This window comes from Acipenser ruthenus, chromosome 4 (assembly GCF_902713425.1).
Source record: "Acipenser ruthenus chromosome 4, fAciRut3.2 maternal haplotype, whole genome shotgun sequence".
In the NCBI taxonomy this organism is placed as follows: Eukaryota; Metazoa; Chordata; class Actinopteri; order Acipenseriformes; family Acipenseridae; genus Acipenser; species Acipenser ruthenus.
The window spans coordinates 11,879,601-12,023,779 of NC_081192.1; the positions used below are offsets into that span (position 1 = coordinate 11,879,601).

The 144,179-nt window shown below is 36.4% G+C and overlaps 1 protein-coding gene and 1 pseudogene across 2 annotated transcripts; one reads left to right on the top strand and one right to left on the bottom strand.

The window, feature by feature from the left end:
* Nucleotides 1-4,406: 4,406 nt before the first annotated feature.
* On the top strand, nucleotides 4,407-62,547 carry LOC117399319 (electrogenic aspartate/glutamate antiporter SLC25A13, mitochondrial). 2 transcript variants are annotated; one of them, XM_033998413.3, is made up of 18 exons: nucleotides 4,407-5,071; nucleotides 11,145-11,198; nucleotides 11,680-11,822; nucleotides 18,211-18,326; nucleotides 26,273-26,412; nucleotides 29,378-29,524; nucleotides 35,293-35,431; nucleotides 36,366-36,459; nucleotides 37,227-37,311; nucleotides 40,525-40,609; nucleotides 41,093-41,251; nucleotides 44,362-44,414; nucleotides 45,076-45,156; nucleotides 52,919-53,059; nucleotides 56,633-56,771; nucleotides 58,180-58,338; nucleotides 58,495-58,585; nucleotides 59,874-62,547. In XM_033998413.3, exons 1-18 carry the CDS (start codon nucleotides 5,060-5,062, stop codon nucleotides 60,064-60,066), a joined length of 2,031 nt encoding a protein of 676 aa, XP_033854304.2. In that variant the 5' UTR covers nucleotides 4,407-5,059; the 3' UTR covers nucleotides 60,067-62,547. The 2 variants fall into 2 exon arrangements, with proteins under 2 accessions (XP_033854304.2, XP_033854305.2); XM_033998414.3 differs by having other exon boundaries at nucleotides 40,528-40,609.
* A 580-nt stretch (nucleotides 62,548-63,127) lies between these two features.
* On the bottom strand, nucleotides 63,128-107,226 carry LOC117399329 (cytoplasmic dynein 1 intermediate chain 1-like; annotated as a pseudogene).
* Between the last annotated feature and the right edge of the window lie 36,953 nt (nucleotides 107,227-144,179).

Sequence of the window (144,179 nt, forward strand, 5' to 3'; positions counted from 1 at the left end):
GATTCTCTCCAACACTGTTCATAAGTGAACATCGTGCTCTTCCTGCGTTTTTCCCCAAATCAACCCCTTCGTCCATATGGCACACAACACCTTCTAGAGACCTTCAGTGACTTCGGTCACCATTCGGTTGCGGAAGTGTTCTGGTGCTGACGCTAATCCAAATGGATGTCTGTTAAAGAAATATCGTCCGTCCAAAATGAGTAATGAAGGTTATAATAATAATAATAATAATAATAATAATAATAATAATAATAATAATAATAATAATAATAATTATAATAATACGTACAGTACCTGTCTTAGGCACTACAACAATGCTTGCACACCAGTCTGTTGGTCCCTCTATTCTACGCCTATGTCTTCCATGCGATGGAGCTCTTCTTTCACCTGATGCATCATGGAAGGGGAATCCTTCTCAGGGTCTTAAGAGAGTAAGGCACAGCATCTGGTTTACGTTTTATTTCGTACGGCTGTTGTACTGCTCCAAGTCTGCTGAACAGCTTTGGATATCTGTCTTTGAGAGTCTGGCAATCTATACTATCTAAACGTGAAACTAGGTTCAGTTTTATAATAGCTGGTCTGCCAAGCAATGCTGAGTGAAGGTTTCTCACAACATATATGTCTTCCATAGCCTCTTTACTGCCTTTAGATAATTTTGCGCTATAGATGCCTAACACATCTAGTGACATTTGACCTGGGCCTTGTAAAGGTTTGTGTTGAAGAACTATTTGCTTTATTTTCATCAGCTAACTCTCAGAACACGTTGCCCTAGTCTCCTCCCCTAGCTACTCCCTGTCCTTTGACCTGTATCTTAAACATCTGGTTCAACACATACTAATACACAACACTGTATTTAACACCACGACCTACATTATAATATATTCTAAATAGACACCATTTAATTTATCAACAATTGGTCTGCATCAGGATTAACTATTTACAATAGCATTTTCTTTTGAGAAATGTCCATTATTTTTTTAATATAAAATGCACAGCAGCCTATCAAAGCAAGACATTTAACCTGATGCTTCATCCCAGTATATTATTTATAAAATAAAATCCCAACAACCATTTAAAAACACAGAAGGGTATATAACACTCAAGGATGAAGCCTGTGGTAAACAGTTCTACAATTACTATCTTGTTAGCTTATTATCTTGCTATGCGATTATTTGTGTTTTAACTGAGATTGAGAACAATCTGAAAAACCTTTAATGGTCTTAAACATAATGGTATTATCAATACCAGCGCCACTTTTGCGAAAATGTATAGTCCTTGTTGAGAGTGAGTAACGGAAATGTAATTTACACTGATCGCTATAGCATAAAAAAGTATGTGATCCGTTATTATTATTATTGTTTATTATTATTATTCAGCCTTATTAATTTAACTTGGAATGTACTGCTAGAGTCAGAAGCAACCATACTGTATCATATTTACCACATGGTTATTAAGCCAGCTATTACAAATACTTTCAGTGGCTAAACAGAATTCAAGACATAATAATTCCATTCAACAGCATGTAAGGGAAGATACTGAAACTGAACTCAGTTTCCCAGAAGACTTTGGCCTGTAGCTCTTACTGTCTGGAGATCAGAGACTTCTTGTCTGTGCTGTCAGTGTGAATGACAGACCGGTAAAGTACAATTTACTTTTCAACCATCAATGCAAAATGATACCCCATCCTTAGATAATTGAATTAGTGATGTCCTAAAACGACTTAATTTCATCTCCTGTAGGGGGGGGGGTGGGGGTGGGGGGAGTAAGGATGATATGAAAGGGAAGTTTAGCTGCTTTGTTACTATTTTTTATCATTATTATTATTATTATTATTATTATTATTATTATTATTATTATTATTATTTATTTCTTAGCAGACGTCCTTATCCAGGGCGACTTACAATCTTAAGCAAATACATTTCAAGTATCACAGTACAAGTAATAATACAATTAAGAGCAAGATAAATACAGCATCTGAGTTATGGTGTTAGGTACTAGGCTCAAACGGCAGACAGATCTCAACGGTGATGATAAAAATTCTTGTCTGGTGGCTCAGTTCTTTACAATTCACAAAGCAGTAGTTCCAGGATATATCTTGGAAGTTGGAAAAAATGGAACGATATCATCTCGGCCATTTGTTGAATTGTCCAGATAAAAGATACACATTATTATTTTTAATCAAATATTTTACCTGGATAAACCCTACTGAGATGAAATGCCTTGTTTACAGTGTCATCTGTACACACTAGAGTAAGAAAAGAGTATTCATTTTACTGCTTTTTATTTTTTTAAGTTTATTTCATAGCCTAGTCTTCTGTGCAGTCAACAGAAACCAGACATGTTTAGATCATTGAATCAAAGCAAGATGCCCACTTCCAGTATGTTTCCATTAACTGAGATTGTTTTAGCTGCAGACACACAAGCACCCTCCCTTTGAAGCTTTCCAGCCTGGATTAAATTGAAGCTTTCTGCATAAGCATTGTACTGAAGGCGCCTCTGAAATTTCTCAATGCGATTTCATAAATCATACCACTCAAACTGCACCGAGGACTGCAGGTATAATGTACTGTATGAATGAATTAGGGTATCGCTATTTATGGGACGGCAATACAGGTGGACATTCAACCTGTCATATACTCACTTATTAGAAAAATAATTATATGTGAACTCTCTGTCAATTTCCTTTCTACAGAAAGCAATAGTCATAGCATAACAAAGAAGATGACTTGTATTGCTTTAGCTTAGATATCTGAGACATGCCAACAGTCCCTATATGGTCAGGACAGTGCTGATTTCCTAATAAATATCTCGCGTCCCGATGCATAGGAAGAAAGTCCTGATATTTACCCATAGAAAAAAAAAAAAAAAAATTCTGCTAGAGTTATTGAAAACCACACGCTGTGCTCTTCGTGCAGCTGACACATCTGCTGATCACTAACTTATACAAAGGTAAGAAAGCTTCTTTATGTCTATTTTTCCTGTCATGATGGTCGTGTGGTGTTGAGTTGGGGGATACGTCTATTGTATGATAATTAGTGTTTTTTGTGTATGACCCCTCCCATGTGTATGATGCACATGATTCCCATGCAATTGCGCAGGGCTGTAATTTGTTCGATTTGTTACCATCTTCTTCCCAAAGAAGGCAACACACTGCAGACAATATGTAGTCCAGGCCTCTGCCACTCTGTGCCACATGCAGGCTCTGATTTATTCCTGGTGTTTATTTATACTGATAACATTTTTAAAGAAACACCAAATAAAGCTAGTTGTCTTTAAAATGGCCTTGTGACGTAACAACATTCTTAAACATGTAAAAATGATGTTTAGCACAGTTGCAAGTGTTATGATGTGCAGCTCTATCTACTGTAGGTAGAAAGTACTAAATTGCCTTCTGTTTTTTTCCTTTCAAGAAGACTATCTGGAAATAATGTTTAAATTAGTTTTGGTGGTGAAATGTAAATACAGTGATGGTGACCATGACCGTACAATTTGTCACAGGAAGTACTTTCTATGATCTCTCTTTAATTCGTCCAAGTTTATTTTAGGTTATTAGTGAACCTCTGCCCTTATATAACAAATTGTCCCGTGTCTCTACTGTATCCAAACCCATACAAGACTGTGTGCTGGAATTCTCCATGACCATTTGTTTAAAATACTTAAATGCCATTTGCTCAACTGAATACTCGTTTGAGGTAAATGTCTAATATAAAAATACTATCCCATACTACTGCCAAAATGCCATAATCCCTATATGAAGATATAGATGTACTTCAGGATTTTTGTCAAATGTGATAAAGAATACTATTGTATTTATGGTTGGCTGTCCAGTTTAATACTTAAATAGTGTACAACACAACACAACTGGTAAATAAACGTTTGAGTATATTTATATTTACAACAGTGATTTTCCAATAAGATATACTGCCACTGTTCGTGGAAAAATGTATGCTCAGCAAAGAACATTTGGTGAAAGAAGAAAGCATGCTGAGAAAAATACTATGGAGCATGCTGTTACTCTGAGAAGCCAAAAAGTAACAGTAAAAAAAGCTATGAATTATTTTAGAGCACAAAATACATTTTTACAAAATACTACGTGCTCTAAGAGCCCTTTCTGACCAAAAAACAAACAAAAAAAACAAAAAACAGTCTGAGCAATGTTAACCTTATTCTTGTCTCATCACAGTAAAACTAATGCATGGTAGCAGCTATGTGGTTTTAGCAGAACAAATGTATGCCCCAAAGAGATTTTTAATGTGACATTTAATTTGTTTTAAATGTATGTCACTTTTACTGACCACATGTTTCTTAATTGTTGATAGGATAATTGGTTGCTTCTTGATTGTGAAGTAATAATTGTAAGGCAGGTGTAGAGAGGTGATTGGCTGAACATAAGGTAGAAGCAATGTTAGGTGTGTGGGTTTCTATCCATTATTTCAGTGGCATTGAAGCAAGAAGATAATGTTAGTTTGTAGGACATTTGTACAACAAAGGTGACTTGTTGGGAACAGTAAGATATTGAAAATTACTTTTAGTCGAAAGGTTTATCATTACATTTTAGTTTATTTTAGTATTTCTTAATACGGCACTAGTTTTTTTTGTAATATTGGATGATACAACCAATTCCAATTTAATTCAAATTGTCATGGTTGCAATAACACTCCACCCTTGGCAGGATGTTTTTATTTTGTCTTGGTGTGCCACTGCCCAAATTCAAATTTTAAATGTATAAAACAAAGCTTTCAAAATATTTATTTTCCTCTAAATGTGTAAAATTTTCTACAATTTTCCTGAAGAATTACTGAAATCACAGAGGTTTTTAGCACACACATTTAATCAGTAACCCTGTGCAACCCAACCTAACACCCGCCCATAACACTGCTGCGTTGAGTTGATAAGAGAACACCTTTGGGCCAGGGATTTATTAAATTACAATTCGGTCACGTGAAGAGCTTCTGCCAGGGATGCACGGTTATCCAATCGGATAATAGACTTCACGTGATATCCACGTTGACGTCATCACGCACAAGGAACTAAATCTGCAGAGGAAACTGTAAAAAGTATGGCTGCTAAGGTAAGGTCACTTGTAATATGTAGTTAAAAACAAACATTCAGACTTCTAAAAAAAACAAAAACAAAACTATTTTGTAACTCGTGCAAGGATAATTTAGAAAGACACATATACGTATTCATTAGTACAGAAACAAGCTGTTTTCTCTGTTCAATATCAATGACATTTGCAGTAAGACATCCGGTCACATGTATATGGGACACTGTATTCATTACTGATGGTTGTTATTAGAGTTTTTAAAAAAAAATTAATTTAATTTTTTTTTTCTTGGGATGTAGGGCGCAAATAACATGCTCTCAAAGCGACATCTACATTTGCAGTGGTTTTGCATTTACCAGCAAATCGCAACAGTAGCAGCATCTCTGTGTTTTCATTCCGTCCTCCTGCACCGTGAATTAGAATTTGCTGCTAACTGGAGAATCCCAGCCAGTCGGTCTCCTTCTCGCTACAACATAAGTAGTCTGTCACTCGATTAAAACGGTAAAGCATGAATGTAAATTTAAAGTTACCATAACGAGGCACCAAAATGCACGGTCTTCGGGGAATCTAATCTACCAAACCGGTTCTACTGCATTGTTTTTGTTGTATTGCTGTGGATGTACGTTTGTTGTTGGGTACCTGCTACCGGTACTCTAGTTCTCGTGCTCAGTGTTACACTTGGATTCAGTAAATAATGAGATACAGTGTTTGCATTGTTCTATCTTGTATCCCAACATAATTTATTTTCAACAAACATAATTATAGGTACGAACTGAGTGTGTGTGCAGATTTATTTGAAGGTCAATTGTGGTACAGGAACTGACATCCACAATACAGTCAACCTTCACTGGCCACTGCTAGTCTTGAAATGCAAGTGATTCAGGTAATAGAGACATGGCTAAGTTTGTGCTGTAGGGGACCTTTACGAACTGGACAGAGTTCATCATGTATATATTTAGGGAGACAAGCGGAGGCAATCTTAAAACCCGCACAACACACATCCTAGTTCTATGAATTGTTGCAAAAATTATGGAATACATTTCAGTTTACTATTACATGATATATTTGTTAAACAACTAAATGACAGACATCATTTAATTCTTATAAGGTAAATAGCCTGGATACATTCTTACCTATTTTAAGAGAATGCCTCTGTTAAAGGTATGCTATCTCTCATGATTAGCCAATTACTAAAAACGGATCCTATTAAGTCTGTTTGGGCAGGCAGGAATTCTTAAATAGCAAGGTAGCGTGTTGGGAATCTCAAACAGAACCTACCATTGCAACAGATTCACAAACATAAACACATATGTTTTAAAAACCAACAGAAATTATTAATTGAATACAAACTTAACAATAAGTAAACCTCAAATATTATGTTATGTCTCTGACATATCTTGCTTACCTATATAATCATCAGTCTGTCAGCAGTCAGCAAGTCCTCTTTTTGAGATGAATTATGAAAAGCAAGACAAATACTGTAAATGAACACCACCAAACCATATTTTAGTATAAAACTGAATCTGATTGTGGGGCACTGGTTTTTAAAACCCGGGGGGGGGGGGGGGAGGAGTTTCTTGGGGGCGCAGTGAGCGTTCTAATAATACAGTAATTATAGTACTAATAAAAAGATTTGAAATAAAATGATACATATAAGTCTAAGTGAAATTTTTTCAAACTCGCAAATGTTTTGTTGTTTTTTATAATTTGTTTGTAGTTTACCTATGATATCGATACACATTTTGTCTGAAATACCGTTGAGAACCCCTGCAGTGGATAATGGTTTTGGATAATGTCTAGAAAATAGAATCGGGGACAATAAACTTGTAACTTCATTACTCTCAGCCTACAACTAGCCACGGTTCCAAATGAAGAGATCTTGTGTGAGATCTTGTGTGATACCTGCTGTGTTTTTTAGTGATATGTTGTTATTATTATTTATTTCTTAGCAGACGCTCTTATCCAGGGCGACTTACAATTGTTACAAGATATCACATTATACATTATTTCACATTATACAGATATCACATTATTTTACATACAATTACCCATATGTTGTTGGCACTGAATATGTGGTCTTCCAGTGCATCTACTGCCTGACATGCCTAAGAACCATTTTAGCATGGGTTTGATGCTCACATTCCTGGAATATGATTTATTATATTTCAGAAAATTAAAATGGCTGACTCAAACTGCCCTAGAAAGACATTTCTGTATTGCCATAGGGGCCAGTCTCCTTAAGCGATGGATACAAATATCATTTTGCCAAACTGTACAATACTATAGATACTGCACATAGTTTTGCCGATAATAATGTACATAGGCAATCATTACACGGGGTGTTTGAGTTTCAAGTTGGTCATATTTAAGTAGAAGGATACATTTTACAATGTATTATTCCAAACGTTTATTATCTACTGTATCAAACGCACAAGTGTGTATCTTTTGGGCTCTGGGGTGCTTAATGGAGGCCATTTTTGGGATCAAAACTCAAGCCCAAATTTATAAAGGGGAAAAACCGACCGCAAAAAGCCACGTAATGTGCGTGTTCAGTTCGGCCGCACTCATCGTCAAAATAACAACCTATTTTATAAGACTAATTAGGTGAAGCAGGCGATTCCACAATCAAACAATTTAAATACCCCTCACCGCATTTGTGGTGGAGAATTACACACCTCTCACAATAAATAGCGGGTTTGGGTCAATCCTGCTTGTGTATGTGAAAATGAATGGCACACAAAGACCTCAGCCTGGTACCAGCCATGGTGATGAGGATGCTCAGAAGCGAAAATTGAAATTTACCAATATGGAAGTGGAGATTTTGGTACTTCAGTACTTGTAACACATGAAGATGTGTTACAAGCTCGAAATACATCACCAGGACAAATGAATAAAATATGGAGTGTGTGGTAGCTTCTTAATAAACAACAAATGTACCACTTCAGAGCTTGTAGTCTAGGTTGCTTATACATTACAACGCATCATCCAGTTACTGTGCTTCGCATATTAGTTCAGCTTCTTATTTCGTATAGAGTAATTCCAGGCATATAGACTTTTCAAACTTCAGGAGCAATAAGTTTTATTTACTTACATCCATGGCAGTCAAACAGGTGGATAATCCTTCCATTGTTGTACAGCAGTATGTTCATATGCAGCTGTATTGTTGCTGAACCGTCTTCAATTTAACTATGACTTATATCTTAAAGTCTTATTCAGTTACAACTCTATTTCTTATGTTTGTCTGTGTTTCTTACTCTAGGTATGATTTTAAAGCATATCTGTGTGCTATATATGGTTGAAAAACTGTACTTGCTATAGCTACAAATGAACTGCGTCATCTTTCCCTCTGTCGTTTTTTTTATACCATTTTCTTTCCAACTCTAATTTAACAATACTGCCTGAGCCAGTATTGTTAAAAACCAGAATGCCATGTTACAAAAAATACATTCCGTAGGCATTACTAAAATAACGGTGGAGGATGAGCCCTCATTGTATATGAGACTTTTTCTTTCGTGCACCTCGGAATATCGTTCCATCTTAATCTCCTCCACCGTTCTTTTAATAATGCCTACACTAAGAAGTAAAGGCTCTCGTTAGAACCTTGCTTTGCCACTGGGGAGACCTTTGTAAGTGCTTCTAAGAACCATAAGAACATAAGAAAGTTTACAAACGAGAGGAGGCTATTCGGCCCATCTTGCTCGTTTGGTTGTTAGTAGCTTATTTAATGTTATTAAATGTTTCTTTGTCCTTGAAAATGATGTATCTTTCTTGCTGCAGACAAGTCTCCCACATCAACTTGGCTTTTATATAGCCTTCTGTCTGACTGCGGCAAATTAACGCCTGCTTTTCAGCTTTTCTTAAAATAATCACGCAAATATGAGTCCTGCAATTACCGGCAGCTTTAATAAATTGGCGGTTTTGTTGAGAAACGCCCCAGAATTACATATTCATATACATAATTACATATGCATCATGAGCTAAAGTGCACAGAGACATTGCCCCCGCAAATCACGTCTTAATTGCGCGTTTATGCCATTGTGTGTGTTTTATAAATCCCATCCAAGAATTCAGAACCCTCAGCGCCCGTTTTACGGATGTAAAACTTGCGCAATCCTTTTATAAATGTGGGCCTCAGTAACCAATTACCTTGTGACACTGACATTGCATATATAGTCTTTGTTGTTATTAGATAACCTGGAGAAACTAGTGGTTCAGGAGTTCTCACACGTACAGCATGGCATGGCATTTGTATTGCCGTCACTGCACTTTTTTCTATACTTAGCTTTATAATATTAGCACACATGGTTTAATATGTTGATACATTATTAAACTAGAAGAAAAGTTGTGTGTGTGATTTTAAATATCTGACCTCTCAAACTTGGCCCCTTTTCAGTTGATCTGTCACGGGAACCCCCATTATTGGGCCATAACTTAAAAAAACAAACAAAAAAAACCATAATTTTATTTTGGGATTCTTCCTAAAACATGTCCGGGTACATCCATATGTGATATCAAAAGAATCTGAGACGATGAGATGGGCACCATTGGTCTGTTTGATGTGGAATAACCCCGTTCCTGCTTTTTCCTTTTTTGATTAAACTTGCTAAGGACTTTGGCACAAATTAAGCAACTGAATACAGGATATGTTCACCTGGAATATACTTTTATTTCAAAACTAAACTTACAGTTCTAAAAAATAAACTGTTAAGTTGAAATAAGGTGTAATGTACAGTAGTTATTTTAGTCTGAACTGGCCCTTTTAAATGTGCTGTGGTCAAAAAGAAAAGAGGAAAGAATCTTTTCACTGGTGGTACCCAAACCAATCCTCCTCCTGAATTAATAAAATAAAGTAAACTCCACTGATGGAGATGGAATTTAGAAAGTATATGGGAATGGTTTCGGGCAAAAAATATTCTTGATAACAAAAACATGGTTTTCCATCCATGATTCACAAAGAAGGGGGATATACAAACACTTCAAGAAGAACATTTACTAAGTAGAATTTGTAGGGAAATGACACATCTATCGTTACTGATACAATAAGGAGTGACAAAGTGAGACAAACAAAAAAAACACTGGCTTTGGTGTGGAATGGGTATTATGTGCTTTTTGAACAACTGTGTAGCAGTGCTGGGTATGATCATTTTGTTTGCTTGAAAGGTTAAGGAAAAACATTTGCTTACCTCATTACCATAGCATTCACCCAAGCCCTTTTTTGTTTTCCTTTTAATAATTTTGTTTTTCAGACTTTATTGCCATTTTGACTTTGATGTGGGCAATTTTGCCACAATGCTATAAATTCGACTTTGTGTGTTACTGCCCGTAGAAAACTTTGCAGGGTACAACGGGGTCCTGTCACCGGTAAAGCAGGAAGACACATTCACTGGAATGCTATTGCGTTGGTCTTAGCAGTGAACTGCTTTTGTGCTCATCTCACAGTTTGATTGAGATATGGGAACAGTCCATGGCCAAGGCAGATGTGTGCATTCTGGTTCATATTCCTTGAACAACACTCAATTTTCGACACAGTAAATTGCAATACACTTTGAACCAGATTCACATTTTCTTTCCTTTTATGCTTTGTAAACTAATAAATCCTAGACTGCCAAAAACACATGCACAACCCTTACTCCAAAAGACTGAGATTGAATGATGTATGTAATTTTAAAGCCCATTTTCTTTTTTTCTTTCGACACTTTTTTATAAAGTATGACGTTGAATTAAAGAGTATTTTAAATTAAAAGAAGTAGAAGTTTGTTTAATGTTGTATTGGAGTAATTTATGAAACAGCGGTTAAGGGTTTGTATAATTTACTGTTATGGCATTAGAACACTGAAATATGGCCTTTTCATGGCGTGGGCAGGGCCGGTCTGAAATAACAGCTACTACAGTAGGTATAGGAGTATGCCGTAAATCAGTCTAGTGTCCAAGGATAAGACATCACTACAATTAGCAGACTTTATTATTGATATATTTTCATACCAATGTCAAACACTACTGTTCACTTTTAACATGTATTGTAAAAGTTTCACCCCCCCGCCCAAGTTAATTACTGTGTATTAATGTACTAATGTAATATTGTCTGACATTTCCACAGGTTACTGTGACCAAAAGAGCTGATCCAGCAGAGTTGAAGTCTATATTTTTAAAGGTGGGTAAAATGGTACCTGAAAGTGATGAAGAAATTACCCTGAAAAACATTTACAGTACAGCCACTGAATTGCCTGAATAAATAAATAAGGTTTTGCTTTGGAATAACTGCACTTTTGTAATCAACAGTACTGTGTACAACTTCATTAATGTGATAATATTTAATGACTGAGTTTTATAGGACATACTAGAATTGTGTGTGTGTGTATAAAAAATCATTGATGTTCAATGTCCAGCTGGCAGTTTGGAGCGCTGATTAGCCGTTTACCCTTTAACTGCTGAATGTAACAGTCCTTTGTCTGTTTCTGTAGCTGTAAGTACTGTGTGAGCAGGTGTTCTTTTAATTGTGGGTTACTGTACTGCAGCATCAGAAATTGTCATAAGTGTTGGGGTGGGATTGTTTGGGGGGGGAATCTGAAAGCACAAAATATGAAAAATGATGATTTTGGGAGTTGTAAATTTTAAAATCATGTTCTTTTCAGTATGCAACGATTCAGAAGAATGGGGACAGTTTTATGTCGCCTGAAGATTTTCTCTCACGGTTTCTTCATGCACACACAGACATTAGGCTGAGTGAGAAGACAGTGGAACTCCTGGCAGGGGTGGTGGACCAAACAAAAGATGGGTATGTTTCCATAATAAAATGTAAGGTTTGCTAGGGGTTTATTACTGGAACTGGAAACAGTCGCTCGTAAAGGTTTGCTGTGTATTTACACTTGTCTTTTTAATGGAGAGGTGCCACTTTTTTTTTTCTCACAATCCTTATGAGATAAAAACACCTTGACTGGCAGAGAGATGTCACAGTCGCATCCTGTCATTCCAACTCTCTAAAAGGACAGTCTCTGATCACTTCCTGTGCAGCAGTTCACAAGGCCTGATTGCAGCAAGAACATTGGAGTCAAACTGAGCTGTTTGACCCCTCGTCTGACCCATTACATTTTTATATTGCATTCTTTTTATAAAAATGTTATATTGTAACATAATGCAAGGAATTACCCTGCATAGCAAATTAATATAAATGAACGTTTTGTACTGCAGGATCTTTGAAAATAGTTTAGCCGCACAGTCTACTCTAAAACTGATTGTTACATTGTTTTAATGGAGGTGTGCATGTGTGAGCATAATCTGTTTTCTGTAATATTGTTTTTTCTGCCAAAAAACAACAACTGTGCGCTGTGTAGGTTTTTTTAAATGTGTGAAAAAATTAAGTCCAACGCAGTAACACATTTACATCAATTTAAGTGTTCATACAATCCCAAATTGGTATCCCACCTATGCCAACATCCTTTCTGCTTTGTTTAAAATACAATTTAAAAAATCCAGCAAACTAATGTATTAAATGTTAGAATAAAATGGTTGGTGAAGCTACTATAGCATTAAGGTAAAAAAAAAATAAAAAAAAAAACTTTATACATAAGTCTTATCAGGTGCAACTCCTTTGAATAGACTTTTTTCATCTTTTTACATTAATATGTATGTTTTTAATAATACATAATGATGGGCAATAAATTGTTGGGGTAAGTCAGAAAGAAAATCTGTTTCCTTGGCAACTGCTTGTGTTCAGCATAAAGCTGAGTGCACGCGGTCATGTTGCACACATTAATAAAGCTCCTTTAACAGAAGGAACCACACATGCACTGTAATTGACTGTGAGAAATCGCTATTCAGCTGCTGCATTGTGTGGCTCATAATACAGATAAATGCCTGCATTACTGCTATTAGGGTGTACATCTATTAAGGATCACTGGAAGGCTAGTAGCTAAACATTATTTGAGGTCCTGGAAATAATAAGCGGAAAAATTGCTGGTTTAATCAACCTGCAAAAATAGGCTTCATTTAAATGCAGCTGGATTTGGTAGTCTTGAAACCATCTTTGTAATATATGCCCCCATCAATTGTATCTCTCCAGTATAAGATGCGGTTGTGTTTCTTTTGATGTGAAAAATGTAAATACAAAGACACATGCATGATTGTATATTTTGCTTGTCAAACTGTACTCTCTTCTGTAAAAGTGTACATGTTTGATGGACAGAAATGCTGTGCATGCTACGGTCTGGTAAAGGACCATGGGATTTGCGCCTGTCCATTTTGATAAGTCCTACAGTATGTCATTTTTACCTTTCCATATTGAAGTGCCTGAAAGTTTATTAATGAAATGGCTTTCTATTGTTTAGTAACCAGGATATACAAAATGTTCTTCCCGTCCCATCTGGTCTTAATTAGAAATGTACCAATCGTAGACCAGTATATCTTGATCCCAATTCAGTCCAGTCACTGCGTCATTAAAGTCTATTTATGTGCATTTTGTAAATCGTCTGTAACTGCAAAAGTAAATGTAGCATGACCAGGGAAAAAAAAATAAATAAATAAAACTAAGTGAGCTAAGGCAGCAGAAATAATTCTGACTCCGTCTTATTTTAGGGATAAATAATTGAGCGACTTTAATGTTGTTTTTTTTTTTTTGTTTTTTTTAAAAGCATGTTTGTAAGTAATTCTTTGACAAATCTTTTTCATTGAGAGTGTTTGTTCAAAGTGTTATTCCCTAAAAGATAAATCTAAGCTCATTAGAAAAAAAAAATGGTTAGGTTGCAACGAACTCTATATTACTGTAATTTGCTGAATGTAATACGTACAGCCTATTTACAAATGTTGGAAGAATTTCTGCCTGTGTAGTAAAATAACACATCTGTAAGAAAATCTCTGTTAAATATAAAATTATTGATGCTTAGTCACCTGAAATGTGTTCATACGGGTTTCATTTTATGCGTATAATTCAATTTATAGGAATTCAATTTATTAAATATATGTCAGTGGCGTAATGGTTAGGGCACTTCACTACGTACTGGAGGGTCATAGGTTAGGTTTGGTATTGACAATGTCGACCCAGGGGACTTTTTTGACCTGAAAAAAGAAACAAGGACCAGGGGTCACAAATGGAGATTAGATAAAGGGGCATTCAGAACAGAAAATAGGAGGCACTTTTTTTACACAGAGAATTGTGAGGGCCTGGAACCAACTCCCCAGTAATGTTGTTGAAGCTGACACCCTAGGATCCTTCAAGAAGCTGCTTGATGAGATTCTGGGATCAATAAGCTACTAACAACCAAACAAGCAAGATGGGCCGAATGGCCTCCTCTCGTTTGTAAACGTTTTTATGTTCTTATTTGATAGTATTGTCAGTTAACATTAAATCTGAATATGTCTTAAAGTAAAAGTTAGTTTTTATTGTCTAATGTAATTATCATTTAGTACTTTGTAGTTCTTTCCATATAAGGCTGCCTGTTCTGGACACCATCATATCCCATCTGTTATCCTGACTAGACTGACCTACATATTTAGATGAGGGGAAAAGCAGGATAGAAACATTTACTTTCTGTCATTGATCTGCCTTCCCATTCACTTTACAGCAGAAGATTTCATCATTCATCATTCTGTGCAATAGGTTATTGACGTGTTTTTCTCTCATTCTTCAGTTGTGCTGGTGCATTGAGTAGCCACTCTATCTTAAACAAAATGGCAGACAGGCAGCAGCAATGGAAAGAAATTACGCATCTTAGAAGATCAGCAGAAATACACTTGCAGCTTCCAGAAGTCCAGATAGACTTATGACCTGGATAGTGTATTAATTCCTTCAGGGAGACTGAACTGAAAATATTGGTGCATTGGTACATGCAAATTATGTAATGAAATATGAAAGGTGGACTTTTATTTGATGGAAGACATCCGGGATGTTTGTTATTATTTTGGAATGGCTTCAGGTAATACTGAGGGACAAAATTTGTTTTGTAAAAAAATAAAATAAAATAATGAATACTGCAGCCAAGTGTTGTGATTTTCAAAATGTAGTTTATTTTTTATTTTTTTTTCAGAGTGGTGCTCTAGTTTATGTGTAGCACAGTGTCTGCTTATTCCTCAAGCGAATTGTGCAGCTTTCTTAAATGTGGATTTTTTTTTTTTTAAGTTCTTATATAGCTCTCAGTTTGCAGTATCATTGTATTTATCTTGCTCTTAATTGTATTATTACTTGGACTGTGATTCTTGAAATGTATTTGTTTACGACTGTAAGTCGCCCTGGATAAGGGCGTCTGCTAAGAAATAAATAATAATAATAATAGCATAGCCCATGATCTGAATGTGCCTATCCTAGTACACAGACGGGATACTGATTACTCGTGGTGGTTGGCTGTGGTTGGCTGTGCTTGGCGGTTTTTATTTTCATTTAATTATTTATAACATACTAGAACTATTACTGTACATATTCTTGTTTAATAAATAATTGATTTGGAAACTTGCTGTAAATGTAACATCATTAACAATGTCATTCATTAGGCAGAATCTGGCATTTGATATTAAACTGGTAGATCAGAGCCTAGAAAAGATGGGATAACTATCATCTATTCTTTTACCATATACAATATGGGATTGTGGAGGTGCAAAAAATTCAATGAAGAATGGTGGCATCAAGTGGCTGTCGTCTGGCAGCCTACTGTATCGGAGCTGCTGAAGGACACTGCCCAAGATCTCCTGTAAATCAAATGATCACATTCAATTGCATCCCAGCACTACCGCAGATTGAAAATAAAAGCACTTTTATTAGAGACCAGTTAATGTGTCCCTGATACTATTAGTAAATATCATAATTTCAGTTTTGGATCAGAAAAAAAAACAAGTATCTCTACTTGCAGTTCTATTCCTGCGTTTCTCTCCCTCCAAAGTAAACGGCAGTCGGCAGAGAAAAATTGCCTTAAAGTCTCTGGTGACTGCAGACTGAAGGGAAATCTTGCCAACTCGTAACTGAACTCATTAATGTTTGAACCAAATGCAAATGAATCACTGGGTAATGTGTATCTTATTTTGAAATTCAACTGTGGCTAATTGGCAAAAATTATACAGCATACAATAATTGCACAAGGTTATTATACTTTCTGGTACTTGGTACCATTTAATAATCATAAAAAATAGCAGCACCATAATGAGATCCACTAAAAAAAAAAAAACTTTTTTTTTTCTTTATTATTATTATTAGTATTATTTTAACAATTACTTTTTCCAACACACGACAGGTCATTTACATGTAAAAAAAAAACATACTACTCTCGCTGCTTTCGTATTTCATCAGTAACAAAATAATTAGGCGGCACAAAACATAATTGCTTCTTGGTAATTGAAATAAATTACAGATGCGTGCCACTGGGCCTGTAGGTTTTTAATGACCTGTTGTAATTAATGTATCCATTTGTGAAATTTATAATAGAGTTCAGGCAACTTTGAACTAACCCTACATATGGAATCTAATATATGTTCTAGGCACGTTGAAGGTTTCCTTTTTACTGCATTAACTGATTGCAAAACCAAACTCCTGTTTAAAGTACACCTGCCGTAACCTATTATTTTGTAATGATTCCATGATTGGTGCCTTCATTTACTATGCGCTAATGTTCCAAAGTTATGAACAATAGAATTATTCTGTTTGCAAGATTTACTGTGAGTGCGATTACCACAGCGCATCAACTGGAAAGTCTTATTCACTGTAACTGGAGGTACCAGGGCGGAGGGGTTATAAAACCTGCCTCCTCCACTGAAGCTCAAAACACTTGCTGCCACATCCTCACTGCATTAGAAGCAAGTAGAAAAAGGAAGGAGAGAACAAACTACTGATGTTTTTTATAAGTTCTGAACTGCATGGTTAAAAGTTAAATGCCACAGTTTAAATTGTGTGCTTGACTTTTTTTTTTTTGTATTGAGCCGTTCTTTACCACTATACCTCTCAAGCGGTGAGTTAGAATTGAGTATAAGGGGGTCCCCGAGTGGCTCATCCAGTTGCCGTGGGGAGCGCAGGATGAGTCACACAGCTTGGACAGCGCCGGTTTGTGTCCAGGCTGTGCAAAGAGGCCACACTTTGCTGGGGACGCCGATGGAGGCGTCACATTAGCTCTGACGCTCCCAGGGGTGGGGATGGGAAACCGGCAGGGACTTATTCTCCTCATCGCGCAACAGTGGGGCACCTGGCTGTCAGTCATCTAGCTGGAATGACCGCTGCGTTGGACATTAATGCTTATTTGTTAATGGGTTATACAATCCAATACAGGTTAGCTGTTTATAGTGCCTTTCATGACAAGGTCTTCACAAAGCTCTTTACTTCCAAAGGAGTAAATCAGACATACTGTATTAAAAAGGTATGTTTTCAGTCTACTTCTAAAACACCCATGAATCAGCCAGACAAATAGATTCAGGGAAAGAATTCTACAGTCTGGGAGCAAATTACCAAAAAACTGACACACATTTGATTAACTGCTCGCTGTACCTCAGCTGACTATAAAGTTGTATCAGGCATGTGATTCCTTTTCATTATAATTGCTTTGACAATATACAGTAGTAATTCTTGAACCTTATACAGTAGAGATGCATGCTGTACACATAAGAAAGTTGAGGTACTAAGACCCTTTATTGCATTGAATGAACAAGGGTTTCGCTCATGTTAAATAAACATGGTGTCCAGCAGGGAGTCTGCTTTTTGTTCTCTGTGTAAAACTTAATTTTATGTGGTCAATAAATTCACTCCATGTGGGTTTTTTTTTTTTTTTTGGTGGTGCAGCTTATAATTTATAATTTTAGTATAGTGTTTCTTATTCTGTCTGATTAGGGGCCAGCACACATAGACACCTCAAAAGGTATACAGGTGCACAGGTTTCCTTCCTCTACAAATCTAATTAAAGGAAGAATAGGGCAGTTTTGCCATAAGTTGTAAATTCCCCCATAATAAGTTTACCATAGTAAAAGCAATGTATAATAAAACAGGGTAAACATCATAAAGTCCAGCAAGGTATGGTAAACCGTAACTATGGTAAGTGCATAGTATAACCATAGGGTAAGGATGATAAAACTGCAAAAATACAGTGCAAAAATACCAGGTGAACTTTTACTATGACTAAAATTCATATTATTATTATTATTATTATTATTATTATTATTATTATTATTATTATTATTATTAATTTTAATTTTTTTTGCAGGTTGATTTCATTTCAAGAATTCCTTGCATTTGAGTCGGTATTGTGTGCACCAGATGCATTGTTTATGGTAGCATTCCAACTGTTTGATAAAACTGGAAAAGGAGAAACCACTTTTGGTAAGTGTACTTCCTTGTATTATAAATCTGAGTGTACTGGATTTGCTTTACTTCACATTGCTCCATCCTGCATTAATATGTATTGATTAACATGGGCTGTCTTTGACAAAATATAGTAATAGTATTACTAAATGGATATAGGTTTTGATTATTGGGTGCAGGGCCTCCATTTGCAGCCAGCACTGATTCCAAACGGTGCTTTAGTAGTTCTGGAGGGATAGATGACTGGCAACCACACTTCTGTGTAGTCAGTCCTCTGCAGAGTAACATTCAATTAATTTACCTGCAGTACCTTTGGTAAATGACAAGTGTCAAATTATATGTTGAAAAAATAAAGTGATTTGGCATTTAATTAAAGAAAAACTTTTACATTTAAATCACGTTTTCTTATTGTTAATTTTATTTGGGCTGCATACAAAACATTTATTTTATACACACACACACATAAGTTAAAAGTTAACATACCCCAATGGAAATTTATAATTTCTAGAAATTTCTCAAACAAAGAATTTTAGGAAAAATCTTTCGTAGCAAAAGTTTTGCTTTTGTGGGTGGGAAAAAGTTACAAGAAATATTTATTTCAGCAATTTTTTTTGCAAAACTCTAATTCAAAAAATACTAATTCAAAAGTATTCATATCCTTTGATGCTATGATAGTATTGTCTACAACGGGTACTCAATTATTTTAGTGAAGGTCCAAAATTCTTGGTTACAGCAAGGCCAAGGTCTGGAGCACATTGTCACTCCCATGCCCATACCGACAAACAAACACAGCGCTACACAAATATAGTTTTTACACATGCTGTTGGTTTGAGGGTTCTTCACTAGGTTTAAAGGAGTTTTTGAGGGAATCAAAACTGTGTCTCATTTTTACTAGTCTGTCTTCTTTACTGACTTGTTACTGCATGAGTTCTTTCACTGCCATAACCATAGAATTGTATAACTACTGTATTCATATGTGTCTGTGTTAGCAGAGCCAGTTGCAAAAACAAAGCAAATTGCAGCCAAAAACAAAACATAAATGGAAGCATAAGAAGAAAAAAAACTGAAAAACCACAGTGCTTTCTCTTTCAAGTGAATTAAAAATAAAAACACCTTACACATAATAAAAATACAGTAATTTTACATTCTAATTTATAATCGGCTAATACTCCCAGTAGGTGGGAGAAGTGGCAGGGCCTCAAGGGCCTTGAGTTAAAGATGAGCTCAGCAAGACCGATACAGAGACGCAAAGATTTGCATCTGTCAGAACAGAACTCTGATATTAATATTAATAATGTTCGTCTTGGAGAACGAATATCTGCACACATCATGTGATCTGCAGATACTTTTAACATTTTAACTGCATGTGTTGCGATCCTGGCTTAGATTTTAATTGTCAATACAATCAGCATACTCATTGCTGTGCTTTGCACACATAGCACATTTTGGTGGATCGTGGAATGATGTGATATCTGTCGTGGCCAGGGTTCTGTCTGTTGAACTACCATTGCTTGCAAAGTGAAGTTTATTACACACGAGTAGTACAGTACAGTACAGTACCATATTGTGTGCTTTCCCTGAGTCTGGAGTACCAACAGTAACACAAATATGCATTAACTTGTATGTGTTTTTAACAATATAGTATGTTTTACTGGTAATCGGCTTGGAAAAGCCTCTTAAAAAAAATGGGCTTTGTAGCACCTGTACTTGTCATTGTTTTCTTGGTCTTTGTGAAGTGCGATTTTCTGATCTCGTACCATAAGGTATGAAAATTGTATCTTAATTGTGTATTTTCAAAAAAATTAGTAATGATGGTTGTTTTATTAGCCATAGAGAAGGAATATGTTGACACTTAGAAAACAGGCCACAGCAGCCAACACAAGTTTCACTTCATTTGAGCTGCTAATACTGTTGACTTGTTATACATTTTGTTTCATTCATTGCTCACACTGAGTATCTGCTACTTACTTTCACAGCGACGCCTACTTTACCCTCGCATACCACAGTCTCTTAAAAGTTACATCAGCACTTCATGAAAAATAAAACATAAACTATCCCACCTTGCTGTTCCTAATGTATTTGGTCATTGTGTAATAATCCGTTTGCGTCCAAATATTTGCATAATGCCGCACTGCCAATGTCCAAAATCATTCTTCTGGAGCATCTCTTCTGAGCCAAAAAACTTGAATTCCGCGTGTACTGTCAGATGTGCTGGCGCATGCCCAATGAAGCGTTGTATAAGCTACATTACCTCCGTGTGGAAACACACTAGTTTGTGTGACAAACATGGTCCAGCTAATTTTCCATAAGGAATGAACTTGTACCTGCTTTCGTTTTGTGCAGTAGACCTCTTTCACACTGTACATGTTTCCTTCGCATGTTATTATTATTTATTATTATTATTATTATTATTATTATTATTATTATTATTATTATTTATTTCTTAGACGCCCTTATATACATATTTTTTTAGGTCGGATCATCCTCAAAGACCTCATTTCAAAAGGAACTACACTGTTTCCAAATCTCATTAGCTAGTTTATTTGATACGTGTCCGTTATGCAAACATTCCGAATCAGCTGGAGCTATATCTAAGACATGAGGAGGTACACTGAAATAACACAGTGCTACTATAATTGTGGGTAGGTCTCTTCATTAGTTGGAAATGAGAACAACTTCATCTTGGTTTTCTTTTCCCCGCAACCACTTGCACAGCACAGACTTTTTTAATTTATTTTTTTATTGAATGCAACATTAATCATAATAATACATAAAAATACAACATGCGAAGGAAACAAGTACAGTGTGAAAGATGTCTTCTGCACCAAACGAAAGCAGGTACAAGTTCCTTCCTTATGGAAAATTAGCTGGACCATGTTTGTCACACAGACTAGTGTATTTCCACACGGAGGTAATATAGCTAAATAACGCTTCATTGGGCATGTGCCGGTATGTTTCAGAGCACATGTGGAAGTCATGTTTTTTGGCTCAGAAGAGATGCTCGAGAACAGTGATTTTGGACATAGCAGTGTGGCATTATGCAGATGTTTGGGCGCATACAGATTATCATACAATGACCAAATACATTTGGAACAGCAATGTGGGATAGTTTGTTTTATTTTTCATGTAGTGCTGATGTACCCTTTAAAAACTATGTTGTCTGAAAATCACAGCATTCCAATGTGAATGCAAGTAAGAACATAGATTGGCATATGACTTGGCGGTCCAGTCAAAATGCACTTGTGGTCCGGATTCGGACCGGAGTCTGCCTATTGAGTACTCCTGGTCTACACTTTCAACGATAAGTATTTCAGCTCTACTGAATGCAAGGACTTAAAGGGGAGCTTCATAAGTGCTTCAAGCACTACGTTAAGCCTCCAACGAGGGACAATGTCCTTCATAGGCTGACAAAGCTGTCGAGCTCCTTTTAAAAATTGCCCCGCCAGGAATTTAGCCCCTGGGAAGACTGAATTAGTTTAAATATGTCAAGCCGAATGGCTGCCAAATAGACCTTTTAAAGTAGAGGGGGATTTCCCCTCATCCAATAGGTCCTGTAAAAATTGCAGTATAACTGCCATGGAACAGGTCGTGAAAAACACCCCACTTGTACCCATACAGGGAACGCGTGGATGTCGCTCTGGCATTCTGCAAGGTGTCAATGACCCTATTGGATAACCCCAGATGGCTCGAATGCACTGGCTGAGTAAGCCCTCTTGAGAATACTCTTTGAAACCCTGCACTGTTTATTCGGGCAGGTAGCGTCCTTATTCAGGAGCGCTAGTTTTGGTGCTTGCACCAGCTAGGCAATAGCTTCTCAGCATTATGCAAGCTGTACAGCGTCCCTGTGGAATGTGAAACAGCAGAAGGATGGACCTCAAAAAGAAAGTCCGGGTGTACTGGGGAGACACCTGAGAGGGATCGGGATCATCTTCAGAGATTGTTTCCGAGTCTCATGTACAGGCCATAGAACCTGTAAGGCATCAGTGACCCTCTTGATCAGCGGCATTAACTCTGTTGACAAGGAAAGATGCGCTACTGGTATTGCGCTATCAAAGTCTGTCCTCCGAGGGGAACTCTTGATCGCCCATCTCCTCCGAGGCGGTGAAAGACAGCAGATCTATTTGCTGCTATTCTACGTTTGTTACCTCCTGCTGCTCTGGCTTCGCAATGGCACTGCAAGCAGAAACCAGAGCGACAACGAAATACTGCTGGAAGGACTGCGAACTGTCCGGCCTGAAGCAGAGCTGAGCCCAGCAACTACTAGTGAATCTTAAAAGGTAACCTTGATCGTTGTACAGAGTACTGACGGGAACGGGAGCAGGTCTGAACCTACAGTTACCACGGGAGCAATTTATAGGGATGCCCACCTATAGTGCTCTTGGTTAACCAGCAGTCCGAAATCTGAGGAAAGCCTACTGTAGCCCTAACGATAACACTATGTAACACAATTTTTGTTCCTGGGTAGTAAGTGTTATTTCCTAATTGCTTATGCCTCAAAAGTATAGAAAATGGCTATTATTCCCCACAAACTTTGCTTTTGTGACCAGGAGTGATATTTTGAAATTTACCTATTTCCAATGAGAAAACGGGTGAATTTGTGTCTTTTCGTTCACATAAAGTCAGAAAAAAACAACATATGAATCCAAATGAACATGTATTCATACTAAAGTGAGCTGTCAATGAAGGACAGTATAACGAGAACATGATGGGAGACTACATTTGGGGACTGATTCGTGAAAGTGATTTACAGTATAATCGTAAATCTCGAAAAATCTTTTGTAGTCATTTTTGTATTACTTTAGTATAAATACATGTTAATTTGGATTCATATGTTGTTTTTTTCTGACTTTATGTGAACGAAAAGACACAAATTCGCCCGTTTTCTCATTGGAAATAGGTAAATTTCAAAATATCACTCCTGGTCACAAAAGCAAAGTTTGTGGGGAATAATAGCCATTTTCTATACTTTTGAGGCATAAGCAATTAGGAAATAACACTTACTACCCAGGAACAAAAAAAAAAAAAAAAATTGTTACACGGTGTAATTCTGTAAGCAGAAGTAATGTGGCAACGAGACTGTGGGAGAAGCTACAAGCAGCTTAGCCCGACGCGTGCGTCTCTGTTAAACGCAGCCCTGCTGAGCCCAGCAGCTGCGTTCGTATGTCTGTGAAAAAAAAACAAAAAAACAGTACAGACCGAGAAACAATTCTCACACAAAACAGTAACAACTCGATTACCGTTAATTTAATATAATTATCGTAACAAACTACATTTTTATTTTTAAACTTCAAACAAAGCTAGCAGCCTGAGAGATAACACAAGCTGACCTAAGGTTGTCCTATCCTGGGGAAGGGGTGACTGAGCTGCCAGCTTCGCAAGGGGGCACAAGGCTGCTGCAGGACTAAGAAAACCACGGCTGAGTGCACAATACGTGTAAGAAACAATAATCGCTTTAATAAGTGTAATTACACTAGCGAATAAGCAGATATTAGTAACTTGATACTTATCTGTTCGTAGTCTCTCCCACTTTCAGGTCGGACGAAAGGAAAAATTGACTGTGTGCAGTCCATTTATTCCCTCAGGGTCGGGCATGACTGTGTCACAGGCTCTTACGTGCATCTTTGATATATCTTAGTCAGGTTATCAGGGTCTTTAGGTTAAATACCCATTAGGCAATGGTTACATTTCGTACTTGATAGGGAACTGTATAAAGTTACTTGAATAATAAATAAATCCAGAGAGGATCTGTTCACAGGTCAGGACAACAATATTGTCTAGTCAAACAGGTATGTTTTCTGATTTAACACTATACCCATCCTATCTTGCATATGTTTCACACAGCACACTGTTATGTAATGTGACCTAATATTCCAATCTAGTAAAGAAATACATTGTCATGTGCGAAACACACTACAACCCTACAGAATCAGAAATGTTGAATTTCAGTGCTGCATTTTTATTTTGTTCACGCTATTTTATAAAGTATATTTTTGATTAAAGGGTTGATTTGTCCCTAATGGTTTTCAAAGTTTAATTGGTTCAATAATGCTGAGCTTGTACTGACAATCTTTAATTGATTTGTTACTGAAATTGGAAGACACAAATACTACTCCTCACTTGGCAGTATAGCCACCTAAGACAGATGGTCTGAATTAAGACACTAGAGATGTTTCATATTTACTTTCTCAAATACTATGCATTTCCTAACATCTGTTTGGAACATGTTTCCTTTGCTTGGGCTGGACATGGCAAGAATCCTGGTGTTAAATAATGTTCAGGATTATATTCTTTAATAATTCTTTAGTTTGGAAAGAGTTACTGAAATCATAGCATGAAAGTGCAGGGAAGTTTGTTTGTACTTAAGCCAAAAAGAACAGGGAAAAAAAACAAAGCATTGCTTCTTAGTACTGAGTGTTGACAAGCACATAAAGGCTGATTATAAAATGCTCTTTGTGGCATTACTGTACATTTACTGCCACAGTTAAAGAAGCAAGGCTGCTTGAGCTGTCTTGTTTCATAGATATATATGAACTGGGTGAAACTTTAAAACTTGTTTTCTGCTAGCTGTTATTAATGCTGTTTGGATATAATGAGAAACTTGTTAACATGTAACTTCAGTAATCTCTCTTATTGTTCAGCATTTTGCATAATATTGAATAAATGGGAAAAGTGCTCTGTTACAATCACGTCTGTTAATTAATTGATGTTTGTGGTCCAGTCAGTGGTTTTCACACTCCTATCTGAGCTAAATGAAGGAAAGGGAACCAATACTCTGCAAAAAATGCTGGCAAAATGACTTTGTACACTGTGTGATTCTCTCTTGAAATGCAAAACCTGAATAATACTAAATCACACTTAGTAGAGGCATGAGTTTTGCTGAAGATATGTCATTATTGCCATACCTAATGTTTCCCTTATGTTAAATTTTGATTTAAAAGCAGTGTGGAGTAGTGGTTAGGGCTCTGGACTCTTGACCGGAGGGTTGTGGGTTCAATCCCTGGTGGGTGACACTGCTGCTGTACCCTTGAGCAAGGTACTTTACCTAGATTGCACCAGTAAAAACCCAACTGTATAAATGGGTAATTGTATGTAAAAATAATGTGTAAAAAATAATGTAATTGTATGTAAAAATAATGTGATATCTTGTAACAATTGTAAGTCGCCCTGGATAAGGGCGTCTGCTAAGAAATAAATAATAATAATAATAATAATAAAATAAAATCGTAAAAAGTGCATTTGTTTTGTAAAGCGAAAAACAAGGGGGATAAAATCGTTAGAAATAAAACCAGAAATCTGTCTCTAATCATGTCTGTATATAGGACAAAAATGTAATACACAGTCTTTGCTAAATACATTATTAATAATAATAATAATAATAATAATAATAATAATAATAATATATTGCTGTAGCATTATAACTACCATATTTAGTTATTTTATACATTGACCGCTGACCTGGTACTATAGATTTACTGATTTACACGTGAACCGCAACACACACACACACACACACACACACAAATATGCATGCATGTGTAAAAAGAGTAAAACTGACATTTTGCTTTCTTTGGTTGTTGCCATGCCTTTCATTTTATACATTTTGACCTTGGGTTGATATGCTTACTGTAAAGAAACAATGGGCTTATTACTGATCACAAAGATGATGCTGACAAACAAGACATTTTAGAAGAGGCAAATTAGCAGTTATTATTATTATTATTATTATTATTATTATTATTATTATTATTATTATTTATTTCTTAGCAGACGCCCTTACCAGTTTCACATTGATTGCTAAACTTTACCTTTTTTTGCAGCTTCAAAGAGTTAGGTTAGTAATTGCCATGTTCTTATGCATTGTGAAATAAGGTAATAGTGTGTGTATTTATGTGTTCAGTGACTTGTTTTATTTATTTATTTGTTGTTATTAACTCTTTCTGACTATTGCATTTCTGTCTTTTTAGAGGATGTCAAGCACGTTTTTAGCCAGACCACAATTCATCAGCACATTCCATTTAACTGGGACTCTGAGTTTATGCAGCTGCACTTTGGCAAAGAGAGAAAGAAGCTCCTGACATATGCCGAGTTCACGCAGTTCCTTCTGGTAGGTTTGTGCGATGTTCTCAATTTTCTCATTGTACAGTAACATTGAATGGTTTTGAGATGCAAAAAAAAAAAAAGGGTACATTTTGTGAATTAAATACTTGACATAAATTACAATGGCAAATAGCAATTGGTAAAAAAATATGTTCTTACTTTTCATTAGCATAACAACATTCAAGTCACTAATTGTTTTGATATGATCTTTTTTCCTTTTTAGACTTTAACTTGCTGAAGTCAATTTGTCCTGCTATTACACTGTAGATTTACTTCCTGTGCTGTTATTAAGGCCCGATCTAAAGTTAGATGTTATGATAGGAAATCGATGTACTGTATATGTCTTCACTGGTAGTTAATATACTGTATAGCTGCTATTATTAGTAGTAGTAACATTATCAATTGTATTATTATTTTATATATTTTTTAAACTTCCACCTTCCTACAGTGTCAGAGGTTCTAGCAATACTTTGCTATTGTTGCATAATGCATACTTTCATCAATAGCATGTTAACTTTGTTGGCTGTTTTTCACAGAAGTTGTGTTTCTTTGGCAGCAATTGGCTTTTATTAAACGATGTAATATTAGTTTCCAAGCGATTATTTACAAAGCGGATAAATGTTTATCAGTAGCCGCAGTGTGGAGTAGTGGTTAGGGCTCTGGACTCCTGACCGGAGGGTCGTGGGTTCAATCCCAGGTGGGGGACACTGCTGCTGTACCCTTGAGCAAGGTACTTTACCTAGATTGCTCCAGTGAAAACCCCTGTATAAATGGGTAATTGTATGTAATAATAATGTGTAAAAAAATAATGTAATTGTATGTAAAAATAATGTAATATCTTGTAACAATTGTAGGTCGCCCTGGATAAGGGTGTCTGCTAAGAAATAAATAATAATAATAATGATAATAGCCCGGCACTAGTCCTGTTGTATTACTGTGCGTGAGCCATTTTCTAATAGAATGTCTAGACCCGAAAACGGAGGCAGCAGGAGATTCAAGGCATGCCAAGTTTGCGTCTACATTACTATTACTATTTTCTTTAATGCTTTTTCTTATATTACACTTAACCTGGACCAGATGGGTTGTGAAAAGTACTTAAGGTACTGTTTCTACAGGGATTGTATATTACAAAAATCTAAACTATTGAAAGCAGGACCTACCCACAATCAAAGCCCTTACCCAATAACCCTATTGTCTCTGCTGGTTTACCTTTAATCTAATCATTAAATACCAAAAAAAAATAATAATAATGCCCTCGAAGTAAAGAAGTCACAGGTACTCGTGCTGTGTGTAATGAGCAGACGTATGTGTCTGAAGGGGAAATCTAGTTCAGTGTTTCCTCTCTAAACAGTAGAGTGGTCGCCTTTAATTGAGACACCTATGTTGCATGACTTTGACAGTATGATGGATGATCTATTAACTTTCTATTTAATGCACCAGATGTACGTCTTTTTCAGGACTAAAAAAATGGTTTCAATTGAACAGTTTTGACTGTTACAGTACTACAAGTATAACAATGTGTTTCAGATTGCACAAACCTTCTGTTTTATTGTTTTGTTTGTTTGTTTTTCCTTTATAACGTGTAGTGGAAAATGCCACAGTTGAACTTCATGTATGTTTAGTAATAGTGACTTTTAAACTATGCCATGTTTTGATTTTTACTAAAATGTGCATCATTTGTTCTATGGTATGGTTTTGATTTCTGGTTATAGAAAGTACCTAAAACAAGCTTATTAAAAGAGAGGCGATCTATGTGGAGAGAACTGAAGGTTGGCTTTTAAACTGGAAGGTGTTGCTGACATCCTGTCATCTCCAACACTGATTTGTGCTTTTCCCTTTTCATTGAACATTTTGTTTTCATTGACACACAACTTCAGGCTTTTTGTTACATGTTGCACTGTAAACAGTAAGCTAGAGTTCATGTGTGAAATGTATATTGATGCTATGTTTGTGTTTGCCAGAAATAATCTTTCGCATTGTATAGCTCTGTTGTTGCTCAACATATGAAGCGTTTCTCCCCTGTCATTGGGAATCATCATTCTGGAAGGTATACTGTTTAACTTTACTGACACATACTTCTAAATGTATTGGTTTGGAAACATTAAATCAAATGTCTTGATTATCTCTAAAGTCTGTCAGGTTTTTGCTTGGATTTTGACAAAATGTCTGACTGTCCTGTTCCCTGGATCTTTATTTATCATAGGGGCTGACAGTTGTACTGGAATGATATATTTTACCTCCATGAGACGTTTTTATTTCAGTAACGTTTCGAAACCACACCGACCAGTTCCCCTGAGCTGCCCTATCATATTTAGTAAGTTTGATGAACAGTGGTATTGTAACTCTCAGGTTTAAGCCAATTTGCATTGGACTTCAGTACATCGCTGCTGCTGCTCTGTCCTATATGGTGTGATTTATAGTAAGTTCACTTCTGTGAATTTACCCTAGGGTATCTTTTAATTAAGGATTATGGCATTTGTTATAGCCCATGGTTGTTGGTACAAGAACAGAATGATTGCAGCTCCACCAACTGCTGACTGAGAGACACTGAACAGAGCTTCTCAAAGGGGGGTTTAACACCAGGATTAGTGTTGCATTTAGCAGTTTAAACACCAGAATGAACCAGACATTTCCATCAACCCCACGAGTAGCCAAAGCAGTGTTCTGATTTCATCGTTATTTCGCTTTTATTTGTGCATTTTTAAGTTGGAAACGCTGTTAAATGATGACCCGGACATATCTGCAGTCATATGATTTTATGTAAGCTAATCTTCGTATTTGTATGGGGAGGGGAGTGGACACTATTGTACAGTATTAAGCTTTTTTTTTTAATTATTATTATTATTATTATTATTATTATTTGTGACGTGCAAATGGCAATCTTGAATGAAGCTCTGCTGAAAGGACTGTAATATCATCAGATATTATTTCAATCTCTCCTATAATGCTGGAACAACATCTTTGCATTGCAGGAAATGCAGCTTGAACATGCAAGACAAGCTTTCATCCAGAGGGACAAAGCCAGGAAGGGAACCATTGCAGCTTTGGACTTCAGGGACATCATGATCACTATCCGGCCCCACATGTTGACACCATTTGTAGAGGAGTGCCTCGTAGCGGTGAGTGGAAGTTACAGAAACCCCTGCCTTATGCATTGCCTCCAGTGGTCCAACCCATTCCAATCTGTGTCCACATCTTGGCTATTTTTAATATGTTCCTATAAGCATGGAGTACTGTATTCCTCCGTGTAATCTCTCACAGAAACACCATTGATGGTTGTGCAATCCATCATTTTCTGTAAGTGCTTAACTGGTTTGGGAGCTGTAGACCTGTCAGTACTGTAAGTACGCTTTTCTAAGGTGTGTTGAGATCAAGAAAAAAACCTCTCTCTTTTTTTTTTTTTGATGGATTGAAAACTCAAAATTCAAGCACTAATACGCATAAGTATCCTAAAATCCTCTGGATGCATTATCTTTCTTGGCCCCTGTAATCCTAGCTAAAGGATTTGGGCTTTAGGTTTAAGTGCTGTAAAAGGAAAGACCCTACCAAGCAAAAATGTCCGGTAGAGATACTGTATGTATGATGCTATGTGTTTTTTTTTTTTTTGGTAATGTGATAACCATGTGCAGTAAATTGTGTAAGAGCCTGATACATTCAGCACTCGGATATACAACACTCAGATACACGTCAGTTGCGTTTTATTACCATCCGTGTATTAAGAAACCAATCAATTCCTGAGTAGCTGCTGTGCTATTACCATACCTAACTTGTTACAGTACAATGACACTTGATGTGACTAAAGAAGATTGAACGACCAGTAGCATTAAAAAACGACAGTACAGCGTAATGCAAATCTGGATTTTACAAGTTTCTGAATTTTTTTTTTCTTTAAGTATACATGTGATCTTGTTTTTAGCAATAATGAAATGCATTAGTTTCAGGTCTCTCTGGTGCCAATTTAATTTCTTTTAATTTTTTTTTTTTTTTTTTTTAACTTTGCTAGTTGAGTATTGTATATGATACAAATTGTTTAAAACAATTACAAAAAAAGAATCACGTCCTAGTTTCATTTTACCTTTCTTTAAAAAAAAAATATGTATAAGTTTCCTTATAGGGCAGGATACATCTTTAATTTGGTGACCCCTTATTTTTATTTCTGTATTAAAATATATTATAGAAGAAGTGTATTTTATCCTGCAAAGTTTAAGAAAAAAAGTAGACAATGGAGTACTCATATTTAAAGGGTACATAAGGACCTTTTTTATTTTATTGTGTTACATGTTCCCATGTGTTGCTACGGCTGTTTATGCAAGGTGTGTGTTTTAATATTTTTTTAAATATATTTTGACCACTTTTTTAAACTTTTTACATTGCATTCCCTTCCTTAAGATGGCTTCCCATGTACCCGCATGGACCTCTCAGAACTACATTTCCCATCATCCTCCTGCTCACTGGTAAATCTACCTCAGTTAGATATGTGAGCGGGATAGCGTCTCCTGGCAATCTGAAAACTCCTCTACGCAATTTACATAGGCTAATGATTTTGCTTATATTAAGGAAGATTAAATAGTATTCCTTTTGTAAGTAAAGAAGTGACAGCATTTCATTTGATCAGAAAAGGAATACAAATGAATCTCTTTACATCTGGATCCATGTCTCAGCCTATACTCAAAAAAATGAACTCTAGCGTGGATAAGTACTGTATGTGAACTTGCCTGGCGCACTGAATGCATGCCTGCCACAGGGCTCCCCTGGGTCCTAAACCCTGCTAGGTCCGCTCAGGTGCAAATGATTTGTTTGAATGGTCACAAAATTAGTGAAATGGTTTCAGCCTGTGAGTACTCAAACTTGTAGGTAATTTCCCTCAGGTATATAAAGACTTTCAAGCTGCAACTCACATAGTGATCCAACAAAGCAACCACGAAGACCAAGGAGCTTTCAAAACAAGTCAGGGATGAAGTGGTAGAGAGGCACAGAGCAGGAGAAGGGTACAAGAAAATTTCAAAGGCGCGGATTATCCCTCTCAGCACAGTGAAGTCCATCATTAAGAAGTGGAAGATGCATCATACCACCCAGACACTACCCAGATCAGGTCGCCCTCCCAAACTGAGCAGCCGGACAAGCAGGAAACTGGTTTAGGATGTCACTCTGAAGCCAACAATGAGAGATCTGCAAAGTTCTGTGTCTGAGAGTCAGTGTTCACACATCAACAATAAGCCGGTCCCTACACAAAACTGGCCTGTATGGATGGGTGGCAAGAAAGAAGCCATTACTCAAAAAGAGTCATCTTAAAGCACGTATGGAGTTTGTGAAAAAGCATGTAGATCATACTGCAGACATGTGGAAAATGCGTTACGTCTGGCTCAAACCCAGCACTGCACATCACCCAGCCAACACCATCCCAGCTGTCAAGCATGGTGGTGGCAGCATCATGTTATGGGGATGCTTCTCTTCAGCAGGGACTGGGAAGCTTGTCAGGATAGAGGGGAGAATGGATAGTGCAAAGTACAGGGGAATCCTTGAGGAAAACCTGTTTGATTCAGCCAAGACTCTGAAACAGGAGGAAATTCACATTTCAGCAGGACAATGACCCAAAGCACAAAGCCAGAGCTGTACTAGAGTGGTTGAACAAGAAGAGAATTAATGTTCTTGAGTGGCCCAGTTAAAGTCCTGAGTTGAATCCAATCGAAAATTTATGGCGAGACTTGAAGATTGCAGTCCATCGACGATCCCCAACAAACTTATCAGAACTGGAGCAATTTTCCTGTGAAGAATGAGCAGAAATTTCACCATCATACTGTGCAAAGCTAGTAGAGACCTATCCAAAATACTCATAGCAGTAATTGCTGCAAAAGGTGCTTCTACCAAGTACTGACTTAACCGTTTGCGGTCCATTTATTAAATGCGCGTCAGGCACGCCAGGTCTAATTAATTTTCACATGTGCAGTTAATTTTAGACGCGCTGTTTAAAAGTATTTTTTTTCACAGTCAGACGGGTTTAAATGGCCCTGCATATCAACAAAGCACTCACTAGGCATCTCCAGCCCCGCCCCACCCTTTCGTTCGCTATAGCTTTCACCTATGTAAGAAATAAATAATAATAATAATAGTCGTACATACCGATCAATCATCTCCTGATCACTCGTTTTATCACCAAACTCCTCAATAATGCGATCCAAGTCATTATTTTATTACTATAACAGCTCAAAAAAGCTCTGCAAATGTCCGTGTTCCCTGTGCGCTGATTCACAGGCAGCCAGCTTGTTTACTTACGACCGCCCCGTTATCTGATACCAGGGCCATGTATGACTATTCATGAGATATGCCTTTTTTTTTTTTTCCCTGACTTGTCTCGGCTCCTGTCGTTCCCACTCGGCCATTGACTGGTTTTCTCGACTTTTTCCAGAGAAAAAACGACTAAAACCCATTTTTTGCGTTTCTATAATGATGTCGGACAGGGTCCGAAAATGGACCTGATAGGAATAATTGCAATGTCGGACCAGGTCCGACAATGGACCGCAAAGGGTTAAGGGGCTGAATACTTAAGAAACCGTTTAATTTCATTTTGTACATTTTCTTTGCAGGTTTTGCAGACTGTGACAGGGTCTTACATCACGTGCGTGGATAGCTGCTGTTTATAAAGTACAGAGAGACATTGGGGGTGGAGTTGAACCGCCGGCACAGGCGCGCAGGATTTATTAATACCAACAGAAATGAAATAAAAGATGGTCATGTGATGTTACCAGCCATGGTAACGCACAGAGGACACATACAGCAAGCTGTACAAAGGCTAAATAAAACGCAGTACAAAAACTACAAATAAAAGGTGCCCCAGAGGGCGAGCGCTAGCCTTACGTAGTGTAGCCAGGAACCGGCTACACTACGTAACCCTCGCTATACATCACATGGGATCACTATCCCCTAACTAACCTACTCATGAGCCGGTATTCATGCTTCACACGGCCTTGGCTGGGCATTGTCTTCACAAGCACTGCTTGCAGTCTCAGGGTTGCGTAGCTGTCGTTCCTGCAGAGCGGACCCTCTCCTCCCGAGTAGACGCCGCTCCCCTCTGGCATGGCGTTGCAGTCGCCCCGAGCCATCTCCCACGGATGTTTTTAAACTGACGGACACTCGGTCAAGACCCTCCCACCTGCTGATTGAGGTCCAGCACAGCCAATCACTTGCTGCCATTCCCCTCAACCAAGCCTAACAGGCAGCAAGTCTCAATCGAGCGCCCGTCTGTAAAATAATAATTCAATCAAACAAATCAACTCCAAAACGACACACAATAAACCCATTTCCCCATACAAATTATACCAACACTAAATATACATGTGCAGGGCAATTGCCCTGCTACACAGACATTTAACCTCCTCCTCATAAAACAGTGTTCGGTTTAACCACTACAGCTTTGAATAAAAAAAAAAAGTAATTCAACAAAATGTGACATTATTGGTAGGGGGTAAATACTTCTGCAAACCACTGCATGTAATGTTTTCATACAGGAAGGTCCTGGTTTGCAGATTGGACACTGGAGGATATCATGGAGATAGAGCTAGAGATGGAAAGTGGAAATCAAAGAATGAAGATGCAGTTTCTTAGGCAGAAAAAGGGACTAGATTTGCAGCAGTAATCAGCAATAAAATAGAATCTCAGAATTTGATATTATTGAATTGCTACTGTATAATGTAATAACTATAGTTGTTGTGTAGAAATGAAATTACAAAGACAATAAGATCATTTATTCATAAAAAAAAAAGATTTTGAAAGTAAAATATTCCTTTGAATATCACCATGAGTCTCTGCATTCACTTTCAATATGATATTAGATCAAACATTGCCGAAGTGAAAATAAAAACCAGAGATCTTCCACATAGCTTTGATGTTGGAGGTTATGCACAATATTTCCATACTGTACCAGTTTAAGGACTTAGAAAATTTGGTCACCTTAGGAATGCTAGTCTTGTTTTAGGCCTGACAGAACCCACCCACAGTAATATTTCACATGACAAAATATATTTATTGTCTTTTGTTTTCCAGATTTTTTTTTTTCCCCTGGCATTTTTTTTGCTGTTTTTATTTGTTTCCACTGTGGTTGTTCAGGCTGCAAAGTTAAATTGAGTATCCTCCAATGTAATGATTGTAAAGATTCTTGATTTAAAACAGCAAACCAAAAATCAGCTCTCCCAAAGGCCAAGGTTACATTGCCATCTAGTGACTGGGATGGCGTCTCCTCTCCTTCAGTTGGAGAGACTCTTACCCCAACCCCCACAGGCAGAATTCCACCATTTGATTTGTATTTTCCATTTGCCCAACCAAGCCTAACATTTTCCCATCACAATCCAACAACCAATTAATCCAATAATTCTTCCTGGGTTTTTGCTGTAAATAAACAATAGTTATCACATTTAAATGATGAGCTCTACAGTGGGCCAATTTACTGAAAAGAAATAAAGGTAAATGCATGTTTTTACACTGCAGGACTGTAAATATTTGCATTACAGCACTTTCAGCCTACTATTTTCAGATTTTCCTGTTTTAGTTAGTACCATTTTAATTAAAACCTTTTTGAAGCTTCAGATTCTCTCACTTTACAACGGTTCTCGTTGCTGTAAATCTACATGTGTATTTATTTAGTTTTCTGATGCTTTGCTGGTTTAGAATATTCTTTAGCCTTTGGGTAGTTTAAGAGAAATAGTCATGTGTCATGCACAGAGCGCTGCCTTGATCCACCAGTTTACTGAAGATATCATAAAGCATAAAAGTAACCTGGAGATAATATGTATATGTTTTATTTATTTTAATAAGACGTGTTTGCTCAGTATTTAGCCTTAATATTTTACAGTGTTTTTTTTTACATCTTTCTCCTTTTTTTTTTTGACTTTAGGCTGCCGGAGGTTCTACTTCTCATCAGGTCAGCTTTTCCTACTTTAATGGGTTTAACTCTCTGCTTAACAACATGGAGCTCATTAGGAAGATCTACAGTACTCTGGCCGGTACTAGAAAAGATGTTGAAGTCACTAAAGGTTAGCAGCAATTATTTTTTTTTTTCTTCTCCTGATTGTGCCTGCTGGATGTTTCCCAGGGTTTACAGGAACACATTCCCACATGCTTAGCTTAAAGATCATGTCTGCATTCTCCACTCTGTCTGTGACACATCCTTTTAACTACCGTGGATAGGTTTTCTCACCCACCCCACATGCCTTTGTTTCAATGAGTATTGCGTTAACGTAAACTAAAGTAAGAAACCTGGAGTTTTTAAAGGGTCCTAAACTTGCTAGGCCTTCTGCCAAATTGGCACTCTATTAAAATAACCTTCTAGTGAAGTTGATAGATTCTGTAAACTTGTACTAGCAGTAGAGCAAACCACGCTACATTCTCAGAATGAGATGTTATCGGCCTTATCTGGCCACTTTTTACTGCAAGTTCCCATTGCAGCTGAAAGGCTTCATTAGTGTGTCCTACTGGGACTGATGCATGCATATTTCCACGTCCCCTTCTGTGTTCTCCATTCATTGACCCAAATCTGATTAGTACCTTATGTTTAGCGAGACAAACATTTCAAGCACCGTGATTTGTAGCCACACAGGGAAGTGCATCTCCATTGCTGCCTGGTTAAAACCTGCCTCGGAGGTTGAGCAATGGCATTGAGAGAGGAGCAGTGATTTTGATGCATTCTGTGCATTTGGTTTATATTATTTTTATCAATTGATGCCATTCCTCTGTATTGGTTACATGTGATGCTACCGTATCACCACCTGTCTTATGCCCTTAGTGTTAGTGCTTTTTAATGGCGTTGTATCCAGTTAATGACAAATTTGTGTTACTGGTATTTGCTTTAGTGGGGGGAAAGGGTTCTATACTTGTACCATTTAGAGAGAAGAATCAAAAGTTACTATAAGCCATGATTGTGTTGCTGTTTTTGTAATTTCAATGTACTGGTGTGGTTTTCTGTTGCAGAGGAGTTTATTCTAGCTGCACAGAAGTTTGGCCAGGTGACCCCAATGGAAGTGGACATCCTTTTTCAATTGGCAGACTTATCAGAGTCGCGTGGGTACGTACAAAGTGAGATCAACACACACTTTGCACCATGCTGTACACGCAGTGCTGCTCATCTATCAGTCTCCCGAAGATTATTTATGTATTTCTTTTTTTATTCTATAGACAGAATATTTACTTGTACAAGGATGCTGACTTACCATGTAAGTCTATGTTAATTGGGGGGTAAAAAAGATGTTTTAAAAGTAAAAGTAGTTTTAAAAGTAACCCTATAAGCTTGTGTATTTACACAAGGGGAATACAAACAAACTAACCAATATAGTCTGTCAACAAAAAGATAATTGTATGATACTACCGTTTTTAAACTGTGGGTGTACTATACTGTCAACCAACCTGGCCATGTTTTTTCTATCCAAAATTGCAACACCACTGGGTCATATGGTGCATGGTTTAAATCCTAGCATCTGTATAGTCTTTGTGGAAATTACTTACTATCTGTGTGCACCAGATTCTTTTTTCATTTCAAAGAATGCAATGTGATACTTTAATAGGATTTGACCTCCTTTTTCTTTTTTTTTCTTTTTTTCTTTTTTTTTTTTAAAAGGATGCAAAAGATAATTGTTCCCATCATCCTTACAGTTTCTGCTTACAGTCCAGGAATTTCTCAATGAAATGATGAAATGATGTGCTGAAAATGATGGGTGCACAGACAGTGAAACTAATGATGTACAAATGTTCAGTCCTTTGTACTCTGTCTTTTTTTGTCTTCAATTAAATCAAGTTTTGTTTTTACCCATCAAAGCAAATCTTTCTTCCTTACAGGCGTGTTGGATTAGCAGACATTGAAAGAATTGCGCCATTAGAGGAAGGAGCTCTCCCCTATAACTTGGCAGAGGCTCAGAGACAGGTAAAGAAAAAAAAAAAGGGAAAAGCGTATAAAGTTTAACAGACTCATGTACGTTGCATCTGAAAGCAGAATTGTTTTTCTTTATTAGAAGTACACCAGTAACTACATGCGTGCAGGGAATGGTATGTTGCAATGCCGGGCATTGGTTGCTTGTTTCTTCTTGGAGCAATTGCTATTTGGGCAATCTTCCTAAAATTAAGATGTTTTAGGAAAGCGATAGGAAGGAGCACAAAAATAAAGATAAATGAAACAAAAGGGCATTAATCGTGATTAAATACAGTACTTTCAGGGCTTTTTTTTCTTTATTTATTTCTAGTTGATAATAAATGTACAGGTTTTAAAGTGTTTTTGTTTTTTTGTTTTCTTGACCACTCAAGCATGTGAAAATACCGATATCAAGAAAATCCTTCAATTTAATTTAGTAGATAATATAGGAATGAATTTGATGGCAGTTCAAGGCTTTTTGTTTTTAATGTACTGTTGTACTGCCACAGGTTAATGTCATCGTTGACAGTAGTAAAATCACAATAGCAACTAGTCTTCAGCCTGAATAAGAAATCAAGCAACTGGATGCAGTCTGATTTTTACTTTCAGCAACATTATTTCAGCATATCATCAAAGAAACAACACAACATAGTCCACCGCTGGGATATTGAAGCCTGAAGGCTACCAGACCACAGATGGAATTCTGAGCAAAACCGCATTACTCATGGAATATTGAGGAAAACATTTGTATCCATTAGCAACAAAAACTAGTGCTGCATAAAATCATGAAAAAAAAAAAAAACTTTAAAGGCTGGTTCACACTGGGCATACAATTCAGACGGACGCTACGAACGGACGCAGGCTGTAGTTCACACTGAGCGATCTTCTCCCTGCGTTAGTTCATTCTGATTGGTTTAAAAAAGACAACACTCTTCTGGAGGTTCGGGGAGTCATGCACACAGTCGCATTTAACTTATACACTGTAGAACCGCAGCACCTCTTTTTATATATACAGCTGATCCAAAAAAATTAAAATAATTATTGTGTGATTGACAGCAAATGCCACCATTCAGTTTCATGGTAAAATTACTGACATTCGCGCAGACTTTGTTGAGCTGACCCGCTCAATTTAACCATCCCGCTTTCAGTAAACACTGTACGTATTCTGCTGAGAGACACGCATCAAACACGGTTTAAATTCCTGAGTTGTTAGTTTTCATTCTGATTATTTATGTGTTTCATGCTTAATTATTAGTTCTTTCGACATTTCCTGCTACATCTATACAAGTATAATTTATTTCAAATAATAAACGGTAAATTGTATTTTACTTGTAAAATTCTAAAGGAAAGAGAAAGGCGTGTGATTGGTTGAACACGAGTGACGTCACCAACTTGATGCTGAGAAGTTGAAATCTACCAACTCGTCCACAGCGTCTACGATTTGAACGCAAGGTGGTGCATTCGTAGCGTCCGTCTGAATCGTATGCCAGTGTGAACCGGCCTTTTATGTTTAACATATCCATTTTTAAGGTATCCATTTTCTATAGCAATAGAATCCCTCATAAGAGGGCATTACTGTCTGGTAAGGCCCTTCTCCTTCAGTTAAATGCCTTCACCTTCATTTTGGGTCATTTTAATGGCACATGGCGGACCTTACCAGATGGTATAGCCCTCTTTGGGTTCAGAGTACACTGGGCTGAACCCTGGCCTTGTCTGGCTTGTTGGTTCCTTTGATGGCAGACACCCTCTCCCTGCCTCAAGGAAATCATTGCTCATCCTGAGCTTTCTTATGTGCTCTGGTAGAAACTAGTTTTCCAACTTTTTTTGTTGTCTTTAAGAAAAAAAAATGATTGCAGACTATTTTTAAGCCTGAAAACATAAAGATCACATAATTATTTTGTGGCTTCAAGATGAGTTTTAAAAAGATTGTTTACCACAGGCCTTGGTTGATTTTATTTGAAATTTGGCAAACAAAGTTAATAAAATGTATTAAAATACAGAATATAGGAAATCTGAAACTTGTTATATGTCATATATATATATTTTTTAGTAGCTATAATGTTTAACTATAAACTGGAGTATTTTAAAATGTACAGACAGTAAAAAGTAGACACGTGGGTTTTTTTTTTCTTCTTCCAAAAAACACATTTTGTTCTTTTTGTCAGAAGAGGACTCAGACTTTTAAGTGTAAATTTTCTTTTTTGGGACGACTGTTTGTCCAAGACTTGAGGATTGAGCAGAGACGCCAGTCCAACCACAGTGGGTTGGTTTAGGCTGCGGTTTGGCCTTTCAGTCCAGGCCTTCCTCGGAATTCCTGAGGGCAGTGTCTAGCTTTGTGAGTGAAGCGTGAGTAAAGCGCTGACAATGCTTTGATGAATCCTGACAGGTGGTTCCAAATGGTTGCCACCTCTATTGAAGATAAAGGGGATGGCCACTTGCCCTTGGGGTGGGTTGACTGGTAGTTCTTGTTACAGGTAGTGGAGAATGTGAAGTAAAATGCTTGGGAATTTGCTACAACTCCTACACCCTGTGCTTTTGTTGGAAAACTGTATTAAACATTTGTTGACATTATTTGCTCAGCTAACACATTGAGGGCTTTTTTGGACTCTCATAATAATAATAATAATAATAATAATAATAATAATAATAATAATAATAATAATAAAAAAAAAATAATAATAATAATAATAATAATAATAATTAAACTGGCTGCATGGATTTAGTTAGAAACGGCCTGATTGGTATATATGCCAACTAAAATAAAATACATCTGTATAGATGTGCACAGCAAAACTGGCCAGTATACCAATGCCCACATTATTTTTAATTATTTAGTCAATACATACATACATACATACATACATACATACATACATGCATACAAACAAGGTAATAGCAATATTTAATTGCTTTACCCATTAATTGTGGCCCATTCTTTTGCTAGCATACTAATACAGTCCTATGATTGAAGTTTATCCTTTTTTTTTTTTTTAATTATTTAAAATTGAACAGAAAATATACAAACATTAGAACCACTTAAGCTTCTTGTATTTTGGTATTTAGTAAACGGATTACATGCATGAGAATTTGGAATGTCTCCACTTTCGTCGCATGTTGTTTTAAGATGTATTTAAAGCTCCCGTGGAGTGGAGCTGTATATTCTTTGAAGCCAATAAACCACTGATTTGTGGAGTTTTTTTTCCTTTCTTTCTTTCTCTCTTTCGGCAGCAGTCTGCAGGTGATGTGCCTCGACCGATTCTGATCCAGGTAGCGGAGTCAGCCTACAGGTTCGGTCTTGGTTCAGTTGCTGGAGGTTAGTCATGGATCAGTGTGTCTACCCCCCACCCCCTTCATAAACAACTCTGGGAAAAACAAAGCCTTCCCTATCTCCTCCTGGAGCTGATTCCCCTCCCTAAATAGAAGTCGAGATTGTACCACGGGAAACTCTCTATGGATTCTTTTGTACCCGTCAGTGATCAGAAGGTTAGCAATGGTGCCTTTTGCCTTGTTTGGCTCCAGACTGGCTTCACAAAGACAGGTTAATGATCAGGTAGCGCTGCTACAATACTCTTAATTAAAACCACTGGCAACTTATCCCTTTGTAATTTCACAAAGTCGTCAGGTGAGAAGGGCATAATTGATGAGTTTGGAAGATCAAGACTGCTTTGTATTGTTATTTTATTTATTTTTTTAAACTTCTTTAGTGAGCTTGCTAAATGTATTACTATTACCACTGAATAACGCCCCCCCCCCCCCCCCCCCCCCCATCTCTCATTTTGTTTCTGTACTCTTGCAGCGGTTGGTGCTACTGCCGTTTATCCAATTGACCTGGTGAAAACTCGTATGCAGAACCAGCGCACTTCAGGGTCTTTTGTGGGAGAACTTATGTACAAGAATAGCTTTGATTGCTTCAAGAAAGTACTGCGGTACGAAGGCTGCTTCGGGCTCTATAGAGGTCAGTTCCTTAGCAAGCTGGAGGCAAGACCTGACAAGGTATTGAGAGGGGTCATGCTCTTGCTGACCTGATTTACTTTGATGTCACTGAGCATCTGAAGGTTTCGGCTTAGAGGTGGACGAGCTCTGAGAGAATGTAGAACAGATAAGATTTACATTCCAGAATAGCCCACATACACGAAGGTGGCTAGATGCAACAGCAGTGTTGTTGCATAGGCAATTTCAGCTGTGCCCCACAACATTTACTGACATGCAGTCCATTGTTTTACACTGGTCACTGGTTTATTTTCATGCTATTTTGATTCATGTTATTGCTGCAAAAAAATGCCATTCTGAATAACAATACAAATAGGTAAGTCAGTATTGAATGACATGTAGGAGATGGAAAGAAATGAAAGCAGGCTGCACTTACAAACAAGGCCATGTGCTATCTGTAATCCAGAAAGGGAATCATAATGTTGTAAATATATCATTTTAAATCCAGGTTTCAGCATTGAATTACAGTGCATGTGGCTACTTGAACCATTTATTCTGCAATATTCTTGAACATTGGCACCCGCAGCCATACGCACATTACGCACTGTGCGTACCATTGCTTTGCAAAAATTTGGCTTCATAAGTGTGGACTTGCATATAAACTTGTGCGATCGGTTGAAGAGAAACAGACTTTTTAAACTTATAGGATTGTACTGTTTATGTAGTGGTAGTAACGAGTAAACGGAAGCAGATAAGCTTGGTTGAAGCCTTGAAAAAGAGCGGAAAATGTCAGAGGGAAAAAAATCAGTAAAATAGTCAGTAAAATAAATCTGGCACTAACGGTGGTAGAGTTTTAAGTGCCGAAAATACGTTGGCAGCATTGAATGTTAGTCTTGCATTATCTAAATTCTGCTGCTCTTCCAGGATTGAGCACAGTAAGTGCACATTTATACAAGTTTCATTTGCATTTAAATTGTCAGTGTCTTATATTAAAATGAATAATACATGTCCTAATCATAAACACATAATTACCAAGTTGTACTATTATTATTATTATTATTATTATTATTATTATTGATGTTTTATTTTAACTGCCTGTTTTGTCACAACGTGTAAGATTAAAAAAAAAAAAAAAAAAAAATGTGTATATGTTTATACACCATGCTTAGGGGGTGAGTAATTATTACATTAGTAGTAGTGATTGTGAGAGTAATGATTAGAAATGGAATCAGCATAACAGATTTGTGAGCTAGTTTTCCCCCTAGTCTGTATTTCAAATAGGTTTATTTGTACCTTTTATTGTTGTTGTGGACCATTTGGCTGTCACTGTAGTTCTATCTGTTCTGTCTCAATGGAAATGCGCTGTGTTTATTAATTTTTTAGAAAGGGAAACAGTGATGCAATTTGATTGCAGTTTTCTAATGTGACAGTGTAGGTGCTGTGAAACTTAGGAAAGAACAGAAATGCAGCACTCTGATAGGCTGAAACACTTTACAGCATGTTGATGCAGAGTCGTTCTCGGCATGAGATGGGATGTCCGGTTTGATTTCAGTTTTGCGTACCATGTGAAAGCTTTCTGGATGTGCTCCTGTTCTTGTATACCACACAAGTAAAACATGTAAATATGGATAAAGCATGCAACAGGAGAAGAGCAACAATGACGTTCCATAATAGATCACTGGTATTACCGTATTCCTTAGACTTTAAGACGCACCCCAAAATTCCGATCCTCAAATTGAGGATAAACATAACATAAAGATGCATTTACAAAGCCTCAATTATGCATATAAGAGCCATTTATACAAATGAAATGCTACACAAATGCTATGGTGCATTGATGTAGTTAACTTAAATTCTAATCACCCTGTACTTGACCTCTCCCAGATTATGGGTGCCTGTATGTCGTGGATGATTCAAGATCGGGCAGTAATGTTTTTGTTCATCTTTTTTCGACAGTCAATCACATTCCTGTATGTGTGCTCAGGCAATCCTGTCTTTTGTTGGCAATTTTTTTAATACACGCATCATTATACTGTAATATAAGACATGCCATTTTTTAGAAGAAAAGATTAGTTTAAAAAGTGTGTCTTAAATTCGAAGGAATACGGCATGAATACAACACTTAAAGTTGTGTTTCTGCAGTGGTTTTCCCTTGGCGAGCATGGCTTTCTCTCTTGCTGTCCAGTCCCTCTGTTGAACTGCACAGTATGTTCCTGTTAGTGTGGCCCCACCTGTGACAGGGATACCATTGCACTGATGTATATCTGTATTAAAGTTTTACATATTAAAAATGTCCTTCCAGGGTGGATGCTAAACCAAGCTTCCATTAGCATTCTGAGGGATACACAGGGCACACACAAAGATCACACAGAGTAACCAATCAATGAAATGTTTTTCAAAAATGAATTTATGAGTTCATTGTATTTGGAATTAATTGGTAAGGTAAGTGGACCAATTGTTTCAGACAACATATGTAAAAGATACAGGGCACTTGAGTTTGAAATTTTACAGAAGGTACCGATGTCCTGTAAAATAATCGGAGGACCTCCTGACTGGTCTGGGGTAAAAAGAAATGGATGGTTCACACAGAACTACATTTCACCGATGTCGGTAAAAATTCTGAAACCACCATAAATTAACATGAATTTTCAAATTTAACAATTTCCCTTACAATAATTTAGTGTGAAATCGATTTCTTAAGTCAAAAAGTCGTATCGTTATAAACAGAAAAAGCAAGAGAACCCGAATGCAATATGGGGGTTCTAGGGGTGATGGCACTTTTATAGTAAAGCAGGGTTTATACTGATGAAGTTTAGGGGCTAGCAAATAGAGATGTATCTCATTTGTTTTGTTTTTAACAATGGCAATCGTGTCTTCTTTAGTCTAAAAATCTGTGTATATTTGTGTTGTAATCTAGGCACTAGAAACTGCAGTCTGGTAACAAGAGAATGCTTTCCCTTTATAATTTGATTAGAGTTATGATGGCTAAACATCCCACTTCAAATGCTTTCATTAGTTGCTATAATAGAAGATTGGTTGAAAATGGTTCCAGCTTATAATAAGGCAAATCTTGTGCCCACGAGTCGTGCTTTTGTTGCTTCTCCTTTTATTTGATAATCTGTTTCTAAATTATAGGTCTTCTACCACAGCTCCTGGGTGTGGCACCAGAGAAAGCTATAAAACTTACAGTAAGTGCTTTATTTCACCACATATACTCCATTATAGTCAGTGCTTGTACGCACTGGGTTTCTGGTGGAGGTTTGAGGCAATGTGTATTATTATTAAAAAAAGAAAGCATTCAGACATTTTATTTCAACGTGCGAATCCAGACATAGGCAAAGTAATGTATGATAAATAACCTGTAGTATTACACAGTGCATGACATCCTGATTATTTAAGACATGTTTGCAAGTGTCACTGACAAATAACAAGCACCTGCAAAACTACATGTTTAAACACGTTTCATATTATATCATGGTAAATGGTGTATCAACACGTGATATGCATGTTATGTATTTGTGTGATAGATAGATAGATAGATATAGATATATAAAAAGGCTCATAATGGGGAAACTATGGCCCCTGAGGGAAGAATTATAGTTATCAACAGGGAACTCCAATGCCCGAACCTGCAGCCGGAGGGCATTGTCTCCCAGAGGATTTGTTTGAATTTTAGGCAGTCAGAAAACACTGAAGGCAAAGTTTTTATGACGGTTGTAGTGTTTGCAGCATCTTTGTTTTGTAGTATATATTTTGAAACTCTGTAATTTATTATTTTGGTCTGTATTTAAAATGTCTCAATTGTGTATATAGGTAGACAAAAAATAATGGTGCTCATTTCCTTTTAAGGTGAATGACTTTGTCAGAGGAAAAAGTGCTCAGAAAGATGGCTCTGTTCCACTCTTTGCAGAAATTTTGGCTGGTGGTTGCGTGAGTACCATTTTTATCTTGCACAATCAAATCCGTTCATTATATGTAATCATTTTTTTTAAAAAAAAGCTTTAATAATAAACAAAAGCTTATTCATCAACATTTGTACTGAAAAACTTGCAAAATTGAAAATGTTAATGGTTGTAGTTAAAGATTTAGTATAACAGAAATGTTTTAGCTCTTCATATATCTACTTGATACTGGAGCCTTTTATAGCTTTCCTTTAAACTACCATGCCTTTACCTTAATACTGTTATACCTTGAAGAATTCCATGCTGGTTTGATATTCTTAAGCTGAATACTGTCTGATCTGTGGTTTTACACCCACATTAATGTTTGCTAAACAAGCAAGCTATGTGTGCCCTTTCATTGTAGGTTATGTGTAAGCAAGACAGGGATATTCCTAGGGAAACAAAACTTATATTGTGTGGTTTTTGTATTCATCCCTGGGCTTTGTAGTGGTACTGAAAAGGCAGCAGTAGAAGGTTAGAGACTGTTGTATTTCATTTGAAAAGCAGACTCTCTGTGTACCACACATGAGACAGCAAGATATGACTGTTGTCTAACTGGACGTTGTGTTTGATCAGTGACCCTTCAAGGTCTGGCAGGTAAGACCCCCAATCCAGTAACGTCAGGGGCATTCAGGAAAACAACACAGCCCTTTGATTAGTCGTCTTTTTGATGCCTTCGAAACTTGTCTGAAACCAGTAAAGCATAAGAAATACGGTTGTACGGTTGGGTTTTAATCACAAATTATGGTATTTTATTGAAACTCTAGTTCAGCATGCACAGTAAATCCAAGATAGACTTCCAGTTAAGTAATGAGCTGATTTTTGCACATTTAAAGGCCTTTTTTAATAGTTTTAATGGCTTTTTTTTTTTACATTTTTGTTGCTTTCAGATATCTTTTAAGTTAGGTAAAACCTGATTTCAATTTTAGATGTGTTTGTTTAAATCTAAATATACGTTGACCACTCTGCTAGTAGTAGGATTTTCAGTTTGTTTGTAATACTCTTCTCTGTACTGATTCTACCGCGTCGGTACATCTCCAAGGTGCTTGTATTATTTTCTGGGAAGTTTTTACTTGCCATTCTGCAATTGACATGCTATTAAAAATGTACTTTTAATTACAGTTTGATACAAATAAAACTAGTGGAGTGATATTGTTTTTGTGATGCGGTTACAAACATTCTAAAGGCATATACTTGGGATTGGAAAATGGATCTGAGATTTCCTTTAACCTGATTGGTCAATACAAGGTCCTTAATCTCTGGTAAAGGACCTTGAATGTTATCTTCCAAATGTTATCTTTAATCACCGTTCCGAATCAATCGGCCATAAAATATGTAAATACAGTATTCATATATTTTACCTTTGCTCTGAATGCTGAAAGAAAATTTCTGCTCTAGTACATGCCCTCTGAATGTTGTCTGTCAATGTGGACTAGGGGTCGGACCAAATCAAACCCCGATCACTCTTGCGAAAGAGTGTTTATGCGATAATATCGCTAGTTTCCAGATCGCATTTTTCAAATCCTGAGATCCAAACTAGTCATTTCCAATCCGCGAAATGGGCGGAGAGAAGTTTCGCAGGAGTAGGAGGGACCGCCGAAAGCAACATGAAAACAGCTGTTAACCAATCCTCAGATGGTATTTGTGACATTTTGAAGGGGCGGAAACAAGGCGGTAACATGCGAAAAGAGAAGCGAAGACAGCCAAGACAGAAATCTGTGTTGTACTACTGTTTCATTTGAATATCAGTGAATGCTATTACATACAACTACTACTAGTAGTAATAATAATAAAACTATGTTTAATAATAATAATAATAATAATAATAATAATTATTACTGGTTTTATTTTTATTGTGTAAAATATTGAAAAATACGGACGTGAGTTTGAAAGAAACACACACACACGTGCACGCACGCACACACTCACACGCACGCACACACACGCGCACACGCACACACGCACACACACTTGGCAGTTACCTCGTTTCCACGGTGTCTGTAGCATCATGCTGCATTGTTCTATCACTTTTATGAAAGCATGCCACATTGGCTGCATTGCTAAGTTCAACGCTGAGAAGCAACAACTCTCAAAATCGTTCCTAAACTCACCGTTGAGAGCTAATGACGCACAGCGTTGGCTCAACGCTGACTCAACGAACTCACCGACTCTCAGAGCTGGTGAACTGCTCAACAGAAAGATAGCGATACCCACAACCGCGATCAAGCTGCTATATAAAAATTAATGAATGGGTTTTAAATGTAGATACTCATACCACAATCTGCCTTCAAAATGGTATTTGTTGATGCCCTGTTGTGCACAAGGCTGTAGAGTAACTGCACAAAAAAAATTATAATAGGAATAATACATATACTAATATTTGATGCTGTAAATTATTCATTTTAAATTATTCAATGTTGTATGCAAGTGTTCGATATATGAGGTCAGTGGAGCGTGTACTGTTGTGTTTGTTTTTTTCTGCAAATGTCAGGATGTTTAGTGTTTATTTATTTATTTGTTTATTTATTTATTTTGACTATTTGCTTAATACGCGATAGTGTTCGTCAAGTTCGAAGTTGACTTGAAAATAAGGTCCTGTGAAAGTCTTGCGATTTGATTTATAGCTGGAATTGAGTAGATTTGGTCGGGCGATAGCAAACCACTCCCCCTTCTCAACCCACTTGTAGTCAACAAGCGATAGCTGCATTTTGAAGGGCGAAAAGGGCTTGTTTTGGTTCGGCCAGATTTCACTTGGAATTTTTCTTGTGTTTTGTTACCGCGAATGCTTTCGCGTCCTCGTCCGGCCCTTATTTAGGCTATTGGAATGCCCATGAAGCGACATCATCACCCACCACTCGGATACCGAAGCCTGAAGGCTACCAGACCACAGATGGAATTCTGAGAAAACCGCATTACTCATGGAATATTGAGGAAATGTTTTTATTCATTAGCAACAAAAACTAGTTCTGCATAAAGTCATGAAAAAAACAGAAAAACTTTTTAACAACTGTTTGGGTAATGGGGCCAAAGCTTCTCTATAAAATTGGTGTACAAAACAGCGTTTTTAATCTTATCAATTTAAGTGTACCAATTTTACTCTTTATTTTAGACACTTAGTAAAATGCAACATTCCCTTGAAGGCATGAGTACGTTCAATAAATAGTGTACTGTGCATACTCTAATGCTAACTTATAGGGTATGCATTTACTACAGCCTTACATTTTAACTAATGTTACTCTGAACTACTGTACAAATACTTGGTCTATAAAACTTGCTTTTCTTTATTTTCCAGTTGAAAAAAAATCCCACAATATCTTTTTAGCATCCATTTAGTCCAGTATTCCTGATTGATCCCCATGCTATAGCAATGTAAAGCATCCCGACTCTCTTCAAACACAGAATGTTGTATTTATTATATAGGTTTACCTTCCAAAAATGTGGCTGACAGACAGGTAAATTGGTAGGTTAGGTTGGGGGACTAAGACGGTGGCGATAAATCCTAAGGATCAAAAAACCAGTTGCTTATTCAACAGTCACAAACCCGCATTGCAATTCAACCATACAGATATTTATTTATTAGTTGAAAACCTGGATTTATAGGTCATGTGTTTCTGGCGATTCCCAGAAGCTCAGTTAGCTGTCCCGGCATTTCTATGATCCATTCTCTAGCTACCACTGAGACGCCGGGAATCAACGAAGTACAAGAAGCTTGATAGCATGCAAACTCAAGCAGTGCAGCAAAAGTGTTATGCATATTTTTACCATCCACTATGCAGCTTACCTGTGGCACTTTTATATATATATACAGACGTGCTCAAATTTGTTGGTACCCCTCCACAAAAAACGAAGAATGCACAATTTTCTCTGAAATAACTTGAAATTGACAAAAGTAATTGGCATCCACCATTGTTTATTCCATATTTAATAGAAATCAGACTTTGCTTTTGATTTTTTATTCAACATAATATTGTAAATAAGAAAACAAATGAAAATGGCATGGACAAAAATGATGGGACCTATAACCTAATATTTTGTTGCACAACCTTTAGAGGCAATCGCTGCAATCAAATGTTTTCTGTAGCTCTCAATGAGACTTCTGCACCTGTTAACACCTGTTGATGGGTGCCTACTCCAGACTGCAAGTTTCAGCTCTTTCCATAGATGTTCGATAGGATTCAGATCAGGACTCATAGAAGGCCACTTCAGAATAGTCCAATGTTTTGTTCTTATCCATTCTTGGGTGCTTTTAGCTGTGTGTTTTGGGTCATTATCCTGTTGGAGGACCCATGACCTGCGACTGAGACAGAGCTTTCTGACACTGGGCAGTACGTTTCGCTCCAGAATGCCTTGATAGTCTTGAGATTTCATTGTGCCCTGCACAGATTCAAGGCACCCTGTGCCAGGCGCAGCAAAGCAGCCCCAAAACATAACAGAGCCTCTTCCATGTTTCACTGTAGGTATGGTGTTCTTTTCTTTGAAAGCTTCATTTTTTCGTCTGTGAACATAGAGCTGATGTGACTTGCCAAAAAGCTCCAGTTTTGACTCATCTGTCCAAAGGACATTCTCCCAGAAGGATTGTGGCTTGTCAATATGCATTCTAGCAAATTCCAATCTGGCTTTTTTATGTTTTTCTTTCAAAAGTGGAGTCCTCCTGGGTCTTCTTCCATGGAGCCCACTTTCGCTCAAAAAGTGATGGATGGTGCGATCAGAAACTGACGTACCTTCACCTTCAGCTTGTATCTCTTTGGCAGTTATCCTTGGTTCTTTTTCTACCATTCACACTATCCTTCTGTTCAATCTGGGGTCGATTTTCCCCTTGCGGCCGCGCCCAGGAAGGTTGGCTACAGTTCCATGGACCTTAAACTTCTTAATAATAATTGCAACTGTTGTCACAGGAACATCAAGCTGCTTGGAGATGGTCTTGTAGCCTTTACCTTTACCATGCTTGTCTATTATTTTCTTTCTGATCTCCTCAGACAACTCTCTCCTTTGCTTTCTCTGGTCCATGTTCAGTGTGGTGCACACAATGATACCAAACAGCACAGTGACTACTTTTCTCCATTTAAATAGGCTGAATGACTGATTACAAGATTGGAGACACGTGTGATACTAATTAAAGAAACTAATTAGTTTGAAATATCACTCTAATCCAATTATTTATTATCTTTTCTAAGGGGTACCAACAAATGTGTCCAGGCCATTTTAGAATATCTTTGTAGAATAAGCAATAATTCATCTCTTTTCACAGCTTCTTTGCTTTATTCTATGACATACCAAAGGCATGCAAGTATACATGATAAAATAGCTTTTAATTTCATCACTTTTCCGGAGGAATGAAGCATTATTTCAATGAGCTGTAAGGGTACCAACAAATTTGAGCACGTCTCATGTATGTGTGTGTGTGTGTGTGTGTGTATATATATATATATATATATATATATATATATATATATATATATATATATATATATATATATATATATATATATATATATATATATATATATAGACATATATATATATATATATATATATATATATATATATATATATATATATATATATACATATATATATATATATATATATATATATATATAGCATTCAGTACATTAACAGTAAAGTTCATTATGGGTTTTTAATTCTTTTTTTTGCACACGAAGGCCCTTGTTTAGATGCTGTTTATACCTGTAAAAGTGTAAGTGATTTGAAGGGCAGATAATACACCAGCACAAAGCTTTTGTTTATCTCTGCACGTATGTGTGAGTGGGTTCAGTTACAGTACAAGGCACCCCATATAACTGCCTTAAGCAGGTATCAGGTGAGCGGCCCCACTCCACAAGTCAGCCAAGCATTACTAGGTATTGACTTTTATCCCCCGAGGGAGCTCCCCTCACATTGTAATTACTGGGAATTATCACTCATGAGTAACTTCAGCACTTGTAACCAAAGCTGTTCTTAATTTAACAAAATGCCTTCTTTGGGGATCCGGAGTGGCGCATCCAGTAAAGGCGCTCCACGCGGAGTGCAGGATGTGCCCTATAGCCTGGAGATCGCAGGTTCAAATCTAGGTTATGTCACAGCCGACCGTGACCGGGAGTTCCTAGGGGGCGGCGCATAATTGGCTGAGCGCTGCCCGGGTAGGGAGGGCTTAGGTCGGCAGGGGAATCCATGGCTCACCGCACATCAGCAACCCCTGTGGCCGATAGGGTGCCTGTGGTTCTGCAGTGGAGCCGCCAGATCTGTGTTGTCCTCCGGCACTATAGGTCTGGTGGCATTGCTGTGGATCTGCAGTGCAAAAAATGATGGCTTGGCAGGAGCACGTTTCGGAGGACGCGTGTTCCAGCCGCCGTTTCCCGAGTCGGCAGGGGGGTTGCGAGCGGTGAGCCGAGGATACAGATAATAATTGGGCATGCTAAATTGGGGAGAAAAACCAGGGTAAAAAATTGGCGACGACTACATTTTTAAAATTAAAAAGAAAAAAAAAAATGCAGCCTTCGGTAAACTGTTTTATTACAAATACTGAATACTCAGCTTCTGTTGAAGTTTGAAATGACCAAAACTGTTGGGTAATTTACTGGTGTAATTTCAGACCTTTTAATAACTTATTATCTTTTATGTTATATTTTCATTTTACTTAGTCCTCATGGTAACAGCAAAGATGGGTTGATTTACTAACAAATCACTTTTATTTTCTTTTAACTTCATTTTGCCAATCGGCAATAATGGGCATGAGAGAGGTCCTCAGATGAGCCCACACATGTCCTAAAATGGATGGACTTTATTTTAAAACATGACTAAACAATATTTAAAACCTGAGTTAAATAAATACATTTTCTTGCCTATATATATTGAAACAAAAGCTATAAGGAACAATGAATTTACTCCTTCCTATCACATTTTAAAAAATGAGATGTACAGTAGTTCATCCATATTATCTGTCTAGAATAGTTCATAATAAATTAGAAATACAATCTTTGCAAATCATTTTAATTATAAGTTATAAATACCCAACAATGTATTATTCAGACCACAGAATTAGGGGTTTTAAAATGCACTCGATACATGTATTTGTGTAAGAATGCAATGGAAATGGATTCCTATCTAATGGGCCTTTGCAGTTCTGTGCATGCAAAATCACATCTAGACAGTAACTAGTGGCAACAGAAACAGTGGAATAAAAAAATTGGAGCCAGCCTGTAAATACATATTCACCAGTTCTTTACGTTTATTTTTAAAATGCCAATCAAGCAACCTGTCTGGCTAGACCTCATAAGAAGTAATAACTATTCTGAATGGTAGTATGATCAAACTACTGTTTTGAAGCTTCGCAGAACGTGATGCAACCTGTAAATGCTTTTAAAAAAAAAAAAAAAAAAAAAAATTCCCTTGCATGCTAATTACAAATACACAGAGACTGTTCCATCTGTCTACAAAGAACAATTTTCTTAACTCAGTTTGGGCCTTAAGTTCCCCTTGTAATCCTTTTTGTCGTTTTTAACCTGATTTCTCATCTCTAGTTTGGAGAGCTTTGCTGAGTATTGAAGACAGAGTTACCAAAAATATCCTTGAGTTGTTGGTTTTTTTTGTTTTGTTTTTTTCCCCCACAGTAAAACAGTTCAATCTGTTTGTGGGTCCCAAAAAACAAATGCCTAAAATATACTCTGACCGTGTTTTAAAAACACAAGTGTCTTGTTTTTTTTATTTTTATTTTGCAGATGAACTGACATGTCAAATTGTGTCTTTTTTAGGCTGGAGGCTCCCAGGTGGTTTTCACCAATCCGCTGGAGATTGTGAAGATCCGACTGCAGGTGGCTGGAGAGATCACCACGGGTCCTCGTGTCAGTGCGCTGTCTGTCATACGGGATCTGGGATTCTTTGGGCTTTACAAGGTATTCTAAACCTTAAAAAGGCTGTTTGATATTATTTAGTGCAGATCAACCTTTAAATCCACAGTAATGGTTGTGCTTTTAAATAAACCTGTGATCTCTCATTCACCAATCCATATCCTCCATTAGTGACCATCTAAAATACTTTGAATAATACTGGGTTATCAAGGATAAATGCATTTTTGAGATTCTGCAACCACACTTGATTGGTTACGCTGGTGTTTACTCCAGACTGCTTGAGGGTAGCAGGGGAGAGACATGGACAGCGTTACCTGGTTTGGAAAGACAGTAAAATGCAAAGGCTGATATAATCACAGCTAATAAATACGCTGCAGGAGTAAACATCATTTTGTAATAATATTTAAGTTTTTTTTATTTTTTCTATAGTTATGTTTTAATGCTGATTAGGCCCAAGTCGTCGGTGTTGAAGTTCAGTTTCTTCTGTTGAAAGGATGCCCGATACAAAAGAAGGAATTCATGACACAAATTATCAACATGCAGCATAAAGGTGTAAAAGTAAAAGGGACAGGCCTTCAGAATCCCCAGAAAATGAAATGCACAGTTTCTGGAGGCCACCTAGTGTTTACCTTGTGCACCTGACTGCATTCTTGAGCCAGGCTGCTTTTTGTCTCTGAGATCAAAAGAAGGAATGCAGGTCTGTCATCTAACGCATCTGATAATTCAATTGATTGGACCATTCTAAAATGTAAGGCAGCCGTGTGTGTGTCATTGTTCTGTGTAGAGAAAAAAAAACAAAACATGCCGGATAAAATATATCAAATAACCTGGGGTTCAAAAATGAATATGTTGACACTGCATTAAAAGGCTTTGTCTGTTCAGTGTCTCACCACACTCTACTGCCCATTAAGTGGATAGGCATTAAGCTACCTAAACAGAATTAGATATGCGTAGTGATTTGTCCCCCATGAAAATCGCTGCCAGATTAGCTAAGCCCTTTAGTACATTGCCATGATAAGTTCTCCCACCTGTTAGAAATTGATAAAGCAGTAATGGAAACCTAGCCATCGTAACTTGATTTACCAGCTGCAGCGTCTCATGGGTGCTCACACCATGTTATCCTACTTCCAGTATATACAGTTTCTAATAGCTTCAGTTACATAACAATGTGTTGGCAGCATGCCAGAGCATACAGACCAGCATGTGTCCATTTACTGGCATTAGAGACCACAGCCCCAGATAGAAGCTAATGAAGGATATGCCTCTACTGAATTGATTTGCTAATTTATTGGGGGTTTTTAGCAGCACTGGTCCTATTGTGTGGCACCCATGTAAATGCGATTTTAGCAGTGCTTGGGGCGGCCGTTTTAAGACTGAATTAAACTCACTGAGTGTGGTAGATATTTTACATTCCTGAGGTCGGAAAGGCTGGAAGCAACGATAATGAACTCAACACATAAACATTTTAAGGGTATGGAATTGCTGGAGTAGTGAGTTATAAAAAAGCGCTGTAAATAAAACACAGAAAATAGTTAGGAAGCCTGTTTGAGTGTAAACATGAATTTCTGTGTCTTTACGAAGTTATGAGCACAAATTTACTACATTGAGGACGGGAAATATTTATAAAATCATCAAATCCCCAATTAATTTAATATTTAAAATCCTTCGTTTACATCTAATGTTATACAGTGTTACATACATGTGTTTGTTTGTTTTTTGTATTCTGTCATTTTAAAGTTTATTAACCAGGACAAATCAGATTTTAAATAGTAAAAATAATCGCTGAAATTCTGAATTGAATTACTGCACCCCAAATTGTCCTCATTAGCAGGACCATATTTGTAGAGTGGCATATCATTATTTAACCACCAGAATAAAATAGGATACTATAAAATAGTATAGTTCTCTGTGAGTCTAAAAAAAATACTTCAGGTAACTGGAGTATACCAGTGGTTCGCAAGGCATTTGAAGGATTGCCTGACATTTGTCTGTGTAATTAAAGTAGAGAGGAGTAGGTGTTTATTAAACCTATGACTGTTCCGACACCCCAAAAAGGTAAAAAAAAAAAAAAAAAGTGCCACAAGCATAATGAAGTCTCCACAGACAAGGTGCGTTTCTGCTCTGTAAGAATGTGGAATCCGGTACCTCCCCAGTCTGTCGTCTTTCCTCTACACAGACAATGCACATTCACGGCAGGAGACAAAGTTTAGCCTGCGTCTTCCAGACCTACTGGCTCCTCATGCCCAACCCAACACAGAGACGCCTTTGTGAGCGTAATTTTCCTCCCTTTCTAGTGGATATAGTTTGTTTAGGTCCTTATTTGCCGCTATTGCTGGTGTAAATTGAAATTACAATGCAAAAGAACCTGCCCTGACTCAACTATGTTGGACTCATCCAGCAACCTGAAATTTGTGTTGGCATTGTTGCTGAATCTCTTTGTTAAAGTGTGATAGAAGATTAAGGGATTTAGATCTATTGTACTGATTGAAGGGTTGGGAGAAAAAAAAAAAAAACCTAAAAGGTCATAAAAAAAACTAATTGATTTTAAAATACACCATCAACACCTCCCCCAGGATGATTATCATTTAAGATTCCTCTCAAACTGACTGTTGGCAAAAAATTAAGCTGCACAAATCCTTCATGTGTAAACAAAAAGCTATATAATGAACAAGTTCTAGTTTCATCATAATCTTATGGCACTGATCCAGGTTACTAAAATCAATAGGTTCCCTTCATCTTACTGTTTTAAGTCTAGTGGAGTGTGTTTAGGGTAGATCTCATTTAAATACACGTTAATCACTGTCAGTCCAGGCCAGAGGTGGTTAGGTAGCTGTGCTCTGTGTGTGTGTATAGATATAGATATAGATCTAAATATCTATCACATAAACACACGTGAAACAGATACCTGTTGCATCTCTTTCTCCAAGCCACTGTCATGACTGATCGTGAAGACAACTTAAAGACTGAATTAATACCTCTTTAAAAAACAGGACAGCTCAACTGCCTGAACAAAATCCGACTGCCAAGAAAAAAGGCCTGCCAGGCAAAGAATTGATTAAATCCCCATACACCTTGAACTGTGATCCTGGGCAAATCTGCTACAACTTGGGCTACACCTAAAAAGATAAAGAAAAAAATCTTATCCCCACACCATTTTAAATTGGATGCAGCCCCTATTCTATAAATGTAGCAGGACTGAACAAAAGAGAACTTAAAATAAGAGTTCTTACATGAAGTTGGTTCTGTTAGTTTTAACCATAATGGCTGGTTTCACAAACCCTGATTCAACACTAATCTTGGAATAACTATCTTTACCTTAGCAAGGTAGTCTAGTGGTCAGTGAAACTAGCCGTATTAGTTCAAATAAATGATTTTGCACTGTATTAAAACCTTACATTTTGTCTTAAATATTCTGTTATTTTATACTGGATACAGTCCAGCTACATTGTCGGTTTTATTAAACATATCAGGTCGACAGAGGGTAGATTAAATAGCAGTGTTGCTTTTCCTTTAGTTTAGCACCCATCTTTTCCTCCAGGCCCATGGGGCAGGCTTGCTATTCAATGCGTTTCCCTTCCATGTGGTCCTAATTTAATGTGTGTCTTCTTTCCTACCCAGGGTGCAAAGGCCTGCTTTTTGCGTGACGTCCCTTTCTCTGCCATTTACTTCCCTTGTTACGCTCACATTAAAGCAGCTTTTGCTGATGAGGATGGACGAGTAGGCCCTGGAAGTCTGCTCCTGGCGGGGTCCTTGGCTGGTAAGCTCCCACATACTCTTTAGTAGCCGTGACCACTGTCTCCACTGTGGCTGCTTAAGCCTCTCTGCCAGTGTTTTATATATGTGTTTTTATATGACCTGGCAGCTAGTGGAGAATACCAAAAAGAGCCTGCAAAACTTAATTCATTGAACTGAAACCTATAGAATGTTGCACATATCCATAATATAATTGTTTTTCTATTATTTTTTTTTTTTTCTAATTTAGGATTCTTATTTTTTTTTTAGTTTTTTAAAAATGGGAATTTAGTGTAGATGAGCCATTTTTTATTTGAATGTGTTTTTACTATTTCATGGACTAACACGTACATTAAAAAATTGCTGTTCGAAAGAGACACCAGTGACTGCTGCCAAACCACAGTGGCTTGGCCCTAAAATACAACCAAATGAATAAGTTTTAAAAATCTGCCTGTTTTCAAGGAGATTTTTGCGTCTTTCATCTCACCATCTTGGTTTGGACAAAGCACAAGTAGAAAAAGTAATAAAAGTGGTGGAAGACATTCTTTGAGGAGATTTTTTAAAGTCTGAGCTCCATGGTTTGGACTGATAGTAAAGTGGAAATGATTGCAGTATTGGTAGTGGAGGATTTGCTCTGTGTGTATTGATTGACTGTCAATGTACATTTAAATCATCATTGCAAAACTATTTTGTGAGGATGTTGACCATTAGTGAGCAATTGTGGAATGTGTGTTTGTTTTGTGTTTTTTGCAATAAATAAAACCTGATGGTTGGTACTGCAGGGTGCATTCTTAAATCAAGGATTACATTCACAGAAGCCTTCAAAACTTTTTGAGCGTGACGGCTATAATTAGTCTTTTTCTGGCTATAAATGTCATATTTGGGAATTGCTTAGAACCTCCTCCGAATGCTTTACCTCCAGTCCACATTAGAAACAAACAGACATGGCCTACTTTGTTCTAATATATCTATATGTTGCAGTTTTAACCACACATGCTTTCATTGTATTTGACCTTTTTGTTGTTGTCCAGGATCTCCTTCTAAATGAGGCCTCTGCCTCAATGGGTAAATCTGGTTAAATAAACAAACAAATAATTTGGATAAAGGAACTGATGAAGATTTATTCCAAAGTTTTTTATAGGGAAGTTAGTCATTTGTTTACAGAGTAACCACAGTAACAAATTAAACCAGTATCTAGGGTTTGTATTTTTTTTTTTTTTTTTTTTTTTTTTTACTGATGGGCCATTTTTTTATATTCTTATCAAGATGTATCAGTGTTTACAGTACCAGTAAATGCACTTTTAACCAGTTAAACTGAGTGGCCCTCTGTTCCTTGGCTCGCGGTGGTATGGTAATGCCCTGTAATTGGGGATTCTATTGCTTTTTTTTCTGTAAATGAAAAGCAGTAAAATGATAACCCTTTTGCTCCTCAGGTATGCCTGCAGCCTCCTTGGTGACACCAGCTGATGTTATCAAGACCAGGTTACAAGTGGCCGCTCGTGCTGGACAGACCTCTTACACTGGAGTGATTGACTGCTTCCGGAAGATTCTTCGAGAAGAAGGCCCGAGGGCTTTTTGGAAAGGAGCTGGAGGTATGAAAGTTAACATGGATCATGCAGAAATACAGATACATGATAAACAGTTCAGAAGTCAAAACCTAAGGTCTGCCTCAGCCCTTTCAAACAGTATTAACAGATAGCATTTTAAACCCTGTGCCTCATGGATTCTTGTTTTATTTGCTCTTTTAGCCCGTGTGTGCCGCTCCTCGCCCCAGTTCGGTGTCACGCTGCTGACTTATGAGCTGCTTCAGAGATGGTTCTATGTTGATTTTGGGGGAAAGTAAGTGTTGAATGAAAAGGTTTGGTTTTAAAATAACTGTCTTGCAGATTATATAGTAGAAGCAGTGTTTTCCAAGTTTGTATTTGTTACACCATTTCCCATGGTTGTGATTTTTATTTTTTTATTGTTGGCAAGAAAAAAAAGAAAAAGCAAATTAATCACTTTCTATGTAAATGTTTTTAGGATCCTATAGTTCATTTAGGATCATAATACATATTTGGATTACTGATTTACTTCTCTACTTTTACACTGGCACACCTAATACGTGGTCATTATATACAAGTTAAAGAGTAAGTAGCGGGGTTCCGAAAAATATGGCGTTACACGTCTCCCCGTGTTGAAACAACTGTTTAAATAACAAACCTGTAATTTTTCTTTTCATTGTTAACATCCTGACAACTTTTTTAACATAACTTTAAAGTCTCTTTTCAAAGCTCATTTCAAAATGGCCACTCTAGTGCACTGATAGTGTCAGGATTATTGCCCACATTGTCAAACAGGTAACACAGCAATAACGATCCATGATGTGGTAATAAAAAAACAGAGCTTGTGTTATGTTTTGTTTTTTGTTTTTTTCTTTTAATCACAGTGATTTAGAGGACAGATCTCAAATCCCAGTGCACTAAGCAGTCATTTTGAAAAGCGCTTTGAAACAAACTTTAAGTTGTAAGTGTAAAACGTTGTCGGGATGTTAATGAAAATAAAAATTACAGTTACGTTATTTAAACAGTTGTAGCAACATGTGGGGACGTGTAACGCTAGGAGGCTGTGTGTGGTCCAGTGGTTAAAGAAAAGGGCTTTCAAATCCCACCTCAGCCACTGACTCATTGTATGACCCTAAGCAAGTCACTTAACCTCCTTGTGCTCCGTCTTTCGGGTGAGACGTAATTGTAAGTGACTCTGCAGCTGATGCATAGTTCACACACCCTAGTCTCTGTAAGTCACCTTGGATAAAGGCGTCTGCTAAATAAACAAATAATAATAATAATTGTTCAGAACCCTGCTACTTACTCTTTAAGGCAATCCAATGTAATACTAACCAAATAATTAAAGGTTAGCTGTCTTTTTTAATTTTTTTTTATTCTATTATTCTTGAAATACACATGGGCTATTCACAGGTGCTACTTGCATTTATTATTATTATTATTATTATTATTATTATTATTATTATTATTATTATTATTTACCACTGGTTAACACTATATAAGGGAAATGTTATCACACATCTCTTGTTTCCTTGTCCTGCTGTTTTACTCAACCACAAAATTAATTTTCTTTTCTTTCTCAGAAAACCATCTGGTTCAGAGCCCCATCCTAAATCTCGCATTAGCCTACCGGCACCCAATCCAGACCATATTGGAGGTTATAAGTTGGCCGTGGCTACGTTTGCTGGGATCGAGAGTAAATTTGGACTCCATCTGCCACGGTTTACTGCGCAAGCACATACCTCACCTGCAGTCGCAGCCTCAGCTCAGTCTTAATGACTCAAACACAGTGAGCCCTCCCATAGCTGATCAACTTAGGATTTCTTGTTGTGGCTTTAAAGTGCTTCCTTTTAAACATATATTATTGTAAGTATTATTGTGATATCCAAACTGATAAGGAACCAGTAAGTAGTCGTATACAGTATCCATTTCTCTAAGCATCCTCTATAAAGAGGAATGATCTTATGTTTCAGTAAATCTGTCATCGTTGCACTTCCAACACAATCTTAAACAGTTTGAGATACAGACTTAATATTTATTTGGTTAATAGAAACCCTATTTAATTTCCTGGTTAACTTGATCGCTGACCATTCCACAAAGATCGTGAACATCCTAGGCTTCCTTCCATTGGGCCTGCATGTATGACATTAACTTTTGATGAGGACTATTATTCTCTAGGTTACATGTGTAACATGTGCTTCTCTCGTAAGATGAGTATCACGTCACTGAAGTAATCAAAACTTGGGGAAACCACTGGTTCAATTTTTTGTTAACTTTCCATGCACGTTTATCACAAGGTTACCAACACCTGATTGGCTGTTTTATCTTGGGAACAATGCTCCTAAAATGTAGTTTGGTTTGGACAGTAGTCAGGGTATTCCACATTACACACGTTCACTGCGTTCACAACCCTGTTAACTGTTATATCAGCATGTTTTTTTGTTTTTTTGGACACCCATTTTGTCATGGTTAATTTGTTTTTCGTAGAGAAGTGTTTTGTATCAGAATTTATGGGATTATGTTCATCCTTTCACAAAATAATAGATTGAAATTCAAATAATGGGTCGGAGTGAGATTATATTTATTCCATTCAATTATAATTTTTTTTTTTTTTTAACACTCAGGTCTTTCCTCACTGAATGTGATTCTAGATTATTATACGACTACAATGTTTAAATGTTTGGAGTGTGTGTAGAGCAGTTAGACTTGTGAGTGTATTTTACCCTTGTTCCTTGGGTTGCAAATTAAATGACCAAACATTTTAATAAACACAAATGTGAATAATCTTACCTTTTTTCTGATAACTGGTGTATGTGTTTTGTTCTCAGATTTTTTTACATACAAGGCCAACAAAATGATTCCAGAAAATCTTACCTAATATGTATTACAGTAGTCTCCGGATAAGAGACCACCCCTTGGGAAGCAAGCAAAGTGTTCTCCAAGACGGAGTTAGCCACCAAACACAATATGAATCAATAAATAAATGAATACATATGTATTACTTGTCATGACAAACGTGCATCAACATATGCAATTAACTGAATACGTAAAAGCAAAACAATAGGCAAGTGTACGTTAATAAACTATAATAATAAAGTAACAGACAAACTAACGTTAATAAACTAAAGCAAAACGTGGTCAAAAAGCTTAAATCGCTATGTACTATGAAATTTCAATTAAAATTACAATTAAAAAGGTGTGTTTCGGGCTATCGCAGCACCTTATTTAACAGAATGGTGAAGAAACTCACCAGAACAGGAAACACCAAATTGCTCGACGACTTGTGTCTGATTCTTTTTTTTTTTTTTTTTCAATGTCTCCAACAATTTCCAACTTTGTGTAGCGAGAGAAACCGCTGCGCATTTTGCTGTTTGTTTACATGCCATTTTGTAGCGATGAGGAGCACTCGTGGAAATCAGAATACAAAACAATTCAATGATATGACGGCGGTTCTATAAAGATTTAATAAACCAGTCCGTGTCCCTCAAGACACTCTCGCAAAGACAAGTTTTTTTTTTTTTACAAAACCGTACTGTATCCATGGTGAACGAATTGCTATCACTGCAAAGAAGGTATTGCTGTATACAATAAAAGAAATACAATACAACCTTTTTTTTTTTTTTTAAATACCAAAATATAGCAAAAAGAAATTTGGACAAACACATTGCTGTCACCAGAGCTGTTTATTACATGTTGCTTGGCGCCAAGTTTGTGAGATGTTCCAGTCTGTTTGTTTCCTCCTGTGTCTCTATTAAATTATAAATTCCACACTTCTGTATTGCAGATAAATGAGTTAAAATGATTTATAAACAGAATGTATTTTGCTCTTTAGTGTCATTATCATTTTTTTTATTATTATTGAGAATGTAATCCTTATTATTTTAGACCAGGGAATTGTTGTATAATATGACTTTTATTGTACAAGACAACATTAACTGCTGTGAGATTTGGGTTAGGAAAATAGTTTTTTCTTGCTGCTTATTTTAAAAAAAAATGTTGTATGTTTGTACTGAATCATTGTTAATACTGAATCACTGGTAATAGGTATATGTGTGTTTTATTTATACAGAGTTGAATATAGAATGTTATTAATTAATGTGCAATCTGTGTAAATCACAGTGCCTTACAGTATGTTTGGCAACTGAAAGGACAAGTGTGTGTTCCATTGGAGACGATCATGTTAGAAATGTACTAAATTTTACATGTACTGAATGTAAAAAGGCTGGACTATTTGTGTTAATAAAATATTAAGTGTTATTGCTGGTCGTGTTCATTTTGTGTTCCTGTATCTTAAGTGTGTTTATTCTGAAACTATATACAAAACCAGGGATGGGTTACCTGGGGTGTACAAAGCAAAGGGATTCATAAAAACAAAAAAGGGTGAAGTGATCAAAACTGAACTGACCTGCTGCCGAGCTCTTTCCAAGGGTACAGAATACATGTTTCAAATCACATGTAAGTCACCAAAAGGCTTCTACATTCACAGCGTTTTAAAAGTCAGCACAGCAACTGGAGACATGTTTCGCCCTGTTTGGGGCTCAGCAGTGTATTTATTTACTCTCCTGAGCTTTTCACTAGTTGGAGTACAGTTACACTGCACTGATGAGCCCCAAACAGGGCAAAACATGTCTCTAGTTGTTGTGCTGACTTTTAAAACGCTGTGAATGTAGAAGCCTTTTGGTGAGTTTCACACGATTTGATTGGCTTGAAATTTCTCTGGTAATAACATTTTATGGAAGAAAGTAGTCTTAGTCTGTAATTACATTTTTGTTTTATTTATCGGTGTCTATTCACTCAGAAACCACAGCATGTTGTAATAGATTGATATACACTGACACTTTATTTGAGTTATGGTCGAAGTACAATACAATAATGGACATTTATGTTCCAAGCATTCACAGTGATATAGGTACCAAGAAGGTTTTCAGTACCTACAAATGTATAACTTTAATTGGGTAAACTGGAATGCAGATGCTATTATTTGATTGCTTTCCAATAAATATGTATAATGCAATAAATAAAAACATCAATGTGCATATAGTACACACATTTATAATGCAAGATACCAGTGTGAAACACCACATCTAAAAGGTGCTGGCCAGGGTAGCTTACCACATCTGCATATCATCATAGTATGCCTCATATGGATTTAATAGCACCAGGGCAGTATGGCCTGTGAATACAAGTTATTAAACACTTACTAAAGGAAAAGGACAAACAGTTAGCAGCTGAACCAGATCGTTTGACTAGGCTATTAACTGTCAAACACTCAAGCAGAAGGGGTTTGCTTTGTACAAAAAGAATACAGTACAGAACCACTTTAAAGGTATGACCGTTCCGACAAAAGCAGGTGTAAACAACTGGCTTAATAAACCCGGAGCAGCATTTGTAGCGTGACACTTAACAGTCCTGGTGAATGTGGAGCAGGTTTCTCACAATTCACTAGTTAGTTCTACAGCTCCTTCAGCATCAGCTCTTTTTGCACAGATCTCCACCAGGGTCCTGGCAAAACAAGTCCAGTCCTCAGCATGGGGGACTGCAAGCTGTAAGGACAGAAATGCAGGCTTTATAACAGCTACCTGAGAGTTCATACCATTGGCAAAACAAATTGTATACCCTTATATATTTTTGTTGAGTTTGTTGCTTAACCTTCACAGCTGCTTTTATTAGTTAGTAGATTACATTTCCCTTTTAGAACCAATACAGATTTTTTTTTTAAGCTGATGTATTACCCAATGGTGTATACTTGTACATTTTAACAATTTGTCAACAACCAGTTAACATGTTTATAATGTTGCAGAATCCCAGTTTTGTGATTTGTGATCCTGATTACTTTTTGAAAACAACTGACATGTATATGAGATCACACTTCAAAAGTTAATCTAACAAGAAGTACACAAATGTGATCTACATCCAAACATAGACAAAAATTGACACAAACTAGCTTTGCGTCTACACCATAGCACTGCCTGCGATCACAAGATAAGGACCCTTTTGTTTGTGCAATGCAAAGCATAAATCCTTAAAAACGTAATAGCTCTGAACAATCAAACTTGATTTATTTAATGTTACACATCTTGTTATGAACAGAGAAAATTATTTTGTAACAGCAAACTAAAACTTAAAAGTTAAACAACTTAAAAAATATAATTCTGCATAAGCCTGTACATTAAAAAAGAAAATCGATGTATTGTCTCTACTAATTTTTAGATTACAGGGTCCACCTACTGTGGTTTTGCTGGAGACTTCAACAGCTTGTAGTCTAAGCCCCTGTAGATTTTATAATTAGGACTTTTGTTTTTATTAATTTCATTTTTCGGTGATTATTTTTAGCTATTTTTGTTTTATGTAAATCGTTTTATTCGGGGCTTTTGCTTTTTATATACTGTATGAAATCAGTGTTTTAGATTACTTTCCAAAACGCTTGGGCGCTTTTTTCTGTCCCCATATGTGTAGTAACTCGACAGTACTGTCACTCAGTAGCTGGGCTGTGTTTAAAGTATTCAGAATGAATCAATGATAGATACGAGTCAGGAAGGAGGGACAGTGCCCAACTGCACTGGGAAAGGTATTTTTTTTGTTTGTTTTTATAGTGGTTTGTTTTTTTTTATGGGAAAGGGATGGTCAACGTGAATTGAGTAACCATTTTCACTATTTTTCCAGCGTTTTATCGTTTTTTATAGGTTAAAACTGAAAATCAGAAGCCCTAATTATAAATATATTTTTTTGTAATTAAAATAGAACTTTTCTTCAAAACGAACCACAGTATGTTTGGAGAAAACCTTGTACCTACAGTTTATCATTGAGGTGGTTCGATCATGATATGGGGGTGTTTTACTGGTTCAGGGTCTGGAGACATTCATGTGATTGTATATCGAATCCTGCAGTTCTTGAGCAAGGCTGCAAAATTGGTACCTTTTGTAAGGTTGACCTTGAGCAAGTGGAAGTTTATAAATATCTGGGTATTTGGCTAGACAGTGCACTTACTTTTAAACCACATAATGTTAAACTACAATCGAAAGTTCGAGCTAGACTCGGCTTTCTTTACTGAAATAAATCATGCTTCACACGGCCAGCTAAGTACTTATTGGTACAGATGTCTGTACTACCCATTTTAGATTATGGAGATGTCATTTATAAAGCTGCTTCTAATGTTGTCCTTAGGAAGCTTGATGCTTTATATCACTCTGCAATAAGATTTGTCACTGGTGCTCCCTACCGCTCTCATCACTGTGATCTCTACACTTTGGTTGGCTGGCCCTCACTTCAAACACGTCGGTTATGTCATTGGCACAGACTCATTTATAAAACCCTAAATCGGGAAATCACCCCTCTATTTAAGGGAATTGTTGACTATTTCGGTCTCCCATGACAACCTTCGATTCAGCAATTTGATTGGTTTAATTGTCCCTCGTGTTTTTACTGCTGTTGGGCATAACTCATTCCAATATGCAGCTGCTCACGATTGGAATGGGTTACAATCAAGGCTTAAACTCCCTGGTTTTATCTCAGAGGGTGCTTTCTTTTCTAGACTTGAAGCTTTGTTCCCTGTTTCATGTGCTTGTCAGAGCAACACTGATTTTATTAGGTTTTTTTATTTTTTTATTGATTTCATATTGTTGTAATGTTTCTAACTGTCTATGTATTGTTGTCTGTTGTATTTATGTTGCCTCTTGGCCAGGTAGGCATTTTAAATGAGAACTTGTTCTCAATGTCTTTACCTGGTTAAATAAAGGTTTGAATTGAATTGAATTGAATGAGTGCAGCCATGTATCATAACATCTGCTCATAGGCTGATTGGCATACAGTTTATCTTCCAACACGAAAACCACCCAAAGCATTAAATACTAAAGCAGGGGTTATTAAAATCAGATTTAAAAGGACATAAATACACTGAGTTATAAATTATAATAAAATATAATTAAACAAAATATGAAGTGCAAGGTTATATGCAGTATGATTAAAACTCTAAACTGGTATAAGTACAATAGGAGGCTGTGTGGTCCAGTGGTTACAAACAGCCTTCTAACCAGGAGGTCCCCGGTTCAAATCCCACCTCAGCCACTGACTCATTGTGTGACCCTGAGCAAGTCACTTAACCTCCTTGTGCTCCGTCTTTCGGGTGAGATGTAGTTGTAAGTGACTCTGCAGCTGATGCATAGTTCACACACCCTAGTCTCTGTAAGTCGCCTTGGATAAAGGCGTCTGCTAAATAAACAAATAATAATAATATATATAAATGAGCCTATACCACACAAGTAGAATCCTCAGTGGGAGAGGGCATAATTATAGTTACGCCGGGCTTTACAAAGAGGGCATCTCAAGTATTTCACCACTAACATTGATAGAGGGCTTTTAAGCATAAATTATATATTGGCTTTGTGTGGCACTGGAAATCCTTATAAAGCAAATGAAAGAAATTAATTGGAATTTGTTCCAGACTCATCACATATATAAGCAATGTGGAAAAGTAACAGTGCTATTAACCTAGGGGAGATATTTAATACTGACAAAGTGATACAGCCATTACAAAAAGTCTTATGCAATTCATTACTCAGTGATACAACAATAAAACTACGATATGAAACACTCAGTAGACACATGTTTCAGCTAATGCCTCCATCAGTGTAATGATTTAACTGAAATGTGTATGCATTCTATATAACTAAAAAAATAAGCCTAACATCCCAAAGGAAAATGACAAACCAGTTTTGCAAGTACTGGTGTGTATCAGAGATGAAAGGAGCCCATGGAAAATGCTTTCTTTAAAATGTAGGGTATACAAAGTTTGCTACCAACATGCCTCCTGACAGACTGCAGTGTATGTTTTTTTTTTTTTTTTTTTTTTATCCCCCACAATGTTAAAACATCAAACCCTTTAACTTTAGTGACTTAATTGATGACCGCCCATGATCATTAACCCTAAACCACACTTTAAAGCAGTCAGACTCCAATTATACTGCTTCAGAAAACTAAAATATCTTTAAAAAACCACAATGAAATAAACCCAGAGTCAAAGGAGCCAGCTCTACCAAGATGTGGAAGTTCATTCTGTAGTTAGTAATTCTGGAGCATATAGTAATATTGTACACTCCAGATTTATGTAAGGGTAAAGGTTCGACTTTTACAATTATGTTTTCCGTAGAACAATTAAAAATACAGTGTTTTGTTATAATTTTGCTATTTATCATTCAAGCAATAAAATATGCTGTGCTGTCAAAGAAGCTCTTATTATTATTATTATTATTATTTATTTCTTAGCAGATGCCCTTATCCAGGGCGACTTACAATTGTTACAAGATATCACATTATACATTATTTCACATTATACAGATATCACATTATTTTTTACATACAATTCCCCATTTATACAGTTGGGTTTTTACTGGAGCAATCTAGGTAAAGTACCTTGCTCAAGGGTACAACAGCAGTGTCCCCTACTGGGGATTGAACCCACAACCCTCTAGTCAAGAGTCCAGAGCCAGAGCCAGAGTCCAGATCCCTAACCACTACTCCACACTGCTGCCCCACTGCTCTTAGCTTGTGTGTGTGTGATGCTGTAGTTATGGATGGACAGCTGGAAAATGCAGACGAGTGGCTGACATCGCGCAAACTGTCTGGAGCTAATAGTGAAGTATTTGACTTTATCTGTTACTCTGTATCAGGGCTAATTCATATACTCTAGTAGTAGTGCATTTCTCTGTCTAATATTACCTGTATGGTAATATTAAAACCTGATTACCATGATTTGAAATTGTTTGTTGCGTCTGGTCATTTTTACTCTCAGGGTCTCAATAGATATTAAGAAAATATTTGGCCTTGGTTTCTTACAGTTGCTTTACCTTTCAAACATTTGAGATTTGTTTCTGAGTTGTTGTTTCTTATAGGTGTTTATACATTTTCAGGGTTAAAGTTTAAACATGTGGAACATGGTTATTGTATTTATCAATTATTATTATTATTATTATTATTATTATTATTATTATTATTATTATTATTTTAAACCACCTAAAAGTAGATTTTTTTCAAAAGAAATATGAGACTATCTTAAGCTTTTATTTGGTATTATTAGTTTTATGGCTATTTTCACAGACCCTGACTAGCACTATTCATGATCTACCTAATGCTGTTTTAGTTAAGGTAGCAGAAGATCAACATCTGTGAAACCAGCCAATACTATTCCTGAACACATATTATCCCATAACCAAAAAAAAACAAACCAAGTAAGGTTTTACAATATATTCCATCAATTAAAATGTCTTTAATATGTCTGCTTCATAATAAAAACTATCAAGATTCTTCAAGTGAAAGACACCACAGGTTTTCAAAGAGTTCAGATGATGCAACTTCAATACACAATACACTCCAGTGTTAACCCCCTTTTTTTTACCTCTCCAACATCAGCAGTGAAAATGCGGCTTGCAATGTGTTTTTTTTTTTTTAATATACTTTATCATATGTCGCCGGGCTTTACAATGCTTGCCTATACTTAATCACACTTGCTTTGCTTTTATTATGGGACACTTATTTGAGCATCAAGTTGCCTCATGGCAGTATTGTAGCTGCAGTGATGGTATTTAACTTTCTGTTGCAGTATAGTTTAAAAAAACAGAGCTTCAAGGTTTCTTTGACAGCTCAATTAGGAATCACTGTGGAGTAAAATGAAAGAGATTATCACTCAGTTATCTAACCTGTTGGAAGAAAAGACAACACAAAACAGTCTCCAAAGCTCCTCCTAAAATGCTGAAAAAAGATTTGCAAACATCTTTTCCAGACACCATTGCAGCATGGAGAAATCCATATCAGAGGTGCAAGTTTCCTGTTTGAAGGAACGTTATGCTACATTTATATTCTGAAACCACAAAGACACAAAAAGCTCATAAGATCTTCCAAACAATGAGAATTTAATTTAACTTTCAGAGATAATACACTGCAGACAACAGCAGATTAGAGTTGACAATTGCAGCTCAATTGAAGAAAAAAGAAAATATGATGTGAATCTCTCAGAATAGCACTGGTGATTTCAATAGGAGGTGGATTTAAAATACCTAACCACAATCTATATGAGAAATCTTTTTTTTTTACTTACGCAATAGAAATAAAAGCAAATCATTTGCAAATCAGTCTTGCAAATCATTTGAACACAAATTGGAAGCATGTGATCTCAAATCTGTTAAGAAGCATTATGGGGAATGTTATGTTAATAACAAAAGACTGCATGCTGGGAACATTGCAGTGTGTTTCTCATAAAGGAAGCTTTGGCAAGTCAAAGACATCCTTTAACTCTCTGTTCTATGGACACTGCAGTAATCAAAGTGGTTCCCTTTTTGTTGAGAGAAAAGCTTATGCAGCTGTGAATGAGCAGGAGTGTGTGAGCTGGGATTTGAACCAGGAACCTCCTGGTTATAAACCTTTTTCTTTAACCACTGGACCACACAGTCTCCTTGGTCTTCTTTCCTCCACACAACAAAGATGCAGTGCTAAAACAATCCTAAATTGACACACCACCATTTCAGTTTGAGTAAGTCAAATGCACATCCATGGAGTATACTAGGCTTGACCAAGCACTGCAGGATTCAAATAGAATCTGTGTTGTAAATCAGGGCATGGTTTTCCAATAAAAGCTGAACTGGTCTAACAGAAAGGACATTGACTCTATAAATGATAAAATGCCAACAGCCTAGTAGCAGTTGAGTTGTTAAGTTTTTAAAGCATAAACAATAAGAAAGGCTTTCCAATTTTTTGGCAACCATCCTACGCTCCACAATATGAAATGTTTCCAGGAACCTCTATCTGCAGAACCAGCTCACATCAATAGAAGCAGCCTGTCATTCAAATACCTCCACCTTGTCAGGGAAGGAGAACGACACTTGGGTTAGCTTTTTTCTAAAAATGACTAGAAACGATATATGTTATTAAAATCGTGTTTGCTATAAACATTTGCAAATTATTTATTATGAGGTGCATTTTCAAGATATGTGTTCCTGATCACAGTTCAGGCAAAATAAAAAAAAATATCTAGTGTACACATACGCTAGTCAAAAAAAAAAAAGTACAATTCTGTTCAATCAAATGTATTATTATTATTATTATTATTATTATTATTATTATTATTATTATTATTATTATTATTATTATAGTCAGCACTCTCATATCCAATCCTATAAAATGTTGACTTCAGTGACGGTTAAACGTGTGTGACGCATATCTGATTATTTCATTTTGGCCTGTTCCAACCCTTGTATCTTTTTTGTGTTCCCTAAAAAACGGACAATATCAAAAATACATATCTGAAAGGACTGTGTTTTAAAATAAGTAGGCTTCCACTTAGATGTAGTGTATTGGTTTTGCTGGTACAGTACTATATTTTTAACAGAAGTAGTATTTTAATTCAGAACAATATGATCCTGAAAATATCACTTGCCAAAACTAGAGACGACACGTTAACTGTAATACAGTACATACTTTTAAATCCAGTATGTAATATTTTGGGCGACCTGGAACATATGGGACCAATAAGTCACTCAGGCAGGATGGAGCTAACCCATTTAAGGCTTTATAGGTTATAAGCAGGATTTTAAAATCAATCATGTATCTTATTGGGAGCCAATGTAGGGATGCCAATAGCGCTGTAATATGATCAAACTTTTTTGTTTTCGTTAGGATCCTGGCAGTAGCGTTTTGCATGAGCTGCAGCCTGGACAAAACACAGTTTGGAATACTAGAGGGCATTACAGTAGTCTATTCTAGAAGTTACAAAGGCATGCATCATCCTGTGCTGAGAGAATGAACCTTAATTTAGCAATATTTCTTAGTTGGAAAAAAGACACTTTAGTTATGTTCCTAATGTGGGATTCAAATGAAAGATCAGGGTAAAAAATGACACCCAGATTTCTCATTTCTGTCTTTGACTCAATGTGGTAGCTGTCCATTGTATAGACACATTGATTTACCCTCTCTCGTTGATTTCTTGACCCCAAAATTATGACCTCTGTTTTATCAGAATTTCACAGTAGAAAATGTGTTGACATCCATTTCTCATATCAATGAGACAGGTAGTTTAGGTATTTGCAGATGTGGAATCATCTGGTTTCAGAGATAGACAATTGTGTGTCATCGGCATAGCAAAGTTTACCCTGTGTCTATGGACAACATCTCCCAGGGGAAGCATACTGAGGGAAAACAAGCTTGGTCCAAGAACAGAGCCCTGCGGGACGCCACACGTAACTCAAGATAAGAAGAGGAGTATTCCTCAATTTGAACACATTGTAACCTATTTGAAAGATAGGATTTAATCCAAGATAGGACGAAACCTGACAGTCCTACAAGATTCTCAGAAGGGTCAATTAAAATCAGATCGTCGATGGTGTTGAATACTGCTCTTAGATCTAGAAGAATGAGGACAGAGGCAAGGCCTGAACCAGAAGATAATAGCACATCGTTTACCACTTTGATAAGAGACGTTTTAGTACTGTGACCAGGACGGAAGCCTGACTGAACATTCTTATATCTATTATGTGCTTCAAGGAATGAATTTAGTTGATTTGCCACCACTCTCTCGGATACATTTCATAAAAAGAGGAGATTAGAAATAGGCCTAAGTTGTGGATCCAAAGTAGTTTTTTTAAGCAGTGGTATTACAATGGCAATCTTAAATTAGTCAGCAACGATGCTAGATGAAAGGGAGCTATTAATATAATATTTTGAATAGTAAAATCAATCCTAGATAATATTTCTTTCAATAGTTTAGTAGAAATTAGGTCTAATGAACAAGTAGTAGATTTTGCCTTACTAACTAGATTTGGCCACAATGTTTGATATCTGGTTTCTTATATCAGCAGTTTTATTATTAAAGTGAGTCATAAAGTCATCGCTGTTTGCTGTTAATCAGATTTTCTTAGAAGGCTCTTTTTGCTGGTTTTTAAGTTGAGCTATTGTGTTAAAAAGAAATCAAGGATTACTTTTAGTTGTTTCTATTAAGTTTGAGTAAGCTCACCTGGCGGAAGATAATGCAGCCTTGTAATTCAAGACGCTGTCTTTCCAGGCAAAGTAAAAAACAAAACAATACTGTAATTTTGTGGTTTTCCATCTACATTCTAATTTATGACATGTTTGTTTGAGTATACAAGTTGTGTCATTGAACCAGGGAAAGAATCTTCTGAAAAACACTCACGGGATGACAACCAAACACTGGTTCTGGGAAAAGAGTGGGAATAATAGCTGCATCGATTGACTCTTATTGAGGTACACCTGCTGCTACCTGACCAGAAAGAATGGAGATACTAACTCCAGGCCTGCAGCCAACAATGTAAACATACCACTGGGATGCAGTTCATAATGCCGAAAAAGTACTGAAAGTTATTTCAAGTGATCCAGGAAGACAGGAAACAGCACTGCAAGGTCTGATACATCTTCCAGGTATTGTTATAAAGTATATGGATGTAATACTGGTCTTTAATACGTGTCTGAAAGTTATTAGTTGAAGGATCATTAGTTAGTTTAAAAGGCTCATTAGAATGAAGGCAACAGAAAAATCAAGGTAGAACACAATTATATCTCTACCTGTCTCTTTAAAGTGTTATATTTGAATGCATCTAACACAATATGTATAGCTTTGATTATTGTGTCTAAAATATACCATGGTAAGATCTTGCATTTGATTGCAATGTTAATAATGTTACACAGACAAAGCAAATAGGTTATATTATTAGGATGTGAGATTCAATCATAGGGTGATCGAGGGGAGGAACCAGTTTCTTATATTATTTAACTTTTTAGGTTGCCAACATAAAATACACTCTGGTGTAACAAAGAAAGTGCATAGTGTCAGATTTGAAATAAGAACAGGTCATAATCAAGGACGATCTGAAGCTGTGTTCTTGTCTAAACTTGATAGGTATTTCATCAGCACAACCTGTACCTGAGACACCTCCACACTGGAGAGGAGCCAATGTGAAGGCAGCCAACCCTACTTGCATCCCCCCAGCTGTGTGATTTATAATTAAAAAGAAGGAGTTACTTCCTGCTCTGGACACTTCAAAGGCCTTCCCTTTCAAGCTGTACAGTGACAGCCATGTTAGCAGCGGTCTCTTCTTGCCTGACCACACTGTTATTTATAGCCGACATGTTTGATTTTCAAAAGCGGAGGAGTGCCTTCAAGTGGTTTAGAATTTACTGGAGAGACTATAGCATTGCTTTGTCACCCCATCATTTTTAAATGAGACTTGTAAACATGTACTGTATTAGCACTAAACTGCAATTATTGTCAAGTGAATTGTTTTCATATATTGGTAAATTATTATATAATATAAATGCCACGCTATATTGATATTGGCACAGATTATCTACTGTTTAATGAGAAACCAAACACCTGTATTTTTATTAGTCTTACCTCTATTTGTCACATAATACTGTAATTATTCAGTGTATCATATCCAGAATATCTTCTTAGCAGTAATAAGTTAAATCCCCAGGCTATCATTATATACTTACCACAAACTAAGTTGTATGTAAAAGTTTTTCTATAACAACAAATCTTTGGATTTATAACATTTGTTAACCGTTGTACTTGAGTTGTTTTTGTTTTTTTTTTTTTTTCCAATCAGCATAATTAATGAATTATATTGGGCTGCTAAATTTATTTTCCCAAGTGATAATAATCCCTTTAAATTAAGTTCTCTTTACAACAGAAGCAGAAACAACGCGGTCACATTTTAAAGTCAAAACATGCTGTCATTGGAATAATAATGTGCAGTATTAAATTAAACCACAGAACAGGCTATTTAGGAGGTCACTGTGTTCACACCTGTGGAATTACGCAATATACATTGATAATATAATACATTATTGTTTTATCTCTGATGCTTAATAGTCCATACAATTACCTTATGATGCACATTTTGTTAAATGTAGTGAAAGTACTGAAATAATCAACTGATCATTGCCAGCACACCTCTGGTAACACACAGACTACAGAGTTTGTGAGCTCTCACCTCCGTGTCATTATTCATGTTCCAGAGATCCAAACGGCCCATTCCATCCACACAGGCAAAGAGTGCAGGATGCAGCAGTGACCACATGACGTCGTAGACACAGTCGGCATTGTCTTCAAAGGAGCAGAGAGGTTTGTTGTGCTGTAAGGCGGGAAAAACATTAAGACTTTGTGGCGCTAGTGCAGCCTAGGGCTGTCTGGCAAGTCTAATTAAAAACTTTGCAGATTTGCTAAGTGTCATAAAACCCAGGAGATGAAAGTCCTGCAAGGTGTACTGTAACTTTAATGTAACAGCTGTTTAGAGAGCCAACTAAATAAAGGAGTGAGAGAGAGACAGAGAGAATACCACAATATTGCTCAAAAAATTCCAGACAGGTAAAAGAAGTGTATAGCAGTGCTCCATACCTTTAGGACAGCTTGCACCACTGACACACATTACAGTTCAACCTGAAAAGAATTACGAAATTCTCTACAGTATGTGATTAATAGTCAGTGCATGGAATGTGCCAAGGAGTCTGCATCACAGCAGACACAGACTGATATCTAGAGAGGCATTCTGCACTGAACAGACTAGTTTGCTCTTTTTTATAGGGCTTAGAAGCTTCTGCAATCTTCGCTAGTGCTTACCTGTGGGTCAGCAGTGCAATATCCTATAATATCCATAAAAGCAATGAATGCTTCACTGAAGTTCACAGCAAACCTATGCAGTAATAACAAGCACTGTTAGGCATGGATGAAATGAACAAATAAATAGCAAATGACCAAGTAGAGACCATTCAAACAATGTTGGTAAGAAGTATCCCCTGGTATGGGCTTTCAGCATCCTGAAAATGAAGATCCCAATGAGCTACATCCATTGTGTACATCTACAAATATATGTGTGGCATCCACTAAATGAATGGGTGTGTGGACAGACAGAATGGGAAATTCTTATTTAACTCCTATATGGTGATTAAAAAGTGTATTGTGTTCTATAAATAAAAAATGTGGCAAATACAATTTACTGTCCACCAGATCAAATAAATTATTAGATTTTTAACACACCCTGTGCACTTTCTCCAATTACGTTTCCAAAGTTAGTTATTTGAAAAGTGAATTCAATGAAAATATCAAATGATTTAGGTCCTGTTCTTATCACAATTTAAATATTTTTTCATCTCTCTCTCCATCTCTCTCTCTCTCTCTCTCTCTCTCTCTCTCTCTCTCTCTCTCTCTCTCTCTCTCTCTCTCTCTCTCTCTCTCTCTCTCTCTCTCTCTCTCTGTGCTTTGGTTAAACTCCATATTTCATTGTTGCTGTGATTTGCATGTGCAGTGTTGTCGGAATATGTTTAAGCCAGGAGGCGCCACACATTGAATGGCTTATTATCTTTGCAAAGGAATTTCTGCACATTTGCAGGTTTTGACTAGCATTTGAGAAATCAGAAAGCTATAACGGAGACACTCGTCTTGGAGTCCCAAAGAACATTATGCTCAAATTCTGTACAAAAAATCTGCCTATTGCATAAAAGCATATATATATATTGCATCTTGTCAAGTAAATTAATAAAACAATAAATATATGGTCTAGTACAGCACAAGGCTGATGGCCAATGTCCAACTGTAGTGTAATTACTGTGTATTAAAACTAAATCTAAATACTATTCATAAAATGTAGTTTTCTCTAGGAACCGTAATGACAAAATCCTTATGAAAGTGTTTGAAACAAAAAAGTAATTTAAAAGATTCAGATCTCGGTTGTTGTTGTTTTTAACTTAACTTGCTAAACGATGTATTTATATAGTTTTCAATTTATCTTTACAAGTGTTTGACTGAAATTGCAAACTGTAAATGTGTCATATAAAGCAGAGGAACAGAAGCATGTGAAAACATTAAGTTAAACTTGATACAATCCTAAATAAGCATGAATCAATCACTGGAGGTGTGTGTAGAACTGCGAGCCTTGTCTGGTGATACTAGGATGATTACATTTTTGTGGTTTCCTTCAAAGGAAGTGAATTCTTTTTGGTTGAGTTTGATAACTGAGCCAAACGACACAGGGCTGATAACTGGTTTGGGGGTTTACTGTGAACCATACTTAATGTCTAGCTCAAGGAAAGGGAAGAAAGATGAATATGTTAAGGCAGACGCCTGAACGTTACGGGCGTCAGTAAGTCAGTCGGTTAGCTTTGAGGGAATGCATAAACTATGCAACTGGTTATCCTTTAAGTGTTACTGGCAGCTACCCACCGATTTTTGGTTTATCTTCCTGGTAGGTTTGGGATTCCTTCTTGAAAGCAAAGAAGCAAATCCTGAAGTGGTTAACTGTTCATTTACAGCTTGAATGACTTTCTAAATACCCCAAATACTAATAGTTGTTCCAAACTGGGCACAAACTGCAGAACATTGGGTTACTTAAGTAATATAGATAATAATTGCTGTCACACACCCAATAACATACAAATTGTCATATACAATAATGTCTCCTCTGTCCAACAGGTGTGTAGCCTATTGAGTAACTCAAGCATTAAGTAGGCTGTTAGGGTACAACACAATCTATTTTAAATGGATGCAATGTTTTAGAATAGTGATTTTATGACAACATGCTTGGTGCTATCTATAGTGATAATACAATGCGGTACTGTTATATGGTAAGTGTCCCAGCTGTAACTAAAGCTAAACAGCATGCTAAATGTTGTGTGTAACAAGAAGCTGTATCTAAATATACTTGCTGTTTTATATGTAGAATACGTTCAATTGGTCTGAGAGGTTACATTTTTGTATGTATTAGAACAAGTGCTGATACATTATATATCTCTATACACCATCACTGTAGCAACTTTTCTATTCTAATACCCTGGTCTCAATCTTAACATACAAGACCTTGCTATTTTCTGGCATAACCTTGAGTTTGATCCACCCTACAAATACCACAATCTGTTTTCTTTTTGGTGGAAACAGGCCAGACCTCTGTCTCCAAGGCTAAAGGGCAGAGACAGAGAATCGTGTTTGAGCAAGCAGCTCCACCCTCCTATCTGTGTGGGTTTGAACCTCTGACAAGAACTCAACTCTCCTTCCTTCCTCTTCACACTGGATACAGTTCACTGCTGGTAGCCAAGCCAAAAACACGTATATAAACACATGTTCCCCCAACCAATATCTCCTCCTGCAGCAACAATATAAAACTCTTACTTTAGTTTATAGCCAAGCATTAATGATGTATTTATCACAGTCATTTCTATATCAAATGCAGACACATTTGAATATATTGTATCAAATCTACCTTGGACATGCACATAGAGCAAAAAAGGTTAAACTGTGAGCATTCAAATCAAACCTTGACTTAATTTAATAAAAATAGGTAATTTACTCAAAGATAAAAATGACTTGTATTGAGATGAGGTGCAAGTCCAACAAAGAAAGATAAATTGCACAGTTTGCTGGTGAAGTTAATTAATGCAAGTTAAAACAATACAAACTTTTTTAAATTCTGAAACATTTCTTCAACATACGGCATAACTAAGACAACTATTTTAATTAAAATTATCACCTGAAAAACTGCAAGCTTTCTCTACCTTCAACTGTAAACTGTTATTGGTCACATCCAGAGGGTGACAAGTGATGGGGGTCTGTGTTAAATACAAACTGTAATATCAGATTCAAAACAAAAGTATTTGAATGGATCCACCTTATCATATAAATAGTATTTGTTTCCAATGGTATCTAAGCAATTTACAGTGCAATGCTCCGGAGCAAAGGGGGCAGTGAAAAAGTCACATTTTTAATTTTGACAAATGTAATGAGGAAAGCCAGATTTTTCACATTTTTAGTAACCAGGATATTTCAATGCATCTTTCATTTATGATATGTTCTTATAAATATCTGCATTGTGGCATTTTTTTGATTAAATTATTATTATTATTTATTTCTTAGCAGACGCCCTTATCCAGGGCAACTTACAATTGTTACAAGATATCACATTATTTTTACATACAATTACATTATTTTTTTACATACAATTCCCCATTTATACAGTTGGGTTTTTACTGGAGCAATCTAGGTAAAGTACCTTGCTCAAGGGTACAGCAGCAGTGTCCACCACTGGGGATTGAACCCACAACCCTCTGGTCAAGAGACCAGAGCCCTAACCACTACTCCACACTAAATGAACGAGCTATGCATTTTCACACATCTTGTAAAGTCTGGCTATTGCAGCCTTTGCCCTATATTTAAATACGTGTTGACAGTACTAATTGCAAATGACCCTGTTCTTAACTAATCCTTTAACATTTTTAATCTAACTGCACACAATGTGCACAGACTACAGACTATTTTGGACTGCAAAGTTCTGTATTCAATATTTTGTATATATTTAAAGCCTTTCCAATTTCTCTTAGTGACAAAAAGATGGGAGACGTCAATGGGGCCGACTGCCATATGACAATCGATGCCAGTAACAGGACCCTGGTGACTTTCAAACATTTCACCAATACACAGCCTTACTAAAAAAAAAAAAAAAAAAAAAGAAGGATGAAGATGTTACAAATGCACAGTGTAAATAAAATGCACCAGTCCTTGCATGCCAGATTAACCACACATTTGTTAACTAGACCTGGGGCTTTCTTTACACCAGTACGATGTTGGAAGCAGAATATATGACAACAATTTAGAACAAAAGAAATAGAAAATAGGGTGTGAAGCCATTTAAAGCCATAGATTTTGTCTCTGAATGAGTAATTATTGCACAAAAGTGATTTGAAAAATACATGTTTTTATTCTGTTGCGTGTTTAATGTATGTTCATATATTGGGGAATGGGAATAGCTTTAGCTGTTATGCAGCACATTGTATTATTATTTAATTTTATTAAAGAATATGCCCATCTCATGATACTCATTTATGACATTTATTTTCTAATAAGAGAGCATTGGAGATATTTTTTTATGAAGACAAATTTGCCTACTCCTAAATTGAAAGAAAACACACAGTTTCCAGTAAAATATAAAAAACAGCTTTGTTTATACTTTTTTGTATTATCTTAATTGTTGCTGACTCATGTGAGCCATGCAGGACATCTAATAGCAGAGCAATGGGGTGGAGGCCTGTACATTCCCTACTTGATCTGCTTACCGATTGCAATTAATACTTTTTTTGGTTGGACTTTACTTTGTAATTCTTCTCTCTAGTACAGCATCTTATTTTTTTTTTTTACTTAAGCGTGCTGTTTTCTAGAGTGGTTAACATCTAGAAAACAGAAAGTACTGATTAGAGGAGAAACCTCAAAATGGAGCGAGGAAACCAGTGGTGTACCACAGGGATCAGTATTAGGTCCTCTGCTATTCCTAATCTACATTAATGATTTAGATTCAGGTATAGTAAGCAAACTCATTAAATTTGCAGACGACACACAAATAGGAGGAGTGGCAAACACTGTTGCAGCAGCAAAGGTCATTCAAAATGATCTAGACAGCATTCAGAACTGGGCAGACACATGGCAAATGACATTTAATACAGAAAAGTGTAAAGTATTGCATGCAGGCAATAAAAATGTCCATTATAAATATCATATGGGAGATACTGAAATTGAAGAAGGGAACTGTGAAAAAGACCAAGGAGTTTATGTTGACTCAGAAATGTCTTCATCTAGACAATGCGGGGAAGCTATAAAAAAGGCCAATAAGATGCTTGGATATATTGTGAGAAGTGTTGAATTTAAATCAAGGGAAGTAATGTTAAAACTTTACAATGCATTAGTAAGACCTCACCTAGAATATTGTGTTCACTTCTGGTCACCTAGTTACAAAAAGGATATTGCTGCTCTAGAAAGAGTGCAAAGAAGAGCAACCAGAATTATCCCGGGTTTAAAAGGCATGTCGTATGCAGACAGGCTAAAAGAATTGAATCTATTCAGTCTTGAACAAAGACGACTACGTGGCGATCTGATTCAAACATTCAAAATCCTAAAAGGTATAGACAATGTCGACCCAGGGGACTTTTTTGACCTGAAAAAAAGAAAAAAGGACCAGGGGGCACAAATGGAGATTAGATAAAGGGGCATTCAGAACAGAAGATGGGAGGCACTTTTTTACACAGAGAATTATGAGGGTCTGGAACCAACTCCCCAGTAATGTTGTTGAAGCTGACACCCTGGGATCCTTCAAGAAGCTGCTTGATGAGATTCTGGGATCAATAAGCTACTAACAACCAAACGAGCAAGATGGGCTGAATGGCCTCCTCTCGTTTGTAAATTTTCTTATGTTCTTCTTCTTATGTTCTTATGTTAAAGAAATTGAATTTACTTTACAAAAGCAACATTATAATAGGATTGATAAGACATTGCCTAACGTTACTTTAATGTGCCAAACAATCATTGATAGAATCCCCTTGTTACTGTTAAACGAGGTGCAGTGCACAACAGGGACAATGGGACATGGTAACTAACTGATGTCTCCATGGTGATTTTTAAACGGGATCTTCTCCAGTCAGCAGGCCCTCATTTACAGCTAACTACTATGCTGACTCCAATATGCCCTAAAACTCAAACCCAAGGATCCTAGGTTGAACAAATTGTGTGAATAGCTGGGAATTGTGTGGTTCTCTCGGTCTGTAATAACATGACATCATGCCTGCATTTATAAATATAAACAAAAAATGAATGGTCTTGTAATGTGAAGCAGAACATTTACTGACTTTCTTTTTTATGTTTATCCTCAATGATCAACTGTTAATAATAAGAATATCTTTTGGCAATGTGTCTTGGTTACTGTTGTTGTAAAGAAAACTACAAACTATGAAAATGTCACGTTCAGTAGTTTGGACCCTTACCTGCCATGACAACATGCTGTGTAAACTGTACCTTCCTCACTCCCAACCACATAGCTGTTAACATCTCCTCTTGGAAAGGCTATGCCTGTCACAGCCACAGGCTTGGACTTGTTGTACACCAGCTCCATGCTCTCCTGGTAACATCAGTCTTTTTTAATGGCTAGTATTTTATTATATTATGGGTATAAGATCAGGCCATACACAGATCATGTTCCCAATGTGGATTTCTTTCGACCCACATCTGTTTGTCCTTTCAATCAACTTCCACTTTTTATCTAGACAAATGTTCATCCTTCTCTGTGTCAATAGTGATGTTTTTATCCGATTTTCATGACATTTTGTTAAAGTTTTGAGCTTCCTTCTAACTTCACACCGTGTCTCATCATATACTCTCTGCAAATGTTAAATCGATCACAGATGTAGATATTCTTATGGTATGACAATAATTAGAACTGGACATATTTATAAAGAAATAAAACAACACACAGATTTGCATGCATATTTTACACCTGAGAAAAAATATTTATACTCAATATGAAGCCCATTTTTTTTTCATGCCATCGCATTACTTTTCCATTCACAGAGAGAAAAATACAAAGAAGCGGTGAATATACACTGAAGTAGTTTAAAGTGGTAACTGGAATAGATTTTTGTTATCAGAAATGCAATTTGATAGAGGTTGTCTAAAACAATATCCCACTGTTATACTATTTGCAGAGGCATACTGTTTGTTAAAGGAAATTGCTTTAGACCGTCTGAAGGCAGCTCAATTTGTACAGAAATCAAAACTCCATTTAAGATGTTGCTTGAAATTTTTTTTTAAAAAAAACTGATCCCACCCTCAGCTGGGAGAGAATATCCAAGTTCCATGCACATTTTGCCATCTGTGGAGACTGTAATAAGATTGTTTGTGTTCTGAGTCCCAACCACATTTACACAAAACACTGGATGATTTGGAGACAAAGATACAGATATTATTAGTCTGTTTAACAACCTATACATTAGGTTATTTTTTTAGACATCTGGTTAACTTTGTGTTAACCACAATCAAACTTGCACTTAACAATCTGCTAAAGTTATGCTGTAAAGTTAACCTGCAACACAGATAGTGAGTAAATAGGTGTTATGGCAAGTCTGATAATGTGACTTAAAATTGCAGAGTAGTTCTCTAATTTCTATTTTTAAAAGTCTGATATCTCCAGATATGATTTCTGTGTTGGAATTCAAAAGCTTTATAAAATGTATCTCATTACAAACATAAATATGCACACAAACAAACAAAACACATACCAACTCATGTACAAAATATATTAAACAAAGGTGATTCAGTTCATTTTTATACATTACTTTGACACAGCCAATGCCTTAAAGTGACAGCAACATTCATGAGGTTTCCATGCGGGGCAATTTACACGTGAAATGGCGATGCGTGTGCACGTTTGAGAGAATTACTTGTGTAAATGTGGCCGAAAAAAACAGCCAAAGAGAGGGATAGGGTAAATCTTGTAAGGGAGCAGGTCAGTTGTTACTGTGGATTCCAAGACGACAGAAAGTAAGTGGCTGATGGGCGGTTTTATGGTTAGCAGTGGTGTAGTTCACCTTAATGATAATGCAGGTGGCTTTTTTATTATTGTTTTTTGCTGTGTCTGGCCTGTCATGTATATCTCTTGTGGATTTACAGTTCTGTATAAAACCACTTACCATGAACTGCGTTATGCCATTGTTATGGTATTAAAGCAGCTGTTTGAGAAGACCTGTGCTGTAAAAACACGAAGAGCAAGTGAGCTGCTTAAATGTCTAACTGAATTAATTCCTTTCCTTTTCTTTACCCCAGCTATGTCCGAAGACAACGCGTGTCCGCCCTCCATGTTAATAAATATAGTTGGTGAACTGGATGTCATGAGCCAGCTCGATCGCCCAAAACAGCGCAACAACATATATACCAACAAGTTGTTGATGCCCTGTGACAGAGAAAGAATGAATCTTGGTTATAAATCTCCCTCCCAACCTGTGAGGGCGCTGTGTAAAGGGAACAGAGTGCCCCAGACTGGATGGCCTGACAATTCATTCCCAGGGTTATGTGGAAGTAGGCCATCTAGAAAGGGGGCGGAGCTAAGGTACACCAAGTCATCGACCCGGAAGGGAAGCGATGCGGCAACCGTGGATTTGAGGAGAAACGATTGCACTAGCTAACCAAGGGGGCGTGACTTACGGTACAAAAGGGGACATAGCGAGGTGATCTGTTCCTTTGTTATGGTTAAGCTGAACTGAAAGGAGTACTGTGAATTATCGAGAGTGTTTTGTCGTGTATAAAAATTTACTTTTTTGTTATTATTAGATGGCTAACACGATCCGGAGCTGTTGCTACAGGCCAGCACTAAATCCGAACAACACTGCACCATTGTACATAGATAAATTGTCTTTCACCACAAGCACTATAGCACTCACTCTGGACTTGTGAAAGTGTGTGTCTGTGTGAGTTCTACTGTGTTTATTATTTACGAACTGTGTATTATTATTTCGGGACTGCAACCCGTTGTTTTGAAACAGTGCAATACACATTGTTGTGTATTGCCTGGGATTATTTTTTGTGGTCGCCAGACCAGGATTATAAAAATAAAACCTGTTTGGATCGTGAACTTTGTTGTCTGTCTTCTGTTTCATAATCACATCACCACTACACCTGCACACTGCAAACCACTTTGCCACATGCCCTCTCAATAAAATTGCACATGAACATATTGATTGTGTTTTATTTGTTTGCATCATTAATATTTAAAACAACAGTAACTCCAACACTACTTAAAAGAAAGGAGAGAATCTCTGAAGCACAAGCCTCCTCAGATCGTTGCTGTCCAATTGAAACTGGCGGCTGAGGTAACCTTCTGCTTATAACAAGTGGGATTGGGCTTGTTTTATTGAGAGTCGCGGGTTGTAATTTGCATAAACACCCATACTCTAACATGGGTTGCACTTGTTTTGGGCTTGTTTTGAAAGGCAGTGCCGCTTTTTTTTCTCGTCAGACTTGGCAACACTGGTAACCTTTCCCGTCTGTCTCACAGGCAGCCACTGATTCCTGAACACCTCATTTTGTTGTTGACAAGAGTTTGTGCAGGATACAGCAGGCAGTGGCAATTTTGGGAACAAACTAATGTTGCACTTTAGTCCGTTTCATCAGTATCCACCACCTCCCTTTCAAGTGCCCACTACCCATAATTGCCCAAGTGTGGCGTTGAATGCTTCCTCAGCAGCTGTCAGCTGTCCGGATGGGTAGGGTTTCTAAGCCAGGATAGTATATGCAGCATCACCTGATCCCCTATATGCTGTATTGCCTGAAGGAAAGGGAAATATATATGACACCTCCGCTGGTTTTCAGCCATGGTGATGATCTGCAATACCTGTTGGTCAGTTTCCTTTGAGTTCATTTTTAATTAATGACTCGTAAGATAAATTAGTTAAAATAGTATTCACTACTAACGACATGACACCCCACCAATGACATATGAAAAACAATTTGGGCAAAAGCAGTAAAACACATTATTAACCAACCAGGCATGAGGTAATTTGCTTTATTACAGCAGCTTAGATTCACTTGTGTACCAGTTCTCTGCGCATGGAAACGACATTTTCACAAAATGTCACTAGTAATCTTCAAAAACAGCACAAGTATTTTAAGCATAGCTAATTTACATATCAACCCCAGCCTTTCCCATTCATTTGCATGACGTCGGGTGAAAAGCCCGGTTTACTCGAGTAAAATAAACTGAGCGAACGGAAACCCAAAAAAGCATTTTACACAAGACATTTTTCTCGAGCAAATGTCTCGAGGTAAAGAAAAACATGCATGGAAACTCCACCATTGCTGCTGTCATTTTTTATGTCCTCAATATGTTTTTTTTGTTCAACACTATAATGGAGTAGTTATAACATTTTCTAGTTTAATAAATAATACATTATATCTGTTTTTTGTTGTCATTTGATTTGTTGGTTAAACAATCACTAAGTAAGTTGCCCTTGGATAATATATACCAAAGAATTGTGAGCAAAACCAACTGAATATTACCCGTCAGTTCAGCACTGTATAACCAAATATAATCACAAAACTAACAGAACATCAAAATGTCATTTTAGAATGTTACAGCAGCATACAATATCTAGGTTGCCTAGGACTACCGCTGCATCTTTATTATTATTATTTATTTCTTAGCTGATCTCAACTACTTATCTCATACATAAGTTCAATTTCTAGACATGAATAATTACTGTCAGCAAATGGATTTGTACTGTACATGAACAATACAAGTTATGCAATACTGTTTTTATGATTCACCATAGAGGAAATACTAAAGGATGTCAGGTAATTATTATAGAATTTAGCATGTTTTTCACATAGTTACATAAGAGTATTATTATAGGGGCAGCAGTGTGGAGTAGTGGTTAGGGCTCTGGACTCTTGACCGGAGGGTTGTGGGTTCAGTCCCCAGTGGGGGACACTGCTGCTGTACCCTTGAGCAAGGTACTTTACCTAGATTGCTCCAGTAATAACCCAACTGTATAAATGGGTAATTGTATGTAAAAATAATGTGATATCTGTAAAATGTGAAATAATGTGATATGTTGTAACAATTGTAAGTCGCCCTGGATAAGGGCGTCTGCTAAGAAATAAATAATAATAAATAATAATAATTATAGCCATATACAAGTCAATCAGTTGCAGCATTCAGCACCAAGGACTATTATCATTTAAGAATAAGCCTTAGCTTCTCCTGACAGTGTGAGCAGCAGCAGACAGGGGCATTCGCTGTACTGGGGTTCTTCTGTGACTGCGGTTATCCCACAGAACGATCTGCCCTATGTGCCACCAACAACCAGGTTTGGGTGAAATCGAGCAAAGCAGACTGACATTACAGAAGACTGAAAAAAAAAACAGAGAAAAACATAATTACGTTTTTGAAAATCAGACGGGTTGCAGGGTTGGGGTTTTTCACTGATTTAACTGCCAAATCCTTTAAAAAATTATACATACATATTTATTTGTAATGTCTCTTTATTTTCACACACTTTTTAAAACTATTTATAAATAAAATAAAAATACCAAACAAAGAAGAAAAATACTTCATATTTATTTCTTTTCCCCTTCTGACATTGTCAAAAACCGAAGTTTAAAAATAAAATCTTGAATTGGTAACTAACAAAAACCATGGAGATTTTTTTTTTTGTATTAAGTAAATCTAGTTTAACTTTGAGTATGTTGAGTGATAAAAGTCTAGCAGCATCATGTCAGCTAAATAAATAAGGGAAAGATGTTGATGGTCAATCCAAAAACACCCAAAACTGAATGACTGATTAAATACCCAGAACTCTAAATGCTCTTAATATGTCAACTTATGGGCAACAGTGTGGAAAACATTCTACTACACCAGTCTTTTACTGAGTATCTATAGCAAAGAAAACGTGCTGCTGTAAACCTGTGTGGGTGGTCTTGGGTAGACTTGACATTAAATGAAAAAATATTTGTCAGGGAATTTTTCATGCACAGAAATAATAAAATAAATAAATAAATAAATAAATAAATAAATAAAACTATACCAGAATTCCACATCTCCAAAATAGTTTTACATGCTTCCATCACACATAGTGAGACATAGAATAATCAGAGATAATAATAATAATAATAATAATAATAATAATAATAATAATAATAATAATAATAATAATAACAATAATAATAATAATAATAATAATAATAATAATATAATCTTTATTTTTATATAGCGCCTTTCTTAATGGACCACCATCACAAAGCGCTTTACAAAATATACGAGACTAGGGTGTGTGAACTATGCATCAGTTGCAGAGTCACTTACAACAACGTCTCACCCGAAAGACGGAGCACAGGAAGGTTAAGTGACTTACTCAGATTACAACTGGAGTCACCTATATTCCACACATTTGGCCCTTATATTCTTTCAATGGAGATACATTTTACACATAGAGCTGCAAAACCATTATGATCAGGTGTCGTACCTTAGTCCAGCAGGTCTGAGCCTTTATCATCCAAAACAACAATAATGCAGAGGCTAAAAAACATTACCATGATTGTAAAAAAAAAAAAAATAGTAGTTTTCAGGTGATTACATTTTAGTATGTTCTCTATCAGTGAAAATAAAACAATAGTTTTCTTGAACTAACCACATACCCACATTATGCAAAGTTTTCTTTGAGGTTAAAACAGTGTGTTTTATGGATTGGCTAATTCTTATAAAAACGACTCTGTGAAACCTGATATTTTGTTATTTTGCAACACATATTATATACAGGTTTTATTTAAAATGGAAAGCAATCTTTATGAGCTGGATTCAATAACAAAAAGTAGAATTAAAAAGTCCAATTAAAACCGACCTGGTCTGCTATAGGTTGTGGAAGAAACCCACAATGATTTCTGAAGCTGCAAATGATTTATAGTTTCTACACCATTGCAAGAAAATGCAAGTCGGCAGGTCACACTTCAATGTGTATTTAAATAGGATTGCTGTGTTAAAGTGTTATCAATTTATTTATTTTCCAAGGTACTCCAATGAAACATACTAAATATGGGGCCAAGCAGTAGCCATCAAGACTATTGGCTCTTGCCAGCCCCTGATCCTTTGCACACCATAACCCGGTCTCATCCAAAACATTATGCTCAGTAATAACCTCTAATCTCCCTCCTTTGTTTAACCACATCTACTTTTTGGCTGTTTTAATCCTCCTATTGCTCACTTGGGGACATGGGTTACTTCTCTAGCCTTACTTCCAATGCCAATGTGAAAGCACAGGCAAAACTGAGCCACCTGTAGCAATACCAGCTTCCAAGCATGCAATCCTATCATGTAGCTTTTGATTTGGAAGTGATTATCTTGAAGTCCATAAAAGCTATGCCAAATGTCCTCCAGAAGTATATCATGACATTGCCAGATGTTTAAAGGAGGCTCAAACATAATGACTAACAGACACAGAAAAATGGAACTGTTATAAATGGTTTCTGGTATAACACAAGAACGGGATCATATTTTTATACAATTAAAATAGGAACAATATTACCTTTAAAATGAGGTATAAACAATATTGCATATGAAAACTAATACCATTCCATGCTGCAGTGATTTACTCTCTAATAAAAAAAGGATATTAGTGTCAGTGCAGTCATATTAACTTTTACATGTAATGGGTGAGCGTCCGTTTTTTTTAAATTGCTGAGACTCATACCACAGATGATATTCCAACCAACATCATTTTATATGTCTACGTATTCCCCTAATTCTAATATATTCTGGCAGAATTTTCAGTTGCGATTTTATAATATTTACAGTGGGTATGAAGCAATTTTACAGGTTACACATATCATTCAACTACACGAATGGATATAAAACAGAATAATATTATCCATTAATTTAGGTCAAAACCATTCCCCCAACTAAAAATAATTTAAAGCTTTCTCGAAACAAACATAACATTATTAGAAGTAAGAACTATTTTGTTACAAATAATCCCACAGGCATCTTATAATGTCAATTTAAAAGCATTACCTCATACAGTAGTTTTACTTCATGATATATGCCAAATCCAAACTATTTTAATAAGTACACAAATTCGATCTTGGCACAATTCACAAACAGCAACAGTTTAAGTACATGGGCCTATTGCAAGTCACAGCAGACTTCCGTTTGTTTTTTTAGGCAACTTTTTGAACCCCCATTGTACTATTAATTTGTTATTTTATATTATTTTATAAAAACAGAAGAAAACACCAACTATCTATAACAATTTTTGATTTTTCATGCTACTGTAGTTTTTTTTTCAGTAAGCATTAACAAATGTTTGCTGCTTTTATTCTGTATTGTCAAACCAAGTTACATTGTGGTGGCTGTTTTCATTTAGATTATGTTATCCATGGACCACAGTTGAAACACCCTAAATTTAGCTTTAAGTACAAACCCAATTTGAATCAAATCTGATTTTATTGCAGAGCAATTGGATACATTTTTAAACGTGATGAAAAGTTTTAGGAAATAGACAATGAACTAATTATGTCTCATCATGTACCTGAACAATAACATTTTTGGGTACATGAATTAAATATACTTGTATACAGTAGGACAATATTATGTTCAAATATATGGGCCCCAGTTTTAAAGAAACAAATAGGATTAAGGTAGCTTTATCTTTGTGAAAAAAATAATGCATAAATCAGAACCATATGTTTGGAATAGTTTTCCAATGGCATCCCTTTCACGACACCCTGCGGATTTTGTCACTATTTGTGGTTTTGGCAAACAGAAAGTAATACCATATCTCCCTTTGATGAAAAAAAACACCATGCATACAACCAGCTCTTCAGCCTTCAAAGTCTTTAAAACCCCTTCAAGCTTTTCACTGCATATTTAACACAGGGAATATGAATGGTCTTGCATTTAAAATAAAAATACAATTGTATGTATTTTACTGTATAATTTAATAACTTAAATATAAATGCTAAAAAGGTAAACACACAAGGACAGATTCTGACAATTTTTTGGTGAAATGGGAATAAAACTGCTAAGGTCATAGAATATGAGGTAACTTTATGGCAAATGTTTTTCTGGCAACCGCTGAAGAATGGTTTACATTTTCAAGAAACTTTCCATGTGTTAAAGCAACAAAACTTGAACTCTCAAAGTGCTGATTTTAGCAACGCTGAGACAATTGTTTGAAAATGCCTCCAACAACTACAGCAGCTGCTTTAACAGCAGGTAAAAAAAAAAAAAAAAAGTTGCCCAAAAGTTATCTTGTGTTTCATGGCCTTCAATACAACAACACTTAAAACAAACAAACCACGCTGTCATACATATTTCGATATTTCAAGATAAGCAATAAAAAGGCAACAACTATGTACAGCAAGTGTAAGAAGCTGGAAACTAGTGAAAATCTTAAAAGATAAGGCACATGCTACCAATTACTGTACAACTTATAACAGAATTGAATTTTGAAAATCAAATCCATACAGTTGTTGAGATGGTGTGCTGAACACAGTGACACATAACATGCCAGGATTTAATCATTTAATTATTGTCATTCATTCAATTGCTGGGGGCACATTTCAGAAGTTTTCAATCTGGAGGTCAGTTCCTAACCGGTCATGATTCATGTGACAACGGTTCACATTAGGATCAAGCCAATCCCTATCTCACTCATATAACAAAGATAGTTACACTCAATCTATCATTTCAATCAAAATAAGGAACATCCATTGAGAAACAACAGAAAAGGTGGCCGCCTTACGTTCCTAGACTCTTAGATAGCTTTTTTATCCTTGATCCCTCACCTTGCCACTTTGTGCTCTATCAATCAGACTAGCACATGTCCAACAAATCAGAATACCGTAATTTTGATACTATAGAAGTACACATGTGTATTAAGCGCACCATGTTTATAACACACACTTCAAGTTTGCTACCTTATCATAAATACTACACTCCGGACCTTGTGTATAACAAGCAACTCTTACAACACACACAAATTCTCTGAAGAAAAAAATGCAGCAATGTTGATGGTTAAAAGGGTGGAGAAGGCACCATGAAATGTATGGCTTAATTTGACCTCAGTGCTTTGGTGGAATTGACTCCCCTAAACGTGACGCTGTTTCTAATAATTACAGTAACACACGCTGTCTACGTAAAGCAGGTATTTCAAATGTAATTGTAATTTAGTGTTTATAAATAGGGTCCTGCGTTTTACACGACTTGTTTTTTTCAATTGTAATTCAACTGCTATCCCCTAGATGTCCCTGCAGCCACCTCAGTTATAGTAATCGAATTAAGAAAACAGATTACGCTTTGACTAATTAGAAAAATAAAAGCTAATTATGATGAGTATAAATGGTAGTTGAATAAATGGATGCGTTGAAAGAAAAATCGAGAGACCTAAACATGGAGTCATTGAGCAAACGCACACAACAATATTCACTTGGTGTTCTGTACACCAATGGGTATAATTTATTTTGCACAACTTGCAATTTATCTTTGGACCACACTCAAAAGCCAACACTAGACCGACACATCAGAAAAACACAGAAAACAAAAGGCTGAGATTGACAGCTATGAGACGACGTCCTCCAGTAAAAAACGTAAGGGGAACAAAAATTATGAACGCCGACGAGATGTTATTTTTGATTTGACAGAGGTATTTGTTTGTGCTAATATTCCATTGGAAAAAATGGATAATCCCAAACTATGTGCATGTCTGAACAAACATGTAATAAATGCGGGAGCAATTCCTACAGCAGGTCAACTGAGAGTGGAATATCTACCACAAATTGCTGAGTTGCACAAGATGAAAATTGTATCCCCTGGTAAAGATGTCTGATAGTGTATCTGTAGTTACTGACGAGTCTACAAATGCAAAAGATCAGTATGTTTTGCTCATTTTGTTTGTTCTCCAAGGACTATCGAATACCTTTGAACTGAAAGTAATATTAGCCGATACAGTTAATCTGCACTCTGTGAATTACTCATCGGTGGCACAGCGCGTTGTGAAATGTTTAAATGCATTTGAAGTTCATTTTAATAATGTGACCGGATTTGTCTCCAATAATGCCAGTTACATGATCAAGGTATACAATGACATTCTTCAAGGTTTACTGCCAAATTCAGTACATTTGACTTGTAATGCCCACATAATAGCCCTTGCCAGCAATATCTGGGCAAATAATTTTCCGAAAGACAAGCTGGTTGCAACCGTTAAAAAAATTGTTTAAACATTGCCCAAGCAGAAAACTACGTTTTAAAGACCACCTGACAGAAGCAATTCAACAAGAAGGCTCTTACTTAAAGTTGCCACCTGAGCCATGCATAACATGATGGGGCACTTGGTATTCTGCTGCTGAATATCATTCCAAATACATCCCTTTTCACACAGGCTTTGTGGAAAAGGAAATGCACATTTCACCAAACCCTGTAGTGTTAAAGAATCTCCAGAAATTGCTTAAAGATGTGCAAAGTTTAAAATCTCAACTCTCCCTAATTGCGACGCATGCCAAGGAACTGGTGGATCTGATTCAGTGGTTTGAAAGTGAAGTGAGAGTCCATCAAACATATAATAAAGTTGCAGAATTAATAAATACATACCGGGCAATGACACAAGAGGGACACAGCACAGACACCGCAATACACAAACTATGTGTAAAAACCTTCCATGACGTTTCTGAAAAACTGGCTAATTACTACAACCCAGATCAATGTAAAAAGAAACCACAGCTTTTTCAACCAGCTCATAACTTTCTGATGGCAGTAAGGATATTCGACCCACAGCAAGTGTGTTGTTTGTATCTGGAAGACCTCCCATTATATTCTATTCCAGGATTTGATGCTGACTGTAAATCAGAAATGGACAAATACCTCCCATATGCAAAAGAAAACGGCAGTAGAATGACTTTGAATGAATTTTGGATTAAAGCTGAAGAATTATTTCCCAATTTAACACGAAAAAATATATTTGTCAGTTGTTACCAATTCTGTAGATGCTGAAAGAAGTGTTTCTTCTTATGGCCAAGTTTTTACAGAACAACGTCAATCTACGAAAGAAGGTACGGTTAGCCAACTGACGATGCTTAAGTTTAATAGCAACATTTTATGCATGGGACATTTTCTTTCATAAAATTGTAAGTGACACAATGTGCTGCTTGCGAACAACCTTGCATTATTATTATTATTATTATTATTATTATTATTTGTAATATATATGCTACAGCATTGATGTTATGATTTCCGTATTTTATATAGAGTTCCGTGAGTCAGTGCTGTTTTTTTAAATATTTTGTTGACAAATTATGTGTTCCTACTAGTAAACTGAAACATTTAAATTATTTATTTACACATTCCAAGAAATAATATTGAATAAGACTTATTAGTAATAAAGGGATGCATGACTAAATAAATGTCCGTAGCTGCTGCTGCCGCCTAATCAACACGCCAATGTGCGTTAATAGAATGACTAATTTAGATGATTAAAGGATTAAAGTTAAGAAATATATCAAATTTTGAAAGCTGACATAAGTTTAAAATACATTGAAAATGATCAATTAAGATGTTTTATTCTTACAATTTAATCGTTTAAAATATTTTGAATACATTTTCTAAAGGAACAACTGTGCTAAAACGTGTAAACATAGACTAATCATTGTCTTAAAACTTGTAAATAAAATACAATTGAACAATATAACTAACTGTATGTTCCTAAAACATGTACAGAAAACACATTTTCACAATATAAACACAACCTTATGTGACAAGTGAAATCCTACAGTCCAGTAACTAATACTTCTATTCATCCCTTCAATTCACCCCGAAGCATTGCAAAGCATAACAGTAGTAAGGCCTGTACATTGTTACAAATTACTGTACTTACAGCTGTCATACCTTTTTTAGACTTGCAGTTTCAAAGATATGCCAAAAAACTCACATTCACCCTATAGGCGCCTACCAAATGTTACCAAATACATTGAACAGTGAGCAAAATTGCCCTGATTGCTTCCATTGCACCAGAGAGGGCACCCCGCTTTTATTTGCTCACTGCTTTCGCATTTACATGGGTTAGGAGATTTTGGAGATTCATGACCTTAGGAGATTTATAACTGACCTTGATGTACTGGGGACATCCTCAGGAGTTGAAGGGGGGGGTCAAAACTTTATTTTCTGCCCTGAGCCTCTCTCTGTGTTTTGCCTGCCACTCCTGCCACCTCCTTGACTGCATTTTTTCCTCTCTCTCTGACAAATCATTTATCTTCTGTCTTTTTTCATTTTTATATCATTTAGATACTTCTCTCTCTTTCTTTCAAGGTAGGCTGCTCTATGGGCTGGGTCTGAATCCCTGCTTTGGCTGTATCTTTTCTGTTTCTCTGCTGCATTTAATTTCGCCATACCTGACAAGTCATGTGATAAGATATGGTTATGATATTGCAATACAGTAATGATAATATATACTTTTATGTTAAACATTTGTTTAGGAGCTGGATAATGTCTAAAAAAAGACACAAATAGTCAGTGATGTTACCCATTGTCAGTGGTGTTACCAGCAAGACAGGTAACACCACTGATGGTAACACCACTAACAAATTTGAGGAATGAGAGATTTTCCAAGATGGAGACCATGGCCTCCCGGAAAGAAAGTTCATCAACCCTTTATGTACCAGTTAAGTATTAAGTGTATTTGATATTTTTCCCACCAATAAAATGAGGTAACACCACTGATGCTTTAAAGTGTGACACACAAAATAACCATGTATTTCATCAAATTTATGGAAAAGTGCAAGGGTGTGCTCACTCACCATGTGCTCATCGCGCAAGCCCCGCCTCCAATGACCTTTTGCAACAGGAAGGACTTCTTAAGGCCTTTTTATTTCATTGTAATGGAGAATTTTCATTGTGGTAACACCACTGAGTGAGTGACACATTTTAATTAATCATATTTAAATAATTATTTAAGACTACGACTACTCCACATATCTATACAAATATTTAAATACACTTGTTTACAACCAAGCTTTAAAAACTATCAAAATATATTTTTTTACACTAGAAAAATGTCATAACACCTCTGCTCATAATATGTGACGGGCCAATTTTCATGCTTTCGCTGATTTTGAAATGTAAAATAAATTAAACTTTTGCTGCTAAGTAGAAAACAATGTGAATTTATAAATACCTTAATTAAACTAAGTATTTTGGTATTATGTGATTATTTGCCATTTTAATCTGAATTTAATTACTATAAAGATGAGTGACAAATGTAACCTCTGACACAGTCAAATTCTGAACCACTTTACAGATGTGGCCAATAACAGCCCACCAGTTAAAGACTGTAATGATACAAATATATTCGGATTTTATTACTCTGGTGGCGAATATTTAACAGTAGATATCTCAGTCAGAGATGAAAGAGAAAGGCCACACCAGCAACCAACAATACTGAGCGGTTAAAGGCAAAACTGTTCTGATCGTTTGTGGGAGCCACTAAAGAAGGTTCCAGCAAGGGAAAATATATATATATATATATATATATATATATATATATATATATATATATATATATATATTAATGAAAGAATCTTTGTGGTGCAATTTTTGAAAACTATTCCAGTTGGATTTCACAAAAAAAAAAAAGATGATTGAAGAAGTACCAAAAATGTGGTGGTTGCATATACCTCAGAGAACTGTGGTCTTCTGTTAAAACATGGCACATGCTCACACATTTAGTTTTATCTGATCCCCAAAGTAACCAGAACTGTGAATTTGATATGTTTTTAATAGAACTAATGCATAACAATATTTTTTAAAGACTGAGCACTTTAATTCTTTTCTAGTATAAACAATGACTAATGGACTAAAGAAATTGATCACTAATAACAAATAGAATTGTGGTTTGCACCTTATTAGGAACAAGCATGGTCTTTATAACTGTAAAATGAAAAAGTGGAATCACTGGTTTGAATGTTTTGCCTGCGGTAATACAAATTTAAGTTTTGTAATTGGAAAACTTACATGCAACCGAAATTGTCTTTTTGTTGTCTTTTTTGCAGTGTATAGAGAGCATATACTGTAATATTAAAGCTTTTTGCCATTTTTCACAGACCTAAAAATGTTGATTCACTGATAATATCAACTCAGAATTGACAATCTTTAAGTACAGGATGCTCTCTTGTTCTCAGTCTGGGTTTTTTTCTCATGAAGTCTCTAGCTTTGGAACTCAGCACACCCAACACTTAAATTGTGTCTGAAATGCACATTCCACATGTGCTAGGGACAAAGTGTGCAAAAAACATTTTACACACATATGAAGAAGGCTTGTTAATATTTGCTTCTTCTACTGATTCAGGTTGCATCTACAGCTATGGCCAAACGTTTGTGTCACATAGAATATTTGAATTGAAACACAATTAAAAAAAAAAAAAAACTATATGAACTTAATTTAGAAGTCATAACAGTCCATAATAGTCATACAGTATTTCGTTAGATTTTGAAATGTCACATTTTTTTATTTTTTAGATTTTTCGTTGTATGTATAATAATGGAGTAGTGGTTAGGGCTCTGGGTTCAATCCCAGGTGGGGGACACTGCTGCTGTACCCTTGAGCAAGGTACTTTACCTAGATTGCTCCAGTAAAAACCCAGCTGTATAAATGGGCAATTGTGTGTAAAAAAAAAAAAAAATAATAATGTGTAAAAAATAATGTAATTGTATGTAAAAATAATGTGATATCTTGTAACAATTGTAAGTCGCCCTGGATAAGGGCGTCTGCTAAGAAATAAATAATAATAATAATAATAATATGTTAACACAACATTATTCAGAAGGTTTCATTTGACTTTATGAAGCAAAATTTGTTAATTCTATAGGGTGAGGCAAAATGTTTGACCATAGCTGTAGACAGAAGTGCAGAAGCCAAACAGACTGCACAGCCGCTTTTTTGACTAATATGAAAAGCATAATCTCCCTCGCATTCATTTTTATTGGCATTCCAAATCCTGTTACTCTGCAAAAAAAGAAAACAGAAACAGTACAGTTTAGATAAGCACATGCTATACATGGTCCATAGTCCATAAGCACATGCTATACATGGTCCATAGTCCATAAGCACATGCTGTACATGGTCCATAGAAGCAACAGCCAAGACAAATGAAATCAGATTTTATTACTTTCATTGTAAGTGGCTTCATTATATAAAAAAATATTGTCATATAACAGCTATTATAAGTCACATTCCTCTGCAAACAATTGACATTCAGAGCACTAACAGTGTCATCTCGCACAGTATTTATATTCAAAAACATTCCTGTTTGTGTTATAAAATATAATAAAACATATTTTGTTTTGTTTAGAAGTCGTGACTTACAAGAAGTTTATATCTGCAATAGGATGACTGCTCACAGTTATGAGTGTCATCTCCAGCACCCTGTTTGTGATCAAACCTTTTCATTTCTGATTCGCTCCGTCTCACTGGTTGTATCACAAGCAGAAAGCACAAGATTAAAGAAAACGGCTTGTAACCAGCAGGTCCCCAGTTCAAGTCAATTGACCTCCTTTTGGGTGAGACGTTGTTGTAAGTGACTCTGCAGCAGATGCATAGTTCACACACCCTAGTCTCTGTAAGTCGCCTTGGATAAAATAAACAAATAATAATAATAAAACCATAAGAGGTTTTTCCACTGCAGGTATAAACATATCCTATGGGGCACTCTCTACTGTATCTACTCGGGGGCTGTTACTTCCTTACACTCAATGTGCACGTCAGTTACTGTATCGCTTAATTATTGGGCTCTAGGCATAAAGGTGTCAGGCAGTTCGCAGTCGTTTTTGGTGGATGGCATCAGAATGTCTTTGTGTTTATTTCATATAAATGCAAGCACACTGTATACTGAACTGGTGCAAGATTAAGAATAGGAAATAAAGCATATGCAATGGAAGTCCATGTGGGTGGGCAAACATGTGGCTGCCTGGATTAGGAAGCGGTAGACCACATTCTTTTATTACACAAATGTCTTTATAATATCATTCTTATGGGAATGAGCCAGCCCTTATACAAGCTGACAGTGCCTCAAACTAGCTTTCTTTGTTTTACTTCATTCAAATGGAGTCTTTTATAATTAGTAGCACAGCTGATTGTAGACATTTTGCTTCACAAATTCTTAATTTTGAATGACAATTCAGAAATTTTTAAGCACCCTTCATGGTTTTGTTTTTCTTTTAAAAAGCTAATATGTAGTTCTTGCAGTTATAAATAATCCATTTAAAAAATGTAACTTATCTAAATGTAATCTCTCTGTGTTGCTTTTATTTTTTTTCTCTCTTGTTCATCGTAGACAAGGTTCAAATTAGCAATATACTCAATAAACTCAACAACCTAATTTCCACTTAGAATCTGCACTGAGTTTGCAGACCATTGCTCTAAGCCTTTTACAAGACCTGTTATAAAATATTGAATGCAACTACATTTTCTCAACCAACATTCTTAGCTAAATTGTAACTAGTGAAACATACTTCCGCTAGAGTTCTGACCCTTTCCATATCAACTGAGCACTTTCACCTAATCTTGGTAACCTGGTCAACCTTCAGTGGCTCACAGTTCCTTCCCTCACTGAATGTATTGGTCATGACCATTGAGCCCCTATGTGGTATGGCCCCTCAATATCTCTTGACTTGTTTTCTGAAATACTTGGCAAACTGGGTTGCCAGGCTTTTAGATATTGTGATTCATATTTGTGGAACTCTGTTGTGCCAAAACATACCAGAGACCCAGAATTTTTAACAGATTTTGAATCTATATACACAGCTTGGCAAAGCAATTATATTTGTATTGTATTGTATTTTCTATTGTATTGTATTGCACTGGATCTTGTTAATAACCCAACAATAGTCACACAGAAGTAGATTATCAGAGTATCAGGTCCCTGTGTCCAGTGCCCTAAGCCCTAAAAATTTGCAATTGTTTCCACTGAAAGAGAATCAGCCTTCAAATTTACTTTGTAGTCACACAGTGATTTTATCTATGTCCTAGCTGATCAAGCATCTATTACTCATGCAATATTTTTAAATTGATGCTTTCATTATGTTGAAATGTACAAACTATTATTTATTTAGGATAATAATGTTTGCAAATACAGTCTGTGTAAGAAAATATCTTGTTTCTGTCAAATGCATTACAAACTTTTGTATGCATATTTTCAACCATATACAGCAGCTATCTCAAACTGAACAGAAACATTCTGCGCATTGCAAGCCTGTCACGCTTATCGCAAAACGTAGCCATTTTCATTCAAATTTGGCCTTCAGAGCAATTCAAATAATTTTGTGCTTAAGCATATGAAATTTGCACGCACGTTACCTATTCTAATTAATTTATATTTTTTGACTTTCTTGTTTTCTGTTACAGTACCATCCGTTTTTTTTAAAAATTTTATTTCTCAGTATTAACCGTGATCCCACTTATCAAACCGCTATTGCTCCGTCTGGACTGATCTTATTTTTGTAATTGTGTTTTTTTTTGTTCTGGATAAGGGCGTCTGTTATAAGAAAATACATACATACAGTGCAAAACTGTTTTTGTGCTTGGCGCATGCTTTCGAACATGGCAGGATCTTGCATATTGCCAGCCACTACTGCCAAATTGCGCTATGCATACATTATATTTGTGCATAGCGCGAAACGGATTGTGGCACGCAAAAATAAGTTTAGAATATGGCACATTTTGCGCATTTGCGCATAACCCTCTGCGCGGTGCGCAAACCTTTCGAATATCTGAGCCTAAACTTAGAGTGGAGTACAGTGTCTGTCTGAGAAGCTGAAAAACGTACTACTACGATCAGGGTGGTCAAATGCATTTTTAGATTTAAACAGAAATAAACCCAAATGGATTTTATTAATCAGTTTTAGCCCAACTTAAAGTAATCTAAAACAAAAACTTAAAACTATTTATTAAACTATTAAAAAAGCCTTTTAATGTACAAAAAGCAGCTCATTATTTAACTGTAAGTCAATCTTGGCTTTACTGTGTTTCAATAGTTAAAAAAATAAAAAGGATTATATTAAAATAACATAACAATTCACCTAAAAAAAAAAATGTGTGCTGCATTGTTTTGTTAAAATAGCAAATCGCTGACGGTTGTACAATACGTGCCTCTAAAAAAACAGTCTGTCACTGTAAACCTCCTGTCGAAAGTGGAAGGCACGGATTGAGCAGCACATAACCCGGGTAAGTGCTCGAGTCTGGTGGATTTGCTACCTTTGGGGATTTTGACATTTTTTGAATCGCCGTTTTTCACTTAGCAGTTTTGCACTTACACTTTTAATTCCAAAAAGATTCAAATAAATGTTCACTTAATGAAATCTGTCTGCTAAAACAGTATCTCTTACAGTAACTTGTTATACTCACATCTACAATGTCACTGCAACAACTTGGAGAACAACAAAAAAGACCTTCTAATCAGTTAGACTAGCAAGCACTGGTAAAATCAACTCTGTTTTATACTATGCAGAACTAATTTATTGTAACGTTTTGTTTTGTTTTGTTTTGTTTATGGACTTTGCAATACCTGCACAGTGGGTGTCTTTAGTAATATCTACAACGTATCAAAAATACAATCAACCATTTTGTTACAGACTTTCTAACAAGGCATAAACAATTTTAGTTGTTATTTAATTAAACCTTTGTAAAAAAAAAAACTAAAAAAAAAACACAAAAAATGTTTAACATAAAAAAAGATCAATCCTACTACATTAACAGGTGCAGTTTACAGTGCCTCTGGGTCCCTGATCGCATCATGGTATAATGTCTGGTCTACTTATAATGTTTTCAAGCAAATTGGCTTAATCACTGCCATTTTCATATCTACTTTGACATCTGACACATTATTTCCCTTGTTCAGCCCTTCTTTCCCTGTTCTGAATACCAGTCTGCCAGAGGTATATGCATGAAACAAATCTGAAAGAACATCTAGATGGATTTATCTTTTAAATCATTGACAATTTGACTGTAATACCGTCTGCAGCAAATGCTCGTCTTAACCCTTGACCTAACTTTCAAGTATTTCCTGCCCAACTCATGTGATAACTCAGGTAACCCGGAAAAGCATGGAAACGCCTCCTTTTTCACCAACTTGAGTTCTGGGAGAATTCAGACCAATTCGAGCGCACTCAAGTCGACTCGAGTTGGTTGTCCATGGAAACAATGTATAAATTTGTATGGCAACAAACGTGTATGAGTCATTTAAAACATATCAAACATATCAAAATATGATCATTAAAATGTAACCCCGATGATCCAAACTGCCCCATGAAGTCAAGAGTCCGCCAGCTTTCTATTTTTATCCACGAACCAGACTAGATCCAACCAATGTGAGCCATAAAAATATCTGGTATACTTGCAGACCATTAAGAAAAAATACAATCAGTAGCATAATGGTAGAAATTAGTTTTAAAACCACTGTTTTTAAAACAGAGAAGCTTATGGGCAGTGTTGTTATAATGCAATTACCAAACAGAAATTACTGACTCACATGACTGAGCACTAATTAATAATAATTTTTACAGAAATTATTTTCTGTGGTTGACTTCAATCTGAGTTGTTCTGCATCTGATGTGATCAGATTGGTCTGATTATTAAAACAAAACAAACTGACCATAAAAATATATATTTAATTAAAATAAACATTGGTACCCTACCTGGCAATGGAATATATACTCTGGAGTAGCTTTCTTAAACTTCATGTTCCACACTAAGGCAACACCATCGGGTTCATGGGGAGCATCTTCGTTGCTATTGTAAGAAGCAACCATAAGTTCAGGGTACTGGAAGAAAGAAATGTGTATGTTACATTACACATATCCCTCGCCACTGCTACAAATACAAAACTGGAGATTTTATTGGCATGATGGTACTGTCTGTACATGTGAATCTAAAACCATTTTCAACTGTAACATTTCAAAATGTTCTTGGCTTTCATGGAAAACTGTACAGCACAGCAACGAACCATGGCAGGCAGGCTTAGCATCTTGGCATATATCACAAGATATTATCCAATCAACCTCTTCCCCATGCTCTATTGTTGACAGATCTAGTTTAATTGCTCTGTGCTGCAACAGTTTCAAAGCTTTAATCATGGAACAGCTCAGGGAGTTCCTCTTTAATACTGAAATGAAAGATTACATTACCCTGATCAAAGTTTACCATAGTTAAAGCACAGCAAAGTATAATAAAGCATATTGAAAGCATGGTAAAGCATAGATAAGCATTGTAAAGACAAGCAAGGTATGGCAAAGCATATTAATAAACATGGCAAACTGGGCTAAACTATGATTAGGGTTTCTGATTGTCGGTGTAGAATCAAAATCAAAAACCTGTATATTAAATCAATTATACTAATAACACATTTCTCAGTTGTGATTGAGATACATGAAAGGCTTAACAGATATCAATTGAATTTTTAAAGGAGAGTAGAAAAGTCGGGGGAAAAGACTGAAAATCAGAAGCCCTAACTATGATACATGCATAGTATAACTATGGAAAAAGCATTCAACTGCAAAAATACAAGGGTAGTTGTAAAAGGGTATAGCTTGAAAAAATCTAAAATAGAGGCAAACTTTGCAAATTAGTGATGTGGAGATATATATATAAAAAGAAATCAACAGTATTTTACTTGCAGGGACCAGTCTAAGCAGGCGACAACTCGGTGCTTTGACCAGTGTTCATCGTAGAATAATCGATTGAAGTAGAGGCTGGCTCCAGCTTGAATATCACTAAAATAAAAAAAAGCTTCACAGATATGAACAACATCCCAGCCAGCAATTAAAAAAAATAAAGGGTTCAGCTCTGCAGTTGATGTAACATGCAAATTATTTAAGTTTGCACCTTGGATAAAGAAGCTTACAGTGTCAGGGGCATTTTAGATCCTAACACACACTAAACTAAACTGAAATCTCTGCCAAGTCCCTTCTTATCTAAAGTAAATTATGGTCATGACTTTTCCAGGAACTGGATTATTCTCTTGAGCAGTGCAGTGATTTAGTCTGAATTTGAGTACAGAATGGCAGCACTGGGTTAATTGACAATGCAGCCAAAATTTGGTTTATAGCATCAAAAGTTAAATGTTTCTTCTGTTTCTTAAGTTGAATATAGGTTTCATTGCAGCATCGGGACTTAGATTAAACATATTTGGAAAGTGAAGGAAGGTTTGTACAGTATACATTATCCTTTTAAAACAAGTTAGATTTTCTAGTCATACTTTTTTTTTACAACCTCTGCACATTCACACTAGTTCCCATGATGATGTTTTATTAATAAAACAATTATTTACTTTGTATATACACACACACACACACACACACACACACACACACAAACACACAAAATTAAGCCACCATAGGTCACTATTCATATATTTAATTTTCAATCTATTATTTTAACTATAAAATCTCTAACATGAAATAAACTGGACATTGCATCATTCCAAACTGAACCTGACCAGACCTACTATATAGAAGCAGCAAAACAAATCCACATTTTCATCGAAATGAGTTCATAAAAGGGAAACAAGGAAGTTACTAAAAGTGAGAGAAACATCATAAAGTAGAAAATGTTAGGTAATGCTGGCCAACTGACAAAAACAACCAAATTGCATAATATGAATATGTTTCTCTAAGGAAACAAGAATGTGGACATATTGAGTTACTACAAACAGAGAGGTACACACAGAAACAAATATGTTCACACCCTACTAGGCAAGGTTTCTATATAATTTAGTCAAATCTTTCCCTAACTAGTACTTGGCCTCCACTTTGATCTTCACTTCCAGATATGTGTTTCCTTCTTTCAGACAACTCATAAAGAAGACAAAAGGCTGATCAAAGTTTTTTTTTTTTTTTCAGAGGCCAATTTCAAACCAGAAGGGCCAAAGCACACACAGACAGATTTTACAATGCAATATTCTGACAGAGAAATGATGTACTGCTTGCTGCATACTAAGAGTTGTCTCTTACTTCTTTGACATTTTTTAAGGCCAAGTGACGTGTTATCAGCCCTGACCTCTAATGACATGGAATGATAAGATAAAGAAGGTTGATTGATTTGAATTTGATAATAAAGAGTATTAGTCTGTGCAGGGTAATTATCAGTAATTTTTAATGTTCAAAATCAATAGCTGCATTGGTAGTAAATGGATACTATTTGGGTACCACTGAATGTGTGGGAAGGATTGCTCATTAAAATATTTGGCAAGAAGCAAAAGAAGGTATGCAAGTCTATCCTCACTTCAGAAAGCAACAAATCTGAATGCTGCATTTCAGATCAATGTTCTGAAAAAAAATGCTATGATATGTATGGTGTACTGTATGTGATGACAGGCGTGATTTTAATTACATTCGCTCCACACAACATAGCATTGTTATCAAAACTTTCTAATCAATAACAGTTTAAGATTGCGAAAAGGAGTCATGTTTCTCCTGCTGGCATCAGCAGCTAACCATTCCTGTCTGTGTTATCTTCTGCCAGCATAAAGTAGATTGTATTGTAACACAAACTGGTTCTTGAGGTAATTTACATAAATTAGAAACTGTTTAGAAATAATCTGGGTCCTATCTCGAAGCAAGTGCGAAGATACATTTTTCAGAGAGAAATAAAATAATTTTAGCAGTAAAACACTTACTTAACCTCGCTTTCCTGCTAGAATGTGCTTTCTTGCTAGTTTTATACCATTACAATGGTTGTCTTCGTCTCTGAAAATTGCCTTTGCCCTTGTTACACAATAGGGCCCTGTATATTTTATAATCTTATCATTTTGTATGTTAACTGTTTCGCCATTACCTTCTTTTGCTTCTTCCTTCTGATCCTCATCATGTAGTTCCGACTCCGGCCCAGGTTTTGTTTCAGCAATCTCCTCATCATCGTCATCCTCTGGGGGGAAAATAAACAGAGGTTTCTTTCCATCTGCTTGGAATCCTCACCCTGAAATTCTAAAAATAGTTTAAGTGCTAACAGACCACAGTACTAGCCACGCAAATTAATATTCATTAACAGACAGACAACCACAATTTCCTCCAGTCATTTAGTACTACCACAGATAAACACTTCAGAACAGAAGACAGAGGCGCAATACAGTGTGTTAGTGTGTTGCACCCGCAATCTACAGAGTTAGTAAAGGAAGAAAGCACTTTCAAGCTGTTTTTTTTTTTTAACATGCTAAATTACAATCTGTTATGAACAAAATATAAGAACAGATTGTGCTTCATGTTTCATTTAGTTATTGTTACCCATCTTTTAAAGTCAATAAATAGTTATCTCAGCGCCAAATCTACTTTGATATTTGGTTTGGAAAGATCTTTTCATCGAACTCTTCATCAAAATGAAACTCTAGTTCAAATACAGTATTTAAAAATTAGATTTTCACTGCCTTTCCAAACAGATATATTTATACTTTTTGGCAACCCATAATATCTATCTATCCATATATAAGTGCTTTGTGATGTTGTGATGGTGGTCCACTATGAAAGGCGCTATACAAAAATTGTATATATATATATATACAGTGCCTATAGAAAGTCTACACCCCCTTTCAAAATTTTCACCTTTTGTTGCCTTATAGCCTGGAATTAAAATGCATTAAAATAGTTTTTTTTTTAAATTTGATTTTACGCATCCTACCCCACAACTTCCAAGTGAAAAAGATATTCTAGAAATTTGTAGAAAATTTATTAAAAATAAAAACTGAAATAGCTTGGTTGGATAAGTGTCCACCCCCCTTGTAATAGCAATCCTAAATTAGCTCAGGTGTAACCAATCGCCTTCAAAATCATGCACCAAGTTAAGTGGCCTCCACCTGTGTTAAGTTGTAGTGGTTCACATGATTTCAGGATAAATTCAGCACTTCCTGTAGGTTCCCTCTGCTGGGTAGTGCATTTCAAAGCAAAGACTCAACCATGAGCACCAAGGCGCTTTCAAAAGAACTCCCGGACAAAGTTGTTGAAAGGCACAGATCAGTGGATGGGTATAAAAAAAATATCAAAGGCCTTGAATATCCCTTGGAGTACGGTCAAGACGATTATTAAGAAATGGAAGGTGTATGGCACCACCAAGACCCTGCCTAGGTCAGGCCGTCCCTCCAAACTGGATGACCGAGCAAGAAGGAGACTGATCAGAGAGCCTACCAAGAGGCCAATGGCAACCTTACAAGAGCTACAGGCTTTTATGGCCAAGACTGGTCAAAGTGTGCATGTGACAACAATATCCCAAGCACTCCACAAATCTGGCCTGTATTTTACTCAAGAAAGACCACCTTGAATCCCTTTTGAAGTATGCAGAAAAACACTCAGGAGATGCTGTAGCCATGTGGCAAAAAGTTTTGTGGTCTGAAGAAACTAAAATGGAACTTTTTGGCCTAAATTCAAAGCGTTATGTTTGGCACAAACCCAACACAGTGCATCACCCAAAGAACACCATCCCTACTGTGAAGCATGGTGGTAGCAGCATCATGTTATGGGGATGTTTCTCATCAGCAAGGACTGGGGCACTTGTCAGGATAGAAGGAGAAATGAATGAAGCAAAGTACAGAAAAGTCCTTCAGGAAAACCTGCTGCCATCTGCAAGAAAGCTGAAACTGGGACGGAAGTTCACCTTTCAGCATGACAACGACCCAAAGCACACAGCCAAATCTACACTGGAGGGGCTAAGGAACAAAAAGGTAAATGTCCTTGAGTGGCCCAGTCCGAGCCCTTACCTAAATCCAATCAAAAATTTGTGCCATTACTTGAAGATTGCTGTCCATCAACGCTCCCTAAGGAACGACAGAACTTGAACAGTTTTCTAAAGAATGGTAAAATATTGCCAAATCTAGGTGTGCAAAGTTGGTAGAGACCTATCCCAACAGACTCACAGCTGTGTGGAGTAGTGGTTAGGGCTCTGGACTCTTGACTGGAGGGTCGTGTGTTCAATCCCCAGTGGGGGACACTGCTGCTGTACCCTTGAGCAAGGTACTTTACCTAGATTGCTCCAGTAAACACCCAACTGTATAAATGGGTAATTGTATGTAAAATAATGTGATATCTGTATAATATGTATAATGTGATATGTTGTAACAATTGTAAGTCGCCCTGGATAAGGGCGTCTGTTAAGAAATAAATAATAATAATAATAACAATTGCTGCCAAAGGTGCTTCCACCAAGTAAAGATTATGATCTTTCAGTTTTGTATTTTTAATATATAATCTTTTTCTCAATAAAAACCAGGTACGGTGATTCACTGTCTCCAAAGCGGCACTTCAGAGCATCAACCAGGGTAGAGTAATTCACTCTCTCTTCCGGCCCGAGGTCCAGCAATACCTCTGCTGCAGTGCCTTCCAGTGACTGAGACAGGCAGAAAGCCTTCTTGCGCTGGGACCAGGCATAATCTTCAGCCACTAACTCAAACTGAGTCAAAAAGGCTTCCAAAGACATGACACCGTTGTACCGAGGAAGCTTCGGGACCAGTCCATGCAAAGGGGCAGGTGGTTGGGGAAGCAAGACAGGTTGTGGACCATCCCCCTCCATCTGTAACTGCAGCCTGCATTCCCTTCCTCCTTGCAGGGGGCGTGTCTCGTTGCTGTACATCCTCTCTCTCTCACTGTGTTCTGCAGTGCCTGATCTCTCTCTGCATGACGTAATGGTCGCTCTACGTCTGCATTTTTTTATTATTATTAAAATACCTTTGGACCCATGTTAAAAATAATACAGCTTTTTACTGCCTATGCCACAGGCGCATCTGTCCATACAGATCGTTATGTTACTGAATGCAGAATCTCTAGCACATAAAAAAAAGGAAAATGCATCTAAATATTTTTATTATGATTTTCACTATATCAGTCTAAATGGAAGTGGCAAACTGATCACTTAACGTGCAGGTATTTAATTATGTAAATATCACAGCTTACAACTACTGTACAATCAGAAAAGTTTGTTTAACTGTCAGCATGTTTTCGTCCCGACATTACAGGACAGCACAAATAAAATTAAAGAGTATAAAATAAAAATACATTTTAAAAAAGCAGATTTTGCATACCTTTTGAAAATAAAGTTTCACAATAATTATCCATTTTTCTTCTGTCCTCGTAGAAGTTTGCATTTGTTTGTTTTTTTACATATTATTTCTGATACAGCATGTTGTACATTGAGAGGTTTCCTGGCTTTATGGAGCGCCTGCCATACATTTTACACTAGTCGCGTTGGTAAAGTTGAGTGCTTTCACTTAAGTGAAAAAACACAGACACATTCATGTATCTGCTTATTGGTAAAACCCATCACCGCACTTCTAAAATGTTACAGTATTGTGGTTATTATATTTTAGATTTGTCTGTGTATAAATTATAATTATAATAAGTATTACTGTAACTTATACTGTAATTACAACTGTGTTTACCATGAACATGTTCGCTGCACATGGTTCTTGAGATCCATCTTGGCAGCTGCCGTGTACAGCAGCCAGACACTTTTCTCGTCTATCTAGGCTAAGTTTAAATGCCGCTTTGGCAATTCATAAAATGACAGCCGCTTGTCTTCATACAGTCGTGGTAGTGGCATCCCATAACCACACAACTCCTTGTCATTTTGGGAAAATGGCTTATACAGTGTACGGTAGTGTGACAGAAATACAATGAGTTTTGGTTGTAAATCTCCCTCCCGACCTGTGAGGGCGCTAAGCAGCGAGAACAGAGTTCTTTGGACGGGCTGGTCTGACAGTTCTTTCCCCGGGTCGGGAAGTTGGCCAGTCTGGATGAAGGCGAGAGACGACGTGGCAGCTGCAGATTGGAGAGGCGTTTGCACTCGTTTACCAAGGGATCATGTGTGACAGCATAAAATGGGGCGGAGAATCGTAATCTGTTCCTTTGCTTGGTTTGTGGTTTTTATACCTAGAAGGACGGTGAGAGACCTTGAAAGATTGCAACAGTATCATGAGTGTTTTTTGTTTGTTTGTTCTGTCTGTTAGTAATTGTCTTGTTTGTGAATCACCAGACAGCTAAAAAGGATATTGCTGCTCTAGAAAGAGTGCAAAGAAGAGCAACCAGAATTATTCCAGGTTTAAAAGGCATGTCTATGCAGACAGGCTAAAAGAATTGAATCTATTCAGTCTTTGAACAAAGAAGACTATGCGGTGATCTAATTCAAACATTCAAAATCCTAAAAGGTATAGACAATGTCGACCCAGGGGACTTTTTGGACCTGAAAAAAGAAACAAGGACCAGGGGTCACAAATGGAGATTAGATAAAGGGGCATTCAGAACAGAAAATAAGAGGCACTTTTTTACACAGAGAATTGTGAGGGTCTGGAACCAACTCCCCAGTAATGTTGTTGAAGCTGACACCCTGGGATCCTTCAAGAAGCTGCTTGATGAGATTCTGGGATCAATAAGCTACTAACAACCAAACGAGCAAGATGGGCTGAATGGCCTCCTCTCGTTTGTAAACTTTCTTATGTTCTTATGTTCGTACGATTCCAGAGCTGTCGCCTTGTCACGAAATAAACTGTATCACCCACCACGAGCAGTACAGCACGCACCCAGGACCGGTGACCGTGTTTTGTACATTGTGGGAGAGATACGTGTATTAATTATTTGGGACTGTAACCTGTTGATTTATTCCAGTGCAGTACACATTGTTATGTATCGCCTGGAGTTATTGTTTGGTCACCAGACCAGGATTATCATTAAATAATCCTGGTCTAATCCTAATCATTAAAAACCCTTTATCCACTGGATTACAATTTCTGTTTGTTTATTTGCGCACTGCATCACTCCTGCACCTGTACACAATCAGCCACTCTGCCACAGGTAGTTACAATAAAAAGCATGTTAATTACAAATGGAAACACTGTCTGACAGCTGTTTGTTTTTGGCAGCTCTGAGGCTATGGGCCGGCCCAAATCAAAGTTAGCACTTAGCGAACGAGGACGATAATAAAACACAAGAAAAATTCCAAGCGAAATCTCGCCGATCCAAAACAAGCTTTTTTCGCCCTTCAAAAAGCAGCTATCGTTTGTTGACTACAAGTGGGTTGAAAAGGGGGGGGGGTGGTTTGCTATCGCCCGACCAAATCTACTCAATTGCAGCTATAAATCACATCGCAAGACTTTCGCAGGACCAGATTTTATAGTATGGTGATCATATGTCCCCGCTGTCCGGGGACAGTCCCTGGATGACCTACTGTGTCCCCAGGCAAATAATGTCCTTGGTTCACGAAGCTCGTCCCCAAATAAATGTAATATTAATTTCTCGCATTGGTCTAACATAATGTAAATGCGTTAGAGAGAAATATCCATGTTTCTGTCATTAAATTACATCCAACCACTTTCTTGATTCATCACTGACATTCGTAGTAACCAATCAGGTTTTGAGTTTAGTTGACGATCCAACCTCCTTGTCTGTAGCCTATCGGTCTAGTTTGTTGAGTTGACCCGCTCATGTTTCAACTGCCGGTAAATCCAGGTTCAGTGCACACTGGAGCGAGTGTGACGTACTAGACTTAAGAGGACATTATTTACATTACTTTGTTTTTTAATAAATGCATTAACGTAGTTATGTATTTTTGTCTGAAGAAAAAACCCCACTTGCATTTAAAAACATGTGCTAGGTTTAGATAGGCTAACTGCATCGCATGGAAAGAAAAACCAGCTGCATGAGGATTATAGGAGAATGGCGAGGGAGTAAGTACAAACCTTTATTATAATATATAGTACAATATTTAAGTTTAATATCCTGTTTTTGGCTCATTGTTCCGGTTTTCATAAACGCCAGTGTTATGAGCATTAATATTGTGTTCTTGCTTGGTGTGGTAAACAGTGTTGAAGAAAAAAACCATCAAAATACAAAGATTCTCTAAACTGACATGACATGAAAACCCATAAGCATACTGTACAGTAGGATGTCAGAAACATTCGATTTTATATTTTCAGGAATCTCCAGTTCCCAGTATGTCCAAGTGTAACCCTGGCTACTTAGCTTTGGCTTGAAGGCAGCAGGAGAAGTAGGCTCTTGCATATTGTTTTGTTTAGTTTGGGGAATTTTTCAAATGTCTGCTTTTTTTGAAAATTTTTGAAAAAAGTTTTTTGCAATTATTGTGGAGCGTGTTTGTTTCTGTAGGTTATATGCATATTTGTTTTCTATTTGTAATGAATTATTATTATTATTTATTTCTTAGCAGACGCCCTTATCCAGGGCGACTTACAGTCCTAAACAAAAATAAATTTCAAGAATCAAAGTACAAGTATTAATACAATTAAGAGCAAGATAAAATACAATGACTTTGGTTCTAGCAAGTACAAGTATATGACAAAATACGATTGAATAACGGAGCAGATAACAGTATCAGTTATAGTTACATCAGGATATAATTAAATACAAAATACTACAGATTAAATGACACTTGACAGATTACAGTACTCTAAAGTACAGGATTAAATGCAGTAAAATAGGGAGCAGATAAGAACAAGTAAAGCGCATTAAGGAAGGGTGATAAAGTGTCCAGAGGGAAAAGAGGAGTTCTACAGGTGCTGTCTGAAGAGGTGAGTCTTGAGGAGGCACCGGAAGATGGTCAGGGACTGGGCAGTCCTGACATCTGTAGGAAGGTCATTCCACCACTGCGGGGCGAGGGTGGAGAAGGAGCGGGCTGTGGAGGCAGGGGAGCGTAGAGGAGGTAGAGTCAGTCTTCTAGTGCAGGAGGAGCGGAGAGGTCGAGTGGGGGTGTAGGGAGAGATGAGGGTCTGGAGGTAGCTGGGTGCAGTCTGGTCAAGGCATCTGTAGGCGAGTGAATATGTGCATCTGTTAAAATATAAGCTGCTCGTGATACACTCTGCAACACACATTTCAGTCTTGGCTACTTTGCTGTGCTCCCATAACTGAGTGTCCCCGGATTTGGTTTACAAAATATGGTCACCCTATTTTATAGTCAACTTTGAACTTGTCGAAAGCTATCGCGTATTAAGCAAATAGTAAAAAAAAAATAACACTAAACATCCTGATATTTGAAAAAACAAAACAATACATGCCTCAAGACGCTCCACTGACCTCATAGCGAACACTTGCACACAACACTGAATAATTTAAAATGAATAATTTACAGTATCAAATATTAATATATGTATTATTCCTATTATTATCATAATATATGTTGTGTTTGTTGCACCCTTAAACGCAACATGCACAATACTTCTTTAGCCTACTTTTTTTTGCCACAGTTTGAGTTAAATGTTTAATAAAGCGATACGTATTATTTCTTTAATACGTACAAACAATAAACTATTTTCTACTAACGGAGAGGTTTGCTTGAAGCAGTGTCTCTTTCAGTGATGGTAAAGCTTTTTAGATATATTTTCTTTTATTTCTTATCTTTGTAGTAAGCTACAACCTACGGACGGTACACTTTTTTTTAAATCCATGGACATATTCACACGTCATCTGTGACATCACCTACCTCTGGTCAAATTATTGAGTTCAATACACTGAACTTCGATCAATCTCAAGGCTAACAAATGTAAACAAACTAGAATACTAATAAAGAACGTATAATGTATGAATGTTTTAACCACTGTAAAGATATTAAGTTTTAAACATTTGGTTACTCTCGTAAAGTACTTCAACATGTTGGCCTACACAGAAACATTACATGAAGCCCAAATTCTCAGCATGTAAGAACAAGCCCATCGTTCCAGTACAAGGGAGCACATTTCGCTATACTGTGTCAGCATGCCAAGTGGTCCCCTCGAAACGTATAAATCTGTGTAGATAACAAAATTACGTAATACCTATAAAGATCATCTCAGAAGCATCAAGATGAACTTTTTAAATTTGCTTTGGGTTTTCGACAGAGAAGTAATAATAATAATAATAATAATAATAATAATAATAATAATAATAATAATAATAATAATAATAATACAAAAGTACAAGTACAAAATTTAAGAAGTTATACATGTGTCCACTTGAGTGTACAACATGCATCCGCAACATAATGAATGGCTCTGTTATCTTGGAACCGCATATTAAGAAAGAAAGTCTTTTTGTTTTATATGGGCAAAAAAACTCATACAAAGTGCAAAATGAAATGTCTGGTATCATTCCAACTGGTATGTATTATAATGTTCTGTTATAATTTCTTTTTTTGCCAGAAAATAATGTCCTCCAAGTTAAAAACAAAATATTTCCTTATGCCCAAATATGGATGAATTCATCCAGAAACAAAAATGTCCTGTTTGTAACAAAAATATTCCAAAAACAAAAATGTCTTCATTGATGAAACAATAATATTTTCTTTTTCTTCCGAGTGTTCTTCATACACAGCAAGTTAGCATTCTTCCCAATGTGAACTGAATTTAGCTGATTTTAGCGCTGGGTGTGGAAGTTGACAAAGTACCCAGGACACAATGGCTCAAGACACTGCATGCAGATGTACTTAGTTTTCTGTGTACAAGCCGCATCATGGCACCTGTTAGTATTTTTTGCATCAATTAGCTTTGGTCAGTGATTCCCCACACTGAACCTGATTTCAGGGGGTGCCCTTGACACTGCTGTGCGCTTCAAAGGAGGGGGTGTCTCACTTGGCCTTCCTCTTTGACGTTGCTCCGGAGAGCCGGCATTGATCAGTGCTCAAGCTATGGATGCTTTGAAATTCAACAGATCCTTGTCATTGAATCCTGACATTCAATACAGTAGCCATGCATTTACACAAGTCACATCAAGAAAGTGAAATAATACTTGATTGTACCATCTCCTGTTTTTGTGTCTGTGTGGATACATCGACACACACTGATCCATGAGATCCACTCCCCCCATATTTGAAAATGGTCGAGGGATGTGGATTGCTTCCTTTTATTTCTTGCTCCACCTCTGGGCAGAATCCTGTGGCCGCTTGCCTGCACAGGACGATGCACCGTGTATCACTGAGCTGTCTAGCCATCGTGTTATGGTGATGTTCTCATCATTAGTCACAACTGATGACGCACCTCACCCTTCAACTTTGATGCTCCCATAAGCCTGTTAGCTCTGCATGTGCTTGTTGCGTAACCTCTGGAGGAGAGCGATGGTACGAAAAAAATTTTATCAAAAATGTTTTGTGATTTTTGTTTTGTATGTCATCACACAGGTGAAGAACCACATCAGCAGACATGCCCAGTGTAGTAACTTCACCCCTACCTCCACTTGCTCCCTGATACACCTCAAACCTATACATGTACCCAGATGCTCCTGCTCTCACCCACACCTTCAAATCCCACGGCTTGGGTTTCTTGGGAATGTACTGCTTGGTGGACAGCTGCTGCTAATAATAATTATTCAAATTAATTTTCAATTAAGTCGCCCTGGATAAGGGCGTCTGCTAAGAAATAAATAATAATAATAATAATAATTAAAAAACAGTTGAGAAGATACCATGAGCCCATTTGTGGACATAACAGCAATATATAGCTCTTATATGACCAAAATATTTAGCATAGGCCTATAGGACAACAAAGGCCTAACATGCAATATGAATCTTGGTATTGCATGACGTCCACTGAAGTGGACATATGGTTTTATATCAACTGTGAAAAAAATAAAGTGAGTATTTGAACAAATCATATACCATATTATTCCCTAAACATTACTTTCTTTGAATATATTTTTTTACATGCTCTTCTCTCTTTGTGTAAAAGGATTTTACAGAAATCCCTGAGGTGCTCGGTGCTGCTGAATCTTTCTCTGCCATTGTACTATCACCTTTTCGTTTTTGTAGTAACAATAAAATGCCACAGATGGCAGGCGTTCTAATATCGGTAGATGTCCAATGAAGAGGACACCATGCATTATATTATTATTATTTGTTTATTTAGCAGACACCTTTATCCAAGGCGACTTACAGAGACTAGGGTGTGTGAACTATGCATCAGCTGCAGAGTCACTTACAATTACGTCTCACCGAAAGACAGAGCACAAGGAGGTTAAGTGACTTGCTCAGGGTCACACAATGAGTCAGTAGCTGAGGTGGGATTTGAACCGGGGACCTCCTGGTTACAAGCCCTTTTCTTTAACCACTGGACCACACAACCTCCTTTAGTGATGTCACAATAGAGTTTCTATAGGAGATAATCACTTGAAAGTAGCTGTCCACTAGTGACTGCATGAAAGGGATACAATATGTACCAGTACTGATCCTGGCGACAGTGTTACGTTTTTTTTTTTTTTTTTAATCTTCGTGCAGTTACTATGTAGCCTTGTGCACAACAGGGCTCTGGGCAGCACCGTGCCAGTCGGGTATGAGGATGCTGGCATTGCATGGTTCTGAGACTAGCCAGGGCACGGTATGGATTTTTACAAAAATCATTTAAGAATGCGACAGAACAATGCACCACGATGCTGCAGACGTCGTGGAAATGAGGTCATTGCCAAGTGTGTGTGTGTGTGTTTTCTTTGAAACTCACGTCCGTTTTTTTCAATATTTTACACAATAAAAATAAAAGCAGATTATTATTATTATTATTATTATTATTATTATTATTATTATTATTATTATTATTATTAATAATAATAAACGTATTTTTTATTATTATTACTACTTGTAGTAATTGTATGTAATAGCATTCATTCACTGATACACAAACGAAACAACAACACAGACTTTTATTTTTTTTTCTGCCCTGGCTGTTTCGCCCGCCTTGTTTCCACCCCTTCAAAATGTTACAAATACCAGCTGGGGATTGGTCACCAGCTTTTTTCATGTTGCTTTCGGCGGTCCCTGCTACTACTGTGAAACTTTTCTCCGTCCCTTTCGCGGATTGGAAATGGCTAGGTTTGGTTTCGTGATAAAGAAAATGCGATATGGAAACTCCCAAGAGTGATCGGGGTTTGATTTGGTCCGGCCCTATGTGCATGCGCACCAACCCAGAGGTCCACGCAAACCTATTAGAAGATTAATAAAATGTCGTCGAACAAAAGCAAAAAAATACATCTGTTTCAAAGACAAAGAAAGTGCCACCAAAATCTCTAAGCAGCAGCAATACAAACGAAGCGAACAAGTCAGAAATTACAGAACACAGTTCAAATTTTGGACCCACGTCTTCATGTACTGAACATGTTCAATTAAAAATTCGTATTAGATCCCAGTCATCATGGTGCCAACAGTTCAGCTGACTAGTTAACGAATCTGGGATAATGTACTGCAAGTATTGTAAGCAAGCATAGTAACGAAATTACTATTCACTATTACCTATTCTAAAGTTTGTTTTGGACTGCCTTTTTTGAAAATAAGTTATTTTTTTCTGTGCAGAAAAACAAATTTGCAACTTAGAGATGCACATTATTGTTTAAGTTAAATTGTATAAATTAATATTCTATTATTATTATTATTATTATTATTATTTATTTCTTAGCAGACGCCCTTATCCAGGGCGACTTACAATCGTAAGCATTATTTTGAACAATAGTTTTTATTTATATTTAATAGACTTCAATGCAGTTATGGGCAACCATTTTCTTTTTCTGGCTTTCCATAAAGAAAAAAATAGGAGCCTGCTGGCGCCTAAAATAAAAAGCTTACTTCGAGCACTCTGTGTGTGTATCTATATATACCGTATTACTTCAATTTGGCGCCGCGGCGTTTATTTTAAATTGATCAAAATGACTGCGGCCCTTAAACGGGGGCGGCGATTATACAAGGTCGGCCATTATTAATAATACTATGCTTTACAAACGCAGCAATATTTTATTTAATGATTTAAGGCATTTTATAAACAGCGCCATGAGCGGCTCCGATCTGCAGCACTATACTCTTGTGGGTTTTGGGGCTTGAATACAGTACATTTACTGACAGTTAACAAGAGCCTATTAGGTGGGAGTTGGGAGGTCAGGGGAGTACTGTACCAGCGAATCAGGAGTGTGTATTGGTTGCTATGGGGAGGGACAAGAAGAGGAGAGAGAACGGTGTGATGCAGTTTTTTTTTTTTTTTTTTTTAACGAAAAGTATTACCTGTGAATATCGGTTTGATTTCTGTTAAAACTAAAATATATCCTACTCGTTTTTTTTCTCACTGATGACGAGGTAAACAGACAGCCCTTGTTTTATCCCCTGCTGTGCTGGCGCTGAACTCTGCTGGGAAAAAAGGGACGTGAAGGACTGCTACTGTGCTGTAAGTAGTTCATCTTGGGTTGTGTGTCGGGACTGTACTATAAAATAACATTTACTTACTAAGGCGTGTGTACATAAGTTTGTATTACATGGTGGATTGAGGCTGCAGTCTTTTCGGGGGTGTCACATGTACATAGCCAGATTTGCGTGTTTCTTTCTTTATTTTTTGAGCAGGGGTAGACAAAAAATATATTTCTTTATTGAGCGGCGTTTATTCGAGGGCGGCGTCTATTAAAAAGCTGATATCTGAGTATATAAATATTTTATATATTATATATATGTATATATATATATATATATATAAAAATCTCAGTATATCTTGGTTTTAATTGCATATTTAATTGATACAATTACTGCATCCATCACATTTAAGTTTGTTTTATTACTGATGCTGATAGGTCAATTGTAACGAACTGAAAGGAGCTATACTAACTGGTGATGATCCTGTGGTTAGTACGGAGGACGGTACTAAACCAGTATGCAAGTTAATACCAATTGCAACAAACTAAGCAGCTCAAAACCCAAAGTAATTGTTGTTGCCCTCTAGACCAGTGGTACTCAATTCCATTCTCTGGCGGGCCAGATAAGGCAATGTCCAAACCTTGGGGGGCCACAGGGAGCTCAAGATGTGCCTAGTGGTAGGGGGGGGGGGGGGGGGGGGGGGGGGGTTTAAATGGTCATGAAAATCTGACTATCCAATTACACTTTACATACAGTAACAAAACGTTGCAACACTGCACTTGCACCAATCAACTAATACATCTCAGAAATAACTACTTAATATGATACAATATTTGATCGCCATTAATAAAAAAAAATATTAAGCAAGTATAATTTCCTGATCAGTATTCAAACGACACCTTGCAAACAAATAATTATACAAATCCCACTGTAATGCTATTAAAACAGCATGTTATTAATTTTAATTTTATTAAAACTAGAAAATGTTCTGACAATTACTGCGCAGCAAGCATTCAAGTTAAGTAACGAAAGCACTTCCCAAGACTTTCTATAAACTGGAGTCAAACATCTGGTGTTTTGGAAGATTAAAAAAAAAAATGTTATTGCTGTGACAACAGGTCAAACGCAATAGGTTAATCAATCATATAACTTAATACAGTACATAAGCTAAAGTACATTACTAACGTATTTAAGTTAAATTAATACAAAAAACTGTTCCAATCACATGCTGCACAATTCCCAGCTAAATCTTACAACATTAAAGCAATTTCCAATACTATTTATCCTAAAATATGTAAAACTGTACTATTCCAGAATAGGTTGTGAAGGCTTTACTTTGCTACACTGAATTAACTCTAAAGCAGAGGATGTCAAACTTAAAATTATACACTTTTCATGTGTGTGTTTCAGGCAGAAACAGTACATAAGTAGACATCGCTTTTTTCTTTTTCATTTATTTTTTTATCCCTGCCATTGTAGTTTCTTTGCAATAAACAATGTGGCAAATGACACATTTTTCATAAAGTAATAGCATGACTGGGGTTTGCTTTTTTTTTTTTAAGCTGTGCATGCAAAGTGAAAACTGTCAAATTTAACTTAAACAAACTCTTCAAAAAATATATGTGGGAAAGGGGGCGTTGTACAAAGAAAAAAAACACCATTTTTGTTTTCATTTATTACCTCCTCATAACAGAAAATAGGATCACAACAAAACAAAATGTTGATCACTATACGTAGCATTTACCTTGCTAGTTTGGCCAGTGCCTGGAAAATGTGAAGCACTTTCAAGTGATGTGCATTACCTGCAGCTGTATCCCTCGATTCTGACTCACTTCCCAAATCTGAAGCATCACTTTGTTGTTGTTGGTTTTTATGTTAATCTCACACATCACTTGCCATTTTAGACACAGACGTGGATTTTTGGCTTCGAATTAATGTGCAGCAATGTTTGTAAGAATATTCAGATAGTTTCACCGCAATGAAGAAAATAATATTACTACCGCTGTTTTCATATTGCACGAAGCCTTCTCTCACTGCTCAACCAATGAGGCACTCAAACTAAGCAAATGGGCGGAGATTTGTGACGCATGCCAAAATGATAGCTCGTCAGAATTAAAGCTTGGCCAGTCAGCTGACTTGTTCCTGTATTAGGCGCAGTGCTTACAAAGGTACTACGAAATGTTCCTGTCAGGACAACTGAGGAAGTCAGCACCTCTGGTCACTTTTTTTTAAGTAACGAAAACGCTTATTCGCTGCCAAACATGAACTACTTTAGATGTGTAATGAATGCAGTATAGGATACTGACCTTAGGTTTAGGGTTTCGGTGTTGGAAGAGGATTATTAATCGTTTTTATTAACAATAATATGATAACCAATCAGAGTGCCGTGTCCTGACAGGAACATTTGGTGGTACCTTTGCAAGGACAGCATATTAGGCTGCCAAAAAAACGCTTGTTAGGGGAAGCAAATACCCTGTAGATTACGGCGATTTTATAATCTTGCGTATCAGCAAGTTCAGTTTTTGTGATGAAGGACAAATTGACATTTGATGGGCCAAAAGAAAGGCTCTCACAGGCAGGATTTGGCCCTCGGGCCGCCTATTGAAGAACCCTGCTCTAGACGATACTAAAACACGTTACTAAGTTAGTCTTGCAATTTCTGTAGACTAAAGACTTGTGTTTCATACTGGAACAAATATGGAAAGTGTCTCTACTTTCAGCCTTTTCCACAGGGAAGGCAGCATTAAATCTGCTTACAAGTGTATTCCGTGCAGTTGTGCGCTGCAGCGTTGCTGTGGAATCCTTTCAGCCAACCTCCACAGTTTCAATAAAATATTTTATACACACTATGAAATAAAGTTTTTGCTCCATTGTATAATGTTGCACATGACTACTGGCAATGATTGCCTTCGTATGGATGTACTGATAAATTAAGCTCTTATAGGCTATACTGAAATATGTAATTAGCATTTCTGATTCGATTTACACCTAGCCTAGAATACACCTTTGGTCCTATAACGAATTATATATATGTTTATTATGCAGAGTGTAACATTTACCAAAGTGATATTATCAGGAGCTTGTTTCCATTGACTCCCATTATAATTTGTCCGGGACATTTCAATGAGATGATATTAAGCAAAGTGTGATATTAAACAGTGAGATATTAAGCGGTTTGACTGTATATACATTGAAGTTTGATGTATACAGTGCCTATAGAAAGTCTACACCCCTTTCAATATTTTCACCTTTTGTTGCCTTATAGCCTGGAATAAAAATGCATTAAAATAGTTTTTTTTTTTTTTTTAATTTATCTACACATCCTACCCCACAACTTCCAAGTGAAAAAAATATATAATATAATGGATTGTAATAGGGCGAGGAGCCCTGTACAGTGTTTTGTTTATTTATTTTTAGAACGGGGTCTCCCCCTCCACCCCTGTGCAATTTATTGTTTTGTATTATGGTTTTGTTAATTAAAAATATGACGGCGAAACGTCGTCAGTATTGTTTTTGTATTTATTCATTTATTTATTTATTTAATTAGTTATTGTATTTAAATGACATAGAAAGCCATGTCTTTTTGGTGTATAATTTATTTGTATATTATCGTTGTGTAAATGACGGCGAGTGCCGTGTTTGTTATTGTTTTTATTTTAAAATGTGTTCTGGCAGAGGCGAGAGTGGGTACTCGTCCTCTGCCAGGAATAATTAGAAAACCTTGTGCAGAAGGTGGCCATCTCCCAAATTAATTAAGTAATTTAATTTGTTGCTAAATCGGGAGATGGTCACCTGCATAAAAGCCTGCAGCTCGCTGCACTCATGGTGGGTGTTAGAGCGGAGAGAGTGAGCGAGGAGCGAGTGAAAACAAAACTAAAAGAAAAAATATACAGGAACAGTGAAGGCTACAGCCTGACCTGTATTATTTATTATTTTGTGTTCGTGACTTGTTTTTGTTTACCTGTTTTATTTTCGCTCTGTGAGCAAGTTTCGTTTTGTTTAAACCTTTGATTTATTTTTGTATTTAAATAAACGGCGCCGCCGCGTCTTTTATTTTGAAACTGCAGTGCCTGGTGTCAGTGTTTTTTCAGTTCCTGCTTCTGGCCTGATGTCAGACAACTCAGCCACGACTGGTCAAACTGTGCATGTGACAACAATATCCCAAGCACTCCACAAATCTGACCTGTATGGTAAGAAGGAAGCCATTACTCAAGAAAGCCCACCTTGAATCCCGTTTGAAGTATGCAAAAAAACACTGTAGCCATGTGGCAAAAATTGAACTTTTTGGCCTAAATGCAAAGCATTATGTTTTACGCAAAACCAACACAGCGCATCACCCAAAGAACACCATCCCTACTGTGAAGCATGGTGGTGGCAGTATCATGTTATGGGGATGTTTCTCATCAGCAAGGACTGGACCGGAAAGGGAAAATTGCAATGTTGGACCAGGTCCGATTATAGGACCGCAAAGGGTTAATATATAATTTTTTTCTCAATAAAAACTTTTTTCCCCTTAACAGTGTGGAGTATGGTGTGTAGATAAGTGGAAAAAAATCCTCAGTTAAATGCATGAAACTCTGAGGCACTGACACAACAAAATGTGAAAAAAGTTCAAGGGGTGTAGACTTTCTATAGGCACTGGTTGGTTTAATGTTGGGAAATATTTTTAAGAAAAATAAAAAACTGAAATATCTTGCTTGCATAGTTATAGCAGCACACTGTCCAAATGAAATAGAACCAATACAATGTAATACAGGGAAGCAAAACTTTGATTTTAATGAATATCATTGTGGGTGCGTTGCTGAAGGGATGCATACTTTCATGATACCGTAAAGTAAATAAGAAAAATGCAATCACTCTCACTGATACAGGCAGTGCAATTAAATTGGTCTCAGCAACTTTAGTGAGACCCTCTCAATTACAACACTCCCAAAAAGTTGGTATTACCTGTGTACATGGGGACATAAATTATTACCCCACCAGCAAAGTAGAGATCGAAACCCCAGAGAGATTATATGAGGTACAGTTTAGGGTTGTACATCGGAAATTGTTCCTGTTTACTAAACCCGATTTCTTTAAAGAAATCCCAAAGAGAGAAAAACAAAAAGGGAACAAAGGTTGGAAAAGGTTAAGGGGAAAACTTCAAAATGAGTTACCAAAGGTGTAGCAGTAAAGTGGAGTGTGAGAGAAAGACTGTCATCCAAAGAAGCACAACAAATAGATCTGTTAGGAAATGGGGAACAGGACACAATGGAGCAAGTGCATAGTGCTAGGTTTAGCTATGATCAGGCAACTTTAATACATTTTAGAAAATAAGTACTACTTATTAATACTTTCATTAACATTGCCCCAGGAAGCCTATTTATTTTTCTAGTGGATTTTTTTTTTTTTTACTGATACATAATAAACACTTTGAATAGTTCATGGCATCAACAAGAACAACCTTAAATTGTGCAGCCAAATTACAGCTTTAAATGATGCCAAACTTGTGTAACAGCAGCCTATCTTTGCTCAGCCATAACAATGGCAAACCAATGCTCAGCTCTCTAGTGATTGTGGGCCCATAATAGGAAACAGCAATAAACACCTGCTATGCTCTGCCTGTGGCAACTTTTCATTCCTAATGAACTTGGAATGTACTGTATTCCTAACCTTTGGGCCTTAGGCTTGGATGGCATGGGAGCAGATGGAAACAACACTGTTCCTGATATTTTCTCCCAACATGGTCACCTGTAGTCCAATTTCCAATTCAATTCTCAATGGAGCAATTTGCCAACTGACCTCAGGGAAAGGGTTAAACGAAGGTCTGACCAGAGGTCGGGTGCTTCAGGCAGCGTAACAGCAACCACACAGTGCCAAAAAAACTTTGTTTTTAATCACAAGAGTTTTGCAGTCACGCCACAAAAGGCTGCAGTGTGCAGTAAAGAATGAACAACACATCTTTCATTAATGACACTCTTAAGGGTCCTGGAAATTACCAGTAAATACGCAACAGCAGATGTTAAAGATTGATTGATGTACTGTACGGTTTGGAAACCATTTAAATGTTTACTGCCCAAGCATTTATTTTTTTGTCTGACTGGGATATTGTATCATATTAACAAACTTGTAGTTTTGCCGCTGGGTGAAGCGAGGACCGATTAGGCAAAATGAGGTGTCTCAGACTCGCACGAATAAGATTTCTAACTATTTCAGAGGATCACATGGATACGTTTGAACTCATTTTGTATTTTGCTAAATATATTGTACAGTTTAGCTCTTTATTATGCCAGGTCATGAAAGGTATTTCTTTTTAGGTGTGATATATTTCAGTGTACTACACACCTTATCACTACTGTGTTTTGTTTGAGTATAATTAGGGCTTCTGATTTTTAGTTTTAAACGATAAAACACCCGCAATAAAAAAAAAAATGAAATCAGTGAATAGCCAATAAACACCGGAAAACACCGGGAAAACTGTGGAAATGGTTAATCAATTCATGTTGACTTTACCCTTTTCCCATTAAAAAATAAAACCTATTACAAAAATAGTAATAAATATATTTCCCAGTGCTGCTGGGCAATGTCCCGCCTTCCTGACTTGTATCTATCATACTTTAAACCCGCCCCAACTACTGAGTGACAGCACATTCCTACATTTTTATTGGAGACTCCGCTTGTGGGATTTAAAGCTGTATTACAGTTAAGATACCGGAGGATTTAAAACAGAATTGTGGCAAAATGTACAAAAATGCATACACACAAGAATGTCCCCGTGACCATAAGGATTTTATATATCAAAAACGAAAACCCCGAAAAAAAACGATTTACATAAAATTCGAAAATAGCTAAAAATAAGCACCGAAAAATACAACTAATAAAAAACGAAAAACAGAGGCCCTAAGTATAATCTTTTATTGCAATGTGATAGCCAGAATGGTGCATGCTTTTTAAACCACATGAGACTTTGGAGCAATATACTGAGAAACATAGTGGTGGATTGATTACACTCTGGGGAATTCAATAAACACTGGAAATAAATGTAGCACTGTGGCAAAGTGGTTCATAGTGCACAGGTGCAGTGGTGATGTGGTGCTCAGGAATGATAGACACAAGACAGTTCACGGTGAAAAAGCAGCTCTTTATTTGCTGACAAATAATAACACCTGGCTCTACACAACGATGTGTATCGCTCCGGCAAACCAGGGTTCAGTCCCGAAATAATACTCTAAACAAGACACACACAAACACAACCTGGTCACAAATCCTGAGTGAGTGCTCTTAGTGAAAGTGGTGATTTATAGGTTTATTCATGTACAATGGTGAAGTGGAGTCCGGGTTTAATTGCAGGCGGTTTAGCTACAGCTCCCGGAGGTTAGCCTTCTATAATGACAAGCACAGACAGTTAGCAACAAACAAATCACTTAACACTCACGGTAATTAATTACTTTTGTTTCCCAAACAGGTCCTGTCAGTAACCACATCAAAAGGAACAGATTACATTTTCACACCCCCTGTTATACCCTTAGTCACGCCCCCTGCGCATTAGGGCGATGACTCCGCCCCCTTCCTGGATGTCTGGTTTCCGACTGACCCTGGAATGAACTGCCAGACCATCCAGTACGAGGCACACCGTTCCTGTTATACAGCGCCCTCACAGGTCGGGAGGGAGATTGTTGACTAGGATTCATTCGCTCTCTGTCGTAAGCACTCATTTACAAATAGCATGTCAAAATGTTCTCTGCAGGCCCCACTTCATTTGGAGCGAAACTAGTCCATTTTACAGAAAAGGCAGCTGCATTCTGAGCTTAAACAATTTATGGGCACTTACCCTATTAAAAAATACGTTTTTCTTAGAACCAAATGCAAATGCAATTTATTCACTCTGATGGGTAGGAATCCATTTATTCTCCTGTGCTTCACAGTGGCTGATGGATGTGCCATTATTAGACCTTAATTTGCCATTCATCAAATATATTTGTATTTTTGCTACACTCCAAAAAATAATGTTTCACCTCTCAGAAAAATAAAGCATTTTGACGATTTTTTTAAAAGTGCATTACCGGTATTAAACAGTCATTATGGCACACCAAGTGTTGTAGTATTATGATCAATTATTTTGTCAGGACAATTTGAAAAAGGCCCACAATTGCCACTTTTACACCCACTGCTTTAAAACTGAGAATGCAATACTCACAGTGATTATGAACAAGTACATATCAGGGATGACCTAATAAGTGGTGTTGCTTCAAACCAACTGAATACACAGAATTCCCAGCCTGTATTCTCAGCCCAGAACCAGCCAGTCATTTCAGTTGTAAGGGTTATCTGTATCTGAAGTCAAGGAATTTGCTTAGACACAAACACAAGATGTACCTCGGTTATGTACTGTAGAGAGGGGGGGCACTCGTAAAGTGGTGGCCTGAGGTTGTCTTTTGTGAACAGGAAAAACAGGAAACGGGTACCAGTTTTTGTTGTATTCATGTGGTGGGGGTTGGACATCGAGGTAAAGCTGGGCTCAATGTTTTTAGAGTTAATAACAATTACTGTACTGTGTGTGTGCCAGAAGGGGCATTTATTTAGTAATCACACCTTTGTACTAAGTTTGCCCCCAGAGTCAAAACTTTGTAAATAAGTAGCGTACATAAAGTACATCGGTGACCTAACCCAGAGCGAATGTCTCCAAGTGTGTTACTGCACACCCAGCATGCTTTTAATCAGTGGCTGTATTATCATAGTAGCAGCAGATCCTTGCATGGCACACACCAATTTAAAATAAATTCAGTTCTTATTCAAAATGAAGTGTAATCTGATCTATTGCATGGGTATATTCAGTTAAATTCTCTAAACCAAAATGCTTGAATAATTGGCTGGGATTTCAAAAATGTTTTCAATTCCGCTGTGATTTTTTTTTTTCAGTTAACACCTTGACCCCTGAGGTTTTTTTTTTTTTGTTACCAAGCTTCAGAAATGATAACTTTGTCATACTGAGACTGACTGCCAGGAGCCTGTATCTTGTGTCTGTGTTAATTTAAGTGAAAAGTAAAGAGTTTTCTTCTGCCATTTGATTTATAAGAGGAAGGTCTCAGCAGGATCAGCCTTTAACTAACTGCTGGGCATACCTAGGCTGCAGCCAGTTTCATGAGGCTGAACTTGTTTTAGTATCTCTGGTGGCTGACATGAAAGACCATCCGCAGAGGTAATAATATCGTCTTTCCTCCAAGAAACAGCATTCAATCTATTTGACTTCCTCATGCAGGTTATGCCATATTAAATCAGCTGCCTTCTCTGTCATATTAAATCAAGCTGCCTTCTCTGTCATATTAAATCAAGCTGCCTTCTCTGTCTGCAAACACCGTTTCTGTACTAAGACCCTGGGTTTACCTCTTGTTAAGCATCACTTAATCACATCTTACTTTTTAAAATTCTCCTTTTACAACAACTGTTTATCATTCGGTATATAAATAGATAAACATTACAGGGACTCCTTGAAGCTATAGTATCTTGGGAATTGTTTGAAACTCACAGAATCATTCTCTTCTGGTCTGAAGTGCTACAAGTATGGTAAACAGAATAATTATTTGAATGAGCAACTATTATATATTTCAAGCCAATTTATAACGCAATTAAAATAAAAGAAAAAAAATGGACAAAGTTGATAACACTGGGTGAAAAGTTATCTGGAATAAGTGCATTCTTAATTCCAACAGTGTCAAAGCAATTTTTACTTGTATTGTGTTTTACACTAGTTGATGTTTCAAAAATATGCATTGTTCATGTTGGAACGGTGTTAGGTGCTTGATGCAAAATCAGTTTACCAATATCATAAGATTTTTTAGATGAAAGCTTCTCTATAACATCACAGCTCATGCTTCTCGAAATATTCTTATTAACATTGCTGGATATATTAAACTTGAGGTTTGTCAGTTAGACTTGGTTAATGTCCAACAGCTCTATAAAATCCAGAGCACTGAGACGCTATTACTGCCTATCCCTGACATATGCATGTTGACACAAGATTATTACATTCAGGATACAGCAGAGAAAAGTCAAGACTTATAACATTTTTTACTTGTATTGCTCCTGTTAGAAAGATCCAGTCATGTGGTTGGAGGGTGTCACCAAACTTTTCATCCCTACTTAATCAAGTTAAAGACACAGTACTTCAAGCCAGCAAGGGGCATGGAGTTAATTACAATTCAAAGACCCTCCCTTGTTTTGACAATTTGTCAGTTTGGAGGGGGGGCTAAGACTGTATGCAAAAAAAACAAAACAAAAGAGGGAACATGAAGGCTAATATTTTCCACAGAGAAGCAGGAACTAAAGCAACGCCAGAAAAACACAAGAAAGAAGCTCCAGCAAGGAGCACTTCCTGAGGGCTCGTTGGTGAGCAGTCTGAGAGACGTCTTGAAGGAACAAGCATGAAAGGGGTCACACAAGGAACCCTTCAGAAGTTGACTGCTCTACAGCAAGGAGACCACAACACAGTGAAACATCTCATGTGTAGGAGTACACTCCGCAAACTTGAAAGAAGCAGCTAATGCCGTCATGTCACGAAACAGCATTTCTGGACTGAAGATTATTTATTGGGTTTATATTACTTGTGAAAACCTATAAGTGAAAAAGCTGTAACAGTACTATAATTTGTATGTTTATTTGTATGGGTATATGTAACATTATATACATAACAGAGTATTACCATAGGCAAACAAAATAACAAAACTAGAATAAGAGCATTAACATTCTGCCCCATGCTATGTAATAATTAATAGCTAAATTGGCCAGAATTGTATCCGGTTTGAATATAAATCCTGCTTCCATAACATTGCCTTTGCTGTGAACCCATGTGGGTGGTAGCTTAACTAGTTGACAATTTTGGTTTGACACTGATCATTGTTCACATGTGAAAGAAACTTTAACAGCAGTAACTATATTGACTAAGCCAACGTCACAAGACTTAACATCTATTTTGGCAACAGTATCTGCTATCCTGGGATCCTAGGTTGTGTACCTGTTGATAAACCACAGGCAGCTGCTTAAACAATGCTATTGTTGTCTCCATACTGTACTACCAAGTACAAGAGTTAATAAAGCAGCTCAGTGGTTAGGGCTCTGGACTCTTGACCGCATATATATTTCCCTTTCATTCAGGCAATACAGCATATAGGGGATCAGGTGATGCTGCGTATACTACCTTGGCTTAGAAAGCCTACCTGTCCGGACGGCTGACAGCTGCTGAGGAAGCATTCAACACCACGCTTGGGCAAATACGGGTAGTGGGCACTTGAAAGGGAGGTGGTGGATACTGATGAAACGGACTGAAGTGCAGCATTAGTTTGTTCCCAAAATTGCCACTGCCTGCTGTATCCTGCACAAACTTGTCAACAATAAAATGAGGTGGTTCAGGAATCAGTGACTGCCTGTGAGACAGACGGGGAAGGTTACCAGTGTTGCCAAGTCTGACGGGAAAAAAAAAAACGGTACTGCCTTTCAAAAGAAGTGCAACCCATGTTAGAGTATGGGTGTTTATGCAAATTCCAACCCGCAACTCAAAAAAACCCAAGCCATATCCCGCTTATTATTAGCGGACTTGGCAACTATGAAGGTTACCTCAGCCACCAGTTTCAATTGGACAGCAGCAATCTGAGGAGGCTCGTGCTTCAGAGATTCTCTCCTTTCTTTTAAGTAGTGTTGGAGTTACTGTTGTGTTAAATATTAATGATGCAAACAAATAAAACACAATCAATACATTCATTTGCAATTTTTTTTTGGTCAGTTCTGAGAGAGCAACTTGTTGGTATATATGTTGTTGCGCTGTTTTGGGCGATCGAGCTGGCTCATGACATCCAGTTCACCAACTATATTTATTAAAGTGGAGGGCGGACACATGTTCTCTTCGGACATAGCTGGGATCAAAAAAAGGACGGGAATTAATTCAGTTAGACATTTAAGCAGCTCATTTGTTCTTTGTGTTTAACTTTAGCATACTTTTTACAGCAAGGGTATTCTCAAACAGCTGCTTTAATACTATAACAAGGGCATAACGCAGTTTGTGGTGAACTGTAAACCCACAGATATATACAACATGACAGGCCAGACACAGCAAAAAACAATAAAAAAAAAAAGTCACCCGTATTATCATTAAGGTGAACTACACCACTGCTAACCATAAAACCGCCCATCAGCCACTTACTTTCTGCCGTCTTGGAAGCCACAGTAACAACTGACCTGGCAATATTTATAGGATGTCACTTAAGGGTAAACAAGCTCATTCACATTTACACGTGAAATGCAGGTTTCCGTGCGAAACTGGCTTGGATTTCCGCGTGTGTTTCTTCATTAACATGAGTAAATGAGATTTACCCTATCCCTCTCTTTGGACGTTTTTTTCGGCCACAAACCTGATTTACACTAAAAATTCTCCCAAACGTGCACACACATCGCCTTTTCATGTGTAAATTGCCCTGCATGGAAACCCTATGAATGAAAGTAAAGAATTGCCAGGTACAATAATCCCTGAATTAATTGGTTTAATACAGTAGCCCCTCGCTAATATAGACACTGTTATGCCGTACATTCGGCTATGCCGTACATACATAGCGTACGTTTCCCAATAATATCCAATTAAGTGTGACGCTTGGTCACTGTAATTTGCATGATTCAAAGAGGCACACTGAAAAAGATTTAAAAAAAACAAAAAAAACAGCTGTTATAGTGACACCAAAGACAGGACGAAAATAAACGGAACAGATAGTAGCCCACTAAATCAATAAAATGAAATACAACATTAAAATAAAACTATATAAAACTCATACTCTACAGAGTTTACACTAACTGTGATTGATCTGCAAGATGTGGACTAATTACAATTCTGAAATTGAAGTGTTTAATTGCTTTGCAAAGAAAGTCTGACTCATACCAACAGAAAATAAAAGTAGCAACCACTAATCAAATTCTCTATGTAAATGTGCAGTACTGTATATTACCATAGCGTGTCAATTCGGCACCATGATCTATTTTGTGTTAATTGTGTATTGTAGTAAGCTATGGTAAAAAAAGAAAATGAGCTAAAATCATTTTGTTTCAATTTAAAATATTTTTTTCATTATTTTTGATATTGTACAGTAATGTGTACAATGCAGTAGCATGGTTTATTTTGTGTTACCGGTAGCCTTCAGGCTAAAGTAAAAAGAAAGTATGTTAGATATTCATTTGATTTAAGCCTACTGTATATATGCCTACTGTATAGATTTATAGTTTTACATGATGCAATGTGTACAGAGAACACAATGTTATTTCAGCACAATAAAATAAATTGAGCCCTATAAATTATTGTGGGTGCGATTTATTTTTACAAAACTGACATCTTGTTATTTCGGACAACTAGGCTAAGGTCTGGAAAATGTTCCTTAATAATATAATGTATATGTTGATTCATTGTTGTTGAATCATGAAGCACTGAGATTAAGGCAAAGCAGGTGAGGGGAGGGTGCTGAGATGGGATACCACACAAAAGAGGACATTAGTTGCTCTAACCACTAGGTGTGCGGTTATCCTAGATACTGTATTATTTTATTTTTTTCAATTTTGTTTCTTTATCCAGATAAAGCACTGAAAAAAGTGCATTGAAATAATATTTAAATAGCCAAGATAACGTACCTCACAGACGCAAGCTGTCCTTCTAAAATGAGTTTATACTGAATAAAAATGACTAGAACTATGCAATCATTAAATTGATTGTAAATGAATTAACCTTTAAAAAAGGCATTCTGCTCTGAGAATAAGATGCTATGTGTTTTTGTAGATTATGTGTACTTGTCATTCACTAGGATTTTTTGACAAGTGGGTATATAATAATAAGAGCTTGTTTAAAACATGAATATTGAAAATCCAGCTTCGTATTCCTAGGGAGTTTATTATTATTAGGCTGAACGTACCACAATTAACACCCATGTATATTTTTTTAAGAGCATTGTTCATTCAAAAGACAAGATCCACCACTGGGCTGAAACCCCAAGATCTTTTTTACACATGTAACCCTTAACAGTATTTAGCCCAGAATAATTGTAGGTCACTGATAATTGGACTCAAAGTCAGGGAACAGAGAGACAGCAGCAGTGTACAGCTTTTTTGTTGCAGCTGGGCTGACTTGAAAAGACACATTGTGAGATACAGCAGATGAGCCTCACTTGTCAAAATGGGTCACTATGTATGCAATGGGGCTGTCTGCACTGCTACATTGAGTTTTACACCCATCATTTACCACATCAGAAATTGCCACATACTGTATGCAAATGCTGTTAATTTTAACAACAGTTTGTTCTTAAATAATCAGGCATTCCCATAATAAGAATTAAGTCTTAGTATATTTTTCTTAATAAAATGTTGACATGTATCACACTGTCAGTCACTCTAAACTACAATACATACACTCTGGATATGTGTTGGTTGTGTGGAAAATCTGTGAGATAATCTAAAGTAGTACAGAATTGGTGTTCAGTAATTTGTTTTTTGATGTACATACTATACTCAGCAATCTGCAAAGATTCTGCCTATATATCACCTTCCTATTTGTATGTGTAGATGTTTAAATCCATCTATTAATACTGTAAATTAAATAAATATTTAAGCCAGAGATTTGACATATACCATTATACTTTTTTAAGTGAATTAAAAAGTGACTTTAGTGCACACAATGTACCTTTCGTTCTCTTGTTTTACATTGACAATGTTGGTGTTACTAATAAATAAACATTTGTGGTATTTTAAAAATTCTTATTGAAGTTAATATGTTGTGTACTGGGACATTGTGTGTTATTGTTATAAACAATGTCATCTTGTGCCATTTGGGAGAGAGCACTGCGAAATGAATAACACGTTACACAGCACACATGAAATTATTATCAAGCACAAAAAAGAAGATTGTACTCAGGAACTAGTATTAAACATAGAATTTTATTTATTTATTTTTTTGTAATCCTTAATGGTGATTTGTCGATTTCTCATGCACGGTTTACAATTACCGTAAGAAAAAGAATCTATGGGGCAGAATTCTACTTGATATTGACCAGAACACACCTGCTGATAACAAGATTAAAAAAAAACATTTTTTTTTTTTTTAAAAGCACAATGACAACAAACCTAAATCTACACATGGTGTGATTACACTACAAGACAGATGTGAGCGGAAAATGAGAGAGGTACAGGAGAGAGTGGAGTAAGAGACTGGTTACATGTTAATACTACTGGAAACATATTCAAGTAATGTTACTGTATTTACCATTGCTTAGAAACCCAAAGTGATAAACAAAGAAATCTCTGACTGAAATCCCTTGTGAACATCACGTTTACAAATTAAAACAAGCTGTGGAAAAGAATACATTTCCTTTTTTAAATACTTGCGCATCAAACACATATTCCAGTAAAATGAGCCAGAGTAATCTTTGAGTTGAACTCCAGCCCAGTTTTAATTGACTGCCAGCACTCACAGCCACTTCCTAAAGTTTCAATCGGCCAAAGCCAATGTTGTGTGTATGCATTTCAACAGAAGGCAAAGTGCTGAGTGCTACAATTTAGCACAGTGCAAACAGGAGTGTGCATCCATATATAAAAGGCTGGAATTTTTATATAAAGTTAATACTGTACTAACCCCCTCCCACAATCACACACACATATACTGTAAGTGTAAATGCAATACTTAGTGTGGGAGGCAAGCAAATACTTAAATAAAAGTTGTGGTAAAACGTAAATAAACAAAACAGGTTTAATGTAAATATTTGCTATATGATAAATGTCTCTTTTGGAATACAATATGTATATTGAAGACAACAAATGAAGATTTTTTTTTGCTGGCTAGGATATAGAAGTCAAAAGAGTAAAGAAAAAAATGAATTCTATAAAACAGCAACTAGCCTAAAGAATGTTCTCCAGTATATCACAGAATGATACACATACTTTATACAGTATATTTAAATCACAGTACTGTGAAGAATACATATTTGAATACATATAACATTCTTCTAATAAAACATACTTTTTATTATAATGTATAACACAATTGTAAATGTAACGTTTATGAGACAGTATTAAGTTTACACATCTTTAAGGAAACCAGTTTATCTTTAATCTTTAATAAATTTGTTCCTACATAATCAGCTTTTAAGGTTGTTTTTTGTGTGTTTATTCATGCAAGATGTTTCCAGATATTCTACATGATTTTTGCATGCTGTTAACCAAATCAATAATTGAACTTCAGTTACTGCTTTTTTATCTAATATTTTAAGGCATTCTAGTAATACAACTTTTCAATAAAAGGTTTAACTGATAATGCTTCATTGAGAGTAACAACCCATTGTGTATTTTATTTCATAAATAAATAAAAAATAATAATACAAAAATTCAGTCAGCACAATACTGACAAACCTAAGGATAAACTACAATATTGTCACAAATTTACATAAGTTATATTGTACCAGTAGTTTTACTATTTAGAGGGAGGCAAATCTGCTGTTCAAATTATTCTATAGACATATACCATCCAAGCAAGTTTTTTGATTAATATAAAAACAATTGTATTTGAGGTGTCTGTAAAATTGTTAACTCTGCAACAGTCATTGGTCTTTATTAAAAAAGAGCCAGATGTACCACCGTATCAGTAAGCAAACCCTTCTCTTTTCCTGATGACTGCTTAATACACTGTAAACCCAAGAGACTTTAGGAAACTGAAACAGCAGACAAAAGCAACAGACCAGTTCAAAGTTAAATAATGATACCGTGCATTATGTGATGATTCAGGTGTTGAGAACATGTGACATGAGCAGCATTCTCTTTGAAGTCACGCAGCAGAGTTGTCATGCCTTAATGCACACATGAATTTCTATCGGACATCTGCCTGAACATGACCACTGAAAACGTTATATAGTAGCTCTTAAATATCTGCATTTAAAAGTGTTTTGCTTTATCATAATAATAATAATAATAATAATAATAATAATAATAATAATAATAATAATTTCTACTTTTTGTTATACAAGGTTAAAACATGTTACACTATAGTAATCAAGTGCTTGTAAGAGAAATGTCTGCTATATAAGATTTACACTGTTCACAGAACATATCAGAGCAGGTCAGAAATAATTTACTGTACCTACAAACTGCTTCTATTTGTTTGTATGTATTCATTTATGTGTTGGTGTTTTAGTTTAATGCATATAATGTATTAAAGTTACATTCCCTTATGTTATATTCTTTATTTAAATTCTCTATGTTCTCTTTTTAGTGTCCTAGATTTATTAGCTTTTTTTCTGGTTAATACGTGTTATAAATCTTGACATGTTATGTGTTATTATGAACATATTTTATTTTTCAATTTTAGGGGAAAAAACGAATATATACAAATGTCTAAAAAGTAGTAGAAATGCTGTAACACATTCACTAAAGATTTCACTCTATATAAATATGAATATATATATATATATATATATATATATATATTAAATCAGTAACTACTTGTTTCAGCTCCATTTGTTCTAAAATACAATTTTCTTACAGCAAAAAAAATAAAAAAATAAAAAAATGCAATAACAATATTAATTAGTAAACCACACAGAACATTTTACAATAATAATTCAGTCTATAATAAATATGTACTGATACATACGGGTATGTGTTCTTACATCTAAAATGCCATTGTTTTGCTCTTTCTGTGGTTGCATAAAATTCTGTCACAAATTTCTCTAGTTCTTCGCACAATCACTGACAGATGTTGTCCCCCTTCTAATACTAGTTAATAAACATGTCCCGGTTTCAAAGGTCTTCAAAATATATATATAGATTTTTGGGGTTTTTTATAAAATATATTTATTTATGTATGTATGTATGTGTGTATGATATATATATATATATATATATATATATATATATATATATATATATATATATACATAAAATGATTAGCCAAAGTTGACACATTCAAAAAAATCCATAAAATTTGTATTGTAAGCAAAAAAATTGTAAATCAAGCACTCCTGTGCCAACATTTGCCCATACTGTACCCACAGCTTTTAGAAACGTGTCATGCCATGCACAAACACTCAGCTTATGATTACATTTCATAACTTCAGATTTTCCAAATGTATGTCTGTCAGTACAAGCAATTAAACAAGATGGTCTGTTCTAGTTAGTTTTAAACAAAAAAGGTATTTGTTTTTTGTATTTGCATTAGTATATTTAAAGTTTGTTTTGAATATGTTTCGAATCTGACAAAAATAAAACATACATTTACAATGGTGTTCTAACGATGCTATCTGTCTAGAAATGACTAAATAGATGCAGATTATTTTTTTTAACTATATTGTTAACATATGCATTGTTATATACCACTGTATTGTTAAACCTGTACATATTTAGAACTGCCACACACATTTCTAGTTGGGCATTTTAAAAAAGAACATTTTAATTACTATTGAACGATATAAGATATTTTTCAAGCAAATCAAATTGCTGAAAAATGTAGTTTTAAAAATGAAAACATTTTGTCTATAGATTTCAAAGAGCATTCTCTCAAAGATAACGTGATAGGCTACTACTTTTTATAAGTCACACAACAATCAGAAGATTCCAGCAAAATTCAAAGGGAAAAACATGTCAAACAAACTTAAACCTAATCTTATAAAATGTACAAAATAATTCTAAAGGAAAACCTTTTTTTTTTTTTTTTTTAGATGTGAAGATCAGCATCGAATGAGTCTTGAATCTGTTTTTTACCAATCAGGCCTAAAAAAATACTGGTCAGAAGCCTAAGATGCATCTTTATGTTTATGGACTGACTGTCATTCCATAGTTCTTTGGCAATGAGAGTTAGGTAGCCTGAGAAAGATTCCACTGTTTAAAGAATTTGGTTTGCTTTCTGCAGTGTTGTCACTGTATGCTATGACTGCCATCTGCTGGCTAATTTATGAAAGTGCATAAAAAAACTAGATTTATTTTATTTTATTCCATTTTGTTTATTTATTTTTACTTGCCAAATCAAGTGTTTGACACTATATATATATATATATATATATATATATATATATATATATATATATATATATATATATATATATATTCACCTCCTAAGTCACAGTAATATACAGCATACATAAAAGGAAGGGTTTTGCAAGTTGTTAAGTATCTTACTTTCATTGTCGTACGTTGTAACTTATGTACAGTATGAGCTATTTGATACCTTAAAGTAACATTGTTCTGTTTTGCTTTTGGTTTGTTTCTTTTCTTAGAATCCTTTTGTAAAGCATTTCCTGGTAAGACCACAAATCTAAATGAAATTAGAGAGAGGGTACTTCTGCTACTGCAGCTTAACACTGACCTCCAGGCACCCTGCTTCATTAAGGCTGTCAAATTAAGAACAAAGAATGCCAGCCTCGCATGGTGGTTTGATGAGAAATCAAAACAGGACCACCCAAGATACTTCACCCAAGCTGGATTTCATGTTGGCAGATAACTGGGCATTTGCACCACTGTTTCACATGGTCCAACTCCCAGCCACCTCCTTTTCATTTTTATTTTATTTATTTATTTATTTATTTCGTTTTTAGCATTCAACTATCAAGGGAAATGTTACAGTCCTTTAGATGGCCAATAAAACAAGCAATAATAATAATAATAATAATAATAATAATAATAATAATAATAATAATAAAACATAAATCTCCTTTTTTTCTGGATATGGTAGTAAAAGAAGGGGTAATTGTTTACATCTGGGATGGCCTGGCATCTGTTCAATACTTCAAAGGTTTTTTTTTTTTTTTTTCAAAACAGTATTTTTTCTTCAGAACTGGCAACCACTTTCAGTTAAATACATTTGGCCCTTTGGGAAAGTAACAGTTATTCGTTTCTGGGGCACTAAAACGTGTTAGAATATTTAGACCAATCTCTGCTGAAAGAAATCTTATACTGTACATACATCATATATATCTTTTTAAAACAAAATGTAAACAAATATAAATACAACAAAGAAATCAACCTAAAACCTTCACTAAAATCTCAAATGTGTCAGCGGCATGGGACTGCAGAGCATATTCTACAGCTCTGCTTTGAGCATACTGACATCCAGAGGTTTTTTTTTGTTTTGTTTTTTTTTACACATGAGAAGGTTTAAAATAACATTTGAATAGAAACATTTCCATATGTGACCTGTTCTTCCTTGTAAATACACTTGCACAAAACTCTTTGGAGGTATTTAAGGTTACACATGCAATTGCTGAATTCTTAGATATGTGGAAGAGAAAGAGTGGTTTGTAATGGAACTTCATGATTACCCAGCCTGTTAGGGTTACTGATAAATGTCTAAGTACAAACCACAGGCATTGAAATGGCTCTTTAATTCAAGTGACTAAAGGCTTATGCTTTGAAACATACAGTAGTTCTATATTGCAAAGAATACAGTGTTTTTTTTATTAAACAGAGTTACTGGAATAAAATCATTGACAATTTAGGAACAGGGAGCAGTGTATGCAAAACTATCAGATACTAATATGGTTGTTATGATATTTATGATCAAGCTAAACACACAAGTGTCAGCTACAGGGCACGCTGAGTGTGTGTGCTGCTTCCACTCTACAGCTGTGGCGAAACGTTTTGCATCTCCCTGTAGAATTAACACGTTCTGCTTCATAAATTTGAATGTAACCCGCTGAATAATGTTACGTTAACATATTGAATTACCTACCGCTTTGTAGTTTTCCATATACTTAATGAAAAACTGACAAATTAAAAAATGTGACATTTTGAACATGAAATACTGTACTACTACTATGGCTTCGGGTAGACTTTTGCTCTGTCATTTTGTATTTTTTTTTTTATTTTGATTACATGATGTTAAATACAAGATCAAAATTATGTTTATATCTTTTTTTTTATGTCTCAATCCTAAAATTCTCGGTGATGGTAGCCATAGCTGTAGGTCTAATGTATCAATCAATCATTCTTTTTTCTCCAGGCTGCTGACACTTTGTGATATGTGTTAATCCAAACTATAACTTGTACTGTTATCAGAGGTTAAATGGATTTCGAATCAAGATCAAAGTAAATGGCACCTTGGAGTGTTATGTACAGTATAAAGGCTAGCTTGCTCAGGGCAATCTGCACAGCTACCTGTAAACTAGTTTATTTTTTCACTTCTGTTTATATTATTTAAAATACAAATTATGTTCCAAAAACCTCAAATGAAAGTATTCGCTTTGATGTAAGCTGAATTTACTTGCTGAGATCGGAATTGTGTATTTTTTAAATATAATTAACTAAGATCTTGACTACCAAAGACAACCAATACCAGTTGCATCTCTCAGTTCCCACTTATTGGCAGTATCAAGTATCCTGTTTCTCTTTAGTTGATAACTAATAAGCAATAATAGCAATAATTAATACATAATATAATTGACAGAGGACTCAGGAAATAAAGGGTTAAATATGAGCAAGGCAGACATATTTGAGTAACAATTTAATCTCACACTCTCTATGACTAAAGAGGACAAAATAATGTAATATATATATATATATATATATATATATATATATATATATATATATATATATATATATATATATATATATATATATATATATATATATATACACACTTCATTAGCAACCCTCTACCTAATATTGGTTTGGCTTGCATTTTGTAGTGCCTTATTATTGTAAGTGAATACAAGTAATACACCCACTCTTCAGCAGAAGCTTTTTAAAGAGAATTCCAACCAAGTCATGATTATGTTAACAATAACACAATGATTTCTTTTTAATTTTTACGAGTCTTATAAACAATCTAACCACTACCTAACCACTGCAAAATTAAAAAAGGGCAGTGGAATCATACATTCCTATACGCTAGAAAGCACAGAACAGTCTTCCACTCTTCTATACCTACGTTATATTGTGGTAGCATGAAAAAGGCAAATGCTAATATAACATAAATAATGCGTAATACGAATATTGCCCAGTCTCCTCAAAGAACCCTCAATGGTAATATTCCAGAAAAATATTCAAGAATAACCTAAAAGAATTTTAAAAAAGCCCCTGCTTGACCCTACGAACTTATAACCTAGTAGATGTGGTTTCTAAAGCAGTAACGCCCCTTACAAACTCTATGGCTGCAGTATATATGTGGTTCACTGAGTATAATTACGGCGTTAATATCATAACTATTGCAAACAAGTCCCATGGTGCTCTAGACTAAACAGATGAAGCGTTTTGTCCTTTTGACTGTAGCTCATTAATGGCATTTCAGGCTCCAGTGAACAAGACTGATCCTGGCCCAGAACTTGTGAGCAGTATACATTTGGTCTGAACTGGAGCCAAAATTACACCAATCCAACCCAACTGGGCACAAAATGAATACTGCAGAAAACCATTTACTGCTGAAACTGATATTCATCTCCTGATTGAAATCAGTTGGAAACTCTGTTAATGTCGTGTCAGCGTTATGTCTTTCCCACAACCCAAGGCACTGACGGTTTGGCCTTCTCTAAACTGGGCATTTACCTCAAGCTGACGTGACTGGATTTGAAATATCCAGAGCATTAAAGCAAAATTCTGTTTTCCAAGCATTATTATTGGCCTGCTTTTTATTTTTCTTTGGGGCAGGGAAATCATTTTTAACATCTACTGTCGTTCCTTGCAGTGTCAGCATTATGTGCTCTCCCATCAGATTAACCATTTTATTTTTTGCCATATCAGTTTTCCATTACAAATTACGCATTTAAAATAAAAGGCCAATTTGAGCTATCTTAGTCACAAAGCCTTAAGTTATACTTTGGCCTGTAGAATGCTGAAGAATACCGGTTCTAAGGCTTTTGTAAAGATGTAGTGAGGAAATTATGTTGGCTGACTGCATTCATTGATTTCTGGATGAGCTGTTTCCCTGCAATTTTTCAAGGGTCTCGGCTCATGCAAGCGCTGCAGGCATAAAAACAGATATACAACAGTTTTCTTTCATACCAATTATACAGCCAACACAACCAGGAGCCAAGCGGTTGGAACATATTGACTGGCACATAATTTGCTTGTCTGGGACCATCCACACTTAGAAAGCAGTTTTGAGGTTTTTTATTTTTTATTTTATTTTTCCACTACTTAAATAGGAAATTAGCTCAATCGGATCTTCAAAACAAAAAATGATACATCTTTTCATCTTTACAGCACTCTTGATTCATTTTATTTTATAAAGGTAATTCTGTTCAGTTGTTTGTTTAGACAGGTCACTGTACAGGAAATCTCATTATGCTTGGAGCTGCAGACATAAGAAGCACCATACCCATATAATCCCCCCCCCCCCCCCCCCCCTTCCGTGTCACATTGTACATTTAAAACAAAACAAAAAAACAGCTCCACCTATAGGCATTTCAGTGAGGTTGCTTGTAGCTGTTCAAACTGCATCTGACTGATCTATCTGAAGCATGTGGTTGCCCTTAAGACTAGGCTTTACTGACAGGGATAACATAAACCAGATGGGCACCTGCGGGTCATGAGTAGTCAACAGTCACAAAGTGGCCACCACCAACAATAGCTGTGAAGTGATGCAGGAATCCACTACTGGAGGAAGGGGTTAACAGCATAGGAAACATCATCTGATGGAAAAAGAATGCACTAGAGCATTTCCAAGATTACATAACTGTTTGTTTGGTTTTGTTTGTTTTTTTATGGCTCTGTGTTTAAGATATAGTAGATTATCAATCACTAACAGGCAAATGGTTGATTCCATTTTAAATACACTCAGTACTACAACTTTAATATCAAAACATTAAAAACACAACACATATGTTCCCATCTGCATTATATCACTGTAAAACAAGAATTTGGGCACCTTACAAATACAAACGGACTGAATTCGGTAGTATAGTACCATACCCTTACATTCCACAGAGGTAAAATGTCTGTTAAAGGGTGGCAGTCTAAACTTGCCAGGATACATGTGGCAGAACACTCTTCATAGGTGACTGGAAATGTTTTGGTTCAACAATTAGTTAAAAGTTCTGCAGAGTTTCCTAAATAAACATAAAAACCAGGGCCCCATAGCAGGTGGTTGTGTTAGATATTCAAATCATTACCATTTTCTGTGTGGGGTTTTCTTAAGGGCAAGGTTACCGTATGATGGACAACCTGTATATATTTGCAGATGTGGTGTAAGCTGAAGTCAAACCGGTGCAAGAAGCGAGAATCTTGCGAAAGAAGAAAACAAACCCTAGCCTGTGCATCGCTGAGGGCAGTATCCAATCTAAGGGGTTGTCAATGCAGCACTCGCTGAATAAATGAGTTGCTTTGACAGGAAATTCCAATTGCAATTTTAATTCTGATCAGGCTTCAGGAAGTGGAAAGAATAAAAACACATCAATTATAATGACAGGAAGTCTTAAATCACATGGCAACCAGCTGTTGCCAACAGACGGGTTGAAGAGTCTTAATAATAATGTGGTATTTTGGTGAAACCCCCCTAAAAAAGAAGAGAAATGCTGACATCACTCTGAGGTATAAAAGTCACAGTCGGTTTGAATAAAAGTATGCAGTCTTTTTGGTTTTGTAATTGATTATATGTGATAAAAACAGTATATTTTGCTAAGAATGCAAATATGAAATTCATATTTTGACAAATGTTCCTACTGTGCAAATATGAACTCCTTAGGATATACTGTGGATTCATTTTGTAATTTTACATCTTCTGTATACTATTTCAGTACTTGTACTTATCTTCACAAAGTCATAAAATACATATTTTAAATGAACTGGTTTCAATTTGAGTAGCATTTAAAATGTAAGTACACAGGGGAGTCAATGAATCAAATGACAGTGTTTAATTGTATTACCTGGAATTAATCTTTCAAGGTAAATTCTGTATTACATCAATACAGTAGCAAGTTAAAAAAAAAAAAAAAAGACTACAGGACTAATATCACAATAAATTCACTCTAAGAAATCATGTGATTGTGTTTCTAATTAACAAGTATTACATTATCTTTGGCAATTCTCCATTTAGCATATTCTGCCTATTCTAATCACTTGTACTGTGCTTGTTAAAATCCTTAATGCTGTTTTTGATGGATTTACCACCATGAAAAAACTACTACTGCTGAATAAAGGGGTGGGATCTGAATGTTATTTTTCATAAAGTGTTTCATTCTTTATGAATGAAAATCGAGTGCAGTTAAAAAGACTGCCATTCAGGCTCTAGGCTATTTCATAACACAACACATGCTGTTTTAATCATTTGCATTATGGATGTTACAATCTAGGAGTATATTCTAGATGGCTAATACAGTTGAACAATGACCGACTTGCAATCTGATTTGTTGATAGCAATAACAGGAGAATTACAGTTCGCTACGGGACATTGCAAAGGAACTTCAAATACAGGTGATGCTCTTTGTTATACAACATCCTGGATTACCACAATCTGTATCCACTTAGATCTAACTAAACACAGTTAGCATTTCCAGTTTTTAATTGCGTGGACAGAACTGAGGGCTTCCCTTTTCAGAAAACTACTTCATTAGTAAATACCTCAGGAAATAGACAATTCTACTGATACAACTTATTTAATTATTATTATTATTATTATTATTAGTAGTAGTAGTAGTAGTAGTAGTATTAGTAGTAGTATTTTTTATCAGAAAGTGCATATATTTTAATATTTCAGCTACTAGTACTGTAGATGTTAAGGACACAACATAACAGCCATTCAAATACAAAACTGTAGTTTAGTTCTGTGTTGCCAAGCAATTTAAAAAGTATAGCAAATTCCTGAAATCCTTTGAACAGTACATTCCTTAACAACCCTCAATGGAAAATAATGTGTTTAACTTTCCTACCAAAGCATCTACTGAATAACTAAATCTCAAAAAAAAAAAAAAAATCTATCCACTAGAGGGTAATGTTTTAACATTGTTCTATATCTTACGAAAAATGTAGCCAGACAACAAATAGTTAAAATAAATGTGAATATTACTATGTAAGACATTACTCTGTGAATTCCCACCCATTACTGTGTATTTTATATAAACTATGCAGACTAGTGAATGTTTACTATTTTATGTTCTCCTCTTTAGTTGGGCTGGGGGAGGTTGTAGCCAATTGTGGTCGGGTTATGGGCAGCCTCCTCACATAGAATGGTGAGGTAAGGGAATGTTCCAGGGTGACATAATGCACCAGTCCAAAGGGTTCATTGACCATTCAGGTATTTTAAACAGCTAAATAAATATGATAGAGAATAACAAAACATATTCCCAGATATTTTAGAGCTGTATGAGTATGGAAGCCTAACAATAAAATTATACTAATCACAATTTCTAACATTGTTTACATTACTGCTATATTAATGTTTACAGTACTATTATATTGTGTATAAGCATTTTATCTTCAGGAGGATGGGCTGGAGGTGTCTGAGTCTCTTTACAGTATGACACAACTTCTTTTGGTAGGAAGTCTACCTGTGAGATTTTTGATGCTCCCAGTCTGTGCATTTTTTTCCCTCCTAGCTACTAATATACAAAATGTTTTACAGGGTCTTAACTATTGTATGTAAGAGTGTTGGTCATCACGCAGGTTACCAAGGTTCATCACATTGGATTAAATGTGCACACATAGGGGCAATAAGAGGGGAGACTCATAGTTAAAGCCACCATAATTACTTACCTGACAGGTTTCTAGCACTTCCCTGGCAAGCTGCATAGTGAGAGTACTTGATATGAATAAGTATTGAAACCATACAATGTATGTACAAGACCTACAAGAGGGCACAAGAAGTTTTTCAACTATACAGTGTTTTTATTTTATTATTTTCAAAAATGAACACAAATGAATTGCTTGTAACACATCCAGGGGTGTAGTGCTGGGGGGGTCGCGGGGGAGTGGCACTCCCTCACTTCTCCTGGGCAGGGAGAGCATTGCTTCTGCACATGTAGAATATTGAACTGTTTTGCTCCTATTAGTATATGGAGATATACATGTGTATAACCCATACAAATAAGCAAAGAATACAATAACCATAAGAAACCCTTGAGAGATAAATAATGAAAAAAGTCTGAATGTAGCGTGCCTGGTCTGGAACAGAACATGTGAGTGGAGTGGTGAGGAGTGGAGCGGGCCCATTTTGCTAGGAGCGTGGAGTGGAGTGGAGTGGGACCATTTTGCTACGAGCGTGGAGTGGAGCGGGACCATTCTGCTAGGAGCGTGGAGTGGAGTGGAGTGAGGAGTGGAGCGGGACCATTTTGCTAGGAGCGTAGAGTGGAGTGGAGTGAGGAGTGGAGCGGGACCATTTTGCTAGGAGCGTGGAGTGGAGCGGGACCATTCTGCTAGGAGCGCGGAGTGGAGTGGAGTGGAGTGAGGAGTGGAGCGGGACCATTTTGCTAGGAGCGTGGAGTGGAGTGGAGTGGAGTGAGGAGTGGAGCGGAGCGGGACCATTCTACTAGGAGCGTGGAGTGAAGTGG

What these genes read in the sequence shown, in the direction of transcription:
- LOC117399319 (XM_033998413.3), top strand. An exon ending in AGATGTTGAAGTCACTAAAG is followed by an intron (nt 35,432 to 36,365) that starts GTTAGCAGCAAT and finishes TTTCTGTTGCAG; the next exon opens with AGGAGTTTATTCTAGCTGCA. An exon ending in GATTCTTTGGGCTTTACAAG is followed by an intron (nt 53,060 to 56,632) that starts GTATTCTAAACC and finishes TTTCCTACCCAG; the next exon opens with GGTGCAAAGGCCTGCTTTTT.